Source organism: Balaenoptera musculus, chromosome 4 (assembly GCF_009873245.2).
Source record: "Balaenoptera musculus isolate JJ_BM4_2016_0621 chromosome 4, mBalMus1.pri.v3, whole genome shotgun sequence".
In the NCBI taxonomy this organism is placed as follows: Eukaryota; Metazoa; Chordata; class Mammalia; order Artiodactyla; family Balaenopteridae; genus Balaenoptera; species Balaenoptera musculus.
Genome location: NC_045788.1, coordinates 100,738,611 through 100,882,789, shown reverse-complemented (window position 1 = coordinate 100,882,789; position 144,179 = coordinate 100,738,611).

The following is a 144,179-nucleotide window of genomic DNA, read 5'->3' as shown; positions in this document are numbered from 1 at the left end:
GTGATGAAGAGTGGCCCCTGCTTGCCGCAACTAGAGAAAGCCCTCGCACAGAAATGAAGACCCAACACAACCAAAAAATAAATAAACAAAAAAATATATAAAAATAAATTAATTTAAAAAAAAAGCATAAGAGATCACAAAGTCCAACACTCACTGAGATCCACAAATGTTATGTAACTTTTATAAGTCAAGCGTTAATTAACTTAGTTCTTCTATAAATATAATAATCAGTAGAAAAGAACTAGACAATTTGATTTTTATCTGGTCTTTACAAATCTCTGTCTCTGTCTATGTACATGTATATGTATGTGTGTGTCTGTGTGTATTCTAAGTGATCTGTTTCCATGAGACCTAAAAAGATAAATCATACCCTAGGCGATGATTAAAATTTAAGTCATCTATGATCCACAAATAAATACACGTTACTAGAGGAATATGAAACTATGTTAATATTTCCAAATATTTGCTCCACGGAAATTAGTTTTAAAGTATTTATGACTAAAGACATATTGTAAATATATATATATTTTTATTTTTTCTTGGTAGAATTTTATGAAATGATTATTGAAGACAATGTGTTATTTACATAAAAAGACATTTTGGTAAATTTGCTTTGAAATATTTGCTCAACAAATAACACATATTTATTGACCACTATAAACCATATTCATTCAGACATTTAAAAAAATTGAGCACCTAATAAATGCACTAGGTTTGAAACTAAGATTAATCTGCCAATAAATAGACATGATCCCTCTTATGAATTCACAGATATTATTCTAATCACAAAAATGAACCTAAAATTGTAATTTAATCATAAAGTATAATTCTTTGTTGTTTAGTTTGTATTTTTATATATCCATTGTCCGTTTGGAAACTCTTTTGAGAAGTGACTATTTCCTTGGCCCAGTGGTCTTTAGTGTCACTGGTCTTTTTCTTATTGATTTGTAAGACTTTTGTATACAAAAATTTTCATTGTTCCTATGGTTTCTCTGTGAATTTTCTATTTCTATAAAAAATATTCCATTATTCTTATAAAACATATTTTAATAAATAATAATAAAATATAATAAATAATTAATTTTCCCACACCATTAATTTAAATCTATTATTTCTATCATATAACAAATATGACCTTTTTAAGCTCTTTATTATGCTTAGTCTATTGAAGTACCTTGTGTCAATATCAAACTTTCAAATTTTAAGTTTATAAATCTTGATTTCTAGTAGCATGTGTCCTTCTCTACATCTCTTTCTTAAGCTTTATTTCTTTATTTTCCTTCTCTTCCTTTTTATCCTTTACTTTCTCTTTATTCTTCTTATTTTTTTTTCTCTTCCATTTCCTAAACTGTGAAGACTATCCTTGAACTTTTATGCCTGTCTATGAATGTTTAAATCAGCATAAATTCCATGAAAAATCCTGTAAGAATTTTGCATGGAATCATGTTTAACTTGTGGATTAACTCTGGGACAGTTGTCATTTTCATTAAATTATTAAATTATCTATCCATGTCCATGATATAGCTATTTATTTAGGTCTTATTATTTCCTCCAATAAATTTCTCTAATTTACTCTCATAATATTTTGACAAATTTATTCCCCTACTTGCAGCTTATTTTTCTCCTAATTTTTATTTCAAGAGGGTAGAGATTTTAAAACAGAAAGTATAATTTGATATGATACTCTCAGGCCTAAATAGGAAAATGTTAATTAAAAAAATAATAAAGACTTCCAGTCTGGATAAAATGGCATAGACGTGTTTCTTGCTCCTCTTCTCTAAGGATAAATTCTGCAAATAACATAAAAGGCAACCACAGGAGAACTCTAGAAGGTGGAAATTGGGAGCAAACTAGTTCAGGACCACAGAACTGGAGGAACGACATAAAAGCAAGGTGTTTTATATTTCTACTCCCAATGGAAGAAAGCAACACAGGCCTAGCATTTTCTGGTCCAAAACCTAACAACAGAAGGAAGACCAGGTAGGCTCATTCCTTCCCAGGATGGAACCGAAGCCCTTGGACAATACCAAACAATCCCTGTACCATCTGGCTACCAACAACAGGCACCTACTGGGAGCCCTGATAACCATAAGTGGCCAGGGGAAGAGCCTGGGGAAACTGTCCACACTAGTTTGAAACTCCCTCTCCTGATCAAGAGGCACATGGGTGGCTGGGCAACACAGGAAAAAGGGACCCACCACAAGCAATCCTTCATGGAAGCTTCTTTGTCCCTACAGGCAAACCAGGACTCTTCTTTTTCATGGAGTGACACCAGATTACTCAGTCAGCCTCAACAGTGGAGATTCAGCCCAAACAAGTGGCCCTGCCCAGGATGCCCCTTTGTCCCTTTGGGCCTGAGCATCCTTTTCCCTGCCCAGAGATAGAAGGTTGCTGAAATACCAGTAGGGGAAATCCTGTCCCAACAAATGCCTAGCACAGGAAACACTTTCCTTCCCCCACAGGCAAGGGAATTCATCACAGCTGAAGACTGGATAGAGACGCCTCTTCATCCCTTAGAGATTGAAACTCACTTTTCTAAACCCCTAATGAGAGACATCTGGTGGTTAGTACTGGAAATAGCCCTCCTACTCCCTCAGGCAGCCAGGGCAGCACCAGATAAGCCAAGGAGACCAAAATAACACTGCAAAGTCTGCAAATGAAACTATTGTTGGACCCAGAGCCCAGAAAAGTAAACCAGGATCTATGAGCTAAACTTAAGCAGGGGAGGTGCCTGATAAAATAAAGGGTATAAATAGATCCGGAAGTATCCTACATAATAGGCAAAATGTCCAGGGTACAATACAAAGTCATTCATCATATTAAGAACCAGAAAAATCACAACTTGGAGGAGAAAATAAAATCACTGACACCAACACCAGAATGAATCAAATGGAATTAGTCCATAAGGATTTTAAAGTAGTCATCATAAAAATGCCTTAAAAACCAATTTGGAATTTTCTTAAAGCAAACAAAAAAAATTAAATCATCAAGGAAATAGAAATTATAAAAAAAGCAAATGTAAATTATGGAACTGAAAAATACAATAACAGAAATAAAAAGGCATGCTAGATGGACTCAACAGTAGAGTGGAGATGACAGAAGATGGAATCAGTGAAGTTGAGGACAGATCAATTGATTTACCTAGTCTCAGTCACTGAAAGAAAACAGACTGGAAAAAACATTAACGGAGATTAAAGGATCCATGGGATGATAACAAAAGGTCCTATATTGTGTCTTCTATGTCCCAGAAAGAGAAGAGAAAGAGAATTGGGCTGAAAGAGTATCTGAAGAAAATGGCCCAAAACTTCCACATTTGGCAAAAGACACAACAGATTTAAGAAACTGAGCAAATCTCAGACGATAAAGCTGAAGAATTCTAGGTCAAAACATATCATAATAAAACTCCTGAAAACAAAAGACAAAGAAAAAAATTGTGAAAGCAGCCAGAGAGAAATGGAACATGAACTATAGGGGACGCCAATGCTAATCACAGATGATTTCTAATCTGGAACCAAGGAGACCAGAAGCAAGTGGCACACCATTGTTCAAGTGGTAAAAGACCAGAATTTTCTATCAAGAAAAAAATAATTCTTTAGAAATGAACATGAAATAAAGACATTCTCAGATGAAGGAAAACTAAAAGAATTTGTCTCTAGCAGACCTAAAAATTGGCTATTGGAAGTTCTTCAAATAGAAAGGAAATAATAAAAAGAAATCTTAGATTATCAGGAAAGAAGAAAGAACAATGAAAGAACATAAATATGAATATATACAATTGACTATCTCCTTCATGATTTTATAAATTATTTTTGAAGATTAAACAAAAATAATAACAGCTAACAGACCGTTAAGGGACTCATAGTTCGTTATTTGGCCTGAACAGTGTGTAAAACGATATGAAGGCTTTATGAGGAATATACTCCACAGTTTGGCTAAAATCCCACGCCCTAATCTCTGTTTTACACCCAATCTCAGGGTCAAAACTTATTTAAAGTGACACTTAAAGGACTGGTAGAACTTGCATGAGAGATTTAGGAGTGGGATTCCAAAGGAATGGAGTTAGAAACAATACATAGTTTTTCAGAGTGATAATTTATTTATTGTCCCATCTGCAAAGGAGTTATCAAATATCTGTAACCTTTTCTTTGTGTTCTGAAAACTGCAGTGTTTTAAAATACATAAAAATGTACTTCATCATTTTCAAAATGTGCTAATAAAATCAATGCATTGTTGCACATTAAGTTAAAATACATTTGTGGGAAACTGAATATTTTACTTTTTTTCTGAGCATGACAAAAATTGTAGCATTGTGTTTTTACAGAATACAAAAGTGCAAATATTTTTGTAAAGAATTATAGACTATGAAAATACTTTCATTTTCTCTTGATCTTATAAATAGCTACAAAACAGAAGGAAATAAATTACTCCTTTTTTACTATAGCTTTTTGCCTATTCACAACAGATGTTGTTTCCACAAATTAGTTTATAATTTCTTTCATAACTCAGACAGAACAACCCTTCAATTTATAGTCAGGAAATAGATATAGTGCTGCATATAATTCTAGTAATTATGTAACAAAACTGCACTTTGCTATATGAAAACGTTGGCCAACGATCATTCAGTTTAGTGTTGGGGCAACTTAATCTTCTCTTGCAACAGCTATGCAAGGCTCAGTCACAAACACAACAGATTTGCCAAACTTCCACTGAGTGAAAAGTAAATGATCAGTATGAAAGTTAATAGCTAGACACCTAGCCAGCTAGTTAAACAGAGCTGATCTGTACTGCATGCAATGAATGCAAAATTTTTTTTGGGGGGGAGGGAGGGTTGGAAACATAATCAATTTTCTACTTCATAGAACTCCAATATACCTGTCATCTAGTTTACAAATAATAATAACAACTGTGGTTTAAATAAAATGTTTTCTTTTTCTAAAGAAAAATAATTCAATAATATTTGAATTTGATACCATATCTTAGAGTCTTGGATTTGAGAAGATGTTATTTTAGATAATGCAGTTCAGAATGAAAAAGTTGTAATTTATAAACAGTGGGGGGAAGAATGGTGTATTTAGTTCAGGAAATTTATAACTCTTAAATTAAGAGCCTAGGGTCACTTTCAAGATTTTTCAATTTATTCAATATTATGTTCATTTTATATCTTATAGACCTGAAATAGAATTTCATTAATGGTAAAATGATTAGGTTGAATGTCCTAGGGAATCACTGCTCATCTTAATATTTTACATTGGTTAATAATTTATATTTCAATGGTATCTTCTATTCATTATTTTACTTTAAGCTTAAAATATTTTATAAAATAGCTGACGCAAGCTTACCGATCACACTTTACAGGACATGTTGAAATTCAGAGAAGGAAAATAACTGTCCAAGTTCCACAGTATGTAGGTGGCAAAGGTCAAAATACAAGTCAATTTTACCATCTTGGCAACTTTTATTCAATGGCTACACAAAAACGGATATCCTTGTTATTTATAATACAAATAAATGCATTATTTTGGAAATACATGCTTTTTAAATTGTTATATGTTTCTATGTATTCAAACTTCTATAGAATCTAATAATTTACTTTGTGTCATAACAGTGAGTCTGAGGAGAACAGAGAGAAGTCAGTTTCACTGATGGGTTCCTGGGACTGAGACCACATAATGCCCTCAAGAGACCAGTGGCCACAATCAACGTTTCTATGAACTTGAGCAATTGAAAGTTATATGTCCCATGCCTTAATTGATCTGCTTTGTGGGAAATCAAGGATTAGAGCATATTTCCACATAGTGATGGGAAGCAGGACTTTTAGATATATCATTTATTGAATTTAGTTTGTAAAAAGACCGCCACACACATCTTCTTTAGAATGTGAGATCCTAAGAGGCGAAAGGGTTGACATTAAATCTTACAATCATTACCATGTTGGACTTTAGATGGGCAGGAGAAGAAGCGCCAGGACCTGCAGGCATGATATCTCCACTCAGAAAGTGAAAACACAAGATCAAGTGATGCAAAATCTGTTTTGAATCTTGGTGGGGTAAATAGTTTGTACTAAAAAAGATATATTAAGATGAGGTACTATATTCTCTCTGGATTAACAGTATGCACCTGTATGACTTTTCCTGTACTTTTACATATTTTTTTCTCTTATGGGTCAATGTTGCTAGTATGAAAGTGGCTCCCCAAGCAAGACAGGGACTTTGCTGCATCAGACATTGTTCCCTGTGTAAGGAGGAAAAGAGCACAGACACAAGACAACTAAAAGCTGAGTTTTAATCTTAAAGATATAAGAATCTAGCACAGGTAAATAACACTGTTAAACTGACAGCATTTTAAGGCCCTAAGGAATGTATCTCCTGAATTACCTGTGGCCAGGTCACAGATGCCTATTCTCACCTAGCATCTACAGAGCTGAACTACCAGCTTCGTGCAGAATTGGGATTTAATTTCTAACCTAAAATACTAAGACTTGAGAAATATATGACACACTATCATTTGAAATTTGACTTTTAGTCAGTTGTCTATACAGAGTGAAAAATAAAAACTGATGAAATTAATCATATTTGTAATAGATCTCCATGAAAACAATGCTATGGAAAAAACTACCTGAAATTTTAAGCATTTTTAACAAAATGCAAGGTCAAGATTTGTATTTTCTATACATATAAATGTGTTTTATCTGGTAAGGAACTTTCCCTGGTTTACAACATTATGATTAGGAGGCTGCTTGACACAAAAAATGTAGGAAAATATACAAATTTTAAAAAATGAAACTATATTTTTTCACTCATTGTTTGTAAAATAAAATTTTTAAATAAACATTTTGTTTTCCCACTTAATTATTTTTGCTTTTGTTACCTGAGCTTCTGGTGTCATATTAAAAAACTGCCAAGGCCAATGTCAAGAAGCATTTTTCCATATATCTTCTACTAGAAGTTTTATGGTTTCAGACCTTTTTGTTTAATTCATTTTGAGTTGATTTTTGTGTATGGTCCAATTTCATTCTTTGGCATGTGGATATTCAGTTTTTCCAACACTATTTATTGAAGAGACTATCCTTTTTATGATAGTCTTTCATGAAATATTAAAGAGAAGGGAGAATTGATTATTTAAGCCAATAATTTTTCCTTAAATGTATATAATTATGTAGATTGGGTTTAATGAAAAAGTTAGAAATGATAATCAAATAATACAAGGAAAATAAACATCAGTGCTTTAGAAATCTGAAGCAATGTGTAATTTTCAGAAGCTCCGAAGACTTAAGTAAATTAAGATTGTGAATTAGTTGACATCACTCTGTGCCTTCCATCCTACCAGAACTTTTTGTAAATGATAAAGGTGGATAACTATGTGTGAAAAGAGTTTATCTTTCAAACTAAACTGAGATCCTTACATTCCTGAAGCAAAGGACCTGCAGCTTCTTGGCCTCCTCTCTGCGTCTGATAAAAATCAGACCAGCTTAAGCACGATTTACTTAGAAGTTAAAAGATGATGCAATTTATATGTATTCTATATATGCCTCACTGAATAAAACAAGAACCATAATAAGATAAATACTTGATTTGGTAACTTAGTTTCACATTAATTAAAAAAATGTTATAATGTGATATGATTAAAAATTATATAACTCTCACTAGAGTTTTTTAAATTTAAGCTTTGGATAGTAATACAGATTACCTCAGATGAAAGTCTTATATTTCTTCTTAAACTATTCACTATTTATTTGACTAAACAGGATGCATGCCTAGTTCTAAATATCCCTATGGTGAAACTGTCTTGTAATAACCTGCTTGGCATTTATTTCATTGTTATACAACAATTTTTCTAAATACAGAGTTTCTTTCAGGGACTATAGTTATTACACACTATGTTTATATTTCTGTACTTCTTCCATGGAAATTAACTAAGATTCTGAAACTATAACTAAAAAGCATAAGCAATGCAAATCAGTATTCATTTTAACATAATTAGTATATTAAAAATAAGGACTGGCGCAGTGGTTGAGAATCTGCCTGCTAATGCAGGGGACACGGGTTCGAGCCCTGGTCTGGGAGGATCCCACATGCCGCGGAGCAACTAGGCCCGTGAGCCACAACCACTGAGCCTGCGCGTCTGGAGCCTATGCTCCGCAACAAGAGAGGCCACGATAGTGAGAGGCCCGCGCACCGCGATGAAGAGTGGCCCCCGCTTGCCGCAACTAGAGAAAGCCCTAGCACAGAAACGAAGAACCAACATAGCAATCAATCAATCAATAAATAAATCTTTAAAAAAAAAAAAAAGAGTATTACTCAATGTTTTTCAAGATATCTTCAAATACAATATTAATAGAAACTAATATCAATACACTTTTTCTTTTATTCCTTACTATCATTGTTGCTTATAGTTGTATGTGGCTCTGTAGTTAGCCAGACCTCAATTTGAATCTTTGTGCTTTAAAAGATTAAAAAGTTATTTAAATCCCCTGAGCAAATTTTTTTAATCAAGTGACAATAATACCAGTTCCCATCTCTTTAACATTAAGTATAAATATACACCAATATGTACCAATTATCTTATACCATGTAAATATATAATACTATTACATATTAAGTATAAATACATATCAACATATACATATATAGTGTATATATATGTGTATACATATATATACACAGTACATGTGTATATACAGTATATATATATATAGTTATATATTAATTGGAAATATACACCAATATATACATGTATATTTTTATTTGTTGGTATGTATTTATACTATATATGTATACAATAATATATATGCACATGTATATACAACAGTATTATATGTATACATGTACATATGTATATATGCACATGTATATGGGTCAGTAATATTATTATACATACATTGTATCAATATATTATAATCTATTGACCCACAGCAATTTCTCAGGACTATTTGTTCCATTGCTACTACCATCCCAGTTGTCATCAGTTATTTTTCAGTCATTTTCCTCAACCTCATTCGGTTATTAGTAGACAATTTTAATTTTCTCAACTTTAGATTCAAACTGAATTCAAGATCCATATTGGCTGTTTATTCATTATATGACTTTATTTCCTGTTTTATCTGGAATTTAAATTCGTAATCTATTCAATGATAATAATAACCCCTAACCTATCTGTTACACTGTGGTATTATGTGAAAATCAAAGGGGAACAGACAAAATACTTTCTAAATTATAAATCTCTAAAATTTATTAAGGTTACAATTTTACTGATATTATAGAAACACAAATTTAGCAGATAAAAAGAAATCCATTATTCTATCCTAAAACATTCCCTAGTCTTATTTCAATGTTTATATTTATTAGAATTTTGAGCAGCAACAATTTTTAAGCTAAGTAACCTATGGATAATGTCCGAAATACACAAAAATAATTTATAATACACAAACTTACATAATACTTTGTTAAGTAAAAGTTCATATAACTTTAACTGATGAGAGGACAATTATTCTTCTAATATACTACTAGTTGGAGAAATCATATTTAAGTCACAAACATAATAAGAAATAAACTTTTTTCACTGAAAACATCATGCACAATGGAATACCCCTTGAATGTGAAATTCTGTTTGTCAGTGTGCTTTTGTAAGACAAATTGCTTTTTTAAATCTCTAACCTTACAAAGGGCAGTTTAGAAAACTTTGCTAGCTTAAAGAAAAAGAAAAGATCTTAAAAGGCAGCCTCTTAAGATATTAAGTGGCAGATACTTTACAAAAATGGCTATGGGAGAACATAAAAGAAAGCTTGATTTTATTAATATACTTTTGTTTTCAAAATGTGTCCTCTATGAATATTTCAAGTCCATAAAAGCAGTATCACAACTATTTTCCAGTTAAGAAAACTGGAAGGTCATATAGGTAAATCTGGTGCTAAAATTCCAGGCTCCTATCTTCAAGCTCTGTTCTATCAATATAACAATCGCCAACATGCACAAATACTGTGTTGGTGGTACTAAGAATAGTGTCAGAGTACGGTAGTGCACAATGCAATTCCAATGTCAATGCACCACACCTGTTTAAAACCCTACAAGTTTTCATATCTCTGACAAAAATTCAGAAAGAGTAAAAACTAAAACCAGACCAGTTAAACAGTATTTAGCAAGAGATTACCGTGCACAGAACAGTCCTTGAATTGGGAATATTCAAATCCAAAACTGATACGAAGCTCAGAGACATGACTTTACAGGATAAAGTGAAAACAAGGAAGTTAAAATCTTTACAATGACTGGCTATTACACTGGGGTTTCAAGATGGCATGGGATTGGTTAAAAGTAATTATACCATTTTTGGAAGATGATTTAAATTTCGTTTATGATTATCAGGGGACATTTACAAGAAATAACCTAAGTTTCACTTAAGTTCATGAAATAAGTTAGATTTAGTTTTGCTTAAGTGGCTTAAATGGTTTTGTCTGCTCGGGATATTTTCAAGCCTTTTTGTCATTTCATTTTATTTTAACACTTCCTATCCAGATAAATGACTGAAACAGATGTCACTTCAGATCTAGCCTACAATTTGGGTCTCAGTTTTAAAGTTTACCATTCATTAATACTACATCTCAATCATTAAAAAAATGTGATAAACTCTTTAAAATTTATTTATTTATTTATTTATTTTTGGCCACGTTGGGTCTTCGTCGCTGCATGTGGGCTTTCTCTAGTTGCGGTAAGGGGGGCTACCCTTTGTTGCAGTACGTGGGCTTCTCATTGCGGTGGCTTCTCTTGTTGCGGAGCACGGGCTCTAGGCACACGGGTTTCAGTAGTTGTGGCACGTGGGCTCTAGAGCGCAGACTCAGTAGTTGTGGCACATGGGCTTAGTTGCTCCATGGCATATGGGATCTTCCCAGACCAGGGCTCGAATGTGTGTCCCCTGCATTGGCAGGCGGATTATTAACCACTGCACCACCAGGGAAGTCCGAAAATGTGACAAAATTTTGATTTGAAGATTAGAGAAACATACAGAGGTCAGAGTACAACAGAAGTATGTATCTTGCAGCAATGGGTTGGGGAGATACATTTATGGAAACCGGCACCATAATTTTAGCAAAGGTTATAAATCTCCAGTTGAGTAACATCTGAAACTTCAGGCGGTAACAGGCCCTTGACAAGCACCACTGGGACACACTGAAAAGGGGAATTGCAGGTTGCTCTGAGACCTCTAAAGGAGGCAAAGTTTTAACCTGAATATTTAAGTATTATATCTGTAGTTCTGGCAACTGGATAGTGTTACAGCAACTGCCCAGTGTTTTCTGCCAGTGATTTCCTATAGGAAGGCAACAGGGTATACTGTCAGGATATCCTGTTGTATGCCTGTATTAGAAATTCTGATAAAGATAATCTGAGACCTCATTGAACAAGATGTTAATGACCAAATAATTGTTCTATAGTATTATAAATAAGTATGATGAGCCCTGATAAATGCCAGTTATTACTCCATCATGGCATTTAATTGATCTAATACTGGACAGAATTTGAAAAGATTGAAAATAGGATACAGTGAAGAGCAAACAGGTTGAATCATGCCTTATGTTTAAAAATGTACTTTAGTAGGAAAACCATTAACATTCTCATCAAACGAATTAAAAAGACAAGGGATTCTTTAAAGTCATGCACACGGAATTATTCTTTGGAGGAGTAGATGTGTCATACTGTTGTGAACAAAGGACACTTTTGCTACTGAACTCATTTGATGGAACAGATAAAGTTGTGTGTTCACTTTTGTAAGTGCCACAGTTTTACAGAGAATTTGACCAATTTCTAATAATAAACTATCATGTCATAAGGACAGGAAATTATAGCCTATAACAAAAGTTGAAGAAATGGGGATTATTTAAAATTTAGAAGATAAGTCGTGAAGGATACATATCTGTAGTCCTCAGATAATTGATCTGTTGGCATGTAGAACTGAATTCAGACTTGTTCTGTGTTTCTCTGGTGTCCCTCGTTCAAATTATGGTGCTCCTATGACTATATTATTTAGCTTGAGCTGTACCACAGTTTTGCTGAAGTTCATATATGTGGATTTTTAAATTTCTTCTCCACAGCCAGTTCCCATGTCAACAGCTTGCCTAATCCCCATTTCTCCTTGATGTATTCTAGAGGGCCAGTGCAGTTCTTTGACATGTGGAGTCCCATCTGAAAACCGAAGATTGATAATTGGGGACTGTCTTAACCATGAACAGACAGTGAGTACATTACCTGTATGGCTTTCCAAATATTATCTGCCTGGATTATCTATTTCTGTACCCCACTCTATTTTGGAAAAGGATTATTCAGTTTTGTCACATGTCTCCAAATATAAGCTCTTAGAGAAGATTATTGTTTGCAAGAACACTGTGGACATACTCAGGAATATCCCCAGGAGTAGTCTTAAACATTAATATTTATGTTGCAGTTAGTCAACTTCTGAATTATAGCCCTAACACATTCCAACCCATAGTCTACTGATACATCATCAAATTGGGTTGATGAATCTCCAGATATTCTAAGTGTTCATTCTGATTGAATTTTATAGGTCCTTCACTGGTTTGCTTTTCACTACTGTTCTCACTTTCTGTATCTCTAGAACTATAGTTACTACTTCTATTTCCAATGTCACTCCATAGTTCTTTACAAATTAAAAAACACTTTGCAAGGCTTCCCTGGTGGTGCAGTGGTTAAGAATCTGCCTGCCAATGCAGGGGACACGGGTTCGAGCCCCGGTCTGGGAAGATCCGACATGCCTTGGAGCAACTAAGCCTTTGTGCCACAACTACTGAGCCCACGGGCCACAACTACTGAAGCCTGCATGCCTAGAGCCCATGCTCCGCAACAAGAGAGTCCACCACAGTGAGAAGCCTGCACACCACAACTCAGAGTAGCCCCCCACCCTCCGCAACTAGAGAGAGCCCGCGCGTAGCAACAAGGACCCAAAAAAAACACAGCCAAAGATTAAAAAAAAAAAACCTTTGCATATTTTCCTTAGAAAATATTCATTGTTTTCATCAATGTTGATGATTTGAGTTTTTGAAAGCACAAGTTTCAATGCAAATTCTATTTCGTAAAATAATTATTTTTTATTACAAGTCTCTGGTTGTCAAGAATATGAGCTTCCTAAAGAAATTAGAACAAAGTCTGAAAAAATAAGATGCTAGAAATAAAGGATAAATGTTGTGACATTTCTTTTCTAGTTTATTTTTGAATTTTCAATATGATTTTTCAATTAAAATATTCAGTATTACTGTCATAGGCAATTTTATGTTTGGGAAAGAAAAAATAATTTTTTGTTGTTTTAAAACAGAAGGAGGTTTACAAACCAAATATAATGTTCATTCATGTTTCATATTTTTAGGATTTAAGATTTTCTCTACTGAGCTAAAACAAAGGATAGGATTGCTAAATCAGACTCATACAAATTAAAATCAAGTGATACTAATAAATTCAAGGATACAAGAAATCAAGTGGCACAGGCAAAGTAGAGAGATGCCAGGTGTTCTGAGTGTGACCCCTCAGGTCTTCTTTCCCACATCAGATGTGCTTTCTAGAGTTTTCTAAGACAAACGAGCAGGTAACTTCATCCAACAAGGAGAATTTTAGGATATGACATATCTCCATTTTATGTTCAAGTAGTTTATGATAAATAGCATTTTCCAGGATTCCATAGATTCTAGTTTTGTTTTCTTTTGTTTTTACCAAAAACAATTGTAAAGCAGGACTATCAGATCAAAAAGCAATCCATAGTTAAAGAATCTCCTTTTAACAAATATTATTAGTCCATATCATCAGGTTTACAAGGTGTTTAAACCTCATCATCTACCTTCTTTTATTCCCAGTGTGTCCTTGATAATGGAAAAGAAATGGATCTCAGGCTAGTTAATTAACTCCTGTCTTCCATCTGCAAAACTTAACTTGATTCTGAAAACCATAAGCACAGTACACAAGCAGATATTACCAATTTTATGACCCCAGATAACTCCCCTCATTTTGGTGGAGCTGCGACAATAACCATGCTTGCCAGAAGTACAGCTCTTTCTTCTCACTATTCTTCTCAATTTTACATCAAAATTTCTCAAAATTATTTCCAACAAGTAAGTTTTAAGGACAACTCACAGCTTTTATAGTATGACTTTGATTGTAATTTTTTATAAAAATATAATTTATAAATTTTTCAGAAAAAATCTTATTGTTAGATTCCTAGGGCAAAGGTAGAGTACTCAATTATGAGAATTGGAAAAAGTATAGGAAAGTCCTAGGTTAATAAAATTTACTTTAAAAGATAAAAAGAATTTGAAGAATCAATATTCAAAGCGTAAGTACCCTTATTGCACTGATGTGCTTTAAAATGTATAGCTCTCATAAGGGTCTGTTTCTCCCATCTATTTAACAGACAGTAGGCATTTCAATGAGCACCTGATGCCTAACTAATTGTGTAAAAATTAAAATATGAAAAGTGTAATGAAAGCATTTTGTTATTTATGATAATAGGAAAATGAGCTTATTTCCAAAGTAATGATGTATAATACATTGAAAGTGACAAAAATGAGTGTTGGATAGTACCTACAAATACTAAAATATATGTGGTCTCAGAGTGGTATTAAATCCATGGAACACAGTTTTCAAAGGGTTAGGAAATGATTCAGTTCTTGCTTATCTCTAAGAATACTAAATGATTTCCAGTTTATATGGTTAGAGTAACACTTAAAATTACCTTTCTTAATGAACTAATTTCTTTGTAACTATTCCTTAGCAAAATCCCAATTTTTATCCCTGTATTTAGCCATGAATAATGTCCTTTTTCTCTCTGGGAGGAGGAGCCCCCAGAGCATTTGGCTTTGAAGGCCAGCAGAGCTTGAGTGCAGGAGATCCACAGGACTGGGGAAACACAGGCTCCACCCTAGGAGGGGGCATACAAGGTCTTGTGCACACTGAGACACAAGGCAAAAGCAGTGACTTCATAGGACCCTGGCCAGACCTACCTGCTGGTCTCAGAGGGTCTCCTGGGGAGGTGGGGGATGAATGTGTATCCCTGTGGGGACAAGGACACTGGCAGCAGAGGTATGGGGCATATTCATTGGCATGAGCTCTCCTGGAGGCTTGGTACCATTTTGGCACCAAGACCTACCCCCACTCAGCAGCCTGTAGGCTCCATTGCTAGGATGCCTCAGGCCAAAGAACCAACAGGGCAGAAACACAGCCTTACCCATCAGCAGAAAGGCTGCCTAAGGATTTCCTGAGCCCAGAATCACCTCTAGACATGCCCCTTGACACAGCCTTGCCCATTAGAAGCCAAGACCCAGCTCCACCCATAAGCAGGCAGGCACAGGCCCTTCCCATTGGGAAGCCTGCACAAAACTCTTGAACAGCCTCACCTACCAGGCAGCAGACCCCAAAAGCAAGAAAACTATGATCCAGCAGCCTGCAAAGCTGAGTCCATAAACAGAGATCAGAACCTACCCTGGGACCATCTGGTCCCTGGCCCTTGGGTGATGAAAGGGGTGTGTGTACTGCTAGAACACATGACATCCCCTACTGAGGGCCACTTCTTCAAGGTTGAGAAATATAACTAACCTTCCACACACATAAAAATACAAATAGAAATTTAGACAAAATGAGATGGCAGGGGAATATGTTACAGACGAAGGAAAAAGATAAAACCCCAGAAGAACAACTAAGTGACATGGAGATAGGCAATCTGAGAAAGAGTTCAGAGTAATGATCATAAAGATGATCCAAGAACTCGGGGGAAAATGGATACACAGAGAGAGAAGTTACAAGAAATTTTTAACAAAAGAGGTAGGAAATATAAAGAACGACCAGAGTTGAAGAATACAATAACTGAAATGATAAACACACTAGAAGGAATCAATAGCAGAACAAATGAGGCAGAAGAGCTAGAAGACAGAGCAGTAGAAATCACTGCCATGGAACAGAATAAAGAAGGAAGAATGAAAAAAAAAATCAGGAGAATTTAAGAGACCTCTGGGACAACGTCAAATGCACCAAATTTCACATTATAGGGGTCCTAGAAGGAGAAGAGAAGGAAGGGCGTGAGAAGATATTTGAAGAGATTATAGCTGAAAACTTCCCTGACATGAGAAAGGAAACAGTCACCAAAGTCCGGGAAGCAAAGAGAGTCCCATACAGGATTAACCCAAGGAGGAACACACCAAGACACACAGTAATCAAATTGACAAAATTAAAGAGAAAATATTAAAAGAAACAAGGGAAAAGCAATAAATAACATACAAGGGAATCTCCATAAGGTTATCAGCTGATTTTTCAGCAAAAACTCTACAGGCCAAAAGTGAGTGGCACAATATATTTAAAGTGATGAAAGGGGAAAATCTACAACCAAGAATGCTCTACGCATCAAGGCTCTTGTTCAGATTTGACAGAGAAATAAAAACCTTTACAGACAAGCAAAAGCTAAAAGAACTCAGCACCACCAAACCAGCTTTACATCAAAAGCTAAAGGAAGTTCTCTAGGCGGAAAAGAAAAGGTAACAACTAGAAACAAGAAAATTACCAGATGGGAAAGCTCACCGGTAAAGGCAAACATACAGTAAAGGTAGGAAATTTTGAAGGACTCCTTCCTATAAAAACTTAATACAATTTGATTATTTACCCCACAAGAAATGAAAATCCAGCTTTGCCTCCAATCTCTAGTGATCTCAGAGGCTTAATTATAGTATCCTGGTTATCCCTTGTTTTGATATACTTTCCCTGAATTCTTCATCTTGCCTGTCTTGCCTCCTGAGGCTGGTACAAATATTTTTAAATTTGTAAGTTAGCTAACAAATATGGAACAAGCAGTGAACCAGCCCCAGCCCTCTGGATTTTCATAAAACACTGCTAAGTTTCAGAAGTATTTTTGCAGCACAATTTGAATGGAGGTTTATGTCAATGGAGGAATTGTAGAGAAGTACAGAACAGTAAGCCCCTAACATACCATGCATCTGTTCTTAGAAGTGCTTTGCTCCTCCTGAGCCCCTACACCGAAAACACTTTACAAATTAACTTGCTCTTCAGCAACGTGCTTGCCTTCTTGCTCCTTAGGCATTTCAGACCTCTCCTCCTCCCTCCAACTTCTTTCCATAAAGATTCAGGCCTTTACCCTTTCTCTCTTGGGTTTCTCCCCTGAAATTCAAAAATTTATTTATTTTATGAGGGTTATTGACTTGCTACCTTGTATCCAACTCAAGGTCTGTATTTTCTTATCCAAAAACAAATTAAGGCATCAGGATCATGAAAAGTTCAACTATGTCAGTCCTTAAATCATTTAACAGTGTGAAAGAACTAGCAGATTTGTTAACATTTCAACCTTTTCTTGATATGAGCAAATATTTGGTTCAGGCTTCCCTCTGTCCATCTCTATCAAATGTATTCTTTCTTTACTTTAGAGAAACTTCCATTCACCATCACCCAGCTACCTTGCATTATAAGCTATAATTTCTGTTTGTTTGTTTTAAACAACAATTTGTTTTTTTCCAGCTACATTTATACAACCCATGGTACCGTCACTGCATTGTATCACTTTCAAGAAATACTTGAATAAAATCTCAAGAGAAAATAAACAGTTTTGTGGAGCATGTCTACGTCAGTATTAGAAAAAAAAAAGTCTGAAACAAAATGAAATAGAATTAAGTATTTTAAAAGTCATTTTTGACCAAGAGTAGAAGGAATTTAGTCATGGTAATATCCAACAGAATAACATTATGTAGACCCCAGAATATCATTTAGACTGGACTGTGGTTCAAATATACGTCTATATCTAATGCTCTAACACAAGAAAAATGAAATGCTCACCATCTCTCTGAGTTATTTTCAGTTGCCCATTCCATGTTTCTTCAAACACAGTGTCAGAACTATGAAATGTATCCCCATAATACTTAGTCTCACTTTAAATCAGTAAAAACATTATCTGGATTTTCAATGTTTAATTTCAAATTATTTTCCTATGAAAATTGCTCCATTCATTGAGATAAGGTGACACCAAATTATAAGCTCTGTGCAGCTGTCACTCTTTGCCAGGCATTCAGAAATATAAATGAAAACTGACATGCCATTTATCAGAAAATTCAGTGTCACCAGTAATAATATCACTGGGCTTTGTACATTATCAGTTTCAGGGAATATGTGAATTAAAATGAAAACTGAAAATAACTTTTGTGTATAAGAATAAAAGTGTACAACTGATACTGATATTGGTGTTATTTTAGTTTGCAATTGGGAAAACCTCAAGCACTATATGTGAAAATGAATATTATACTAGAAGAGGGAGAATCTTTTTTTTTAAGTGAATGGAGCTCATGACAGTTATAAGGTGAACATTGCATTTCTGGAAACAAACAAGTTAACTTCCTATATTTGTTTAATGCCTTATAGCATACAAAGTAGTCATATATATAACTTATTTCACTTGATTATCCACAACTCTCGTGAATTTCAAAGGACTGTTATGTGTTCCCATTTTACAAAGACAGAAATTGGATCTCAGAGCGTTAAATAACTTCTTCAGATTCTCCTGCCTGGCAAATGTTAATCCTAAAACTAAAATATAGAAAATATGTCTTTTTAATCTAATTTCCTTATTTTTTATTTCATTGTCTCTCCTGTTTCTTCACTTTCATTCTTATTGCATAAGTCTTTCATACAGGTTTAGAATCATAACTTAATTTTTACTTTAACATATATCTAAAGCAACACATAGTAAACAAAGAGGATAAGTTTCAATATCATAATTTCTAATAGCAACCAGTAATTTCCTTTCATTTTGCTTATTGCCACTTGTATTTATGTATTATTATTTCTTAAAGTCAAACTTCATATATGCAAGAAACAGTTTTTACCACAGGATCAACAATGTCTATCGAAAGGGATCATACAGTCATGTCATATATAATAAGTTTTTCAAATAAAGGAATATCCCAAGGTAAAAAATCAGAGATAATTCAAAAATTCATGGATGTTTTAATTTTTCTCACTTTGCTAATCAGTCCTTTATATTAATATACCTGAATACATCTAGGAAAAAATACATATGATAAAAAAACCAAAGTAAAAGTATCACATAGAAACTGAATTCAAATATGAAATAAAAATATTTTCTATACGATACTCTATTTCTTGAATCAGCTGCTTAAAGACTTTATTAAGGATTTTTAAATGCTGATATAACACTTTCCAGATCAACTGAACTTAGTGCACAATTCAGAGCCAAGCTTTTGCTCACAATTTTCCTTAAGGAGATGTAACTATTTGGATGGATAAAGGGTAAACTTTTTCACAATCTGAGCTGACAAATAAAGTAAAACACACATGTAAAACAGTTACAAAGCTTTTGCTAAGTGTAATGTCTTTAAGCTGACTAGTATATTTAAAAAGACATTTTCAAAATTACAAGAAATCTGTTTTAACCAAATAATAATAATGGTTCTCAAGGACAAAGTAGTCACTTGTATAGAGTCAGATCAGAATACTGTTTTCTAAATGCCACCAAGAAAGGGAGATGTATAACTTTACTTCTTTTTCTTCTGTGATATATATATAGTTGGTGTACAATGTTATGTTAGTTTCAGGTGTACTACATAGTGATTTGACATTTGTATACATTATGAAATGGTCACCACAATAAGTCTAGTAATCATCAACCCCCAACAAAGTCATTACAATATTATTGATCATATTCCTTATGCTGTATATTACATGCCTGTGACTTATTTATTTTACAACTGGAGGTTTGTGCTTCTTAATCCTCTTCACCTATTTAAACCATCCCTCTCCCCTTTGGCAACCACCAGTTTGTTCTCTGTATCTCTGAGTCTGTTTTCATCTTGCTATGTTTGTATGTTTTTGTTTTTTAGACTCCACATGTAAGTGAGACCACACAGTATTTGTCTTCGGATAACTTTACTTTTACTAGCAATGGAGAAAACTTCATGGATAAGAGTTACATCTAGGATTTACCCTTGTCTTTGCTGGAAGAACTAAAAAGTGACAATGGTTGGTTACAGAGGCTGGTTCTTTTTCGAGGAGAACAAGGATACCTATTTTTATGTAGTTCAATTCTGTTCAATCAGATAGTTGTTCTCCAATTGCTTATGATATTATTGTAGTTAAGTAGTCAACAAGTACATATGTATATCCACAAAAGCTAACAGGTATTAGAATAGTGGCTACTCTTGATGGGGGTTGAGGGAGAAACAGACTGACAGAGGCATAAAGGAGGCTTGATATGTTCTTGACATAAACGTGTGAAGGGCATGAACTTTCTGAAAAGGGAAAAAATGCAGATAAGAGGCCTACAGGGCATGGTGGATGATGATAGTGTGCGTAGCCATCATGGATTATCAAGGGTAAACCAAGAGAGCAGATTGGAACCTGATGGTGGAGGATCTTGTAGGATATGCTAAGCATTTTGATTTTATCCAATAGCAATGGAGATTCTTTGAAAGTTTAAGACAATTTTGTCTAATTGAAAGAAAGAATAACGAATTAAGAAAAAAACTGCACCACTGGAGGATAAAGTTATTGAATAAGATAGACATTAATTAATCGTTTTAGCTTTTTTTCCCCATAAAGACAAAATTCAAGATGTCAATATTAAATCTAAAATCTTGCCTAATATAGATCAAAAGATTTTAAAAGATAAAACTAATACATGTTGATGATACATAATTAAATTGTTCAGAAGTTTTTACACTTGAAGCCTTTATAGTCATTTCTGTTAATTGCAACAATAAGACAGAAATATATTAAAACATATGACTCCCCACAAAATATTTTCTCTACAAAGAAATGAGAACAATTAATTAATACTGGATAGTTTTAGAGGTGGGAAATAAAACGGATACAAATTTATTGCCTGCACTTTAAATATGTCTGCATCACAACTGTAACAATCGGACCCAATCCATCTGTATTATCACAGGAACCTCCTAGCTGGTCTCCTTGATTATAAACCTGCTTCTTTTCACACTATTATGAATACAGCAGTTTGAGTGATCTTTTCTAAACTTATAATAGATATCACTACTTTACTCAAAATCCTCAAATTACATCTCATTTCGCTGAAAGTAAATTTCAAAGTCACTATTATTGCAAGGCTCTCTATTTTTTTGGTTATTGCTTAGCTTTCTGATCTCATCTCTTAGTGCTTTCTCCATCACTCTCTCTGTCTCAATCACACTGACTCTTTCCTTTTCCTGAAACATGCCAAGCATGCTTCCAATTAAGAATCTTTAAGGGAGGCTCAAGAGGGAGGGGATATATGTATACATACAGCTGATTCACTTTGTTGTACAACAGAAACTAACACAACATTGTAAAGCAAATATACTCCAATTAAAAAAAAAAAAGAATCTTTAGTTTTGTTGTTTATTCCCCCTGGACTTTCATGCTTTCCCCCCACCAGATAAGACCAACACAAACACACCTATGTTCAGAGTCAGGTTTGTTAGCTTGCAGGGAGAATACACACCATATGGAACCTCAGGGAATCTCAATAAGAGGAAGATGGGAGGCTCTTGCTATAGTATTTTAATTTGTATGGAGTCATTTTGAGGGAGAGTTTAAGAAAACTAGGTTTGTTCACAAGTGGATCCTTTCAGGAAGCTTAGGTAATTCCTACTTTAACAGCAACACATTTTAAGTAGTAGATGGAAAGCACAAATAGGGCTAGAATTGTCATTGGTAAAGAAACAGTAGTTATTCATATGAAATGAGAGAGAAATCATATTTATTTAGTAACCACTGAGCATCCTGACCTGATCTTTTTTCTATATCATGGAGTCTCCCTATCTGATTACTGTTGATATTAGTGCCCTTACCTGATTATTGTTGATATTCTGTGAAGACTGTTTATGTTTTTTGGAGAATATTATAGCCTAGTTCTTACTCTTAGCTGTTACTTGCCAGCTCTAAGCTACCAGGGAGTTTTTCTCTTTTCTTCCTTCCTACTTTCCTTCCTTCATTCCTTCTAAAAGATAATATCTCATTCCTAGCAATCAATCTGAACAATGTAATTAAATTGTCATAATAAACCAAAATCTTAAAAACAAAATTCAAGAAAATGGGAGAAGTAAACTGCTATGGTAGGTTATAGCTATCAGGAATTAGTATGATGTCTCTCCGTCATTGCCAATGGAAATCAATCTGGACTGAATAAAGCTGTGTCTAAATAACTCATTGCAGCCTTTTGCAATGCAAATATTCTATCAAGCCAATTCTTGGAAAGTCATGAGAGATTATGTTTGACTTGAGACATTTTATGCTTTTTACATGCTCATGAATTCACAGATCAATACAAATAGGGCTATTACTTAAAGCATAAAAAGTGCTTAATGTGGGAAGATAAATCTTCCCTGAATTCCTCAGTGTTCCTGCAAAACCCTGGCCTCCTGAGACATGGAAATTGATACGCTATGAAGACGGAGAATGTTTGGTTTTACTTCCCTCAAAAACATTTGCTTTTTACATGCCTTGAGTATTAGATCTGATGTCATTTGTCTCCTTATTATCCCATCCAAAGGACAATAAACCTTCCTTTATTTTCCCAAGAACTAAATGGTTGCATTCCAGGGTAGTGACCTGGGTTAACAGAAAGGGTGACTGAACAGCCTGCAGGCCTCCAGGGCAATTTAGAGAGTTATCTTCCTATGTGTTTATATTCAAAAGGGATAAAACCCTGGGCTGTAAACTGTAGACACTTACCTTATCTCCCTCCTGGAGAGATTTATTTAAATTTCAAAGGATTAAGACCCAGGATCTTACTCTTCCTCCTTAGAGGAGAGAATTTGTTTATGTTGAGAAGATTACAATTATTTTCCTCTCTCAGGAGGGGAGTGGGTGAGAGTTGTCCTTCTTTGTAAGTACAGAAATTTATTTTTCTGCATTCTTATCCAATGGGAAAATCCTCCTGTAAGTGTAGGCTTATTTATGTGTCCCTCATCACATCATGGGCAGGGTTCTAAGTATAGGGCGATCCATGCTGCCATGTTACTCTGCCCACTGCTATTGCTGTGAGTAAATAAAGTCTGACCTCTGACTAGAGATTTGGCATTTCTGCTAGTATATATCTATATCTACATCTATATCCATCTCTGTATCTATATCTATACCTGTAATTTTATTTGTTATCAATATTTATATAAATATATAACTGTGCATGTAGTGTAACATCTTAGATCTTTTGCAGTTTCTGACTTAACACTTACATGAGATATAATTCAACTCCATTCACTTAGGTACAGGGCAGATTTTGGAGTACCTCTGAAGTGTTACACAATAGAATCTTATTAAAAATATTCATAAATTGATGCAATAGTTATATAAATACAGTGGTAGTAAAGATTTGTTTAGAAATTAGGCCAATGTCAAAGTTAAGTGGCTCTCATTTTAGAATCAAAACTGTAAGGAAACAGATACTTATGTGTTTCAAAAATCAATAGCATTATACAATATATTGTAATTTTTGTTCCATAAAAGCAGCAACATTTTAGTTTTTGTTTCAGTACCCCTTTCTATCCTATGTTGCTTTTTATTTTTTCACTTTTCAAAACTTTAGTGTTAATAATAGAGTTTAATGGATTCATAGATATGTATTGGAATAAGTATAAGGGATCACACCACAGTATTTTTAAAAAAAGAAAATAAATTCCCCATTGTCTTTGAAAACACGTTATAAATCTTTAATAATTAGATATATTAATTATATACTATGTCCATTTTCTCTTTTAACAGTGAAGATATTTAAATACATAGATTCTAAATTTTAATTTATCTGAAGAAAAAATAAATCACATACTTTTAATTTCCTAACAATCATTCAAGATACTTATTAGATAATCACACTGATAATTATACTTTAATTTTATCGGAGTGAAAAAGAACATTCCAATATTATATGAAAATTATTCACCTTTAGAAAATTCTTTCTGCTATATCAAATTAAACTATTTTCTTGCAAAATTTAAAGGATTTAAAAAACCCAACTAATTCAAAGTGTAAGTCTCTTTGTTGTTTTATTGCTTGTGTTTGGTCACCAAGTTGTACAAGCATTTTTTAAAATTTCTTAACTAAACATGAAGTAATCTTCCTGTTATATGTTGAAAGGGTTAACTTTTTATGCAAAAATAGCTAAGACATTATACATAAATAGGCTGATTCCACAGAAGTTACCAAATTTAACATCTACCACTGTGTCTTCTCTCTGCTAAGGTAAGTACTGTCAAGAAAACATAAATTTAGTTTTAATTCATCTTTTGGAGCTGCATGAATGTGGAGGTCATTATTTATATACTTTTCAACAGTCTTATGGTATAAAAAGCATGGGAATTATCTTTAAAGAAATAGTAATAAATTCTATAATAGAAAATAATATAGATTGGACAAATGACTGCATTATACAGTTGATAAATTTCTCAGTTAGGAATTCTAAGGAAGAACGTACATGATTAGGTATTCTTAAAAAAACAATAAATTCCTCTTGAATAGACAATAAATGACATGATTTGTTTTCAAATTCTTCAAATATTGAACTATTAATAATGAAACAGGTAATTATGAATTCCTCCCAAATAAAACAAATTCAACATTTCAGTATAATTTATAACATTTAGTGATTGGATTTTCTTTTGAGGGACAGTTTCAGATCCATTGAATCTATACTGTTAGAATGCTATTAAGGTTCAGGTAAATAATCTAAGGTCAGAAGACAAATAAAAGGGAGATGAAATTGTGGAACAGGAGAAGGCAAGGAAGAAATTAGTGGTGTTTCATCAGAATGAGAAATATGAGTATAAACTTGAACTTTCTGAAGAAAACTGATTCCCTTGCGTAAGAGCTTCAATGATTGCGCCTTAAGCAGTTTCCTCATAAACCGATGATGATTCTCCCCAGGACTGACCTCTACCACTTCTCACTGACTCCAAGCCCATAATGAGAATTAGTGGACATCAAATCCCAGACAGAGAATCACAAAGATGATTCCTAGAAAAGATAGCCTATATACTGAATGTGTTACTGAGCTATTGGAAGAAAATGTTGCAATCTCTATCAGCAGAAGTCGGGGAAGCATAAGTAGATAGGCATGGATTTTAAGTAGAAGAGAAGGCCTGGTTGTGTCAAACCTATTGACACAGCTGCCCTCAACTCAGAATCAGTTTAGTATTTTAGCTCAATAATCAGGACTGGTTTGAAGGATCCATTAGGTAGGCTAATTGATAACTGGACTCAGTGGTTGCCTCCACTGTTTGATGTTGAAATGTCAGAACCTCCCTGCCTTACTGTAGAGAATAAAGTCTGAACAGTAAACTCTCAAGGGAAATAGGAATAATGGATTCACTCTGTTACTAATCACAGCACAGTTGTTCATAAGAAAACAATCAAGCAACCACAAATTATGGAGCATTTTCCAACGTCCCATATTCTAAACTAGTTCAGTTGATCTGCACTCTTTAATGATCTCAATGTCAAAAAAAGATAAAGAAAGGCCGAGGAATTCTTTCAGATTAAACGAAGCTAAAGACGTGTGACAAATGAATGCAATATATAATTCTGGGATTCAACCCAGACTTTAAAAAATAAAATGGAGGGTGGTGGGTGGCTCTGATGGGACACTGGTAAAACTTAACTATGGACTATTCATTAATTAACAGTACTGTATTAATAACAAATACCCTGAATTTGAATTTTTCACATTGGTTGCCTGATAGAATCTTGTTCTTAGGAGATATAAACTGAAATATTTGTGGTTTAAAACGTTGTGATACCTGGAACTTACTCTCACATAGTTCAGCAAAGTTTACGGTGCCAGAGCCTCCCTCCTGGTTCACTTTGTTGAAATGCCTTGCAATAGGTCAGAGGAATAACTTGACTCTTTGCTCTATTCTCCCAAAGTTTCCTATTTCCATTCTCCAGAATTATGCCATATTAGGGCATGGCTAGTATACAAAGGTAATGTGAGTTATTAGATATTGTCTTTGAAAGACCGTAAAGCCTGGAGATCCAAAACAACATTATGATGTTCTGACCTGAATGGGGACTCAGGAGGTCAGGTATTAAATGGAGATCTTGCCCAAGTCATCTCACACTTGGTCCAGTGGGGCTGTGGAAACTTAATATTTACTTCCAGGTTCCAGCATGTAGAGAGGGAATAAATAAAATTATTAACTGGTAGATAACTTATGTTGCTTGCCTGAATCATTGATTGAAAGATAATACTGTAAAAAGACCTAAGTGAAAGCCTATGAAAAATGTCTCCACATCCTACACTGAGAGTAAATAAAATTAATGAGGACTTTTAATGTGTGGGAGAAGTGCTGGCTTAGTCACATACAGAATCTTCCCAGTCTGCTCAAGGCATTACCAATCTAATAGTTCCATCCAAAACATCAGATCTGTATATTAAAATAAAAGGGCAAAAAAAGTATCATGCTGTACGTTACATCCCCATAACTTATTTTATACCTGGAAATTTGTACATTTTGCCCTCTTCACTCAACTGTAGTCATCATGATGACTATAGTTAATAACACTGTATCGCATATTTGAAAGTTGCTAACAGAGTACACCTTAAAAGTCCTCATCACATGAATTTTTTTTTTTTGTATCTAGTATGGGGATGGATGTTAACTACACTTATTGTGGAGATCATTTTGCAATATATGCAAATATCACATCATTATGGTTGGACACCTGAAATCAATGTGTTGTTATATATCAGTTATACCTCAATAAAAAAAGAATGATACATTCCTTGGAATATTACAGAGAATAGTGCTGCCATAAAACTCTTGAAAGCTAAAAGAGCGTGAATTCCTGTGACATATGTTTACCTCTGATTGGCAAGGGCAAAAGTCAGATTGTGGAGAGATTGTAGATATTACAAATTCAGTCAGGTTCTGGTGTTGATCATTATCTGATTGTAACTGCATTCCTGGATTTGTTATCAATCCTGGAAAAAGTCATCTGAGCTCCCTGTATCTGCCATGAAGTTATTGACCCAGTAAGTGTTTCATTCCCTTACCTAACAGTAAATAAGAATCAAGCATATTTTTCCCCCCGTTTGGAATTTGAAAGGATTTACTAGACTCCACGGTGCATCCTAACATGAGGCTTTTATTTAAAATAATCAATAGAGACCAAGAAAAGAAAAAAAAGATGCAGGCAAGCATCAAGAGTCTCAGGAGAGACAACTAAATAACCCAAACTCCTCTTATCTCTACCTTTGTGCACAGCTGCTCTGAGTCTCTGTCTTCAACCCGCAAGATGTTTGCCAGGAAGGCTGGTCTGAAAGAGTTCTAAGGTGTTCTGAGTGGGAGACGCTGGGTCAATAGTACCCTTGGTCAATAATCAAGACACATTTGTCAAACCAATTAGGCGAGTTGCAAACCATTAGCTTGTATAGGTTGTTCATTTATTCATTCATTCATTCTTTAGTTAATCACTCAACCTAAGCCTTACCACAAGAAGATGGCAAAAGTCAGTGTTCACTTTTAGTCTCCTTCCCCTGCCTCTTCTATGCACTCTTCTCTCTCATCATTCAGTGCTATATTTGGTTTGCTAACATATTATTCAGTCATATCTACCCATATTTGATATCTTTCCGTAAGTTTTTAGATTATTTAATGGTATTTAAATGATCATGTTAATGACGATGATTCTCAAGTTTACATATAAAACCTAATTTTTTCCTGACTTCCAGGTTCTTATGTCTTACTGTTTACTGCCTACTCCCAGTAAGTGTTCAGTAGCCATTTAAAGCTTAGTATTTCCACAACAGTACTAATCATACTCACCTTAATTATCCTTCCTTCTATTTTCCTATTTCAGTGAATAGCACGAGAACACACTTAGAGGCTCACATTATAAACTGGCTCTAATCATCAATTCCTTCTTTCTTTTACACCCCCATCCAATCTACTACCTGTGCTCCCTGAGTTTCCTTTTAGTTTGGGTTCACTGGATACTTGGTGACTTAATGAGACAAAGTCTAACAGGGGTTCTAATAATGTGGGAGATTTTCTTTATCTCAGGATGCAAAAAAAAAAAAAAAAAAGACAGATGGGAAAAAAGAACTAGTCTGCCTTGAAACTGTCTCAAAGTTGTAGATTGTTATTGTAAAGATACTAACCTTTCTTTTCACAGGAAAATACATTTCCTACATGGCACCAACTTCAGATTCCTCCACAAACTAGTGTGAAAGATGATGGATACCTAAAGTGAAAGAACATTTTATCAGATTAAATAAAAGGAATTAGTAAATTTTGCCCAAATTTGGAATTGTTTTGTCTTCAGAGTTTTCAATCTATTATGGTATTCTGCCTAATGAGACATCTTGGCATTAAGAGTAAAGTTTAAGTCTTCTACCTATCATTAATGTATGAGATGAAACCCAAATGTTAAATACAGAGATAGATAATAGAAATAAAAAAGAAAATCACTCAAAGATAAAGTATTTTTACAGCCATACAATGGAATATATTCAGTAATACAAAGGGACAAACCAGTATATATACAACAATGTAGATGGATCTCAAAAGCATTATGCTAAGTTAAAAAAAAAAGACAACACATATTCTGCATGATCCTGTTTTACAACATTCTGGAGAAGGCAAAACTAAAGAGATAGAAATCAGACCAATGATTGCAATGGGCCCAAAGTGGGTGAGAATGTTCACTTCAAAGGGGCATGGGAACAGAGATAGACTCACCGACATAGAAAACAAACTTATGGTTACCAAAGGGGAAAGAGGGGCAGGGATAAATTAGGAGTTTTGGATTAACAGATACAAACTGTTACATATAAAATAGATAAACAACAGAGTCCTACTGGGACTAATATTCAATATCTTATAATAAACTATAATGGAAAATAATCTGAAAAGGAATATACATATGTGTATGTATGTATAACTGAATCACTTTGCTGTACACCAGAAACTAACACAACATTGTAAATTAACTATACTTCAATTTTTTAAAGTGTGTGTATTAATAAAACTGTAGGTTATTAAAAAAAAAGGGGGGGCATAGGGAAACTTCTGGAGGTGATAAAAATGTTCTATTATTTGATTGTTGTAGTTACATTTGTCAAAACCTATTGCATTATACACCTAAAAAGGATAAATTTTGTTGTTTGCACATGATACTTCAATAACCCAAATTAAACAAATGAAAAAACTGAAAAGTATTTCATATGCTCATTGGTGACCCACTCTGTCAGTTAAGGAAGACAAATTTTAAAATGTGTATATGTATTTAAAATATAAATTATATTTTATACATTATATATAAGCAAAGGGATTCAATTTTTTTATTTTCGTCCGGGTTATAGATCTTATGTTCTCTTGATAATTACTTTTAAGCCTCTACAATATAATTAATAATTCTTAATTTCAACTCGTAAATATTTCTTAAATATGACCATTTTTTCTTTCCTTACTATATCTACCCATTTAACCAGATCACCATCTCTCAACTAGCTTACTTCAAATGTTTACTGATGGTACTTCTGTTTCCAGTAATTCTCATCTTCAATCTGGTCTTCACACGTGGAATCACAGTTTGATTTTCTAAGATGCAAATTTTAGCACAACATTCCCTGTTATGTAAAATGTTAATGACATCCCATTGCTTTTAGATGATGTCTGGATTCATTAACAAGACCCTCATGATTTGAACTTTCTTTATCATTCTTCTTTCATTGAATGCAACATTTTAGTCAAACTGAATGTTTGTAGTTCCTGAAATATGATTTATATTCTCTCTGACACAGACGTGACAAAGATGATCCTTTGTAAGATGACTCTTCTCCATGTCCCAATTCGCTTTCCTCTTTGCCTAATTCTTACTCAGATTTTACATTTCACTCATACCACTTCTTTCAGAAAACCTTATCTGATGCCTCTCAAGCAATGTTAGAAATACCTCTATCTACACAAAGAGCACCACTCCACTTATTTCCATTAAACCTTGTATTACACCATATTATGACTATATTGATGCCCCCACTGAAGTATAAACCCCGTAAGGTCAGAGTCCATGTCTGTACTTTTTAATACATGGACCATATTAAAGTCTCAATTTTTAAATGAATTACTGAATAATTAAATATTTGGTATTGCTTTTAGAGTCTGTACCTTTGAATTTCAGCAACTAAAAGTATTGTCTCTGCAGATAAATTTTAGGAAAAAAATATTCTCTAAAGAAATGACACTGCTCATGTGAAGAAATTATCAGATACACAAACACATCATGAATTAAAAGGCATTACTGTAATGTACTCTTTCACCTTTTAAATTTTGGCCCTTCCCCAAACATGAATAATTTAAACAATGAAATGTTTCTGGTTCAAGAGTGAATATTAAGGTACATTCAGAAATAGTGTGGTCTTTGGGACATGTTTTCCTGGCAAGGATGCAGTAGCTTTATCCACTTTAAACACCCCAGCAGTTACTGAAACAGAAAGGTTCCCAGGAGAAGATACCTTGCTGTCAGCAGTGTTTAGCTCTTGTCCTAATCCTTGCTAAACCAGTTATTCTAATTAACATTTCAAACAAACATCCCAAAGGATAGGCTCAAAGTACAATCTACTTTTCTTCAAAGGGGAAACCCTCTATTATCTCCCAAGAATAAACCCTTTATTTTCCTGGACATCCCTTTAAAACACTTCACTGACATTTTTTAAGAGTCAGAGACCTGAATCTGCAGCCTCATATATTACATATGCAGTGAGTTGTGTGTTTTAGAACAGCTGTATCTAAACTGATTAACGGGTCCTATTAAATTTCACCAAGAAAATGGTTTCAGAAAAGTAACTTTGGCTGAATATTAAAATGTAACAGGTCTTTGTAATTGCACATAACCTACTTGATAATGTTATACTTTCAAATTATAGATTTTTAGTAATTAATTTTTTTCAAAATTGGTATTATCATAATACCAATGCCAAATTAAGAACTGTGAAAGCAGGTGCATGCTGTCAAAGTTATAAAATCAGACTGTTGAGCCATCTCTTCTCTTTTTTACTTGCATATCAGTAACTTGATAAATTAGTCAGATACATTTGATGAATGTTCAACTCTCATGAACAATGAAAACTTTCTTCTCTATAACAAGGATAGACTCTATTATGAGACATTAGGAACACCATAAAATACTTGTAAACATTTTGGAGAAAGGTGCCATTTATGATCATAAATGCAAAGAATAAAATTATGTTATATGGAAAATATTTCCATTTTCATTTAAATGAAAATGAAATGATCACATATAAAATGTTAATGCATCCAATTACTCATGGAAGAGGAGGGGTGTGTTGTGTGGTTTATCCTGCAAAGGTGAAACTCAACAGAAATACCTACGTAAGAGGACCTGAAAAGCTGTAATCTCACGAGAATGGAGTGTTGGCAACTTCTTTTGAGGTTGCTTTTTTAAAATATATATTTGTGTTGATTTTGAGGGGCTGATCTTCATCCATCCCTCCTACTAAGCATTCTCATACATACCAGTTGAAATTAAAGGTGAATTTTTCCAGGGGTCATGCTAAGGATGTATTTATGGTTAAGGCCACTGGTTGTAATTACTTTTTAAAAAATCTTCTATATAAGACCCTGTGATAATTACAGAATGCCTTTCTATGCTTTGGCATAGCCAAGGTCCTTTTGATTAAAAATTATAAAGTCTTTTCTATTAATACTTTTTGCAAAAAAAGAAAGTTCATTAACCATAGATCTTGAGATTCTCAACAGCCCAAAATTGTAGGAAATGAGAGAGAAAGAGAACAAAGAGATTACCAGTGATATGCTCTTATAATCTATTAGACATATGGAAAATAAATTAGCCTGAGAGTCATCTATAAAACAAGACTCAGTGGGTATAACTGAGATATTCAATCACCTAAAGGTGTAAAATAGATGTTCTGATATCAAATCTTCATTGCAAATAGAGTGAATCTATTAACACATTTAATGACAAAAAGACTTTAATGACATAAAGTCTACCTTTGCCTAGTATTCAAACAGCTACTGTGCCAATCAAAGGCAAACAAAGACTGGGATGAGTCATAATTAAACCCTTTATTATTTACACCACAACTGTGTAAAGACGGATTCTTAGATGGATATTGATCTGCTGGTATTTACTATCTAAATCTATGGTTCTGCACTTGAGCATGTATTAGAATAATCTGAGTGTTTGTTAAAACATAGGTTCCTAGAACCTAACCAGAGTTTCTGATTCAGTTCTGATTCAGTTTCTAATTTATTCTGATCCATCTAGATTGGTGGAGTCTGAAAATTTGATTTCCTAGCAAGTCTCCAGGTTCTGATTTGAGACCCACTGATCTAAACCATATATCAGTCTACATATTTTGATTTGTCACCAAGCAACATTCAAATTCCATGTAGCTCACTCAGAAAAAAAAAATATGTTTTGTCAGATGATATGAAAATCAGGTTCCCTTCACTTTTATACTTTGATTTTAAAAATAAATTAGCATTCTGGTTATTTATGTATCAACTTTTGAGACTCCTATTAGCTTTAGTCATCTGCAAGATTATTCAAATATGGGATCTAAACAGATTATTTTTTTAGGCTGCACAATTGCCTACTCAAAAAGATATGAGGCGTTTTTGCTGGCTTTCCCAAGTGGGAGCCCAAACATTAAATCTCCAACAGAACATTTACAGTATTCTCTAAGTAGGATTTCTCTTCAAAAGATTGGCAAAAGTAAAATGAAATAGTTCTATTAAACCTGAGATAGTATGAAAACTAATCTTATTTCACATTTTAGGGTCATGTGTATTTCAACAGTGTAACAACTCATATTTGTCAGCATCTTCTCCTTCACCCAGAAAAAAAGGCAATACACCCACTAAAAGGTACAGGATATCTACAATCTAAGTAAATTATTATTTTCTGATATATTTTAAGGCTGAAATATAGTTACTAAGTTGATGGAATTATTTTATGTTTTTACATGAATCTGTTTTTCAATCTTTTATACCATTAAGACCTTACCTAGATTTCATAAGCCTGCTGCAAGATATCACAAACATGAAGGCAAAGAAAATGTGAAAATGGACATGGTTAAACAAACATTTGAATCTTTATACCTAGAATTGTTTGGTTTTTTTTTCAAAATACTTTAGATCTGAATGCCTAATATGATATGATGAATTTTTGCTGTTTAGAAAGAAATACCATTTTAAAAATATATACATCTCACCTCAAGGAAACACATTATACATGGCAGTGACATTTGCTATTTGTGTGCACACACACACACACACACACACATACACACACACAAACAAGGCCTAAGTTTTAAATCTAAGGTAACATTATTTTTGATGAAACATTCCTCCTCTTAGGACTTAAGGAAATGGTTCCAATGGAATATATGTATATATATATGTCACTATACATATTTTTATAGACATATCACTAGAGTTATTACAAAGAACTTCTGTACATATTAATAAAATATATACTCTTTTTAAACAAATGACTCTTTTAAAACATATTTATTAACAAAATGGACAAATTATTTTAGTTAGCCAGATATAATTGCATTATAATTCTCAGGCAATACATATTTTATACATTACAAAAATATTTCAGTCAAATTAGGAGACTACTGTTTGCCCTCACCACCTGTCCTCCTGCCAAATCAAAAGTACTGTTGCCATTCCCAACATAAACCAAAAGTCCTGCTCTCTCATGATCTTCATTTATTAACTGACCTATCAAAATATTGATTTGTAGGTGTACACTGTTTGACAAAGTGGTTGTGTAGATTTGGCTTTAGTAAGGTCCTTCCAAAAATATCAAGAAATAAATTTGCCTGCAGAACATCTAAAAAACAAAACAAAGAAAACAAATGTTCTAAGGAGTCTTACATAAAAGCTCAACTCTAATCTATTTAATGTTTCCTGACTGGATTCTAGTCTTTCTAGGGTTACACAAATATTTGCAAATTTTTATGTATGTTCATATACCCATTATCTGACTTAAATTGTCATTTTGGGAAAGAATTTAATGTTTTTGGTCATTTCAGATATATATCTGCTTTACCTTTCTCATCTACATTAGTGAGATACCACCAACATTCACCAACATTGGACCAAATAAATTTGGTTCAGTCTTGCTCATACATGCAATTTTTATCTTTTATTTATTCAAAAAATATTTCTAAAAAAAAAGAAAATGTATACAGGAGCAGATAGACACAGGAGCTGAAAGCAAGGCAAAAATGTTAGGGAAGCATAAGAAGCTAACACAGGTCTGTTTTCCCTTAAAAATTCTATATTTAATCTATTCTAAAATTCCTCAGGAGAGATCATTGAGAGGTGAAATGAACCAAGAAGGACTATTTAATTTTACTATTAAGATAAGAAAACGTATCAGAATGTGCATAATTCAATCTTACATTTAATTTTCTCTACAAGAAAACCTAAAGAGTATTTTTTCTATCTGGAGATTTTTAGAAAAAATTAAACCAAACAAAGAAAAAGGAGAGGAAAATTCCTTGATTTAATCTTCTGGTTCATCAGAAAACTTAAAGCTATATTACACTTACTTGTATCTTATCTCTCAGGTTTAAAGTATACTCTATTACCTGAGGATATATACAAGCACTTATTTTTCTGTTTTTGATTTTGTGGGCTAGTGTGGAGAAAAAATAAAGCCTCTGCTATTCCTGGCAATTTAGACATGTGTGCTTATTACATGAGAATAGTCTATTCCGCAAAGAAGACTTCCATTTTTGGTATTAGGGGATGATAAAGGAGTATTTTTATTCTAATGCCTTAATCAAGCAAATTGTATATAATTGAATTTGAAAATGTGGCTAAACATGTACATGCAAATCTAATAAAATTTTATATTACATTCTCATTTAGTGAAATATAGATCTTTTAAGACCTCGAAAGGACTTTGCAACACCTAAATGTGAAAATCCCCTTTAGAAGTAATACAATAATTACATCCATAAATTATTAAACACGCACACACAAACACATTTCCTGAATTTCTTAGCTATTTGAGTAAACCTTTATTTTTTCCTTTAATTCAATTTTCCAAATCATTTCTATTTAGTCTTAGTCTGGTCTGCTGCCATACTTAATCAGTGGTTCCCTCCAAAACGCACATTAACCTAGGCTTAAAAGGAGTTTTACTGCTGTCACAGAATAGTATCTCTGTTGTTGCCTCTAATCCTCCATGTAAACAAGCTTTACCTTTAAAGGGATTGTGGGGGTGGGGATCCTCTCCTATATTTTGGTCCATTAGCTATACTTCCTTTGTAAGTCTAATTCTTCTTAATCAGTCTTTCTCTGAAGATAATTCTTATCTCTTCTGGTATTAAAAAACAAAACAAATACCAAAAACAATGTACATCATAAGATTTCCTCAATAAAACTGATTCTAGCTTCTGTACATCATAAGACTTCATCAATAAAACTGATTTAGCTTCTGTTTATGCTAACTAAAATTGTTAACATTGTTCCTGCAACTCAGAGATGGGCTGCCAATGCTCCACACTGGGTGGAACCTAAGTGCCTGCCCGAAAGAGGAAACACATTCTGACCATAATTATAACACTGATGTTACCAAGACTTTTGGAACCAATGCTAGTGAATATGCATTCACTTTTCCTGTAAGACTTTATGATAAAAAAAAGTCAACCCTTTTATCCTAAATCTCAGGTATGAATTTCATGAAAATTGGCTGGAGGACAATGTGATTGATCTATTTCTGGACTCAATCTGAACAGTTCCCATTGTAAACACTTCTAGCCCTTGTTTCATTTCTCTTCATCTTAAGGTTTATTTTTCTTTCTTTTTTTTTTTTTCTGTTGTGGTTGTTTTGTTTTGTTTTTACATGACAATTACTCTATTAGACTTTTCACTATGCCCAGGTTTGTCTGAAAGTTTAGAATCAAGGTAAGACCTCTGATACACACAGACATGATTCTATAGCAAGGAATCATGTATCCCAGACATTTAATAGTGCATCCGCTCAACATAACTACAACCATTTTCTAGCTACAGTATTCAAATAAGGTTTTAGGTTCTGTATTTCACATACAAGCACAATTAACTTCTGACAGTAAATTTGTAACTAATTACAATGTATCCATCCATGCAAGATAATTGCAATATAAATGTTTAGCAGTCAATCTGGTGCCTTCGTTCATAATTAATATTATAAAATTAATATCAAATGCTTCTATACTACATATATTGGCATAGAGAAATTTGATAAACATTGAATTATTTATAAGTGTACATTATAATTCCTACCATATAAAATCATTAAAAAGAAATAATGTACAGGTAAACACAAGCAGGAAGTTAATTTTATACTAAAACATGTTTACTGTCTCTTAATGGCCAAGCCATTACCAGCACTCAAGAATGAGGGATGTGGCATCTAGACTAAACTCATTTATTTAGGATAATCTCTGTCTGCCTATTTTATGTTTATAACAAATAAGGTGTTGCTTATTTTAAATGACTAAACCTCAAAATCATAGAAATCTAGATCCAGAAAAGACTTTCAATGTTATTTTGTTCAGTGTCATTATTTTATAGATAAAGTGGAATAATTTAGTGATAGATTCAGACTAAGTATCAGTCTTCATAACTGCCATTTCCAGAGTCTATTTACCATTCAATGCTGCTGCTCTTATAAAGTAATTAATATCTACTATTATCAGCAATAATGAAGAATATTTATAATTCTATTTATGTACTAAGATTATCATTGCCCTTGAACTCATAGAATGAGAGCTCTAAATAATACTTTCTTACTTCTATTTTTCATTAGATGAGTTTAGAGTAAATAAAAACACATTCATTAATATTATTAAAATAATATAAATTTTAATTTATACAGGGCAAATTTCAAAATTACAGGGCAAATTTCAAAATAGATTTATGTATGAAAAAGTTGCATTCATAATACTGGTTATGTGATTATTCTTTAGATTTTTACATGTGGTAAAAAATTTAATCTATTTCATTGTTTCATTAGAATACAAAGATAGTGATATACATATGTTCACAGCTGGTACTATGTATTTATTCAATTAAATAATGTTTGCTGTTTAAAACGTGGAGCAATATAGTTTTTATTCTAAATATCAAGGTGATTAGTTTGATAAGGAAATATAAATTGTTGGCATCATTAAATTATGTACTGAATTAAGTAATACTTTTCTTGCAGTCAATACTAGTTAAGTCATTGGCTTCAAGAATAAAATCAAACAAAAGGAGTGCCAATAATTTTAAAAATTTATTTGTTATTTAGTTACTCTAAAATCTCTTAGGACCATGTTATATTTAAACTTGCATGAATTTTTTAAACATAGAATTTCCGATTATAAATACCTGAAAATCAGAAGTAGAAAGAATGTACTTTCCTTTGCTCATAGTCTTTAAATTAGTGAATGTACTAAAAAAGTAATCTTACGTAGCAGCGTAGTTTTTATTCTTCTGAGGCGGGCAAACATATGTTTAGGAAGATGCTCTGAGCTACTGTTGGTGCAGGGTGCCTTCTTTCAGAATAAGTAATCAACAAGAAAATCAAGTAACAGTATCCATACTATTATTTTATTATTTTCCTCTGGGAATAAGCGATGTTATCCTGCAATATGTTATACTTTCTTTATTGACTAAATGAGGACAACAATTTTCTTTTAGTTACAATCCACCTTCTCCATTGGTTACACTGACCACAGAGGTAGACCAGGAAAATTAATCAGCACAATAATTATGTGTCCAATAATGTCTACAAATTGTGTAAGATACCCACAACTAATTGATCTAAGGAAATTAAAGTTTAAGTAAACCTTTGCTGTGGCAAAACTATTCACTGTATCACTTTGAAAGTTTAAGATTATATTTATTACATTATCCTGACCCCCCAAAAAAGTTTAAAATTCAATAATCTAAATCATTTAAATTATAATTTCACATGTTAATTTTATCAATAAATCTTTAAAGATGAAATTTTGAAGTTAAGAACCTTATTCATTTCCACATTAGCATATGGGTATTAGAATTCTAATCTGAGAGAATTATATTAAAACAAATTAGGCAACATATACACATGATAAACATATCCAGAAATGAAACAGTTCTATTTAATTTTAAGGACTATATTTACACCTCAGAGATATTCAGAATCTATTAGTGCAAACTAACTTAGACAATATGTCTTCATCTCCAGAGTTAATTACAACTTACTCTCTTTGTTATATCTATGTTTAACTTACATGTTATATGTATACATTTTATTACAAAAGCAAGTTGAACATAATTATTATATATAAACAGTTGGATTCCAAGTAGTGTATTCAGTATAGCCCCAGCTAAATTTTAATACTTACACACTTGAGGTCTATTTTATCCTAATGTATTGAGTAGCTATGAGTTATTATCCTCAAATTATAAATGAATCCCATACTTTTCATACTTTATCTCTAATTTTCACAGAAATTTTTAAAGTTATTATTACATTTGTGAAAATTGAAGCTCTGATTAACTAACATTCAGCTACTAATTGAATGATTCTTGTGTTGAAACCAAGCCTGTTTGACTACCCCATGCTCTTTCAGCTGCATTATGGAAATATTTTTTTAGACTAGTGCACTGGATGTTTATGATTTTCAATAAAATAATAAATAACTGTTATACATGCCACAACTAAGGTAGTAGTTCATAATCTGCTAGAGGTCATTAAAAATTATTTCTATATTACTAAGCCATAAAAAAGAATGAAATGCTGCCATTTGCAGCAACATGGATGGATCTAGAGATTATCATACTAAGTGAAATAAGTTAGACAGAGAAAGACAAATATTATATGATATCACTTATATGTGGAATCTAAAAATAATACAAGTTAATCTGTTTACAAAACAAAAACAGACTCTCAGACATAGAAAACAAACTTATGGTTATCAGAGGGAAAGGTGGGGGAGGGATAAACTAGGAGTATATGATTAACAGATACACACTACTATATATAAAATAGAAAAGCAACGAGGGTTTACCGTACAATTCAGGGATCAATATATTCAGTATCTTGTATACTGAAACCTATAATGGAAAATAATCTGAAAAAATATATTTATATATAACTGAATCACTTTGCTGTATACCCAAGACAAACACAATATTGTAAATCAACTATACTTCAATAAAAAATGAAACAGGATATTAAAAGATGAAAAAAATTATTTCTAATCACAATTTACTGCATTCACACAGACAATGAGCACTACAAAGGGGGAGGGAATACGCTTTAAAGTAGATTATTTGCAATCTTTAAATTCCTTTTTTTCTAAACAAGAATTGTTGTAATGTGGAAGTCCTAAATTAGACTTGAATTATAAACAAAACTATAAATGAGGTGCATAGAAAGGCAGAGACCATGTTTTTGACACTGGAAGTTATTATCATATTACAAAATTAATACTGCCATGATCTGTGGTTACCTTAATTTAGCTGTTCCATGCATCTCTCCTTTATGTAATGAATGAATAATAAATTTAATTATATATTTTGATAATATAGTTATACGGTAAAATAAATGGAGATTAAGACTATAATTACTTGTATAGTAAATGATATTATAATTGATTTCTGGTGTTATATATATCTATTTTTTTCTCTCTTACTGCTTGCCTATAAAATAATTGCATAGTAATTATAGGACTGACAAGTTAATTTTACTTTCAGGCAATTTACATATGAATCAAATCAGTAGTGGCAAAATCCTAATAAACTTGTAACATTATACAAACAAGATATTTGGCACTATCTCTTTTATGACCTGTAAATTTTAATAAGTGACAATATTTAATTAATATTCTCTCATTTTAAAAGGAGTTTAGTAGAGTGGAAAATACCTACATTGTCCATGCTGTAGGTATAACTCATTATAAAACTAATTTAAATTAAAAAACCAAAACAAAATCTGCAAATATCTTTGATTAATATAAAAATTGATTTCAAATGCTACAATTGCTCAAATTTGCCTGTGAAAACTCTTTTTAAAGTTATAAATATAAAAATAATAGCTAAGGATTGATCAAATACTAAATATTTACTCTTATTACTTGAACTTATATTTTTCATTCTGAGAATAATAACACTGTTTTGTGGATAGTAAGTGTTCAATAGATTTTAACTGTAGGAAATATTGGTAAATTAAAGTTTATGAGCTACTGGAGATATAGGAGAGAAAACATTATATTATTTGAAACTCGGGCATTTGGGATATATTAAGCAAGATAACCCTCAGTCTATTCAGCTTTAGGGTAGATAATCTTAAAGAATACTTTTTTTTTTTTTTTAATGGGAATACATGTGAAGATCACTTTCACTCTAATGCTACCAGAATCTGGTGATGCAAAACGAATGTTCTATTTTCAGTGAAACACCACATTATATTTGTAAATTATGTTTTATAGAAAATGTTTAAATTTTTAAAAAATTCTATTTAATTTAAGAAACTCAGTTTTTGATTTTTAAAATTAACCACGAGATCTAGTGCAGATCCTTAAAAGACCTTGAGCTCATGATGAATCTGGGTCTAGAAAGTGAGGTAAGAGGGTAAAGTTTAATGAAGAATTGCTGAGGTTGTTTGCTTCCTTCTTTGTTAAAATGTCTGTTAGCTATGGAAGCCAATAAATGATGATTATAACACAAAAGAAATCAGACATAGAGAGGAATGTGACTTTGGGGCAGAATCAGGGTTGTTACAGTTACCTTACAGACTAAGGTCTAGGGATGAGTATCTAATTAATGTTATGATGATAAAAGCAAACAGGCACTGGAAATACAGCTTTACCTTTTTCTGCTACAAGAAATAATCACATCTAAGGCTTCTAATGAAGTTGTTGTGTTAAAATTTATAAAAACCTCACAGAATGAAATGAGATTTTGCCTTTGAATTTAGATATACTAATAATGAAAGGTTACTGGAGAGGCCAGTTGCAGGTGAGTTCCTATTAAGGGATACTCCTTAAAAAGGTAACAAGGCTTGGGAATCTCCAGGAGGTGGGTTTAATAGCAACTGAACAAGTTTTAATATTTATGAAATCCATTTGAAAGCATAAGTTATTGAACGTTTTGCCAAAAGATTGAAAAAAATCATATGTAGGATAACTTTTAAAATCTTTTTATTTTGAAAATTTAACATCATCTTTACTTCTTCACATGACTAGCTGTTATATCTATGTTAAAATTTTGATTTAATGTTTATTTAATTTAGTTAGATCAGCTTTGGTCTAAAACTGAGTTACTTATTATCCATAACTGGAAAGGGAGATGGACCTCAAGGTAGATAACCTTCTGGGAATGTGTATATGAAATGTTCTCAAAAATATTTAAGGTCTGGAACCCTAAAGCCTGTGGGCATTAATACCCTTATACCTGGGTCCTGTGTTTTAACATCACTAAATTTGTTCATATATTTTTCCCCTATATTGAATCATGATGCATTTTTGAACTTTTTTACCTTATAGACTACCAGGTCATTTTCATAGAATAATTGGTTACAGAAGAATTAGTTATGAAAGTGTAATTATATAACTGTAATCAAAAGATATATTTTCATTTATGTAATAGCATTTTCTTAAAGTTTTGTTAGTCACTATAAAATAATAGAAGTTAAAATCATTTATAATTGAAACACTTCAGCAAATACTGTATGACTGATCAAATACAAAATAAATTGTACAAATAAAACTAAATAAGAGCTTAATATGATCAGTACCAAACATATTTCTAACCAAATAAATGGTATTTTAATATTGTTTTGGTCACTTATAATGAATATAAATATTTTTATTTCTAATTAAAATACTGTTGTCATTATTCTTATAATTCTTTATGGCTTATAATGGGTCATTTTCCTTTTAAGAAATGCATTTTTCTTTATTAAGAATTTTTTTTTAAACAGGTGATAACATTAAAATCTTTGAAAGTAAGCACATACTTGTTTAGGAGTATCAAGTTTATTTTCTACCTGCTATATTTCCAAAGTCAAAGCCATCATACTGAAATTCTCTCATATGTTACAAATTTAACATATGTTGTTTATGTAGCTGCAGATATTTTTACAATCTTATATCATTAGAATTAAAATAAGTTGAATCAACACTGTTGCCCAAAGACATCAATGTCATACTTATATAATATTTAATTTTATACTCATTGCAGAAATTACAGACTCTTGAAGGTTGAAAACCAGTAAAAAATATATTTGACCTAATATCTGATAATCCAGAAGAAATTAACAAGTGTCATGGAAAATTAAAAGTAGGTAATTGATGTGGAAACCATTTACCAATGGACATCAAATACTCAGACACCGTGTACTGAAGATATAAGTACTACATACTTTCATATCATCAGTTAATAAACAATATGGGTTTTTAATATACATAGATAGAATAAAAACAGCATCCCATAGTATCTCCAGCATATGAAAGCCAGAAGGTTAAACAATGGTGCATTTGCAAGCTGGACATCCCTGGGTAGCTTGAAAGCATTCATGGAGAAAGAATATACACTAAGATAACAGAATGTTCAGGGATTGGGTTCATTTTTATTATGGGTAGTGCATCAATCAATACTTCTTACACTATCTTAACATTTTATTAACAAAAATTTTTACAAAGATATAATGAGAAAATCACTATCCATAGCTCATCTATGTAACAACACAGCCTGTGTTTTCATGGACATCTTTAAGACTATAACATCTCACCTTCCTCTCTTACTTACAATGAAAAAATAAGCACTTAAAAATAATCCTACTGAGATATTTTAACTTGGTGTCCCTACAACCATAGAGCAGCTCTCAGAACACAGCATGATTTGGTGGGGACAGACCCACAGAAGAGTAAGGAATAAAGATCACAACACTGAATTAACAGAACTTATAAAACTGACACTAGCTGATTTTTTTAATAAAAATTTTGAAATAGATGAAAAGTGGTAAGTATCCAGACAAGCCTTTTAAGATAGCCTCATCCACCAGAGGGCAGACAGCAGAAACAAGAAGAACTACAATCCTGCAGCCTGTGGAACGAAAACCACATTCACAGAAAGATAGACAAAATGAAAAGGCAGGGGACTATGTACCAGATGAAGGAACAAGATAAAACCCCAGAAAAACAATTAAATGAAGTGGAGATAGGCAACCTTCCAGAAAAAGAATTCAGAATAATGATAGTGAAGATGATCCAGGACCTCGGAAAAAGAATGGAGGCAAATATCAAGAAGATGCAAGAAATGTTTAACAAAGAACTACAAGAATTAAAGAACAAATACCTAGAAAAATTAAAGAACAAACAGAGGGGAACAATACAATAACTGAAATGAAAAATACTAGAAGGAATCAATAGCAGAATAACTGAGGCAGAAAAACGGGTAAGTGACCTGGAAGACAGAATGGTGGAATTCACTGCTGTGGAACACAATAAAGAAAAAAGAACGAAAAGAAATGAAGAGACCTCTGGGACAACATTAAACGCACCAACATTCACATTCCCAGAAGGAGAAGAGAGAGAGAAAGAACCTGAGAAAATATTTGAAGAGATTATAGTCAAAAACTTCCCTAACATGGGAAAGGAAATAACCACCGAAGTCCAGGAAGTGTAGAGAGTCCCAGGCAGGATAAACCCAAGGAAAAACACACTGAGACACTCAGTAATCAAATTGACAAAAATTAAAGAAAAGAAAAATTATTAAAAGCAACAAGGGAAAAATGACAAGTAACATACAAGGGAACTCCCATAAGGTTAAGAGCAGATGTCACAGCAAAAACTACAAGCCAGACAGAAGTGGTGTGATACACTTAAAGTGATGAAAGGAAAGAACCTATAAACAAGATTACTCTACCCAGCAAGGATCTCATTCAGATTCGATGGAGAAATCAAAAGCTTTACAGGCAAGCAAAAGCTAAGAGAATTCAGCACCACCAAACCAGCTATAAAACAAATGCTAAGGGAACTTCTCTAAGTGGGAAACACAAGAGAAGAAAAGGACCTACAAAAACAAACCCAAAACAATTAAGAAAATGGTCATAGGAACATACATATTGATAATTACCTTAAATGTGAATGGATTAAATGCTCCAACCAAAAGACACAGGCTTGCAGTATGGATACAAAAACAAGACCCATATATATGCAGTCTACAAGAGACCCACTTCAGGCCTAGGGACACATTCAGACTGAAAGCGAGGGGATGGAAAAAGACATTCCATGCAAATGGAAATCAAAAGAAAGCTGGGGTAGCAATACTTATATCAGATAAAATAGACTTTAAAATAAAGAATGTTACAAGAGACAAGAAAGGACACTACATAATGATCAAGGGATCAATCCAAGAAAAAGATATAACAATTCTAAATATATATGCACCCAACATAGGCACACCTCAATACATAAGGCAAAAAATGCTAACAGCTATAAAAGAGGAAATTGACAGAAACACAATAATAGTGGGGGACTTTAACACCTACTTACACTAATGGACAGATCATCCAGACTGAAAATTATGAAGGAAACACAATCATTAAATGACACAATAGAACAGATAGATTTAATTGATATTTATAGGACACACCATCCAAAAACAGGATATTACACGTTCTTCTCAACTGCACACGAAACATTCTCCAGCTAGATCATATCTTGGGTCACAAATCAAGCCTTGGTAAATTTAAGAAAATTGAAATCATATCAAGCATCTTTTCCAACCACAACATTATGAGATTAGAATCAATTACACGGAAAAAAACATAAAAGACACAAACACATGGAGGATAAACAATACATTACTAAATAACCAAGAGATCACTGAAGAAATCAAAAAGGAAATCAAAAAATACCTAGAGACAAATTAAACTGAAAACACAACAATCCAAAACCTACGGGATGCAGCAAAAACAGTTCTAAGAGGGTAGTTTATAGCAATACAAGCCTACCTCAAGAAACAAGAAAAATCTCAAATAAACAATCTAACCTTACACTTACTAGAGAAAGAAGAACAAACAAAACCCAAAGTTAGCAGAAGGAAAGAAATCATAAAGATCAGAGCAGAAATAAATGAACTAGAAACAAAGAAAACAATAGCAAAGATCAATAAAACTAAAAGCTGGTTCTTTGAGAAGATAAACAAAATTGAGAAACCTTTAGCCAGACTCATCACGAAAAAGAGGGAGAGGACTCAGATCAATAAAATTAGAAATGAAAAAGGACAAGTTACAACGGACACCGCAGAAATACAAAGCATCATAAGAGACTACTACAAGCAACTCTATGCCAATAAAATGGACAACCTGGAAGAAATGGACAAATTCTTAGAAAGGTATAACCTTCCATGACAGAACCAAGAAGAAACAGAAAATATGAACAGATCAATCACAAGTAATGAAACTGAAACAGTGATTAAATATCTTTCAACAAACAAAACTCCAGGACCAGATGGCTTCACAGGTGAATTCTATCAAACATTTAGAGAAGAGCTAACACCCATCCTTCTCAAACTCTTCCAAAAAACTGCAGAGGAAGGAACACTCCCAAACTGATTCTACGAGGCCACCATCACCCTGATACCAAAACCAAAGATACTACAAAAGAAGAAAATTACAGAGCAATATCACTGATGCATATAGATGTAAAAATCCTCAACAAAATACTAGCAAACAGAATCCAACAACACATTAAAAGGATCATACACCATGACCAAGTGGGATTTATCCTAGGGATGCAAGGATTCTTCAATATATGCAAATCCATCAATGTGATACACCATATTAACAAATTGAAGAATAAAAACCATATGATCATCTCAAAAGATGCAGAATAAGCTTTTGACAAAATTCAACACCCATTTATGATAGAAACTCTCCAGAAAGTGGGCACAGAGGGAATCTACCTCAACATAATAAAGGCCATATATAACAAACCCACAGCAAACATCATTCTGAATGTTGAAAAACTAAAAGCATTTCCTCTAAGATCAGGAACAAGACAAGGATGTCCACTCTCACCACTCTTATTCAACATAGTTTTGGAAATCCTAGCTATGGCAATTGGATAAGAAAAAGAAATAAAAGGAATCCAAATTGGAAAAGAAGTAAAATGGTCACTGCTTGCAGATGACACGATACTATACATAGAAAATCCTAAAGATGCCATCAGAAAACTAGTAGAGCTGATCACTGAATTTGGTAAAGTTGCAGGATACAAAATTAAAGCACAGAAATCTCTTGCATTCCTATACACTAACAAGGAAAAATCAGAAAGAGAAATTAAGGAAACAATCCCATTCACCACTGCAACAAAAAGAACAAAATACCTAGGAATAAACCTACCTAAGGAGGCAAAAGACTTGTACTCAGAAAACTATAAGACACTGATGAAGGAAATTGAGGATGACACAAACAGATGGAGAGATTCACCATGTTCTCAGATTGGAAGAATCAACATTGTAAAAATGACTATATTACCCAAAGCAATCTACAGATTCAATGCAATCCCTATCAAATTACCAATGACATTTTTTACAGAACTAGAACAAAAAATCTTAAAATTTGTATGAAGACACAAAAGACCCCGAATAGCCAAAGCAAACTTGAGGGGAAAAACAGGAGCTGGAGGAATCAGACTCCCTGACTTCAGACTATACTACAGAGCTACAGTAATCAAGACAGTATGGTACTGGCACAAAAATAGAAATATAGATCAGTGGAACAGGATAGAAAGCCTCGAGATAAACCCATGCACCTATGGTCAACTAATCTATGACAAACGAGGCAAGGATATACAATGGAGAAAAGACAGCCTTTTCAATAAGTGGTGCTGGAAAAACTGTAGAGCTACATGTAAAAGAATGAAATTAGAACACTCCCTAACACCATACACAAAAATAAACTCAAAATGGATTAAAGACCTAAATGTAAGACTGGACACTACAAAACTCTTAAGGAAAACATAGGAAGAACACTCTTTGACATAAATGACAGCAAGGTCTTTTTTGACCCACCTCCTAGAGTAATGGAAATAAAACCAAAAATAAAAAAATGGGACCTAATGAAACTTAAAACCTTTTGCACAGCAAAGGAAACTATAAACAAGACGAAAAGACAACCCTCAGAATGGGAGAAAATATTTGCAAACGAATCAACGGACAAAGGATTAACTTCCAAAATATATAAACAGCTCATGCAGCTAAATATTAAAAAAACTAACAACCCCATCAAAAATTGGGCAGGAGACCTAAATAAACATCTCTCCAAAGAAGACATGCAGATGGCCAAGAGGTGCATGAAAGGCTGCTCAACATCACTAATTATTACAGAAATGCAAATCAAAACTACAGTGAGGTATCACCTCACACTGGTTAGAATGGGCATCATCAGAAAATCTACAAACAAATGCTGGAGAGGGTGTAGAGAAAAAGGAACCCTCTTGCACTCTTGGTGGGAATGTAAATTGACACAGCCATTACGGAGAACAGTATGGAGGTCCCTTAAGAAACTACAAATAGAATTACCATATAACCCAGCAATCCCACTACTGGGCATATACCCAGAGGAAACCATAATTCAAAAAGACACATGCACCCCAATGTTCACTGCAACACTATTTACAATAGCCACGTCATGTAAGCAACCTAAATGCCCACACAGAGGAATGGATAAAGAAGATGTGGTATATATATACAATGGAATATTACTCAGCCATAAAACGGAATGAAATTGGGTCATTTGTAGAGACATGGATGGACCTAGAGACTGTCATACAAAGTGAAGTAAGTCAGAAAGAGAACAACAAATATCATACATTAAGGCACATATGTGGAATCTAGAAACATAGTACAGATAAACCAGTTTGCAAGGCAGAAATAAAGACACAGATGTAGAGAACAAACATATGGACACTAAGGGGGGAAAGTGGGGGTGTGGGGGTGGTGCTGGGATGAATTGGGAGATTGGGATTGACGTATATACACCAATATGTATAAAATAGATAACTAATAAGAACTTGCTGTATAAAAAAGAAATAAATAAAATAAAATTCAAAGAAAAGAAAAAGAAAGGAGTGGTAAGTATGCAAATATTGTTATTTAATGGTCTGAGTCTCTTTCTTCTCCTCTCCCTTCCACACCTGTTCCATGCTCACATCTTACTCCTTAGGCAAGTCTGCTTGTAATTTTCAGGTCCTAACTTTACTCCAGTTCTAGCTCTAAACTGACTGATAGCTTTCACTAGTGCATTAATAATTAAAATCCCTCCACAAAGTAACTGATTTTTTTAAAATAATTGTAGAAAGAGAAAACACCTGTCAATAGTATTTTAAATATTGGAATTTCAAGTAAAAACAAAATTTTTAAAAAGATTTTTAAGAAGGCAAAATTATCTTCAAAGTCTTCCAAGCTTGAAATTATTTTTTAACATTCTTTATTTACTTTTTTCTCTCTCTTTAGGAGTAATGAGAAAGTGAGATTTAAAATGGTATTAGGATGGAATTTTGGTGAAGGGAAAAGAATATGTAAATTCTGCCTTGGAGTAGCTGAAGCCCTCAAACTATATCCATACCAAATAATGTCCAGGGGAGGTTTGGGTGACAAACGTTGACAAAAGGAACCATAAAGTAGTGAGACTAGGGCACTGAAATCAATTAGAAAGCTATTTGGGAAAACCTAAAATTATGAGATGGCACATATGCTCTGGGGAAGGACTAGGTCAGACTAATTTAAAGGATAATAATAAAGCAGAATAAAAAAGGAAATAGGGATCCACTGAGAAGAAACCAGCAGATATGTAGGCCCGTCTAGGCCTATCAAGTCTTCATTTACTTCTATCTTTACTTCTAAGTGTGATTCCTTTTCTATATTGCATAACAAATTACCACAAAACTAGTGGCTTAAAATAATACCCATTTATCATCTCACACTTTCTGTAAGTCAGAAGACTAGGCCCAGCTTTTCAGGTTTCTTTCTGCTCCTAGTTTCACAAGGCAAAAATCAAGCTGGGTGGTGTTCTCATATTGAGGTTCAGCTAAGGAAGGATTTGCTTCCAAGCTCCCTCAGATTGTTGGCATAAGTTTTTCCTTGTGGTTGTACAGTTTATGGTAGTTTTCTTTTCCAAGGCTATCAAGAGAATCTCCTGCTCCAGTATGTAAGTGACAGAGTCTTAGTCTTACATAATATAACATAATTGTGGAAGTGATTCTCCCATTAATTCTGTCATACAATATAATTTAATCAAGGGGTGACTATACTGTCACCTTTGCCATATTCTAATGTCTATAAGCAAGTCACAAATGCCACCTCACTTCAGGGGAGGGGATTATACAGGGGTGTGGGTCATTGGTGGTTATCTTAGAATTATGCCTACTACAAAAGTTGTGTCTCTTTTAAGAGGAAGAACCTTCAACATCACCCTTAAGAAGAAAAAGATAATTTTATATAAGTATTATGGCTAAATTACGTTTCCATAAAAATTCATATATTAAAGTCCTAACCCTCTGTCCTTCAGAATGTGGCTGTATTTGGAAGTAGGGTCTTAAAGAGGTAATTAACTTAAAAAGAGGTTACTAGGGTGGACCCTACTTCAATATGACTATGTCCTGGTAAGAAGAGACATATGCAGAAAAAATATCATGTGAAAACAAATAGAAAAGACTGCTATCTACAGCCAAGGAAAGAGGCTTCAGAAGAAACCAACACTGGCAACGCCTTGATTTCAGACTTCTAGCCTACAGAATTATGAGAAAACAGATTTCTCTTGTCTAAGCCATCTAGTCTGTGGTACTTTGTTGTGGCTGCCCTAGCAAATTAATACAATCAGTTTACACTGTGCTGATTTTATCATACTTCATAGGAAGGCAGTTTTCCATGGTAGTAAGCTCACATTTAATGTGGGCATGACAGGACATCATAGCCAACTTCCATATTGAATGTAGTTCACCTCTTTCTCTCAATTTTCTCCTGGATGGAGAGAGTAAAATAATTAATAGTATACAATTTTCATGTGTGTGAACAGAATTCCTTTTACAGCCTTTCTAGGGGACAAATGTTCAAAAATTATCATTTAAAATGAACACAACACGATCCATTAATTATTCATTGTATAGTTATTGAGTGTTTAAATTACCAGAGTGCTTTTGGTGCTTACGATAAATCAGTAAACACAACAGACAAAAGTTCCTGTTACAATGACTCATAATCTAACGAGAGGAGAGAGAAAAAATATAATAAATAAGCAAATTATAAATTAAATAGAAGGTGATAAGCACTGTATAAAAATTTAAAAAAAAAGAACTGTAGACTGAATGGTTGGACATTTTGGACATTTTTCACGTGTGTGGTCAAGGTAGGACTGAGAAGTTGGCATTTAAAATAGGGTGAGAGATTGACCTTCCACAATTTACAGGGAAACAGATTTGTTGCCAAAGAAACTGCTAATACAAAGGCCCTGTGGCCTGGTGTGTTTGAGAAACAGCAAGAAAGCTCCTGTGAAGGACGTGGGAGGAATGAGGGGGAGATTAATAGGACATAAATTCTTCTGAGTAAAATGGTATTACTGGGCTTCCCTGGTGGCGCAGTGGTTGAGAATCTGCCTGCCAATGCAGGGCACACGGGTTCGAACCCTGGTCTGGGAGGATCCCACATGCCGCGGAGCAGCTGGGCCCGTGAGCCACAACTACTGAGCCTGCGCGTCTGGAGCCTGTGCTCCGCAACGAGAGGCTGTGATGGTGAGAGGCCCGCGCACCGCGATGAAGAGCGGCCCCCTTTCTCTAGCTGCTCTTGCCGCAGCTAGAGAAAGCCCTCGCACAGAAACGAAGACCCAACACAGCCATAAGTAAATAAAATAAATAAATAAAATTAAAAAAAAAAATAATGAAATAACTTACATTCTTCTAAAAAAAAAAATGGTATTACTCAGAAGATTTTGAGCAAAGAGGTGACACCTTGTATACTGAATTGAGGTTAGGTCATAGGGGAGTAAGAGACCATTTAGGAGGCTATAGCAATGATCTATGTGAATGAGGGTGGTGGCTGGGAGATCTGGAAGCAGTGGAAGTGTTTAAAAGGAATATAGCCTGGATATATTTTAAAGCTGTAGACAGTAACAAATTTTTTTTCCTCTAAATTTATTCTACAAATAGCCTTACAAAAGTGAATGAAGATATATGTAAAAAGATATGCACTAGATAAAGTTTAGTAATATAAAACAACTGGAAATAGCCTAGTGCCTACCAAAAGATGTCTATTTTTAAAATTCTGCTTGAACAATAAATTAAAATTCAATAGTCAATAAAAAATAAGGTAGGTCTGGAGGTGTTAACATGAAAAAATGCACGAAGTATCTTCACAAATGAAAAATTAAAATTGTAGAACAATTGCATATAATTTGTTTAAAAATAAAAAGTCTGTGTAAAAATATGTAAGTGTATATGGTTAGACATTCCTTAAGCTAATTAACATGAGAGAACAGAATCAAATTTAGGAAATGGAGAAAGATGTTGCTTTTCATTTTTATATCTTTTACTACAGTTTGACATCTATAAGTTATTACATGCTAGTTTGCTAATAATACTTGTTATTATACATACTATTTTTTGAAGGAAAAATTATACTTAAGTTTCCCCCCAGCCTGAGAATCTTCGACCTTACCTTACAAACTCATAGTTGTAAGCAGGAGAACAAGGATCATCCCAGAAATGAGTACTGATTTCAATGAGCAAAAACTTTAAATAACATCACAGAAAATAAAAGTGTTGCAGTGTTAATACTGGAAAATGAACTATGAAAACAATAATCAGTATAATAATAATTTCAAAAGTGAAATAAAACCAATCAATACTTGACTTAGCTTGTTCATGATGTAAAAAATCCTGGTTGCTACTACATGCAGTGAATGTAGCATATCTTTTGCTTTCACAGTTGTGCAGGGGCTGCCCACTGGAGCTATCTAGAATAAAATTATTTTTAAAAAAATATTTAACAGAAATTCCCCTCCATGACGAGGGGGATTCCCCTCCTGCTACATCTGTCATTATTTTTTTCTAGGCTAATTCTCACTTTTACACCAGTTCCAGACTTAGGGTTTCTTATTTCAGGCTAGCAGTCTGCACTCGCCTTCCATTCTATTTTCCAAGCTACTGCTCTCTTCCTCCAAATAGGCTGTGCAGAAAGTTCTGAAAGACATAATTTGCCCCTAGGCTTACTATACTCTCAGTTTTAGGTGGTTTCATAAAACACATAGTTTCTACTCCCCAGTTTTTGTCTTGCTTTTCTTTCAGTTTCTACTACTGATTTGGCATTGTTGTAACTTGTTTGTATACCCTAGATCCTACAGTTTGCTTAATTAGGCAGATACCAGTTATAATAAAGTCCATTAATGGCACAATCTGTTCTGGTTACTTTTTCAACAATAAACATTAAAAAGAATGTGATCAATTTGACCTGGTATATCAGTTTGCTAAGGTTGCCACAAATTGGGTAGTTTAAATAACAGAAATATATTTTCTCATAGTTCTGGAGGCTAGAAGTCTGAGATCAAGGTATCAGCAAGATTGGTTTCTTCTGAAGGCCATGACAGAAGTATTTGTTTCAGGCTACTCTGCTTGGCTTATAGACAGTTGTCTTCTCACAGACGGTTGTCTTCTCCCTGTGTCTTCACATGATCTTCTATGTGTCTATATCCAAATTTTCTGTTCTTATAAGAACATCATTCATACTGGATTAGGGCCAACTTAATTATCTCTTTAAAAACCCTGTCATCAAATACTGTCACATTCTGAGGTACTGGGGTTTAGGACTTCAACATATGAAGTTTGGAGTAGAAAGAATTCAGACTACAACACCTGGGTTCTAGCTTCAGCATCAAATTTTCTACTACAAAATAGAAATAATGTATTAAAAGGGAAGTTTGGAGTGACCTAAGTAAGTAACTTTAAGCTAGGCCTAAATATTTTTATCTGATGATCAGTTTTGATACTTACATACACTCTAACAATGAAGCCATGTTGCTAAAATATTAATCAATCAATTCAACAGATAATATGTGCCATACACATGCCTTCCTACTTCACAAAAGGTGTCATCTCTTAGAATTTGCCATGCTTTGAGGAAGTCTTGTTCTTTAGGAATCAGGTGATCTTCTACTTCTCAGGGATCTTCTACTTATACCCATTCACAATCTCAAATGTTTTCTTTAAGTTTTATTTCCTTAGTTCAGAATAAATTTGTGTTTTGCCCCCCTTTCCAGAAAGAACCCCAAAACAGCCATCGATCCCTTCTCAGTCTACATGCAATTCCTATCAAGTCTTTGATGATTTATCAAATAATCATTTTAAGGAAATGTTATGTTCTACAATCTTTGCTCTTGCGTGCACATTAACAGACACAGTAGGGATGAGCTGTATTAGTTTCCTGTTGCTGCTGTAAACAATTTTCCTAAACGTTGTGATTGAAAATAACAAAAAATTGTTTTTTTAGTTCTCATAGTAAGTAGTCCAAAATGGATCTCACTGAACTAAAATCAAGGTGTCAGCAGGATTGTGCTTCTTCTGCAGTTTGCAGGGAAGAATCTGAATCCTTGCATTTTCCAGCTTCTAGGAACTGCCTATTCTCCTTCCATCTTCAAAGCCATCAAAGGCCTGCTGAATCTTTCTCATGCTGATATTGATTTTCTGACCTCTCTCGAAAATATGTTGGGCCAACCCAGGTAATTCAGGAAAATCTCACCATGGTAAAGTCAGATGATTAGCAACCTTAATTCCATCTCTCATCTCACTTTTTCTTTACCATGTAATGTAACATATTCAAAGCTTCTGGGGATTAGGACATAGACTTCTTTGGGAGTAGGAATGGGGATCGTTGTGCCTATTACAGGCTATGGACCAAGAACTGTCTGACTATACAGCCTACATAGAGACACATTAAACAAAGTAAGTAAAAAGAAAGTACTTAATAATTGGGCTCTATTTTCATTATAATTATTATTTTCATTATCATATAGTGAGTGGACCAGTACTAGATTGTGGAGATTTGACAAGGAATTCAGAATTTGATGAGAGGGTCAGGATAGAGACATCACCATTTCCAGTTGGCTACATGGCTACGTGAAACAGGGAAGCAACATTTGGACAGGGTATTATAGCTTGTAAGAAATCAAAGATGGTCTGAATTTTTGAGGAAGTGTTTCACTGCAGATAAACATGTAGTACAGTAAATACAAGCAGGATCTGCAAATAGCAACTACTAATTATAAGGCAGTTTTTGCATGAGGGAGTCTAGAAGTTCCTTCACAGATACCACAACAATGCTCATGAAGGTAGAAAGCACATTGGCAGACTCAACTTCACTATTTAACATTGTTTTCACCATCACTCCCTCAAAAAATTGGGTGCTTGATGGTCAGAAATACTGTGTGCCTGGTGGTTGCCTATTAGGTATGGGTCCTGGTGCCCATATAGTGACTGAAGAGATACTGAGGCACAACTTTCTCTCTCAATTTAGTATTCATAGTTTGTAAACCGGAACTTCTGCTTTTATCCATATGCCATAGTTCTGGGCTTTTGCCACCTCTACTACCATCCTGAACTATTTGTGGAGTCTTGCCACAAATGAATTGATTCTCTAGAGATCAACAGTCCAGACGACATCTTATAACCATAAAATTCGATAGAGGATCTAATTCATATTGGTTTGCAAAAAATTCTATAAATGGTTTGCTTTATCTATTCTTCTTTAAAGATATGGATATCATATAAAAGCCTCATTAATTTTTACTAAAACATCACTGATGTCCCTCTATACTCCTTTTTAAATATAGCATATTACTTTCATGGTGCATTCTGAAAAGTTTAGAGTATATGTAAAAGTATAAATCAAATATAAGCTGAAAGGACTATTAAAAATTAGAAAAAAACAAGTAAAAAAAAAAAAACCTTTTTCACAGAATTTCTAAAATACCCTTTTTATCCTAGCAGTTGGTGAATTGTTGCTTATTCAAACAATCTACAGAAAAAAATATATTTTTTGCTTGGAAAGTATGAGAAATTCTAGCCCGAAAAGGTACTTATCGTGAAGTTATATACAAATGAAAGTATGAGCTAAGAATAACAGTACCATCTGAACCATAATTATAGTGCAGTGTTATAATCTGAATCTACAGTAACTTTGTAGAAATAATTATTTTTTAAAAATTGAAAACTACTCTTAACACTTTAAAACTAGCCTAACTCTTAAGAATATTAAGATGCCAACTCTTTTAAAGTTACTCTTCCTAAAGTTGTTTTATTTTAGATTTATGAGCAAGAGTTGAGCCAAATTGAGCAACAGTTTATAGGAGTATCTGAATTACAAATATAAAGTTAATTTTAAAGGCATCTGAAATGTTTAAAATCCTAAACTTATCAGTAACTTGGGTGGCTGGCAAATCCTCTAATACAGAGATAGAAAAATTTTGATATATTAATGCTTACCTCCTATCTCACCAACCAAAAATCTAAGTGGTAAACAATTAGAATCAATAATAACAAAATTAACAATGGTGATAATAACTGAATATATAATAAATATATGTTTCAGACACACAAACTATATTGCCTAAGTAAAATCTCAAAATAATTATATGAGGTAGATATTTTGATTTACAAATTAGGAAACAAGTTCAGAAATATTAAACATTACTTAAACATTCAATTTTTTATCTTTTAAAAAAATATATATGTATTAGTTTTGAGCACTATACCCTTAAAAATGTGGTGTACTCAAAGTGTTTTTTTCAATTTGTTTTCAATTTTTATCTTTAAAAATAATACTTTGGGACTTTGGACTTTATGTTTACTTTTTACAGTTTAAGAAAAGGTTTTCCACGGCTAAGAGAGATGGTACAAAGTAGAAAACATCAAAATGTTGGCCTTAGAAATGTCTTTAGAGAAAAAATTAAAAGACTGAACAAAAAAGAACTTTACAATTTAAAATTTGGTATTCACACACCTAGTGCTAATCTAACAGAATCTAATTCTCCAAATCCAGTTGTTACTGCTGTCCCTATTATCAGGTCCTTTATATTCAACTGAACCATTCTCTTCAAAGAGCTTTAAACGGCATAACATAGACAGTTCCTGCACTTCACCTAGTTGGGTGTTTCCAATTCTATGAACTATGAACCTTTGATTTCTAGAGATTCTAGTCAACCCAAGGAATTAAGAATGTTTAATATGAAAAGGTCAGCAGATAATGAGCAATTCTAAGTTTACCAAAAATCGAAGGCTCCTATTTATTTCCCCAAATGGAAGAGGCAACCAATGATAGTTAACACAAATATGTACTTTTAGGAGAATGTCTCTCATAACTATTGTGTCATAATTCTCACCAAATTCAGGCATATTTCCTTAATCAGTATATCTAATTATTGTATCCATTTTGGGAATAATTTCTTGTCATTTTCTTCATATCATTTAACTCTTTTCAATCTCACAATGGTTTTTAGCATGCTATGATTGCTTCACATTAATCACATTTCTTTCAGTAGTAACTTGAGTTTGCCATTTTCATCTGAAAGTAGTGCTACCCAGTAGTGTTCCACAATTTAAAGCCTCAACTAGTGCAGAATCACACAGCTTCTGCTCCTATATAAAAAACATTCACATTAGTAACATTGCACCTTTCAATATTCAATTTAACTCAATAGTTCATTTATTATTACAATGAAATATTTATTATATAATCACCCTGTGATATATTAAAATTTTAGATGTCTGGACTTTATCATAAGCCAGGAATTCTCACTCTGGCTGCACATTAGAATCATTTGGGAACCATTTAAAAATTGCCCTGTCCTCACTCCTGAAACAACTGATTCAGAACCTCTGGTGGTAGGGCCCAAGCATGGGTATCTTTACAATGTTCACAGTTGAGTCTAAGAACTTTGAGATTTGAGAACTGGAAACTTCATGAATTAAACTTACATGGAACAGGGATTAGGATTTTCTTTTAAATTAATTCCACCATATTATCTTTTGTACAGTAAAGTCGTGAAACAAATCTCTAAATAGTGTCTTATTTAGTTTTTCTGTCCTGCATATTTGATGAATTTTCAAAATCTGGAAAGAACACATAAAATCATTTTTCTATCCTAATAAAACAACAGCTAATTAATAGGATGATCTTTTTATATTTTTATAAAGCACATCTGGTGTTGAATGCCCTCATAAAAATGGGAATACTGTTAACTGATATTCCAAGATACATGCTTAAATTATTTAAAATATTACCACTTCTATTACATATTTGAGATTTATATAATTTATGCCATTATAACCACAATATAGCTAACATTCTCAGATAATACAATAGCATAAAAAACTTTGATAGTGTGATATAGTGGTTCATAATCTCAGGAGCTAGACTGTTCAAATGTCACCTTCAACTGTTTACTAGTTGTGAGAATTAAGTCAAGTTACTTAGCCAAGAAATGGAGATATGGATACTCAAAGTTAGCTTTGAGTATTAAAGATTTTATAGGTAAAGCAATTAGAAAACTATGTGGCCCATTATAAGTATTACAACCATACTTGTTTTGCTACTTCAAAACTAAAAGATATTAATATTAAAAACACTAATAAAGTTTCTATTATTACCTTTTCTCCCTAGAGATACAACTTATGGGTCTGGGAATCAAAAGGTTAAAGTAGGAATGGGCCTAAGTTACTACCACTCCTAATGACCAACTTAGAGAATTTGTGCCTTCTGTTTCTACAACTTAAGTCTATGTGGGTCTAGAAGTCCGACTGACTTTCACCAGGAGAAACAGAAAGTTCCATTTAACATCAAGCCATGGCTACTGTCCTTTTGTCTTGAGCTCTTTGTGCTAAGAGACGATCTGGAAAGGACAGAAAATCTATCCTGGCAGGGGGCAAAGGACTCTATTCTTCTGAAAGAGGTAGGATTACTGTTATAAAATGGAGCAGAAAATAACACATTTGGTTTCCGGATCATTTACTAGGGCCTCTATTGGTGTTCTCCTCCTTAAATTTAACAAGTGCAGCAGTCTGAGCCTATGAAAAGCATGGTGACCAAGGGCACCAGAGAAGCAGACCCCTCAGAGATGAAGGTCTGAGTTATCCCACCATCTAAATCACTTCCATGAGGAAAGATGCTATTTAAAGGTGACGAGAATTTATAATAGGTAGTGGAGGAGATAGCGAAGCTCCAGTTTCAGGGATGGTATTTTTTAAACTACCTCTTATAAGTTTCTTCAGGAAATGGAAACTACCAGAATCCTGGAGAGTTGGGGTGAATTTACTTTATAGATGGGGTAAAGTCCTTTATGGTAGAAGTGAGTATAAATGATGGAAAGAGTAGACTAACTTTAGCCACCCCTGGAAAAAGGAAGTGTGGTTGGTTCCACCAGAGATAACGAAATGCAGGTGTTGGGGAGAAAAAGTGGTCACCTTAATAAATCAGAGTGATATTTTTTAAAAAGTTGTTAGGCAGTCACAAACAACAGATGTCCATTGTATCAAAGGGCAGAAATACTGCTTACGGGACTGAAGTGAAACACCATATGTAGAAGAATCCCATGGTTTACTGAAAATATCCTAGAATAAAGATGGAAAATGATAGCAAATAAATCTTGACCCAGACTGGAATATTTATTATAAATAAAAAACTATGACTGCATTAATATCTAAATTATTCATAAGAATTTCTATGAAGAGATACATAGAAAATTCATGACCCTACAGCAAATTAATTTTAAGTATGACTGGGGTATTTATCATTTATTTGGGGAGACAGTTAAGTACATAAATACACCTTTAAAAAAAAAAACCCCATTTTTAAGCAGAGAACTTCGAGAATCAGTAATATCTGCAAGTTTTCTACCAGTAAATTTTAAGACCTGTATCAACATAAGGCTTTATGACTTTATGTTAGGTATATGTAGCATTACTACTATCTACCTCTAGCCAATCAACCCCTGGTGGTACACTATTCTTATTTTTTTGAAACTTATCCACTAAGTCTTCTTTTGCCCCACAAAGTGTCCCAAGCCTTACTTTTTTCATGCCTTTGAAAATACACTCTGCATAAGTTGAATTCAACATTCAGTAACAATCACAGATTTTGGTGATTGTTTAAATATCATAAATATTTTTATGAAAGTCATCATAAAGACATTTAAGTGAATATAATTAGTATATGTTTCATATCTATAAATAATTTATTCAGTTACCCCTTGTGATATACAGTCATGTAACAACAACAACAAAAAACTGGCACAAACACTTTACATCAGGGAAACCCTGGTGCAGAGTACTAAAATTAATTTTACTTTATTTGTTCTTGCACAGATTAAGCTACCATATGTGTTTTGGAAGGTAAAAATACTATAAAATACAATTTATAAATTCAGTCATTCTTCTGAAACTGGAAACACATATCAGCATATAACAAAAGTTATCACTGGATGATTAAATAAAACCTTATCTTTGCTTCCAAGATCACATATACTTTTTTTCCCGAAGGTTGATCTATGAATATATATGGGTATTTCATTAGGGCAGTCCTATCATATGTGGATAAAACATTAGGTTCAAGAGTTACTTGGATTAGTTTTTTTTTTTCCCCTTCAGTGTGATTATTTCAGCCATTTGAAATTAACCTAGGCTGATTTGGTTTTTTTTTATAATACCATTTTTTCTTATCCTTCTTGATTTTATCTATTTTTGAGAATGTGAAAAACTATTACCTAAAAGTTAAAACTAAGCAAAATTTATACTCTTCAATGTGTCTTTTCCCCATACATTCTATGCTATCTCAACTACCCACCCTTTCCATCCATTCTATCCTATCCTTTTTAATCATCAACCTTATTATTGTCTGGTTTAAGTGTCCTGTATTTGTTTTACAGAAATGAGCAAAGATATGACTACTTTCTTATTTTTCTTCTAATAAAAAGCTAACACACTATAAATTCCCCTTTGTGCTTTACTTTTTCTTTTAACCTAACAATATATTCTAGAAATTATTCCCTACCAGTTCAAACAGATCTTTTTATAGATGAATATTTCTACAATACATGGATATACCATAGTTTATTCAACCAATATCTTGTGAATGGGTGCTTAGGCTGTTTGCAATATTTTGCAATTACAAATATTGCTGTGATGAATATATTGGAAATACCTATTTTCATATTGTTAGAGGCATGTTTTCCGGATAAATTCCCAGAATTGGAATGCTAGTTAAAATCTAAATGTACATGTAGTTTTGTTACATATTCACAAATTCCTCTTCAAACTTGCATTCCCATGAGTAACATATGAATATCTGTTTTCTAAAGTATTGTCAACAGAATATGTTTCCATACATCATTTTCATATATATATATATATATATATATATATATATGTGTGTATGTCATTTCATTGTAGGGCTTACTTGTATTTCTCTAATTATGAGGTAGGTGGCACATCCTGTCATAGGGTGTAGAACCATTTTTACATCTTTATTTGTATTGTCTGTTCTTACCTTTTCTCCATTTTTCCTATGGGGTTCTTGAGTTGTTTTTTTTTTTCCCTAAAAAATTTAGGACTTATTTGTATATTAGAGATGTTAGTCCTTCATCTGTGATATATATAGCAAATATTTTCTCCAGTTTGTTAGTTATCTTTTTTTATTCGGTTGTTTTGCCACACAATAGCCTTTTAAATTAATTTTCTGTAATCATTCATCAATCATTTCCTTTATCACATCTTTATTTTGAGTCACTTTTAGAGAACACTTCCCTATAGTTAAGTTATAAATGACTCTATTCTTGCTTTCTTGGGAAAACTGTATGGCTGTCTTATTTCTTATCTTATTTCTTTCTGCTGTTGTAAATAATTTGTCCTAATGTTATGTCCCCTAACTAGTTACTGATTGTGTATATAAAAGCTATTGATTTCTAAATATTAATTATATTACATGCTACCTTTTAAATTACTTTATTATTTTAGTCTTAGTTTTTTTTTTTTTGGTTTGGAAAAACGTTTTATTCAAGAATTACATAATTTCAAATATCGTCCAAAATACAGTTTCCTAGATTGCTACAAAAGAAAGCATATTCAATAAGAAATTTAAATCAGGCTTTGTTCCTAAATAGCATTAGAACAATTGGGTTTAAAAAAATTCTAACAGCGTGCTCTCAATCCCTCTTGCAAGAACACCAGAATCACAACTAGCTGCTGGACAATCATCGACAGGAAGACACTGGAACTCACCAAAAAAAGATACCCCACATCCAAAGACAAAGGAGAAGCCAAAATGAGACGGTAGGAGGGGCGCAATCAGAGTAAAATCAAATCACATAACTGCTGGATGGGTGACTCACAGGCTGGCAAACACTTATACCACAGAAGTCCACCCACTGGAGTGAAGGTTCTGAGCCCCACATCAGGCTTCCCAAGCTAGGGTTCCGGCAACGGGAGGAGGAATTCATAGAGAATCAGACTTTGAAGCCAAGTGGGAATTGATTGCAGGACTTCGACAGGACTGGGGGAAACAGAGACCCCACTCTTGGAGGGCGCACACAAAATAGTGTGCGCATCAGGACCCAGGGGAAGGAGCAGTGACCCCAGGGGAGACTGAACCAGACCTACCTGCTAGTGTTAGAAGGTCTCCTGCAGAGGCAGGGGGTGGCTCTGTTTCAACATGGGGTCAAGGACACTGGCAGCAGAAGTTCTGGGAAGTACTCCTTGGTGTGAGCCCTCCCACAGTCTGTCATTAGCCCCACCAAAGAGCTCAGGTAGGCTCCAGTGTTGGGTTGCCTCAGGCAAAACAACCAACAGGGAGGGAACGCAGCCCCACCCATCAACAGTCAAGTGGATTAAAGTTTTACTGAGCTCTGACCGCCACAGCAACAATCAGCTCTACCCACTACCAGAGCCTCCCATCAAGCCTCTTAGATAGCCTCAACCACCAGAGGGCAGACAGCAGAAGCAAGAAAAACTATAATCCTGCAGCCTGTGGAACAAAAACCACATTCACAGAAAGAGAGACAAGATGAAAAGGCAGAGGGCTATATACCAGATGAAGGAACAAGATAAAACCCCAGAAAAACAACTAAATGAAGTGGAGAGAGGCAACCTTCCAGAAAAAGAATTCAGAATAATGATAGTGAAGATGATCCAGGACCTCGGAATAAGAATGGAGGCAAAGATTGAGAAGATGCAAGAAATGTTTAACAAAGACCTAGAAGAATTAAAGAACAAACAAACAGAGATGACCAATACAATAACTGAAATGAAAACTACACTAGAAGGAATCAATAGCAGAATAACTGAGGCAGAAGAACGGATAAGTGACCTGGAAGACAGAATGGTGGAATTCACTGCTGTGGAACAGACTAAAGAAAAAAGAATGAAAAGAAATGAAGACAGCATAAGAGACGTCTGGGACAACACTAAACGCAACAACTTTCGCACTATAGGGGTCCCAGAAGGAGAAGAGAGAGAGAAAGGACCAGAGAAAATATGTGAAGAGATTATAGTCGAAAACTTCCCTAACATGGGAAAGGAAATAGCCACCCAAGTCCAGGAAGCGCAGAGAGTCCCATACAGGATAAACTCAAGGAGAAACACACCGAGACATACAGTAATCAAATTGGCAAAAATTAAAGACAAACAAAAATTATTGAAAGCAGCAAGGGAAAAACGACAAATAACATACAAGGGAACTCCCATAACGTTAACAGCTGATTTCTCAGCAGAAACTCTACAAGCCAGAAGGGAGTGGCATGACATACTTAAAGTGATGAAAGGGAAGAACCTACAACCAAGATTACTCTACCCGGCAAGGATCTCATTTAGATTTGATGGAGAAATCAAAAGCTTTACAGACAAGCAAAAGTTAACAGAATTCAGCACCACCAAACCTGCTCTACAACAAATGCTAAAGGAACTTCTCTAAATGGGAAACACAAGAGAAGAAAAGGACCTACAAAAACAAACCCAAAACAGTTAAGAAAATGGTCATAGGAACATACATATCGATAATTACCTTAAACGTGAATGGATTAAATGCTCCAACCAAAAGATACAGGCTTGCTGAATGGATACAAAAACAAGACCCATATATATGCTGTCTGAAAGAGACACACTTCAGACCTAGGGACACATACAGACTGAAAGTGAGGGGATGGAAAAAGATATTCCATGCAAATGGAAATCAAAAGAAAGCTGGAGTAGCTATACTCATATCAGATAAAATAGACTTTAAAGAATGTTATAAGAGACAAGGAAGGATACTACATAATGATCAAGGGATCAATTTAACAAGAAGATATAACAATTATAAATCTATATGCACCCAACATAGGAGCACCTCAACACATAAGGCAACTGTTAACAGCTATAAAAGAGGAAATCGACAGTAACACAATAATAGTGGGGGACTTTAACACCTCACTTACACCAATGGATAGATCATCCAAAATGAAAATAAATAAGGAAACAGAAGCTTTAAATGACACAATAGACTAGATAGATTTTATTGATATTTATAGGACATTCCATCCAAAAACAGCAGATTACACTTTCTTCTCAAGTGCGCACAGAACATTCTCCAGGATAGATCACATCTTGGGTCACAAATCAAGCCTCAGTAAACTTAAGAAAACTGAAATCATATCAAGCATCTTTTCTGACCACAACGCTATGAGATTAGAAATGAATTACAGGGGAAAAAATGTGAAAAGCACAAATACATGGAGGCTAAACAATACGTTACTAAATAACCAAGAGATCACTGAAGAAATCAAAGAGGAAATCAAAAAATACCTAGAGACAAATGACAATGAAAACACAACAATCCAAAACCTATGGGATGCAGCAAAAGCAGTTCTAAGAGGGAAGTTTATAGCTATACAAGCCTACCTAAAGAAACAAGAAAAATCTCAAGTAAACAATCTAACCTTACACCTAAAGGAACTAGAGAAAGAAGAACAAACAAAACCAAAAGTTAGCAGAAGGAAAGAAATCATAAAGGTCAGAGCAGAAATAAATGAAATAGAAACAGAAAACAATAGCAAAGATCAATAAAACTAAAAGTTGGTTCTTTGAGAAGATAAACAAAATTGATAAGCCATTAGCCAGACTCATCAAAAAAAGAGGGAGAGGACTCAAATCAATCAAATTAGAAATGAAAAAGGAGAAGTTACAGCAGACACTGCAGAAATACAAAGTATCCTAAGAGACTACTACAAGCAACTCTATGCCAATAAAATGGACAACCTGGAAGAAATGGACAAATTCTTAGAAAGGTATAACCTTCCAAGACTGAACCAGGAAGAAACAGAAAATATGAACAGACCAATCACAAGTAATGAAATTGAAACTGTGATTAAAAATCTTCCAACAAACAAAACTCCAGGACCAGATGGCTTCACAGGTGAATTCTATCAAACATTTAGAGAAGAGCTAACACCCATCCTTCTCAAACTCTTCCAAAAAATTGCAGAGGATGGAACACTCCCAAACTCATTCTATGAGGCCACCATCACCCTGATACCAAAAGCAGACAAAGATACTACAAAAAAAGAAAATTAAAGACCAATATCACTGATGAATATAGATGCAAAAATCCTCAACAAAACTAGCAAACAGAATCCAACAACACATTAAAAGGATCATACAACACGATCAAGTGGGATTTATCCCAGGGATGCAAGGATTCTTCAATATACACAAATCAATCAATGTGATACACCACATCAACAAATTGAAGAATAAAAACCATATGATCGTCTCAATAGATGCAGAAAAAGCTTTTGACAAAATTCAACACCCATTTATGATAAAAACTGTCCAGAAAGTGGGCATAGAGGGAACCTACCTCAACATAATAAAGGCCATATACGACAAACCCACAGCAAACAACATTCTCAATGGTGAAAAACTGAAAGCATTTCCTCTAAGATCAGGAACGAGACAAGGATGTCCACTCTCACCACTATTATTCAACATAGTTCTGGAAGTCCTAGCCACGTCAATCAGAGAAGAAAAAGAAATAAAAGGAATACAAATTGGAAAAGAAGAAGTAAAACTGTCACTGTTTGCGGATGACATGATACTATACATAGAGAATCCTAAAACTGCCACCAGAAAACTGCTAGAGCTAATTAATGAATATGGTAAAGTTGCAGGATACAAAATTAATGCACAGAAATCTCTTGCATTCCTATACACTAATGATGAAAAATCTGAAAGAGAAATTAAGGAAACACTCCCATTTACCATTGCAACAAAAAGAATAAAATACCTAGGAATAAATCTACCTAGGGAGACAAAAGACCTGTATGAAGAAAACTATAAGACACTGATGTAAGAAATTAAAGATGATACCAACAGATGGAGAGATATACCATGTTCTTGGATTGGAAGAATCAATACTGTGAAAATCACTATACTACCCAAAGCAATCTACAGATTCAATGCAATCCCTATCAAATTACCAATGGCATTTTTTACGGAACTAGAACAAAAAAATCTTAAAATTTGTATGGAGACACAAAAGACCCCGAATAGCCAAAGCAGTCTTGAGGGAAAAAAACGGAGCTGGAGGAATCAGACTCCCTTACTTCAGACTATACTACAAAGCTACAGTAATCAAGACAATATGGTACTGGCACAAAAACAGAAACATAGATCAATGGAACAAGATAGAAAGCCCAGAGATAAACCCATGCACCTATGGTCAACTAATCTATGACAAAGGAGGCAAAGATATACAATGGAGAAAAGACAGTCTCTTCAATAAGTGGTGCTGGGAAAACTGGACAGCTACATGTAAAAGAATGAAATTAGAATACTCCCTAACACCATACACAAAAATAAACTCAAAATGGATTCGAGACCTAAATGTAAGACCGGACACTATAAAACTCTTAGAGGAAAACATAGGAAGAACACTCTTTGACATCAATCACAGCAAGATCTTTTTTGACCCACCTCCTAGAGTAATGGAAATAAAAACAAAAATAAACAAATGGGACCTAATGAAACTTCAAAGCTTTTGCACAGCAAAGGAAACCATAAACAAGACGAAAAGACAACCCTCAGAATGGGAGAAAATATTTGCAAACGAATCAACAGACAAAGGATTAATCTCCAAAATATATAAACAGCTCATTCAGCTCAACATTAAAGAAACAAACAACCCAATCCAAAAATGGGCAGAAGACCTAGACATTTCTCCAAAGAAGACATACAGATGGCCAAGAAGCACATGAAAAGATCCTCAACATCACTAATTATTAGAGAAATGCAAATCAAAACTACAATGAGGTATCAACTCACTCCTGTTAGAATGGGCATCATCAGAAAATCTACAAACAACAAATGCTGGAGAGGGTGTGGAGAAAAGGGAACCCTCTTGCACTGTTGGTGGGAATGTAAATTGATACAGCCACTATGGAGAACAATATGGAGGTTCCTTAAAAAACTAAAAATAGAATTACCATATGACCCAGCAATCCCACTACTGGGCATATACCCAGAGAAAACTGTAATTCAAAAAGACACATGCACCCCAATGTTCACTGCAGCACTATTTACAACAGCCAGGTCATGGAAGCAACCTAAATGTCCATCGACAGAGGAATGGATAAAGAAGTGGTGGTACATATATACAATGGAATATTACTCAGCCATAAAAAGGAACGAAATTGAGTCATTTGATGAGACGTGGATGGATCTAGAGACTGTCATACAGAGTGAAGTAAGTCAGAAAGAGAAAAACAAATATCGTATATTAACGCATGTATGTGGAACCTAGAAAAATGGTACAGATGAACTGGTTTGCAGGGCAGAAGTTGAGACACAGATGTAGAACAAACGTATGGACACCAAGGGGGGAAAACCGTGGTGGGGTGGGGATGGTGGTGTGCTGAATTGGGTGGTTGGGATTGACATGTATACACTGATGTGTATAAAACTGATGACTGATTAAAAAAAAAAAGTTCAACTACAAAAAGAAAAAAAAGATTTGTCTTTTGTTTGGTATTGTCTTTGTCATATTATTTTACGGTACAATTATTAAATGTATTATGATATATCTTTTGCAGTTATCTATATGACTTTTTTCACTCTTTTATTTATTGAAATTTCTTACTTGTGTTTAGGATGGCTTAATTTTTTGTTCTAATTGGTACCTATGTATGTATACCTCTTAAAACACATTGTTTTGTGTTTTCCAATTTAACTTTTAACAAAACAACTTGTCCATTTAAAATAATGTAATTTACCTCCAATGTTTTACCTAAATGGCAACAACTTCAACACTTCTCTTTCTTCCTATTTTCTCCTATATTTAATATATAATTTTTGTTTTGTCATAACATGTAACACAAAAAATGACATATTGTATAACATATAGCATAAAATATATATATATATATTTACTTTTTTTCCCAGCCTTGTTTTTGTTTTCAATTAAAGCAAATGCTCATGTTTCATCTTTTTGCTGAAGTCTCACCAGTAATTTCTTGCTTGAATGGAACTCTTTGTCTTGTAGATTGTTTGAGGAGGACTCACGGGTAGAGAATTTCTTCTTCATTTGAGTGAAGAAAACATTGTTTTATTGCCTTGACACTTGGAAGACAGCTAAGCTAGATTTCAAGTCACTGAAACAATCTTTTTACAAACAAATTTTATAAAATCCTTCATCACTGGTGAAATCTGAGTCAGTTTAATTCTCTTGTCCTTTTTAGTTATCTATTATTGTGGCCAGGAGGCCCTGAGGAAATTTTCTTTAACTATAAAGTGTAACAGAATGTCTATGAAATGTCTAAGTATTGATTGTGGTAGGCCAATTTTCCCTAGTACTTCCTTGGCCCATTCAATATGTAGATACAGGTAGTCTTTGGTTTCCGGGGTGGGGGGGGGGGAAGAGGATTATAGTTTTTGATATAAGTTCTATCCCATTATTTCAGTTGGACTCTCTTTAGAGATTCCAGTTAAATATATGCTGGATCTTTTTTGCCTGTCTTCCATTTCAGGGCTGATCTCTGTCCATTTTTTATTTCTTTCCTTACATCATTCTTTTGGCTGTTTTGCTGTTTTTCGTTAATTGCCTTTATTAAGTTTTCATTCAGATATATTTGATTGTACTTGATTGTAAGAAAACTTACAATTTATTCATTATTTCATATATACTTTTATTTTTTTCTTCTATTTATTTTCTGAGTTCAGTCAGCTCTCATTACTTTCCCCCTATTTATATTCCTAATTTCTTTTAATATTCCCCAAATGCTTGGTGGAATATATCTAATTGGTTGTGTAGTTTTAATCTGTAAATTGAATTGATTTCTTTCCTTACTTTTTATAGGTGAAAATTATTTGATTCTTTGTGACTTATGGTTTAAGGTGTTTAAAAAACACCATCTTCACGAGTATACTTTACTATAACAAAACATGGCTTTTTATTTTTTCCAGAAAAACTTGCATTTATTTCTAAATATTTTGAAAATAAACAATTGTGACAAATTTACATATAGTTTCTTTGCAATTTCTGTGATTATACTAGTAACGATTCCAATAGATTTCCTGAAAATGTCATTTGCACTTTCTGTACATTACTTACAATGGCATTTTCAGTTGAAATAGTTGGGTTAGATTAAGAAATATCAATGAATTATTTTTAGTCCAAAATCATGTTTCTTTATGGATGATTTTTTAAAGCAGGAGCTGTGGAATGGCAGGGTTCTAAGCTTATGTTTTTGATGTTCCTCATGTTACTTCCTGTATTTTCATGTTACTAAATTTACATTTTTTTTTCAAATAAATATTCATTCTTCCTTTTTACGCTCTGCTCCCCTGAAACTTACATTTCTCCAGATCAGGGATGAATCTCTTCCAGTCCTAATTGACACTGGAGCCACACTTTCAGGGCTCAACACCACTACTATAAAACAGCCCCTGCCTTGTAGTACTAAAATATATAGTTCTAACAGTGGGGATCTCTAATGAACCTCAAGAGGTTCATGTCTCTGAACCTAATCCCTTTTGTTTAGGCCCTCTGAGGGATACAAACCCTTTTTTTCCCTTATTTCCTCTACTTCTATACATTTATTAGGCTGAGACTTCTTAGGGAAGTATTATTCCAGAATTTCTTTCTCCAAAAAGGCGGAATCATTCTTGAATTTGACAGTAGTCATTAAAAGTAACCAACCAGTTGAGTTAAATGACTTTTTGACATATTTTATTTGTTCTGCCTCTGAAGGTAACAGAGCTGATTATGGGGGGGAAAAAAACCCCTGATTATTTGTCCCTATTTATTTAGCTAGTATCCTTCTTATGGACAAAATTTCCAACTGTTAGCTGGTAATATTCACAGAGCACATCCCATCAAGATTCAAATACATCCCTCAAAAACTCTTCTCAGAATTAAGCAATACCCTATAAGATGCCCTTCAAGGTATTAAGACCATAATAGAAGATTACAAGACTCAAGGCTTCATTATCCCTTGTACTAGGCCCTGTAACACTTCCCTTTTACTGGTAAGAAAACCTAAGGACTAGGAGTAGAGGTTTCTCCAGGACTTTCAAGCAATAAACAGCCCTGTTATCCCTTGACACCTTGTTGTTCCTAACCCTCATAATTATTAACATCCATTCCCATCAGAAGTAAGTTCTTTACTATAATTGATTTATGCAGCATCTTCTTTAGTATTCCAGTTGATAAATTTAGCCAAAACTTTTTGCCTTCATTTGGGAAGAAAAACAATTCACCTGGGCAGCAATGCCTCAGGGTTTGACTCAGAGGCCTTCTCATTTCTTGAAAATCATGAAGGCTGATCTGGATGATAGAAAGTTCCCTAGGAGTCCTATTTGTTGCAATATGAGGATAATTTGTGTCCTTCTCAAGCTTCCTCACAGCAAGAAAGCATCTACTTGCTAAAGTTTTTAGCCTTAAAGGGACAAAGAAAAATTGCAGTTAGCTCAACCTAGGTTTAATATTTAGGGCAGCTGATATCCGAACAAGGCCCGCACTTAGATCCAGATAGACTTAAGGGTGTCCTAAACTTCCCAAAATCCAAATTAAGTGCCAAATGTGAGGATTTCTCAGGCTACTTGGTTATTGTTGAAATTAGATTCCAAGTATCTCCGTTGTGGCCAAACTTCTGTATGTTTTACTCAACAATAACAACCTTGATCCAACTTGATGGGCAGAACAGGATGACATAGCCTTTAAGGCCTTAAAGGAGAGTTTGATGAACCCACTTGCCCTTGGGAAGCCCAATGATCTTACTTCCTTTTTCTTTTGTGTATATGAAAAGGAAGGGAATGCCCTTGAAGTACTCACCCAAAGACATAGGGACCACCATCAACTCATAGGGTATTACAGGCTGTAACTGAACTTTGTGGCACATGGACACCCCCTTGCCTTAGAGGCATTACAGCCACAGCCCTTTTGGTTAAGACCACTGAGAAAACTGTTGTGGGTTCCCCTTTAACCATTTTTGTACCTCATGCAGTAAAAGCTCTCTTGAAATCTCATCATACTCAATATTTCTCAGTCAATTGCCTCAGCTCCTATGAAGTCTTTGTTAACTCTTCTTCATGTAACTTTTATGTTGTAATAACCTTAACCTTGTTACCTCCATCACTGATGAAGTCCCTCACAACTGCTTAAAGTTGATTGACCACCTCCTGAGTATTCATGATGATCTGCAGGACAATTACTTTGGGTAACACTGACTTCTCATGGTCACTGATGGTTCCTATTTAAAAGGTGACAATGGCAAACATTGTGCTGGGTATGCTATTGCCACTCCTTTTGATGTTATTAAGGCAGCCTCTTTATCTACAGCTCCTTCAGCCCAACAGGCTGAATTATACACTGTGATACTGCAGAAATACAAAAAAGTATTAGAAAATAGTATGAACAGTTATGTGCAACAAAATGGACAATGTAGAAGAAATAAACAAGTTTCTAGAAACATACAGCCCACAAAAACTGAATCAAGAAGAAACAGATGATTTGAACAGACCAATCACTAGAAGTGAAATAGAATCTGTAATAAAAAATACTAAAATAAAAATAAATTAAAAATAAAATAAATTAAAAATAAAATTAAAATAAAACAAACAAACAAAACTCCTTGCAAACAAAAGTCCAGGACCAGAGGGCTTCACTGGGGAAATCTACTAAACATACAAAGAAGAACTTATATCTATCCTTCGCAAACTCTTCCAAAAGATTGAAGAGGAGGGAACACTCCCAAAGTCATCCTATGAAGCCACCATCACCCTGATATCAAAGCCAGACAAAGACAGAACTAAAAAAATTACAGGCCAATATCTTTGATGAATATAGATGCAAAATCATCAACAAAATATTAGCAAACTAAATCCAACAGCACATAAAAAGGATCATATTCCATTATCAAATTGGATTCATCACAAGGTCACAAGGATGGTTCCACACAGGCAAGTCAATCAATATGATAAACCACATCAACAAAAGAAAAGACAAAAACCACATCATCATCATCTCAATAGATGCAGAAAAAGCATTTGATAAAATTCAACATCCATTCATGATAAAAACTCTCACCAAAATGATAGAGAGAAAATATATCAACATAGTAAGAGCTATTTATGACAAACCTACAGCCAACACAATACTCAACAATGAAAAGCTGAAAGCCTTCCTGGTAAATTGAGGAATAAGACAAAGATGCCCACTCTCACCACTTCTGTTCAACATAGTATTGGATGTCCTAGCTATAGCAATAAGACAAGAAAGAGAAATAAAATATATCCAAATAGGAAGAGAAGATGTAAAACCGGCATTATACGCAGATTACATGGTACTCTACATAGAAAACCATAAAGACTCCACACAAAAACTATTAGATCTTATAAATGAATTCAGCAAGGTAGCAGGACACAAAATTAATATATGGAAATCCACTGCATTTCTTTACACTAACAATGAAATATCAGAAAGAGAAGTAAAAAAAAAAAAAATCCTGTTTAAAATCGCATCAAGAGAAAATAAAAAACTAACCAAGGAGGTGAAATGTACAATTCTCAGCATATAATTCTCTTATATGCTGAGAATTATAAAACACTGTAAAAAAAAAATCAAAGATGATTCAAGGAAATTAAAAGAGATCCTATGCTCTTGGACTGAAAAATTGATGTGGTTAAAATGGCCATCCTACTCAAAGCAACACACAGATTTAACGTGATCCCTATCAAATTACCCCTGACATTTTTCACAGAACTAGAAAAAATAATCCTAAAATTTATATGGAACTATAAAAGACCCAGAATTGCCAAAGCAATCCTGAGGAAAAAGAACAAATGTGGAAGCATAACCCTTCCAGACTTCAGACAATAGTGTAAAGCTACAGTAATCAAAACAGCATGCTACTGGCACAAAAACAGACATATAGATCAATGGAGCAGAACAGAGAGCCAGAAATAAACCCACACATCTACAGTCAATTAATCTTCAACAAAGGAGGCAAGATTATACAATGGAGAAAAGGGAGTCTCTTCAGCAAGTGGTGTTGGGAAAGCAGGACAGCTGCACATAAATCAATGAAGTTAGAACACTCCCTCATACCATACATAAAAATAAACTCAAAATGGCTTAAAGACTTAAATATAAGACAAGACACCATAAAATTCCTAGAAGAGAACATAGGTAAAATATTCTCTGATATAAACCATCAGAGTATTTTCTTAGGTCAGTCTCCCAAAGCAAAAGAAATAAAAGCAAGAATAAACAAATAGGACCTAATCACACTTATAATCTTTCAACAGTGAAAGAAACTGTAAACAAAATGAAGAGACAGCCTACGGACTGGGAGAAAATATTTGCAAACGATGTGGCCTACAAGGGATTAATTTCCAAAATATATAAACAGCTCATACAACTCAATATCAAAAAAACACAAATCACAATTTAAAAAATGGGCAGAAGACATAAATAGACATTTCTACAAAGAAGGCATACAGATGGCCAACAGGCACATGAAAAGATGCTCAACATCACTAATTACTAGAGAAATGCAAATCAAAACTACAAATGAGGTATCACCTTGCACTGGTCAGAATGCCCGTCATCAAAAAGCTACAAATAGTAAATGCTGGAGATAGTGTGGGGAAAAGGGAACCCTCCTACACTGTTGGTGGGAATGTAAATTGGTGCAGCCACTATGGAAAACAGTACAGAAGTTCCTTTAAAAAGTAAAAATAAAGTTACCATATGATCTAGGAATCCCACCCCTGGGCATATATCTGGAAAAGACAAAAACTCTTAATTCGAAAAGATACATGCACCCCAGTTAGTTCATAGCAGCACTATTTACAATACCCAAAACATGGAAGCAACACAAGTGCCCATCAACAGATGACTGGCTTAAGAAGATTTCATATACATATATATATGCTACCATGGAATATTAGTCATAAAAAAGAACATGTTGGGCTTCCCTGGTGGCGCAGTGGTTGAGAATCTGCCTGCCAATGCAGGGGACACGGATTCGAGCCCTGGTCTGGGAAGATCCCACATGCCGCGGAGCAACTAGGCCCGTGAGCCACAACTACTGAGCCTGCGTGTCTGGAGCCTGTGCTCCGCGACAAGAGAGGCCATGATAGTGAGAGGCCCGCGCACGGCGATGAAGAGTGGCCCCCACTTGCCACAACTAGAGAAAGCCCTCGCACAGAAATGAAGACCCAACACAGCCAAAAATAAATAAATAAAATAAGATCCATGAAGGTGCTATTTAAAAAAAAAAAAGAACATGTTACAGCAACATGGATGGATCTAGAGATTATCATACTAAGTGAAATAAGTCAGACAGAGAAAGACAAATATCCTATGATATCACTTATATGTGGGATCTTATAAACAGTACAAATGAAATTATTTACAAACCAAACAGACTCACAGACATAGAAAACAAATTTACAGTTACCAAAGGGGAAGGGGGAATAAATTAGAAATATGGGATTAACAGATACACACTACCATATATAAAAACGATAAACAATAAGGATTTACTGTATAGCCCAGGGAACTATATTCAAGATCTTGTAACAGCCTATAATGGTAATATAGGTAATATATATATAACTGAATCACATTGCTGTATACCTGAAACTAATACAATATTATAAATCAATCATACTTCACTGAAAATAAATAAATTAAAAAAAAAGACAATTGGCAAAATTTGTAGAGACCCTCCAAATACCTTGGCCAAAAGCATTGCCATTGGTCCTTCTAAATTTCAGACCTACCACTTGCAGAACTTATAAATTCTCATCCTTTGAGATAGTCACAGGATTCCCAATGCACTTGGCTCCTGCTTCTTTTGACCCACAACTGATAAAAAGACAGATACTCCAATATTGCAAAGGCCTAATTGCTTTTATTGAAAATAACTATACTTTAATAGAGCAATCTTTTCACAATGCACTTTCTGGAGACAAAGTCCTTAAGCATCCCACCTTGCAACCTGGAGATTTCCTCTACTGGATAAAGCACCTCCAGATAAATTATCTTCAACCTCATTGGAGAGGACCCTATCAGGTACTAATAACCAACCCTTGTGCCACCAAACTCTAAGGAATAGTCTCTTGGATTCCCATGACAAACCTAAATAAAGCACTGAACGTTGACTGGATTTGCACATCATCTGGTGATCTGAAAGTAAAAATTTCCTGGAATTGAAGCAGATGACAGCTAATAAGACAACTTTCTCAAGATACCTGGACCAGGCCTGTTGGAAGTTTGTCACCAGATCTTAATGATGATATAATGCTTCAGATGCTCTCCAATGTTTATGATCTTGATAACATATGGACTTTAGATAAAAAGTGCTATTCCTTCTTGTGACTCCAATAGGTTTCCAATCTGTGTACTTTCCCTCCAACTTGAAACACTACATCCAGAAAGATCCTTCTTGGCATGGAGAGACAAAAGGCCACTAAAACTAGACCACCTCACTCTTGATCAGCAGTGTTTTCAGAGAAAGATCTTGATCAAACGAAGAAAATATTAAAAAAAAATAATAAACAGAAACCTCAGTTAAATAGAGTCATAAGACCTGAAGAGGGAGCTCTCTCTGCCTGTGATGACAGCAGAACCCAACAGGGAGAAGAAAGACTCCTCTTCTTTCCTGGCAAGGACTCAGTCAATGAAAAGGCATGGACTCTGTTTTACTATGGCCCTCTCAACTTCTTTTTCTTCTCTGTAAAAGCGTTCTCCTTCCCTTGCTGTGTGGAGCCTTGCATGTGGCTAGCCTTGCATGTGGCAGACCCCAAATTGCACTTCTCTGCTAATCCTGAATAAACCCATCTTTGCTACAGAAATATCTGGCAGTCTATTTATTTCAGGTCAACATTTTTAGCTTCCAATTTTCTATAAAAATAGATACACTGAATTTATTTTACTTTTTTTTAAACCAAAAGTCTATATTCTCCATTGCATCTTCTTAGTTCCTCCTGCTATATGAATAGTGCCAAAACTAGCAGGCTAGCCAAATTTTTAATCCTACAAAAGAAACACAGCAGAGTTGAGAAACATACATTGTTTCTTCTACTTTGGCTCTTTGTTTCTTTAGCAGTAGATCTGCATCACCATTGTGTGTGTGTATTTTAACTTTCATTGGTTTCTGCCTGTATATACGAATATCTTCATTTCAACAGTCAGGTTTCTAAATTATCAAAGCAAGAAAACTTAACATCTGTGCACACAAATTACACATGGAGCTCAGGCATGCAGGATAAAGAGAAAAGGGTAATAGGAAGTAGAATCAAAGTTTACTAAAATATAATTTTATGCCTGATTTGGTTAGAATTGGTCTGATTTCATTTGCACTTCACATCAGCAGCTGCAATTTGGTATAATTTGGAACCATAAATTATTGATGACAAAATATAATTAAATTTCTTATCAAGTTTAAGGAGTTTGAAGGTTTTTTTCTGTTATAAAGAGGGAGAAAAACCTTATGACATACAGTGAATGTTATTACGTAAAAGAAGTATACTTTATGTAATACTCAATGATGGTTTTAGTTTAGGAACAGAACAAAAATTTTATGGAGATGAAATGACATTTCTTCTCTTCTACTCAAGAATTTGACAATATCCCCAGTGTTTTTCTTCTTCTTCCTCTTCCCCCCTCCTGTCTCCTCTTCTTCTCTCCCTTTTACTTCCCCTCCCCTTCCCTCTTCTTCTTCCTCTTTTTCTCCTCCTCCTCCTCCTCCTTCTTCTCCTTCTATTTCTTGAACTTCTCATTAACTGGAGTCCTACCGTTCTGCCATGAACTAATGCTGTGTTCTGGCTAACACAGACCACAAAACAAGTATTAGCAGCCTCAGAAGAATCTGATGTAAAAAAACCACACCTGGAACAATTAGGTCAATTTCAAATTAATAATGCTTCCCCTTTTTGAACTGTAGGAAGTTTATATTTAACTGGATTGTTATAAAAAGAGAGAGTGAGGCAGATCTTCAGCAAAATTATAAAGGAAATGGTATGATGAAAGAATATGTGTACTGATATAGAATAAGATAGAAGAAACTGAAAACAGTACATAAAGGAATAAAAACAATTTCATTTTGGATTATTAAATACAGTATAACCTCCTTGAAGTTAAATAGTATCTGTCAATTACATTTTATATCCAAGAAATCTAGCAATGATCTTTTTCACTCAGTGAACTACTGTAGGTTTAAATTAGTTAACATGAACTGGGTAAAACTGCAAATAAACACAATTACATTAGGAAGAATGCAAGTCCTGTGATTTTAAAATATCATCCTTCTGTTCTATAAGAGAGGAATGCTCAAGATGAGCTATGTTCCTTAAAGAGAAAAAAAAATTGCATTAGTGAAAAAGTCTATGACTCTTTAAAAGAAATAGACATATTCAAATATAGATTTATAAAATCATACTGTCAGAAACAAAGGAAGCTCAAAAATTATCTAATCCAAGCTCCACTTTTACATTTAAATAAATATATAAATCCAAGGATATCTTGGAGAAATGCTTTTCTTGGAGGAAGAAAAGCTTGAGGAGCATAAGGCTGTTTTCCAAAGCAAATGTTATCTGGTCAGCTGCAAGAAGCTGAACACAGCTGTCTATGGTCAAAGAAAATGCTAACCCGTGACAGCCTCAGATATCCTTCAGATGCTTAGGTACTTCCAGAATTCTGGGCGAGTTCAGCATGCAATGGAGATGTTACCAAAAGTGAAGTTGGCAACTTAATGCAATGTAAATACCAAGAGCCAGAGATAGAAGCAAGTCCTTCATGAGAGCAGACAAAAGCCAATAATGCAAGGATTGAGTGGCTGATATTGTCCTGAGTTTGAAACAAATGACTTCCCATTATAAGACATAGCAAGACAAAGTCAATTTCCCTGGGAAGTTGAACTCAAACAGTAGAGCTCGGCTAGAGGCCAGTTTTTATACTAACTGATGCTCTTTAAGGTACAAAAAAAAATATGGTTTAAAAGAGCCATTGTCCTGTCTGGGTTTTTAGGAGGCTTCTTTCTAATAAGGTTCAGGGACTCTTAAGCTGTTGAGAAGGAACTGGTCAAGGTCCAACAATTAGCAAATAACAGGTTTAGAACTAGAACCTGGATTTTCTAATACCTGAGTTGTTGTGTAATTCGCTACAGTTCTTTAGTGTTGATGCTCTAGGAATACAAGAAGCAGGCAAATAATTTTCATATTTACTATAACAATTATAAATCTTTATGCACCCAACATAGAAGCACCTCAATACATAAGGCAAATACTAACAACCATGAAAGGGGAAACTGACAGTAACACAATGATAGTAAGGGACTTTAACACCCCACTTACTCCAATGGACAGATCATCCAAACAGAAAATAAATAAGGAAACACAAGCTTTAGATGACACAATAGACCAGATAGATTTAAACTGATATTTACAGAACATTCCACCTGAAAGTGGCAGAATACACTTTCTTCTCAAGTGCACATGGAACATTCTCCAGGATAGATCATATTTTGGGTCAAAAATCAAGCCTCAGAAAATTTAAGAAAACTGAAATCACATCAAGCATCTTTTCTGACAACAACGCTATGAGACTGGAAATCAGTTACAGGAAAAAAAACTGTGAAAAACACAAATACATGGAGGCTAAACAGTGTGCTACTAAATAACCAAGAGATCACTAAGAAATCAGAGAAGAAATTTTAAAAAAATAGAAAAAATGACAACGAAAACACCACGACCCAAAACCAATGGGATGCAGCAAAAGCAGTTCTAAGAGGGAAGTTTATAGTAATTCAATCTCACCTCGAGAAACAAGAAAACTCTCAATCTAACCTTACACCTAAAGCAACTAGAGAATGAAGAACAAAGAAAACCTGAAGTCAGTAGGAAGAAAGAAATCATAAAGATCAGAGCAGAAATAAATGAAATAGAAATGAAGAAAACAAAGAAATAGCAAAGATCAATAAAAATAAAAGTTGGTTCTTTGAGAAGATAAACAAAATTGATAAACCCTTAGTCAGACCCATCAAGAAAAAAAGGGAGAGGATGCAAATCATTAAAATTAGAAATGAAAAAGGAGAAATCACAACTAACACCACAGAAATACAAAGGATTATAATACTACTACTAACCACTATATGCCAATAAAATGGACAACCATGAAGAAATGGACAAACACTTGGAAAGGTACAGTTTTCCAAGACTGAACCAGGAAGAGTCAGAAAATATAAACAGACCTACCACAAGTAATGAAATTGAAACTGTAATTTAAAATCTTCCAACAAACAAAAGTCCAGGACCAGACAGCTTCACAGGAGAATTCTATCAAACATTTAGAGAAGAGCTAACACTGATCTTTCTCAAACTCTTCCAAAAAATTGCAGAGGGATGAACACTCCCAAATTCATTCCACGAAGCCAACATCACCTTGATACCAAAACCAGAAAAAGATATCACAAAAAAAGAAAATTATAGACCAATATCACTGAGGAACATAGATGCAAAAATTCTCAACAAAACACTAGTAAACAGAATCCAACAACATATTAAAAGGATCATACACCATGATCAAGAGGGATTTATCCCAGGAATGCAAGGATTCTTCAATATATGTAAATCAATCAATGTGATACATCATATTATCAAATTAAGGAATAAAAACCATATGATCATCTCAATAGATGCAGAATAAGCTTTTGACAAAATTCAACACTCATTTATGATAAAATTGCTCAAGAAAATGGGCACAGAAGGAACCTACCTTACCATATTACAGGCCACATATGACAAAGACACAGTAAATATCATACTCATGGTGAAAAACTGAAAGCATTTCTACTAAGATTAGGAAGAAGACAAGGATGTCCACTCTTGCCACTCTTATTCAACATAATTTTGGAAGTCCTAGCCACAGCAATCAGAGAAGAAAAAGAAATAAAAGGAATCCAAATTGGAAAAGAAGAAGTAAAACTGTCACTGTTTGCAGATGACATGATACTATATATAAAAAATCTAAAGATGTCACCAGAAAACTACTAGAACTAATCAATGAATTTGGTGAGGTTTCAGGATACAAAATTAATGCACAGAAATCTCTGGCAATCCTATACACTTACAACAAAAAATCTGAAAGAGAAATTAAGGAAACAATCCTATTTACCAAAGCAACAAAAAGAATAAAATACCTAGGAATAAACCTACCTAAGGAGACAAAGGCCTGTATGCAAAAAACTATAAGACACTGATGAAAGAAATCAAAGATGATGTAAACAGATGGAGAAATATACCATGCTCTTAGATCGTTAGAATCAATATGGATTGGAAGAATCAATATTGTGAAAATGACTATACTACCCAAAGCAATCTACAGATGCAATGCAATCCCTATCAAACTACCAATGGCATTCTTCACAGAATTAGAACAAAAAATTTTACAATTTGTATGGAAACAAAAAAGACCCCGAATAGCCAAAGCAATCTTGAGAAAGAAAAATGGAGTTGGAGGAATCATGCTCTCTGACTTCAAACTATACTACAAAGCTATAGTAATCAAGGTAGTATGGTACTGGCACAAAAACAGAAATATAGTTCAGTGGTACAGGATAGAAAGCCCAGAGATAAACCCACACATATATGATCAACTAATTTATGACAAAGGAGGCAAAAACCTACAATGGAGAAAAGACAGCCTCTTCAATAAGCGGTACTAGGAAAACTGGACAGCTACATGTAAAGGAATGAAATTAGAACACTCCCTAACACTGTACACAAAAATAAAGTCCAAATGGATTAAAGACCTAAAGGTAAGACAGGACACTATAAAACTCTTAGAGGAAAACATAGGAAAAACACTCTTTGACATAAACCACAGCAAAATCCTTTTTGACCCACCTTCTAGAATAATGAATATAAAAACAAAAATAAAGAAAGGGGACCTAATTATACTTAAAAGCTTTTGCACAGCAAAGGAAACCATAAACAAGAAGAAAAGACAACCCTCAGAATGGGAGAAAATATTTGCAAATGAAACAACGGACAAAGGATTAATCTCCAAAATATATAAACAGCTCATGGAGCTCAATATCAAATAAACAAACAACCCAATTGAAAAATGGGCAGAAGACTTAAATAGACATTTCACCAAAGACATACAGATGGCCAAGAGGCACATGAAGGGCTGCTCAACATCACTGGCTATTAGAGAAATGCAAATCAAAACAACAATGAGGTATCACCTCACACTGGTCAGAAAGGCCATCATCAAAAAATCTAGAAACAATAAATGCTGGAGAAGGTGTGGTGAATAGGGAACCTTCCTGCACTGTTTGTGGGAATATTAATTGATACAGCCACCATGGAGAACAGTATGGAGGTTCCTTAAAAAACTAAAAAACAGAACTACCATATGAGCCAGCAATCCCACTACTGGGCATATACCCTGAGAAAACCATAATTCAAAAAAGACATACACCACAATGTTCACTGCAGCACTATTTTCAATAGCCAGGACATCTAACCAACTTAAATGCCCATCGACCGATGAGTGGATAAAGAAGATTTGGCACATATATATACAATGGAATATTACTCAGCCATAGAAAGAAACAAAACTGAGTTATTTGTAGTGAGGTGGATGGACCTAGAGTCTGTCATACAGAGTGAAGTAAGTCAGAAAGAGAAAAATACCATATGCTAATGCATGTAAATTGAACCTAAAACAAATGGTACTGATGAACCTAGTGGCAGGGCAGAAATAAAGATGCAGACATAGAGAATGGACTTGAGGACATGGGGGGGTGGGGAGGGGAAGGTGGGGCAAAGTGAGAGTAGCATTGACATATATACACTACCAAATGTATAATAGTTAGCTAGTGGGAAGCAGCAGCATAGCACAGGGAGATAAGCTCGGTGCTTTGCAACGACATAGAGCAGAGGGATAGGAAATGTGGGAGGGAATTTTAAGAGGGAGGGGATATGGGGATATATGCATGCAAATGGCTGATTCACTTTGTTGTACAACAGAAACTAACACAGCATTGTGAAGCAATTATACTCCGATAAAGATGTATAACAAATAATAAAATAAAATAAAATAAAATAAAATAAAATAAAATAAAATAAAATAAAATAAAATAAAATAAAATAAAATAAAAATACTGAAAAAAACAATGAAACTTACCCAAAGTATGGTACAAAAATTCAAACTGACCACTCCAAATAATAAAATTAGTATAGCCTTCTCCTTCCTCTCCACCAGCTTTCCATTTCAGATGAAACAGTCTTTAAATGATATAAAAAGGAAAGTATATAATAAGTGGAAGAAATATAGGGTTTAGTTTATTATCTTAGAAGAGGGGAAGGTTTTCTAAGCATGATTACAAAACCCAGAAACACAGAGGGAAAGATTTTTTAATTGTCTGCATAGAAATATCTGTATGAATAAAATAGCATGACCAGCATCAAAAGACAAAAAATAAATAGTATATGCAACACATATGACAAGGAATAGTTAGGCTTTTTGATTGTTTGTTTTCACTATAGAAATAGTTATTATAAACCAATTTACTAGAAAAATGATGAATAATAACAAGTAGTTCATAAAATAAAAATAAAGGTGGGGTAGGATGATAGCTAATAAATACAGGAAAAGAAAGCTAATCCTACTGAGAAAACAAGCAGAATAAATTAAAAAAAAAAACAAAACAACTAGACGAAAAGGTAACAAGAGAAACTCTCACATTGGCACATACTGATCATTTTGATAGCAGTAATTCTGTTTATCCCTTAGTGTGGCTATACAGTTTGAAGATATGTTTTGGGAGTGACACCTCTCTTACAATATTGCACCAGATGGGTTATGTACAACTCTTTGCAGAGTATGGTTTGATTTCATAATTGTTGCTATTTTACCAGTTATGCATGATCTAAGGAATTTAAACACTTGTCTGTTTTCCATATTAGAAATCTCACAGTGTTCAAAAAACTCTAAATGACAATAAGAAGTATTCACTACTTTCATCTGATGCTACGTGGCCTCGCTAACCTAAATTCCCCCAAACTTTAACCTCAGAATAATTCAGGTCCTTTCTGGAACTTGGGGTCTCTGAATTGGCTAGTGTCTTAATTGTTCTATTAATGAAACATTTACAGCTTATTTTTTCAGATAATATCCTGTAGCCATTCTGACTCAAGCAGAATTTTAACATATTAATATCAGTTGCAATCTTTATTCTATAGAAAAATATCTAGCCATTATTTCAGAAAGTATAGTGACTGAGGAAAAGAGCTTCCAGATTTTGGCCAGTACTTCTAATACAGAATTCTCCAACTTTCCTCTAATGTCTATACTTACACAGATAAAAAAAGAATACTTATACCCGAAGTGAAGAAGATTGGTGGAGAATATCATATTAGAATCTAGGTGGAATAGTGCTCTAATACAGATGAAACTGGATTGAGAAAAATCTTCCTAAGGTTAGATTTATGGTAGTCCTATGCATATAAGGAAAAACCCGTTGCATCACGCAACAAAAGAAATTATATACCTAATATAGAGAAACATGAACGGTATCATCAGGAAAACTTGGCTACTGTAGTCTCTTTCTACAACTTCAAAAATACTATGTGAAATATTATTACATTTCCCCACCCACCTGCTCTTATCTAATAATCCCAAAGAAAAGGATACAAAAATTCTGTAAAAGAAAACAAAAATCTATACAAAACAAAATCTGGACAGGATGAAGGAACGCTTGATAAAATTGTAGTATTCTGGGGTGGTTATTCCTGAAATAAATAGGACAAAGGTAGTAGAACTTCTGAGTGGTTTTACATAATAGCAATTTGCATTTTTCATATCCTATTTACTCATAACATTAGGAGTCATAAGTTATTTTGATATTTTGACTTTTAGTCATAAGTCAACAAGTTATAAGAAAATGCTATCTAGGAGAGTAGATTTGTACTAGGTCTAGAACTGTAAATAATTGGGGGCTTTGAAAGTTTTGAGAACTGCTCACAGCACCCTCAGATCCAGCATAAACTTTGAGAAGGAAATTTATCCATGTACAAATGGAAAGTTCATGCACAGGGAATTCCACTGATCAAGTCTCTCATCACGTTTGGGAAAGGAGAAAAAAAAATGGAACTCAGAAAATAGATCCTGAAAAACTAGAGAGAAAAAAAGCAGCTGTGTATCAGAAAAGCACACTTCTAAAAAATAATCCACTGTTGTATTGTCCAATTCATGTGCTAAAGAAACAAAAAAACCCTTATTGCTCACAGATGTAAGCAGGTAATCGTTTTATATCTCCAGAGTGTAAGACATGCCCTTTGTGAAACAGACATGGAAAATCACAAGAAAAGTGTAGCTGAGATCAAAATATCATAATATGAAAAGGAAATCAAAATTGATAAGGCAAGGAGCTGGAACTCAAATAGCACTGAGGGTCATACTAAGATGTTGAAGATTAGAATTGCTTCTCTAAAACTAGTATCAGTGAGGGGAAGGGCAAAGGAGAGGTGCTCCCAGAATGTAAAGAAGAGGGTAAAGAATTAAAGCATGAACAAGAAGATAATCATAACAGGATGAGGAGATAACAAATAAATTAATGGTATTCCAGGCTCAGAGATCAGCACAAATGGAACAAGTGCTATACACAACAAATGAAAGCCTTAAGAAGTTAACAGAAATTTAAATTCATAAGGACATTTAAAGAATAACAAAACATGACTAAGTACTTTTTATTTCAGAAAACAAATTATTCCGTACCTGAAATGCTCTAAGGACATCAAAAAATCAAAGTGGGGAGACATGATTATTTCAACAGATGTTAAAAATACATTTTTTAAAAATTCATCAATTGAAGAATTAAAATGAAAACTCTAGTAAAATTTATTAAACTCTGATTAGGGAAGAAAAAATATCTATATCCTTAACATGGTAAAGACTATGTCTTAAACTGACACTCAACATCAGTGTAACAATCTAACACACAAGCCATTTCCTTTAGCATGAAGAACAAAATAAAGATACCCATTGACGGCATATTATCATGCTATATGTAATAAATTCAAAGAGGTGATCCATTACACAATTAAATCACAAAAAGTCATTAAGAACCCTGTATACTAGCATTAACATTTGAAAATATATGGGAAAAAACATGGGAAAATATTTGCAAAGAGGAATCCCAAAACAAGAAATTCAGCTACAAATCTTAACTGGATATTATAAAAAAACAAAATACAAACACTTTATCATGGTTATCTGGATCCGTTATTATGTAGTATCTTTATACATCTCCAACATCAGTTTGAGCCTGTCCCCTTTTCCCACTGAACTACAGATACATGGGTCACCTTTCCTTTCCTTCAGCAAGCTGTTTTCTACCTTCAAGATTTTGCATAGGCTGTTCTCCTTCTCTGGAATTCTTACCATCAGTTATTTATTTAGTACTGCCAACTCTAGCACCAGTTCAAGTTTTCTTTAAATTTTGCATCCTTAGAAAATCTTTCCCAGGACATCCATCAAAATAAAATGCATCCTACTGTCATGCATATACATTTTGTGATCTCAGCAACTTGACTTTCATTTTCATAGGTAATTTTTTCATTTGTAATTTCAAATTGTCTCCTACACTCTAAGTGTCATAATGACAGAAATCACAAAGTATGCAGACATTTTATAAATATTGGAAAGAAAAAATGAAAATAATGATATGTGGATAGGAGTACTCAATATTCTTGGATGTTACTCTATACGTCCCTAATGATAAATACATTTCAGGTACTTTAGATCAAACTCCTGATTAACAAAGTAATTATGAAGTTCAAAATAATAACAATCAATAATGGCTAAGTTCAGAATAATTCCTAAGGAATCAATAATTGGGAACATGATAAATCATTTAGCAAAAGGTAGATAATTCAGTAAAATATTGATCTGACAACAGACTAACCATTTGGGGAAAATATGGTTGATGCTTATACATCAAAATAAATCCTAGTGGAATTAAAATTTTAAACATTAAAAAAAGAAACCAAAAATATATGGAAGAAAACCTAGCTAAATATTTATATTCTCATTGTGAGGAAGTCAATTCTAAGGATGATTTTAATTGTTGCTTAGAATACATTTTTCAATAATTTTAATTTAGAAATGATCAAAATAAAAATACAGTTGAGATAGCATAATTAGGTAAATAAAAAATATACAAAACAAATTATTAATAGCCTTTATATATAAAGCAACGAATAAATCCATAAGTAAAGTGAAAACACATTTTAAATGAAGATAATTGTTAATTTTGCAAACTGAAAATTATTTAAAAAGAGAGCCACTAATTAGCATTTGTTTAAGAGAAAAGGATGATCACATACATGGCTTGTAGAAATATAATATAAATTGATACATGCATTAGTGACATTTAAATACTTCATTTTCTTCCACTCATCACTCCTTCTAAATTCTATTCTTAAGAAACAATCATGGCTATGCTAAAATATTTCCATTTGTTCATAACATTGAAAATGTTCCAAAAAATTGAAATATTTTAATTAAAGATGCATATTTTAGCATTTGTAGATAACAGAATCCTAATTTTCAAGGTAAATTTAAAGTCTCAAATAGTAATTTATTTTTTGTTAATATTAATGACTAAAACATAAAGAGACATTATGGCTTATTTTATTAATATTTATGATTAATATCACTTTAATTTCTTATAAATTTATTTTACTCATTTACAGAGCAAATTAGCAATAAAAATAAAGCTATTAAGGTGAACATATTATTTATGTCAGCAGTTGAGAATGAATGTTCGAACTTAAAGTCAGCAACCAATTCATTTCTGTATTTATATTGATGACATACTGGTGTAAAAAGTCCTTAATTGTCTACAAGCAAGTACACAAAACAAGCAGTTTTAATGGCAACTATATTTTTAAGCTCATCAAGAAGTCACAGAATCCTCTTGTACTGGTCCTGGTACATGAGATTGTAGTGAAGAATATGATTTTCTTATACTTTAATCACAAATCTAACCAGAACTTCTATTCTTTACTATTAATAATTTATATAATGATCAGTCTCCTAAAATCAACCCACAAACTACTTATAATGTCTGAAGTTCAGTTGTTATTATGTAATTATTTCTCGAGTATATCTACTTGCTTTTACCTAGTATCACTTGTGAAAATGTAGTCATTTTCATGATTTAACGTTAAGTGACTAGGCTTAAATTAAAACAAGCTAATAAACAAATAACAGTGCAGAGCAACAATCTTTCAAATAAATGACATATTTATATAAAGTACAAAGTACATGCAATAAAGTTTATTCTGAATTCTGCACAAAAAAGACTTAGTGTTGCAACATTCAGCAGTGCTAACCTCTGTTTCGTGGCACATGTATGTCTGTGTAGCTGTTTTCTCTTTTAGTTAAAGTTTGAATAATAGATAAAATAATTTATAAATTTAAAGTAATTTATAGAGTAAAATTCTAATCTGTTCAAAAATCTTTGAAATAATTTTTCAATTTGAAAAACTATTTATTGGTCATATTCTGGTCTAAGTACTTTTGTGTCTTTGCACATTTGCTAGGAAAAAAAATAAAAAAGGAAAAATTAACTCTGAAATAATCCTTGAATACATTGGATTCTGTATCTGAAAGACATAGGAACAAAACTTCCTTTTCTTAATTGATTTTGAAGTTAAGGAATATATCAAAGAAAACATCAAACTACACATAGCCTGAATTTCTGTCCTTTAAGCAACAGTAATAAATTCACTAGAATAAATGAGAAGTGTAATGACCAATGGACACAGTTTCTTAGAAGAAACTTTGATACCATTTTAAGTAGTATTCTTTCTCTAACTTTGCTTCCAATTTGTCAACTCCCATCCAACTTTCTAACACAGAGAATACTTAAAAATGTCATAAAAAGTGAGTTAACCTCTTTTGTAAAGCAAGTCAGTTGTCTATATTATGGTCCATATTATACTCCAGGTGTATCCTGCCCAAGATTATCAAGTCACTAGTTTATCAGTGAATACTGTTACAATTGCTAACTCTGATTTGCCATCCAAGGGAGGTAAACACAATCCCTTACCAGAGATTACTTTTCTTACTTTTCATTGACTCTCAAAATTTTAAAAATCAAAACAAAGCAAGACCTCAATATGTATATCACTGAAGCTCTTATATTTTCATTTTCTAATGATATTTTCATATCTATAATTATCAAAGAATTCCTGGCTTTCAAAAGCACTAGAAAATTTAATATTTAAAAAGTACCAGTAACTCCCTTCCAATCTCTTTTTCACAGGATGATTTATCCTTTCGAAAATTTAACTAACTTGAACTAGAAAAATAATGTAACTATTCTGGGTAGAAAAAGAGTTGAAAGGAGTTCAAATTATATTTCTGCTCTTAATAACAATATAATATCAGGTTAAGAAATTGAACATGCACAGTCCTTTGCTCATTAGGCTGATAGTCTTTCTTAAGGGTCTGCAGAAGCTTAAAGCAAGGGCATTGAGCAACAAAGAATTCACTGAGACAAAAAAATCTATCTCAAAATTTGTGTGCAGCAAAGCCTAAGAAGCATGGTTTCTACTAGCTATATATAACTACCTAATACTATCCATTTATTTGGGCATAGCTAGTGACTAAAATTCTACTTGTATGTAGGTGGAGTAAGAAAAGATACTTCAAACTTCTTTGGCAGAATCATCAAAAGAAGAAAATATGTTTTCTCAGGAGAAACAGACTTGGGCTCAATGGTGAGGAAACAGTTTCCTTTCATCCACTGAAGAGAGACAAAAATCTACAGTCTGTTTATCATTAAAACATATTCATTAACTATATTTTGATAAGTCAAGGTTACTATATACTTCATTAGAGAAAGAGAAAGAGAGAGAGAGAGAGAGATTGAGAAAGAGAGAGAAACTTAGAAAGAAAAAAATTTGGATATCCAGAAATCTCTCCTTGCTTTCCAAAGAAAGATGCAAATGAACCTACTGTCTTTTGTTTTGTTGACCTAGAAAATGAACACAATAGAGGCTTCTTATGTGATTTCCTTATTGGTGAATTTCAAAATACACATTGGGCAGAGCAATGTCTTTCCTGTAAATTTGTTTTGTTTTGTTAGAGACCATTCTCTTGTTACATCTTATCTCTGAAGACAGAAAGTTTCTTGACTTCCAATGTATCTAGGTCTTAATAAGCAACTCTACCTCTCACCTTCCAGTGTGATTGAAACCAGGTTGTTTTTCATTAAGTTAAAACTTGGCAAAATCAATTTCTCAATTCTTTGCAGTTTGCTATCTTATTAGACAGATGATCTTGAGCAGAATGTGTCACAATCACATACTTTAAGTATTTAATCTCAGGAGATTTCCCAACAACAAAGTACAGAGAGAACACTGGTTCTTGGAGATAGAAAATATCGCAAAATAATAATAATTTACCTTTGTCAATTCTAAGTTTTACTGAAAGTACAGTCATAGGAATATAAACAAATTATCTGAAACCAACTTAGTGGTTTTCTTCCTCTGAAAAATAATATTAAAAAGAACAACACTTTACACTGATAAATAGGCACATTAAATACCTTACTTAAGTTCTTGTTAAAATGATGTTATATGATTTTAAAATGTCTAAAGATATTGTACAACTGATACTGTTTTAAACACAATAAAATAATGGATACAGTTTTTTTATAGTTTTATAATAATATGTTATTTAATAGTGTAATTAATTTGCATTCTTTATTTTCTTTTAATTAGATTTTCTTGGATTAGTTTTACTAATCCAAGTAGTAAAACTCACTCCTTACTTTAAAAATTTTTGTAACTGAGCTGCAGTTAAGTTTTAGAGATTGGAATTAAAGTTTTAGAGGTCTGCAATTTAAAACCTAACAATTCATGTTAATAGTAAATAAGTCCTCTTAACATTAAAACAATGTATCTTGATAGTCTGGTTATTATGTCATAGTCCTGTAATAATAAAACTGAAAGTTTGATTGAATCTCTCATATTTTTAATTTTTAAGCAAACAGATTTAATAAACTTAATTCTTTCAAAACTGTTATTATGATATTTTACTGCATTTATTTAGGGGTATTACTATATTACATATTTTATAATTATATCAAATATTATAATAAAAACCTTTTGAAGGAATTAAATATTAATAAAATGCTTACTGGTTTAATTCATTTTTAAAAGGAAATGGACATAAATAAGTGGGTGAATTACATAGATAACCTTTTTTGAAAATGTGTTTTATTAAATGAAGCATTTGTTAAATGCTTTATCTGAAATTCTGATTCTTACATAGAGGAACTACACATAAGTCAGCATATATATTATGAGACAAAATAGAATGCTAAATTCATCAGAAGTTGTTAACAGAAATTTTAAATTTCTAAGTTTAAATATTTGGCATTTTTGTTTTAGGTTTGTGTTGTTGTACGGATGGCTGCACAAAGAAGAGATGGTGAATAAATGTTTTAGAGAGAAAGACAGGGCAAAGGAATAGAAAAAAGAGACAGGAGAGAAGTTAAATAAATTCCCTTTTTAAAAACCTGCTTGAAATTTAGCTCCATTGCCATATAGAACAATATTTATCAGGCTTGCTCAAAATGTGAACAAATATAAAGGGACTTTCAAATTCTTTCCTTTAGTCATAACAACACATTATGTTTAGTAAATAAATCAAACACATTCAGTATTACTTATGAGTATTCAAGTTTAAGAGCTTGTAACAGGTATAATTCCTATTTTTTAGTTATAGCTTTATTTGCTTGATTGAAGCCTGGGTATAAATACTGATTTTGAATATAGTGATGGAAAAATGTTCTGCTAGGTATCAAAAAACTTGGGTTATGACTTATGCACGTTTTCTGATCACAACTGCAAAATCTGGGAATTGCTCTAAATTGGAGTTGTGTCTCATTTTCAGGTCTGGAATTCATTTGGTAACTTGCAATCAAATATGTTTGAATGAAATAAAATATAAAATATCAGAATGTATCACTATCTTAAGTCTATTTTATTCATGAAATTTTTGTTATCTTTTTATACACACACACCCTTCTTACTGGTAGGTTATTGTCAGGTTTGAAAAACATGTTCAAGTAATTTTCCAAGCAATAGACAAAGTCTCATAAGTGGAGCAACTCACCATGATTTTAGTCTTACCTTAAAGGATTCAGAAACTTGACTTTCTCTCAACCAATTTTATCAGAGAGTTTGGGAGGTAACTAAATCTCAGTATCTATCTACTCGATCCAACCATCTGTTCAGCAATTATATGATGAGTGCTTGTCTATTGTCATGTTGTCTTAAGATATGAGCATACAGCTATGAATAAAATACTATCTTTGTTCTTATGCAGGTCAAGTTACAAAAGATAGTATTCTTCTATCCATCTATTAGAATTGCTATGCATTCATATGCCTACATAATTTATTAACTGCCATATATAATGCGGATACATTTTGACAATCTATTATTTTCATTTTTATGATACTTTATGTAATCTCAAATTTTCTAATTTTAATGATTATTTTATAAAATCAGTATTTATTTCTTCAAAAATTTTTCCTTTTGTCACAACCCTCTGAGACATTCCTTAATAGTTATGAAAATATAATTTCATAATTAGCATTTCTATTAAACCCTATTTTATATGTCATATGCGAGAAGCTTTGGAACTAAAATAGTCCGGATGATTATTAAGAAATAAAATTACTAGATTTCTGATAAATCATTATACATTCAATGATTAACTATGCAACATTGTCTTTTTCTGTGCTTCTTGTTTTAGCTACGTTTGCATCCTGATTTATAAATACATCTCATGAAATTGTAATTAGTCTGTTTCTGAAGTAGAAAGTATGATCATATTTCAGCAGTCGACTTTTCTGACCCCGAGATGGCTCACTACAATGGATGAAATGTGAAAGGCTGCTGACGTGCTGACAAGCTCTTCAAAGCACTAAGATAATAACAGTGTTATGTCAGCTTACTCTTATCTCACGAAAACAAAAATTGTATTTTATTTATTCATATATTTTAGTTTGCCATAGTTTTGTCTCTTTTAGTCATCAAGACAGAAAACTTTTTTTCTTCTTTGCCTAATTTCCTGTTTCATTGTTAATAATTTACTGATTTCTTTCTGCTATTACCTGTCTAATCTCCTCCAAATGTATATTCCTTTAGATTATTTTAAGATCGTTTATAAAATCATGAATTTATTATTTTTCCTCTTTATTTCTTCATAATCTTACATGTTCATAAATTCTACTTGGCCTAAATTACATACAGTTGGACCTGTAGTCATTTTTGATTTTTCATAAGAAAATCTAGTTGGTCTAAGATAGTTTATAACCTGCACAGCTGTCATGTGGGGGAGAAAAGACAGAAAAAACATGCTTCCTTCTGTTTCTTTACTTCTCTCCTTTCTTCTACCTGTTTTATTTTTTCTCCGCCTTTTTATTAAAATATCAAGGGTCCTGGTACATTAACTATCTCATAGAAAAAGATGGCTAAGCACAGTAACTGAAAATAAATGCTTTCTAACTGAATAATTGATTAAAATTATATGATATCAATATAGCTATTATAGTGGCTATAAGTAAACATGAGTTGATTTCAGTAATCTTAGAGACTTGGAATAGTGCAATAATCTTAGTTTTATTGATTGTTTACATTTTGCTTTTCTTTTCTTTTTTAAATCAAACAATTTGCTTCTGGGGAATCACCTACATTCACCTATGAGTTGGAGACAGGACCAAGAGAATGAAGTTACTCAGATGTAATTATTAACTTAAAAAAATAAAGTTTTTGCAACAATCACATTTATTCAAAAGTTGAAAAGTTCTGCCTCTTAAATTAGTGCATTCTCTAATACACTATGTCTTTTATCTTTTAACAGAGTGCCACTTCATAAGGGATATTTATTTATTATTTATTTATTTAATTCCAGCACTGGGCAGGAGATTGAACCAAATGCACATAAGGGGATTTTCCAATATTGATTATAGATTAAATATTTCATCAAATTTACTGAAGTATCATATGTACGGACATCATGAAATTCCACAGAAGAGTATTCCCTTTTGAGACTATCCTCTGTAAAGCCACTACATAATGTTAGAGAGAGAACATGATTCAGAGGGAAAGATAGAAAGCAAAAGAGAAAAAGTTAAGTAGATATCTTTACTATTCTCATTGACTAAATAATTCCAAAGTAAACATGGTCTTAGAATTGTGAATCTGCTTTTTTCTGATGATTCTGCAAATGTCATGTAACAATAATAAATTTACTGCTAACAGTCCAAACATTTTGGAAAAATACTGACATAAACATAAGCTGACTATTAAATCTAATGCATCAAAGCGACAGGTTACAATTCTTAAGGCCACAGTGGTCCTGATATGTTAAGTAACAGTAAGTTGCCCTCAGCATACAGCATAAATATGGTCACAAGCTATCAAACCATACCATCAAGTTCTTCAAAAACTGCTAAGGTACAGACCCAAGAGTATTATAAAACTTTATAGAAAGGTGAAACACCTTTAAAAATAACTGGAATACATGAACTTTAAACATTTGCCTATCACTGGCAACATATTGCAAGAAAATGTCCTCATCCTCCATGAGTTATCCAAACCATTCAAAGAGGGACAGCCATGCTTTGCTTTGGCTCAAAGTATTTATAAATGATTTTAACAAAAATTTTAAACTACTGGTTTATATGCCGATAACAAAACTCTGTTTAGTGTAACCTATGTGTCTCTCCCTAAAAATTTTCCTATTGGAATGTTATGTGCTGACTTTTACTATTTATTACCCAGTGAGTGAACAGGTTTCAAAAGATAAATAACAAACATCTTACTATATCATGGCATACTTCTTGCAAGCACACTCCTAGGGGTATAAAAAGACTGTCTAAAAGGCACCAGAGCATGGAGGGTTTTATGGGAATCCTTTTCCATATCTTCAGTTTCTATGTATACTCTATTCTTAACAGTATCTGCTTGAGAAGGGTCTGCATGAGGGCAGTTTCTCTGCCCTGCCTGTGTAAATCACAACCCACTCAGACATTTCCTTACACTTAAACTGAATTTTATTATGCTGCATTTTGCTAGGATGGGCTGCTAATGGATGCATGATTTGTTTCATTATCCTAAATGATGAAATATTCTAAAATTAGATCATGTTGATGGTTGCTCAACTCTGTAAATACACTAACAGCCAATGAATTGTACAATTTAAATAGATGAACTTTATGGTATGAAAGTTATATCTCAATTAACTGTTAAAAACAAATGAAAAAACTAACAACAAAAAATAAACAGAACAAATAAAACATTCAGAACACCTAACAGAATGAAAAATTGAACATGTTGAAAAAAAGAATGATTCTAGTGATTAAGTAACAAATCCATCAGTAGATCAGAAGATTCCCTTTTCATTTTTATTATTTTATTTTATGCCTATCAACAAAATTAAAGAAAAAAGTAATTGAACTGTCAGGTAACAGATTGTTATAATTTTCATGATAGATCACTCTGTGTTTCTTGACATATTACTCAGAAGGAAGTCAAAGCATTCAATGACATTTTTAAGCTTAAAAAAAATTAAGTTAAAAAATCCCAGAAACTTCCTTTTATAGCCACCTCTTTGATTTGAACGTATTTTAATATAGAATTTTAAGTACCATCCAAGTCATTTAAAAATGCATTTCCAGTCAGAATTTACTTTTTGTACTTTATAATTATTCATCAAAATTGTATAATACATTAAGGTTGTTCTGATAAATGTGTACAAAATAATTCTAAAAATAACAAAGAAGAAGGCAAAAATACAACTCTTAGCTTTGTTATAGGTGGTTGTTACAGGCAAATAAGATGGGGTGATCAATAAAAGAATTTCAAGCATAAAAATAGATTGGAATAAATTCTTTGGGAAAAGTAGAGTAGAATTATGAATTCAATTAAAAACATAATGAAATAAAATTTTGGCTCTCAGAAACAATATTATCCATGTATTTTAAAAAATAGATTAAGTTAATATCAAATCTCTACTATATTTAGATTCCACAAAATACATTTTTAAATAGTCACATAAGAGTTTTATTTTTAAATATCCATACTACACACTGGGAATTATAGGCTTTGCAACTATGTAAATAAATAAAAATATTTTTATAATTAATATGATTACATATAAACATAAAATTGTGCAAGGAGGTAAAAATTATTTTAGGTAGGAGACACACAAAAAATCTAAAGAATCCTGTTGTTTACCATTGAGACATTCATCTAGGTCCTCAGAAACTTGCCATCTTTTAATGAATCTATGTTTTAACGCTCACAAGAACTCATCTTTAAAATAATACATCCATAAAAATAAAACACAGAATCAGTATAGCCATTAACCCTGGAGATTTTTTTCAATATTATTTTTTTCAATAATGTCCAGAGGAGTTATATATAATTTAAGTTAGTTTTTTAATCCTTTACTGTACATTTACTTGTCTCATTTATTATTTAAATATAAATGTCTAATATAGCTCCTTCTTTTTAAAACCATCAAAACAATTTAAAACATGTCAGAAAGTAAGAGTTTTTCTTGTATATGATTTTCTCATTCTAATTTTTAAGTTTAAAAGGAAAAGTCTTCTAATAAAATTTTAGCTGACATGCTTCTTTTCAAAAGTGATCAACCTTTTCTTTGTACATGCAATCTGTAATAGGCTTTTCCCCTTTTCCATACATGTTTTACTGAAAGATGTTTGCATCAATATTAAAATATGAATTATCCCCTTAGTGGTATACATATCTTCCTAAATGTTATCAAATCCAATTTATAATACTATAGTTTAATGGTATAGATCATTCATTCATATTTTAATACAAATTTGCTTCCTTGGTCATTGGCCTTTGAACTATACATACCATTGTTTTCCTAATTCAATTCTGGGATATGCAGACAAGTAGAGTATTTTTGTGCTATAAATTTTCTGTAGATATGTTAGGGAATGTGCAACAATGAATAGACAGACTCTATACCTAATAATTATGAATCACTATTGAGAAGTGAATGCTTACTTAACATACTGTATCATTATGGAAGCTATGAGTCTCAAAAATCTGGAAGTTTTTAATCCACTGCTTATAATCCTTCTAAAATAAGAAAAACATATTTAGCATTTAACTTTTGGCTGAATATTAAAAGTATAATTTATTTAAATAAAGAATAAAATTTGTATTGGATTATTGAGATGAAGATGAATTTTCATTTAATATTTGCAACTAATATGTTTCCAATATCCCAAAGATATTTTTTAAACCAATTAGTAAAAGTAGACAAAGATATGAATGCATAGCAACCTAATTATATTACAAATTCAGAAAAAAATACTTTACAAAGTTAATAATCAAAATAATACATCAAGGTCAATCTTAATTCATCCTATCTTAATTCTTACTTAAAGTTACCTGAGATAGAGAGAGATTGGCTATCTTCAGCGCACGTATGTCTATTTTGGTGCTGTTCATTTGTAAACTATTAGTCTTGAATTTGTCACATGCCGTTGATACCAAATGAGAGCAGGACCAAAGCAGACTTGAAAGATGAATAGCCTTGGTATGGAACCTATCCTTCATACTATCTATTATTTACTGACCCATTTCTCATGGATTCTGACTTCATGACTCATTTTCCTCTTTACAACCTGGTTTTGTATCTCTAATACAACACTGAGCTCCCCTTTTCTCCCTGCGTTCTTCAATTTTCTCGTTGATTATGGTCCACTTTGTTTTACTGGGCTATTTTATAAAGTCAGTGTGAACAGTCTGTCTGTAGCAGCTTCAGGAGCTCCTCACTCAATGTAAATCTGACATCTCTACTGGCTCCAGCCAGCCCCACAAACATTAGTCAAACCTATAGTGCCATATTTGGGTAAATGTGTCTGTGTATAACAGTGCCATTCATCAACAAATTAGGAAGCCTACTATGTATTAAAAAATGTCCCAGACTCTCAAGAAGAAATTAAAGCTTTAGAACAGAGTTCAAAGGCAAGGATGAAGATAGTTTTTTCTTAAACTTTCCTGTATCCAGGAAACAACATGAAGAATATAATCAAGGATTGACTGAAAACTCAGTCACCTGTTTAATTTAGTGGGGTTAGGAAATGTGTGATCATTATTGTGTTAGTGAAACATTTCCATAAAATTGAAGTGATTTATACATTTAAGCCAACTTGGCTTGCTTCCATAACACTGCATTTACATTTTTAATTTTGAAAAACCATCAAAAATGACAATTCTATTTGAAAGTAAAACTTTTGTATGGATTCAGTGCCTTTCAGAATTTAAACTGAATTTCATATTAATTAGTACTGCATTAAAAATTTAAAGAATGATCACAACTTTATAATAAAGAAAACTGTAATTTAATGTATTTAAGAAAATATGGACACTATCAGTACCATACCAGTTGTTCAAAATTCTGCACCCAGGATGTAGATAGTTGGGAGGAATTTTGCTCCCAGCTTACAATGAAAAAGATGTTTCACTGTTCATTGAGCAGTCAGGCTGTGCCATAAGACAGACTATAACAAGAGCATGTCCACAGCATGTTCATAGGCAGATAAGTGCCACCCAGGGAAGAAACAAATGCATGATCTGAGGTCACTGAGAACAGACAGCATGCCCTTCAGGCTCAAGAGGTACAGGGTTTATGTAACAGCAAAATGAGAGAGAGACTGGACACAAGATTCAGTCCCTTGCAATGTGTAGGTCCTCCACGGCCAGTAGATTCCTTCTGCAACCAAGCATCTCCCTTTCTGCTGCACTGGAAGGACTCTGCCCCTCCTGCCATGGGGTCTGAAACACAGAAAGCTGGGGGAGTGCCTAAGGGCCACTGACATGCATTTAAGCAAAACAAAGGAGAACACATTAAGTCTGAAATACGGGATTAAACCCAACACAGACTGTGAGGGTTCCTTATCTCCCAGTTAGAAATATTTTAAACCAAAACCCATTCTTCTGTAGCCCAAGAGGAGGTACAACATACTAGCACAACTGTCTTTCCCAACAGATGTGGACCAAACTTAAAAATCACAATTTTTTCAAACTTACTGGAGACATAAGACTGTAGAACCACCAAACGGCCCAAGGACAAAAGCGACTGTACTTGAAGGGAGAAAGGAAAAGTGAGCATATGCTTACCTGGGGGGTAAACATACCTGATGTGGCTAAGAGTTTATCAGAAGAGGTAACATTTGAAGAATGTCAAGTGTACTACAGGACAGTCTCTTTCTATATGAAACCCATTGGGTGCTCACAGAAAGGAATAGAAAAAGATCTAAGAAGTATCTCTGACTGTGACCAGGGTTAGAGAAACAACAACTGTGCGTAGAGAGCAACAAAACGCTTGACTGAAATCTATTTCTTTAGTCTCCACTATGAAATAAAAGTCTTTCAGGGATGGGGGAGGGAGAAAATAAGTATTTCTGCCTTTAGGGTATTGATGAAAACTCACCAAAACATAAGAAAACACCAGACAAACCTAAACTGAAGGACATTCTACAAAATAACTGACTGATAATCATTGAAGTGCCAAGGTAATGTCAGACAAGGAAAGACTGAAGAACTGTCACAGATACAAGGAGACTAAGAAGACAGTTAAATGCAATGTGGAATCCTGTGTTGGATCCAGGAAAAGAAAAAGGATATTAGTGGAACAACTGCTGAAATCTAAATAACTTCTGGACTTTAGTTAACAATATTGTACAAAGAACAAAGTCTTAGTTTTGATGAATGTTCTATGATTATGTCATTATAAGGGGAAGCTGAGTAAAGGGTATTTGGGAACTCAGTGTATAACTGTTAAGCAGTGGTATGATTCATATATATTGTGAAGTTGGATGAAAAAAGTTTGTATATGTGAGCATGTTTATCTGTGTGTTTGTGATTATTGCTTTTGAAATCATGTAAGGATTGAGTTAATTCACTTAAGGACTATAATTTGTATTCATTCAAATAATTTTTAACTGCTAAAAGAATAACAGAAAATCTTGTCAAAGTTTCTTTGTATTTTTATTTATGATAATATAATTATGAGCTTCAGATTGAATGAGGATATCCCTAAATCATAGAAGAGAATAAAGGGAGAGAAAATTTACAAATTTTACATGTAGCATTAGTACATATGTACTAATAGTACACATAATACTGATGCACAGTAGTGTTAGGAGAAACACTGACTGAAACCGCCTTCCCTGGCCAGGCAAGATAGTAGTCACTTGCATGAGTTATCGTAATAACAGGAGGTCCTGGTAAGGAACATGGAACTAACAAGCTACCACCAACCGGAAGAATTTGGGAAAGGTCAAAAGGAGAGAGGAGATGTCAGTCCATATGTCCTGACAACCTCCCAGAATCCTCCTCGTTGGAATCCATCTTAGCTGAGTGATGCACGCGCCCCGAGGAAGGTCCCTGAGTCAGAATGACTGTCCAGAGACAACCCGGAAACTAACCCCATTACCATAAAACCCGAGACTGCGAGCCACATGGCAGAGCAATCTTCCTGGGTTCCCTTACCCTGCTGCTCTCTGCCCCGGCGCCCCTTCCCAATAAAGTCTCTTGCTTTGCCAGCATGTGTGTCCCCTCAGACGATTCATTTCCGAGTGTTAGACAAGAGCCCACTCTCGGGCCCTGGAAGGGGTCCACCTTCCTGCAACAGTGGTACATATGGAGTTATTATTAGCTCTGTATCTTGAGAATGATTGGTGCAGAATGAAACAGTGTTGATCCAGGGTAGGCATTGGTATTAGAGTTCCAAAAGGAGCTTATAGAAAATTAAACAAAGTATGCAGCCCAAAATCATAAACATAACAGTACTGTGAACTCTCTGTTAAATTTGTTTGACTATTTGACATGTTGTTATGTTAATATCTATATTAACAAATCTCATGTAAGAGCCAAACAAGTAATAAACTCCAACAAAAACAAGTGAACAAAAAAACCAACTTCTTGTGTTTTCAACAAGAATCCTGACTTTATTTTAATTAACTCTGTTCAAGTCACACAATCCTTAGCTATGGGTTTTGCTGACATTGTCACCTTGTTATTTTGAAGCATCTCTACAAATGCTAATTTGATTTTATTAGTCGCATTTCATAATGAACTTAGACATGTAAGCCCAGGCATGTGATGCCTAATTCACACTTTACTCATTTGATAACATTTGGCTTTCAGCCTTATGACTAATAACCCACCATATGTAAATAAATGTCACACAATTCACAGTTTGTTCTGTCTCACTGCTTAATTATCTAAATACAGTGAAATGGGACAATGTGTTGAAATCTACAATATATGAACTTATTACAAAACATTTTAATGATCTTGTTCTCTATGAACTGGTGTTCACTGATACTTTGAAAGGCCAGGGATGAAATACTTTTGGTATTAAGTTTCAAAGAAGCAAATTGAATATGAAATGTTTCATATAGGAAAACTGGATATGATCAAAATCTTGGATTTAGTCACAGAATGGCCTCATAAAAAGCTGGAATCCTATTTCTGGGAATAGAACTCAGAGGTTTGTCTTTATGGATAAGTTCAGTGAATCCTAGTGTGATTAGGTACCAACAGTAACATTTACAGGGCACTTTAGATGTGCCGGGCATGGGATATCTTTTTTTTTTTTCTTGCCTCAGAGCTACATTAAAAGGTAAATACTTTTATCATCCTTGTATTAGAGAAAATAAACTGGGACACATAGACAGGGTCTTAAGATGTTGAATGGCAGATCCAGGATGTGTTCAAACAGTGACTAAATATCTCCTTCTGAGCTGCTCTGCTGCATTGTCTCTGCCCAAGTGAAATGAGCAATGAAGCCAGGGCCTACACTGGGGGTGGGCCTTTCTGCAAAATCATAGATTATGTTGCTTTTGTAATCATGCTGAGAAAGTTCTTCCTCACGTGAAGGATAGAAGTATTTTATTTTATTCTTACACATTTTAGTTGTTGGTTTTTTAATTGAAAATTTTATCAAATTGAATTCATTTTGGTTTAAAATGAGAAAGAATATGCATTTTTCATCAAATGCTAAAATCATTTATAAACAATTAAATTCCCCAAGGAAGGTTTTGAAAAAACCAAGACAAATATGGAAGATTACATGAATTCAGACAGTAATAAGTTCTTGAGTTCAAATTTTATAAAGTATTCCAAAAAGCTGCATTTTACAAACTAATGCAAAAAATCTTGTCCATGGATAAACTTGTTTAACTGCCTCAGTAGTTTTAGAAGAAGTCAGTAAGTAATAATTTCAAGAGCCTTTTACCATTATTCTAAAACAATTGTTCTGGTCATCACAGTTGGCAAAGTTACCCTCTACATCCAGAAATTTAGAGTTTAAATTTGATTGTGTTTTTGACATTAAATCCTTTTATAAACATATGAGCATTCTAATGAAAAATATCACATTGCATGTATGAGAAAAGTGTTCATTTATAGAAATAATAACATTTAAATAAACTATACCTTATTCACTTTAATGTGTGTGATATTGTGAAAGAATGTTTTACAGAAAAGAGACACTCTCAAAATCAGTAAAGTTAGTAAGGCATGGATAAAGTTAATGTGATCTAGTTCACTTTCCCTGGAGGCTTTAATTTTAATAATCTGGGGTGGACTCTGATCCTAGGTGCTCCTAACATGCTTTAACGTGAATAACATTTTTCAAAAGAATGCCCCTTTTTAATATGCAGTTGTAAACTGATAGTAATTATTGAGATGTCATATATATAATACTAAAATGCAGAACACCGAATGATGTCCACACACTTTGAAATGATTTAGCAGCTGTGTGCTGCACCACGTTTTAATATCATTGCCTCCCGTAAGGTCACTAATTCAAGCTGTGAGTAATCTCAGATGTCCTCAGAGATATTATTTTCAGAAAGGTACTCTTTAAATATTTTTATAAAATATACTTCTTTTCATTACACAGAATTTCAAGAACTGAAGTTGACATTCACTGGAGAGAGTTGCTACATAGGAATTAAAAATATTTTAGTTGAAGTCATGATCCATCTCACTGAAGCAGAATTCTGCTGAACATTGGGCTTGGTTATTTAGATAAGTGGGGGGTACTGGCTGAAACTGAAATACTGATGATAATATAGTCTTGTTATTTAGTCACTGAGTACAGTTATTAAGCTGTCTTCAGAATAAAAGCCAGACTATAATAATTTTAAAAGATCACTGGAATCAACATGTTTCTAAAGAGAATGTGAATCTAGGAAATAAAACACTATGTAACTCAAATTCCTTTCAGCCCTCTATGGCATTAGTAAATTATTTTTCCTTTCAGTCATCCATAATGGTGGCCTGTTAAAATAGTATACTTCTGTTTTAATGTTCACCATAGTTCATACTATCATTAAGGTAAGAAAACAATAAAAACATGATAAAAGTGAGACTGGTTTAGGAAGATTCTAAACAAATTATGCAACAGATCAGAAAACTGAAGATTGCTAGGTAGGCATCTAATGTTATTACCAAATGCTGATCCTTATTTGGATTTTTTAGTACTTGGTTGTGATTAACCAAGACAAAAGTCAGACCAAAAAATTGTGGTGATTAAAGTTATTTATGAATTTAATGTTATGATCACTAATATACAAATCACTCTCTTCTTGTTCATGGAATCATTTTGTATATTTGGGGAATGTACAATTTCTAGAAAAGAATATCATAAGATTATATGTTGCTATGTTAGTAGCTGTCACTTTAATTTTGTGGTTGTTTTAATAATTTCCTTTACTGTTATAAATAAGTCAACTTACAAACCAATCCTACATAACACAAAAATAATTTCAATTATGATATTCACCAGAAAGTCAGAATAAAAGATATAAGGAAAAAAATAATGCTTTATGTCTATGTGGAATTACTCAAAATTCATGAGTCTCAATATGTAAAATAGAATAAGTAAAATTTTATAGTAACAATTGTTATTTCAGTTCTAAGTGACAAGTATTGTACATAATGGCAGAATATAACTCTTATCCTTGAGAAAAAAGATATTATTCCTTCCAATGGAATCACTTGAAAAATATTTATCAAGAAAATACTGAACACATCTTACACTTCAAAATTAAGATGTGCTTATTTGACATAAGTTTGAAAATTCATTTAAAATCAAAATCGTATCATAAAAAATTAAAATATAATGAATAATTTCTAAAGATGAACATTTTTAAATGTTACTGATGGTATTTTAGGACACTCTACAAGTAAAGTTCAAATGAGATTATTAACTTAATACCACAATGTGAAAACACACTAAACTCCCCTTTGACTACCTTATTTAATTACTTTTACTTCCATAGATTTTTATTAGATTGCATATATAATTAAGAAAATGGACAATGAAATATGTTTTTACTATAATTTAGAAAGTTTAAAAAATATGACAATCTTTAATCTATATTACAAACTATATTACACAAATCAAATCACACCTGTTCCTAAATATAGTTTACTGTCCAAGGCTGGAACTTACAGAATAACATAATGGTTAAAGTTTGATCTGTAAAATCCTGAGTTTATCACTTATTAGATGTTACTTGATGCTTCTACTCACCAACTATTTTGATGTTTAAAACATCTAAATAGATATTTCTACTCATCTATTAAGCATCATAATAAGCTACCTACCTTACAAAGCATTGTGCAGAATATTGAAATATAAGTGCCTAATTGTAATATTACATGTTAGGTGGCCTCTGAGCAGAGACAAAGAGACTAAAGTTGACAGTGATGATGTTGGTGGTATTGAGGGAAACCCACATAAAAGCTATGAGCTCAAGTTTGAGGAATGGGCTGATAAATCCAATGGATAATGAGTATGAAGGGGTGTGTAAAAATGTGTGTGTGTGTGAACTAGATTTTTCCTGTATATAAACATGCATAACTCCTCTCTGAAAGAGGCAATAATTAATGGCCAAGAAATGCTGTTCAACTCTTGACTGTATTTTACCTTCAGCTTTAACAATCTCAGCTAATCTTTCTTTGAATTAGGTCCCTTTTTCCTAAACTACACATAATTTATGCACCTACTTCTTAAACATTATTTTAGAAATTAATATAGACAGTTATTTGCAGAAGAAAAGTTATGGTTGGTTGATAAAATCATATATATTTCAATGTAATTCAATAGACTAATCTGTGTGCCAAAATAAGTAGTGTTAAATTACTTGAATATAATTATAATAAAGAAATATGATGTCTAGATTGAGAAAGATGACAGTCTTTCAGAACTGGATGTCCCACTACCTGCTGATCTCATACCTGTTACTGAGAACTGCCTCAACTATATCCCTCTGCCCATGTGAGCCTGTACCTCCCTCCACCCCAATAGGTTTATTGGATGAGATTTGGAAGCCAAAAATCAGATTCTCTCTCCTCGGAGTCTGGAATTGGAACATTAGAAAACCAATTGATTTATCTATAAGAAGGCAAAGCAGTAAGGTCATGTAGACTCAGGTGCTGAAGTGCCATTTGAAAACACATGATGAATAACTAGTCAAAAGAAAGAATTAAGTAGAAGAAAAGACTGAAAAGAGCTGATGACCTGAAGCAGGATAAGAATAAAAACATAAAAAGAAAACAAAAGGACCAGGAAGCCCAAAATTAATGAGATTGCAGTACCTGTATTTCCAGCTCTGGTGCCCACAAGATTTTGATATCCATTCTATCCCCTTAGTGGTGATTGATTATTAGTTTACCTGTTGTCTTGAAATATATCCCTGTTTACTTGGGCTACTTGAGGGCATTTTTATTCTTTGTCAATATATTATATCTGAGTAAAATTCTTTTTTAAAATTGTTCTAGTTTGTACTGATGGAGCTACTCAACCATTTCTTGACAACACATATTAACAATCCTATAGAAAAAGGAAGATATTCAAAGAAAAGAGAGGATTGATTGAACAGAATCACATCTATTTTTTTTTATGGTACATGGTAGTCAGCCATTCTAGATTCTGAGGGTCCATGGACAACTCTCTGCAAACAATTACAAGATTACCATTGAAACTGAGCAGGTCCCTATGGGGCTCACAGGTGCAAAAGCCTTTCTGTGTCCCCTTCCCTGAATTCCAAAGGGCAAGTTCAAACGCAGAAAGGGAGGGGATGCGGAGACAAGGGAGAAGCAGTCAAGAAACAATAGTATAGCTTTGGGGGCAGTGTCCTGGTTCCCCCTCAAGGGATATACATAACATTATTTTTGAGCTCTTCTGCAGAACCAAAACCCCACCAAATGGAAGACCTGATGAAGCCCTATTCATTCTAGAGAAGGTCACAGTTCACACATCATCACTTGATGTCAGAAGATCTCTGGATTGAAGGAATGCAGGCCCTGCATGCACCCTGATCTTTATCAGCAACTCTGCCCCTGGAGTATAGGACTCCTCACATCTTCCCCCATCCCTGGATTGGGACACACAGTTCTGAGGGCATTAGCCTGCTGTGGCCCATTTTGCCTGGCAAAGCAATAAAGTTATCCTTTTCTACTTCATCCAAAACTCTGTCTCTGAGATTTAATTTGGTGTTGGGGTACAAAGGCTGGATTCGGCTTCATCATATGAAAGAGGAAAATCAAGAAATACATATAATTGCTATTGTTTGGAATTGAAACTAAGCAGGACCCTGTGGGGCTGCCCCTGGCACAAGACTTTCCCTGTCCCCCATTTCTTGTTGTAGGAAAAAAGTTTCACCTCCTAGAGCTTCCCTCAGTTCCAAAGGGCAGATTCAGTTATTAATTAGAGTGAGAGAATGCAGAAACAAAGGAAAGGCAGTCAAGAAATACTAGTACAGGGATGGGTCAGGGTCCTGGTTCCTCCCCAAGGGTTATACATAGCAATCTGATACATATCTCTGAGTTCTTCTGCAGGAACTAAGGCTCCCACCCAGGTGGAGGATGGTAACTTCAGGCTGAGCATAGGATATGGACCCCAGATGGTTGGAACCAGGAGGCTGATGATTGAGATTCCTGGACCACCACCCTGTACCTCACCACCAACAGACACACCCTGCAGACCTCTCCCCAAATTCTGCCTATAAAAACTCTTCCCCAAAAACCATCGAGGAATTCGGATGTTTTGAGCATGAGCCACCCTGTTCTTGCTTTGCCTTGCAATAAACCTTCTTTGCTCCAAACTACAACACTTCAGTTTGTTTGGCCTCATTGTGCCTCAGGCACAGGAAGTTGGGTTCAACAACAGAATCATCTCAGATATAAATTTAGGGTCAACATAAGGTGAAAATTTAAACAGAACAAAAGAAAGAAGGAATAAACTGCCTTGGAGGATAATGTGATTCCTCTTAGTAGCAATCTTTGAGAACAGTCTGGAAAAGCACTCAGAAGTGGATCTGGAGCTTAATAAAAGAAGAGCTGAGTGATTGAGTTTATTTCCAACTCTTAGATATTATCATCTAATTATTTCTCTTTAGTTATCAATCATATAATTTCTTTTATAACAATTTTCTACAAAACATTTACAATTATAGTACCACATAATAGTGATATTTTATAAAACATATTAAAATATCCAAGGGCATAAAATATTTAAATTTTTATTTGCATATTATATAAGGAAGACTGGTAGCACAGTTCAGTGAATAAGTAATGTAAACACACACAAACACATATTTCTCTCAGACACATCTGTGTGTGGCACATACATTGCACCTGCACACTGCATAAAACACACATTTCAGGGGCAAAATACCTAAATAATAAAAATATTTTCAAATATGAATTTGGAGTACATTGTCTTTTAGAATGGAAGCTTATTTTAAAACTTATTGAATTGTACTAGGAGATTCTAAATTAAAAGTCTACTTAAGTTTAATTTGGTAGAAAAAGTAAAACAAAAAATAAAGTTTGCTTGAAATATGTAATTACAATTTTTTCTATTTGTATTAAATTGTCTTTCTAAACTAGATTAACTTGTAAGTCCAATCTTTACCATGGCATTGTTAATAAGTTTGATTTTCGACCTGGCATCCATTGGAAATTTTTATATATATATAATTAAATATCTTTAGACATTTTAGTTCAACTTGGAGCTATAATAACTCATTTTGGAGCTGAAATACTTATGCAGTTTGCCAGTTCTCCTTTCTGATCTGCTGACCCAAAGTCAAATGTTGAATATCATTCATGGGACTGTTTGTTTAAATGGCAAACAAATAATCTTTAAAATGTTCTCCTCCACTGTGGCCTCCATCTTCTATTTCCAGATCTACAGAACTCCATTTTTTAATCTAAATTCACATTGGAGGATTAAACTCAGAAGTAAACATATCACACCCTGCAAATAATCCCCTCAAAAGTGCACAGATGTGTTTCGAGAAGAAAATTCTGGAAAAATTTGAGGAGACTTCAAGGATTTTTGAGTTTAGTAACAGGCTTTAAATTGTTCCTTTGGCAGAATATGCATTTATAACCTCTTCCAGGTGCACTAGGTTAAGTTATGACTTTGTCTGCTTCTAAATCAAGTTAGGGTCCTTAACATTTTCTTCCCTACTCATAAAAGAGGTTTCAGGTACAGTATAAACACATTCCTCCCTGCCATGAACTGTCCCCATCCCTGTTTCTATATATACCTTTATTTATTCCGGAAATTCAATAACTTTTTCCAAACATCACTTTCTATCCTTTAATGCAAACTCAAATGAGCATTCTTTGGTTTTTATTCACTTGTTTCATAGCAGTTTTGCACTTCTTGTTCTAACAATTTTGCTTTGGCCCTCTTGATGGGGTTTGGTTAGTGTTTAATGTAAGGGAAACTTGATTTCATTATCTGGGATCTAAAGGGCACCTCCATCTCTCTAACAAAGCAAACCAGATTGCCTGGAAAATACAAGCTTTGAATTCAGCATTTTCTCAGATTAGTTCAGGTTGGTTATCATGAGAGGTAAATCAGCAGTTAGTGATTCTGCAAATGGATGTGTTTATAAATGATTCAATATTGTAATGGTAAATCAACAGATAATGAAGTCAAATACAGAAGAATGTTGTTATTCTTGGTATTAAGGATCACCACGATGGAAAAAACAATAACTCAATTCTAAATATACTTGTAATTTTGAAAGTTCTGAATAAAAATTGTAAATCCATACGAAAGTAATGTTATAATTTGAAGTACAAATAATGTTTTTGTTTAAACACATTTAAAAGATCCAAATTAGGGAATGATTTAAATTACTTTAGGTCAGATAATTAGGCAGACAGATCTGATAAATGTTTATATCCTAGGGCTACTCAAAGACTCGTGGACAAGAACTATCTCAAACTGTTAATTACATGTCTGAAGAAGATAGATACAGATTAAAATTTCCTAGTATTTTGACTTATTAATTGCATGTTTGTTGAATCTAAGAATAAAAAATATTGGGCTTGTAAAAAGTTTTTTGAAATGCAGTATTGACTGAGAAATGATTTCATAATGCCTTAAGAAACAAAGTGAATAATTATATAACTGCCACATCAATCTCTCAATTAAATATTTCACATTAATTTGTTTATAAAACCCTTTTATTACCTTGTATAATAATAGCAGTGTTAATCTACAAAAAATCGAATAATAGCAAACTACTGGATTATATCTTTGAAAATGCAGGAAATCAAGTGTAATTAGATGTATATAAAATTTTATACATTTTGGCTTATATTAAGAGTTGTTAAATCCAAACCACTTACGCAAATATACTACCAGAATACAAAACACATTCCTGGCAATGCAGATATTATTTCATAAAATTATTTTGAAACAACAAACTTGAATTTGAACTATGCACAAACTATAAGGTGGAAATTTTACTTAGAACATTTATAGAAGAAAACATTTGAATATATATATAGTTGTTATCAATAAAGTAACAAACTAAATGTAAATTGATTTGAGGCTATCTCAACAATAAATAATGATACCAACTAGAACCCTGTGGGGCTCCTGGGCATAAAAACCTCTCTGTATCCCCCATTTCTTGATTACAGGAAATAGGCTTCATTCAGCCTCCTTGACCTTCCCTGAGTTCCAAGGAGCAGTTCAAACAGTTGCTAATTAGGGAAGGGAGGGGATGTGGAGACAAGGGAGGAGCAATCAAGAAACAATAGTGCAGCCTTGGGCAGGGTCCTAGTTCCCCATCAAGGGATACACATAACAATATCTTTGAGTTGTTTTGCAGATACTGAAACCCCCACCAGTGGGAGAAATTAAAAGTTTCTGCCCACATGCACGTAGTCCCCAGACCGGTTGGAACCAGAAGGTTGATGATGCTGACTCCCACTGACCTCACTGCCAACCAATCAGAAAAATGTCCACAAGATGATCATGCCCTCTTTGAACCATTACTATAAAACTTCTCACTACCCCCACCAGGTTGGGACACACAGTTTTGAGGGCATTAGCCCGCTGTGGTCCCCTTTGCCTGGCAAAGCAATAAAGCTATTCTTTTCTACTTCACTCAAAACTCCGAGAATTAATTTGGTGTCAGGGTACAGAGGCCGGTTTCAGCTTCAATAACACTGTAACGTAGCTAATGTGAAATTCCACAGGCATGTCTGTTTTCCAAAAGCAATGTGAGAATGTAACATAAAGCCTCATAACATTATGATTTCATTCAAACTTATTCATCTAGTAGCATTTACTGAGAAAAATAATAAATGGAAATATTAGTATATTATTTTGAAATGTGAATATTACTTGGAAATATGCTTTTGATCTCAACTCAATGTCAAAAAAACCCTCATTTCAGAAAAATAAAATATCCAGTCTAATACAATATTAAGAATTTTATTAAATGCACTTACTGAAATATCAATATACCTTCATCTTATATACATACACATAATCTTTGTCATTTTCAGATATATAAGATTTATCATAAAGGAAAGGAAATAGTAAAATTATATAAATCCACGGTCAAATATCTAATATTGAATCATTATATTACCAACTGGTGACAGTTGAGTGCATGACAAAATATTTATCAATATGATTCTTTTCCAAGACCTGAATTCCTTCTAAGTTCAGGGAGGTTCTAGAATCATGAATCATATTGGCAGAGAGAGACAGAGATAGAAAATGAGAGAGGAAGAGATAGAGACAGAGAGAAAGACAGATACAGAGAAAGTGAGAGAGAGAAAACACTAACACTTTCAGATTATTTTTTATTTCTGTCCTATGATCAGTATTTCTCTAGTACTTTATTGTAAATTATTAACCCTTATGCTCAAACTGCATTAATTTGTTGACTGTAAAATGCAGTGTTTATCAAGGAAAAAAAAATAAGCAAAGCAGTCATCAATATTAAAAATATGTATATGTATAACTGAATCATTTTGCTGTACACCTGAAATTAACACATTGTAAATCAACTATACTCCAATATAACATAAAATTTTTTAATAAAAATAAAAAATATGCACTTTAAATACATTAAGATATACTGTAAGTATAAAAACATAGTTTGAAAATACAGTGATAGAAAAAGATATACTGCACAAACAATAAGGTTAAGGAGACTGGAGTGGCTATATTAACATCATGTAAGTAAACTTTAAGACAGAGAATATTACCAGAGATAAATGGAATATTTCATAATGATGAAAGGGTCGATTTGTCAGGAAGGCTAGCAGTCATAAACATGTATTCATCTGGAAAATCTGTAGTTGGCAGATTTTCCAACTACATGAGTCACAAATTAAAAGTATTTAAAGGGTAATGGGAAAATGCACCATCACAGTTATAGATTTTGACACTCATCTCTCTCAGCAAGAAAAAAAGATGGGGGAGTAAAAATATAAAAGATATGAACAACACTCTCAACCACTTTGATCTAATTTACATTTATAGGACACTACACCCAATAGTTGTAGAATCCACACTTTTCAAGTGTGCCCTTTGTTCATTCACCAAGATAGACTATACCCTGGGCCATAAAACAAATGTCAAAAGTTCAAAATATTCTTTTACCATCAGGAATTAAATTAGGAAACAAAATATGTAAGATGTTTAGAAAAATCCCAAACATTTGGAAATTAACCTATTTCTAAATAAGTCACAAACGAAATTGAGAAAAAAAGAAAATTAGACAATATTTGAAAAAAATAATGAAAACATATCATGTACATAAGGGAAGACAAATCCTGTATTTGCCTTGGATATTATGTGTGTTCTATAATACTATATTCTTATTAGTTTAACAGCCAGAGCCTCAAACTTTCATTCTTTACTTTCCTGTGTATAGAAATAGACAAGTCTTTAAGAAACATAATTGAATTCTTTGTTCTTTTTTCTAGTGGAATTTAAGGGAGATATTGATACAAGTTAAGTTAGACCCTCTTGTCATGATGTAAGGAATCCAGTCTTTGAGTCAGAATCATCTTTGCAGTAACGAACAACCCCAAAATCTCAGTGGCTTACAGCAACAAACATTACTTACTTGCATGGCAGTTGCTACAGGTTGGCTACTCTGTTCCACAGGTCTTCTTATTCTGGGGTCCCAGAGTCAAAGAGAAGCTCCTTTTGGGGACATGCAACTCTTGTGGCCGAAGGAAAACATCAGAACCTGCCAAAAATACACATGCCTCTTAAAGAATCTGCTTGGGGTTTGCAAGCTATTACTATTCACCATTTAACTCTTTGTCCTTTATTCCATCATGGGAGGATCTCCTATTTGAGTCTCAGTGGAAGAAGTGTTTTAACAGGTTAAAGTTAAGATGATATTTGAATATTCACTGCAGCTGGCAAATATTTATTTTCAATATGGGGTCATTCATCAAGATCCTTCACGTATCAAAGCTTCTGTGTGACAACTTTGTTAAAATTACAGTAAAATAACAGCAGTTAAACATGTAAGACTATGTTTTGCACATTCAACAGAAGAATGTAATTACTTGTGAATACTTTGCCAGTTCTACTTCCATTTCTGGGAAACTGGTGATAGGCATTTCTATGATAACAAATAAGCTAGAAATCAGTCCTACAGTTATCAAAACTTGAAAGCAAGCTTTATAATACGTTGATGCTGCAACAATCTGCTTTTAATGTATAATTTTGGTTTAGGAAAAATACAAGGACAAAACAAACTGTGTAAACAAATATCTATGCATTACGGAAATGGCTTCCAAAGTAAACTATTGCCAGATAATCAGTGCCCTTTTCCTGTCTTCCAATGGGTGTAATCAATCTGAAGTCCTAATCTCTCTGTGGATGTAGTAGTCTTCTCTTTAGATTAACCACTTCTTATCTTGATCTCAGTCTTTCATTACTGTTCTGGAACTACTGACAAGGTAAATGCTGAATTATTCTTTAAAAACAAAACAGATAAAGCACACAGCCTTCAGACTGCAGCCACTCCCGTAGGGAGTAAGATTAGAAGGAAGCAGATTAGACAGGAGGTACCATAACAACAGGTTGAAAAGAAAGTAGAGGAAAAGTAATCCATGCAACTAGGCCAGGGTTATTGGGGAGTACAGGGAGAAGGAGAGTGGATTAGGGCACAAAGGAAGAACAGGGGCTTCCCTGGTGGCGCAGTGGTTGGGAGTCTGCCTGCCAGTGCAGGGGACACGGGTTCGAGCCCTGGTCTGGGAAGATCCCACATGCCGCAGAGCAGCTGGGCCCGTGAGCCACAACTGCTGAGCCTGCGCGTCTGGAGCCTGTGCTCCGCAACGGGAGAGGCCACGATAGTGAGAGGCCCGCGCACCGCAGTGAGGAGTGACCCCCGCTTGCCGCAACTAGAGAAAGCCCTCGCACAGAAATGAAGACCCAACACAGCTAAAATAAATAAATAAATAAATTTATTAAAAAAAAAAAAGGAAGAACAGATCCAGAGTGGCCCTTGGAGCGGAGGGAGTCTGCACTGACTAGGCTACTAGGCCCCAGGTCTCAGAGCTGCATGGGTCCTGAGCTGATGCCAAGAGATCCTCTGTTCCTCTAAAAGTAAGTATGCCTATAACCTGTGTTGAGAAGACACATGTGTTCTTCTTACTTCTGACTGGTGTAGGACATCTGTCAACACCTGCTTTTACAGCACATGACGTCCTTTTAACCAAGGCCCTGCCCACCTCTGTCCCTAAAACAGATAAGGCCTGTGAACTATGTAGCAAGCACACTCTTACAACTTCCCCACATAAGCATGTCTAACATAGAGATCGGGGTTGTTAGTATCTGGAAGGACTGTGGTCCTGTGATGAACAATGCCTATCACATGAAAGTGATGCACATGGCGAGAACCCTTCAGTTAGAAATATGTGCAAAGTCTCCTTCAGGGTCATTGAGTTTTGAGCCTTTGTGTGACTTACAGTGGTTTCCACAGTAGAAGAACTTTAATGGATGACAAATGAATACATAAAATAATGCATGAAATAATCAATGCAAATTACATTTATAAAGAAAATGTATGCCTTTGAATATAGGTGTTTGTATCTACCTATCAAAAGAAAAATACTTTTTTTTTCTATTTTTCAACTTTCTTTTTTCTTCATCACAGCTCCATATTCTGTTAATCTTCTTATACTGATTGTTTTTCTCATTAAAATAACCTCTAGTAAAAGAGGAAGTGGGAAAAACCTTAGATTTTTATTATACATTTTAAAAAGAAGATTGTTAAAATCCATCTTTCTTTGCCTTTTGATAGTTTTCTTCGATTTCTTACATCTGATATTCAAGGACATAAACACTTGTTTGTACCATCCAGTATATTTTTATTTCAGTAATGGTAGTTGAGCCAAGGCAAGGCCCCTAAAGCCTTCTAACACTCCGGGGTAAAATTTTATATAAAATGTATTTCAATTATTACTCTGGATTATAACCACTATAGTAGTATTTAATGTAAAATATAAATTATTAATATTGATTCAACAGCAAATATATAGCACATATGTATGTGTGGAATGGTGAAAGCTTATATTTACTTTGCCTATAAATACTGTTGACCTATGTCCCTGAAATTTTCTCCTTTGGTGTTCATACACCATTGTCTGCTAAAATACCTTCTGCATTGACTAAAGACTATTTCTTAGTCAATTTTGTTTACTATTCCTCTTCTTCTTGCTCTTTAAACTCTCCGGATACTAGCATTTCCTTTCTATTCTTGTCATCTAAATGTCTCATCTTGGGTAAACTTAGATGAATGGATTTAACAAATACTGTTGTAGATATCCAAATCTACAACTCCAAGTTTCTTCCTAAATTGTGGAAGAATATATCTAATTAACCATTAGATCTCTCCAGTCTTAAAAGCCCATCAACAAGCTAAATTCACTTTATGCAAACTGAACTCTCTCCTCACTGAAAACTTAGAATTCGTTCTTCAGTTAATATGATCAGTGATGTGTATTTATGCAAACCAGACGCCTATGCTTCAGCAACAAAACTGTATCATATTAAACCTGTGAGCTATGCAGTGTTTGGCTTCTGTGAACATTCCATGTACTTTCACATTTATGCCATTCTACAATGCTGTTTACGCTGCAAGATCCTACATGCCTTGTTCAACACAGGATCCCCAATGTGGCATAAAATAAATGTCTCTTGTGTTTGTGCCACAGTGTGATGAAAGTCAATTTTTTTTGGGGGGGAGCAGTTCATCACTGATTCATTCCATGGTGTCGCATACAAATTCCTTTATGGTTATTGGAAAATATAAAAATCAGTTTGCTTTAAAATGAAAAAATATTCAAAGGAATCAGCAAAGAGGCATGGAATAAAGAATCACTATCTAATGAAGATATATATTCTTTGCCAAGCTACATAGTAGTTCTTCATTTTTACCTATTAAGGCTGCTCAATTTTTTTGCCTTTTTTCTCTTACAAGAATACACAACGAAGATTAAAAGTGTTTGTTAAAGCATGATGACTATTTACCCTAAACTTAAGTATCTACTATAAGTGACTCTATCAAAAAAGTACTTTCTTACGTGTATTCTGTTATTTTCACATTAAAACATTATTATATATTATTTGATTACAAAGGATATCCATGTCCCATGTAGAAAACTGGAAGTTAGAGAAAGTCACAAATTCGACAATTTATTTATCACATATTATTTCACTCTCCTGAGATAAACATTTCTCCTGAGATAAACTGGGTCTATGCCTTTTCAATAATATGAATGCTATTACAAAAGTATCAATAATATAATGTACACACAATTAAGTAATGTCAATACATTTAAAATAAGACAAAGGTGATATAAATAAAGTGATTTTTTAAATATATTTTACATTACACAAGTTATCAAACAGTACAAAGAAATTTACAGGGATTGGTATAAATAAAAGCACTAAAACTAGTTTTATTTTTTAAGTACAATATTTATATACTGTGCATTTCTTAACTTTTTTTATGTGGAGATATCTTTCTCATCATCCACTGAGCAAGCCAATTGTCCCAGAAAGAGAGAAAACATTTAACAAAGAAAACCAAACAAAACAAAACATCACAAACCAATAAAATTATGTTGGTAACTATAAAGAAATAATATCCAAAACAAAAAATTCATAAATCAAATATTTTCTGGGTTTGTACATCATCACGTTGAACATGGTTATGTTCTGAGTGACTGTCTACACCTTGAAAATTGGAAGGAAAGGGTAGCAATGTCTCCAAAAAGGCAAAGACATTTGCAAAGATTTTTTTTTGAAAACTGGAGGAATCTGCACAGATGGGTCCTAGATATGGCCACTGATCCCAGGATCCAAAGACTCGTAGTTGGGTACGACACAGAATTACAGAGTAAATTCAGGATTTAGGGAACCCATAGGATCAGTAATGATCTGGAGTTAGAAGAAATGCTAAATGGAGGAGTAGGGTCAAGTTTCTACATGTTTCTACACGTTTCTACACTGTTGAGAATGGAGACAGCAAGAAAGGAGGGAGATCAGGTGCCACAAAGGCAGGATATGAAGGCAGGCTGTTGGTTTTCTAGAAAGTAGGGAGACCTCTAGTGGTCAGAGATGGAACAGAAACCAAGGAGAGAAAAATGTAAAAATCAGGGCAGAGGAGGTAGTATTATAAAAGATTTGATTTGGGAAAGTTAACATGGTTTGAAGAGAGAGCATGGATTTTAGTTTAGCTCCATCTTAGTTTTTATCCTGACACTTGGTAAATTTCTATGATATTCGAATTCCTCATCTGTGACCTACCTTGAAAAAGGTATAGGAAATGTGTAAATAAATAAATTACACAAGATAATTTATTTAGAGTGGTTATCATAGTTTTTGGAAGATTCTAATAATACAATGAACACTTACATCTCTCAATCTTTCTTCTCTCCACCAAGGTCTAAGAACCAACTACAGGTGCACTGGCTCAGAGTTTTGCTTGGAAAAGAAGGATTAGGAAAGAAATAGTTCACTGGAAAACCTAGGGTCAGTAGCTGAGCTACTGAATTCACATTCAGGAAATAATCACTTTGCTCTAAGTAACTGAGTGGTCACCAGGGCCATAGATCTTATTTAGATTCTTTTAAAAATTAGGGCTGACTTAAACCCATAAAATATTATCTTTGGAATATGCAATTACCAAGTCTTCAGGAACAGAGCAGGGCAGAGAACAGCAAAAAAAAAAAAAAAAAAAAAAAAAAAAAAAAAAGTAGGATCTGAGGTATATTCACGAGTCTGTTTTAGAAGACTAGAGAATAAAGGGATAATACACCTAGTGTCTCCAGCTTCTTTAACTGAGGAGGCTGAGAAATCAAATGACTTTTCCGAGGTATGAAACCTAAGGGTAAAAATGGTATCTATTGATTCTTAGTTCAAGTATTCTATGCAACATCCAAAGATAACTCCTTCATTTTACAAGATAATGGAGAAATTCTAAATTTGTATAAAAAATGAAATTATGGATAAAAAGGAAAAACTCAGCTTTTCCTTCCTACATAGGGAAAAACCCAGTTCTTCCCTACTGTGTATTTCTTTCCTGTGGGTCTCCTTTCTACTCACACAGAACACTTCAGGTCACCTGATGTGAAGTTTTTCCCACACAGTTCTCTAAGATACCAGTTGGGTGCCCTTTAATGTAACTCAATTCTAACACTATCTACCTGGAGATTGTGTAAGATCGCACAGGTTAAGGGCTCAGTCCCACAGGACTGCCCTCCAACCCCACTTCAGACGCCAGTTGGAAGTCCAGATTGTAACCTAGGCTTCTGACCTACTGGCTATAGATTGGAGGTTCCAGTCACTCCCTCCTCAGGTTCAATTAATTTGCAAGAGCGGCTCACAGAACTCAGAGAAACATTTTACTTATTTTTACCAGTTTATTATAAAAGGGTATGAACAGTTAAACATCCAAATGGAAAAGATGAGTAGAGCAAGGTATGTGGGAAGGGGCTTGGGAGTTTCCGTGTTCACCAACCTGAAGACACCCCAAACCCATTAGTGTTGGGATTTTTATGAAGGCTTCATTGGGATGGCATTAACTCCATTTCACCCCTTCTCCCTTCTTAGGAGAATGAGGGGTGGGGCTGAAAATTCCAAGCTTCTAATCATGGCTTAGTCTTTCCAGTGACCAGCCCTCACAGAATAGTGCACACAGAATAGCCTCACTAGAACCAAAGACACTCCTATCAGCCAGGAAATTACAATGATTTCAGAAGCTCTGTGTCAGGAACTGGGGTCAGAGAACAAATATTAGAACAAAAGATGCTCCTATTGCTCTTATCACTTAGGAAATTACAAGGATTTCAGGAGCTCTGTGTCAGGAGCTAGGGGCAGAGACAAATATATATTTTCCATTATCTCACAGCAGACAATATTATTCTATGTCCAGATTCAAAGTTTTCTAATATTTTTGAGAAAAGTTTTTAAGGAAAAATAAATTGCAAATAATAATAATGGATTTAATACTATTATATAGATGGGAATAATGTTTTCTATAATAGTATAAAATCACAATTTTTAAATTCAGTGTGCTAAACAATAAATTTTGATTTTTTGTCTTTCTTTTTGTTGAGGTATAGTTGATATATAACATTTTACTAGTTTCAGAGGTACAATGTAACGATTTGATATTTGTATATACTGCAAAATGATCACCACAATAAGTATAGTTAACATCTGTCATCTCACATAGTTACACAAATCTTTTTCTTGTGATGAGAACTTTTAAGACCTACTCTCTTAGAAACTTTGAAATATGCAATACAGTGTTAACAGTAGTCATCATGATGAATATAGAAAACTTGATCTTCTTTAATTATTACGAGACTGAGTAAACAGATTAAGAAGAATTCACAGGAAAGGAAAAACAGGAATATAACTAAATGGAGTATCTTATTATTAGGTATCACCTACCTTATTATCCACTGAATGTTTGTATCCCCTCAAAAGTTTTTATGTTGAAGTGCTAAACCCCAGCATGGCTATATTTGAAGATAAGGCCTTTAAGGAAGTAGTTAAGGGTAAATGAGGTAATAAATTGGGGCCCTGATCCAAGCTCACTCATTCTCTCTCCTTCCCTCTCTGCCCTACACGCGCCTCAGTGCTCACTCAGAGGAATGGCCAGGTGAGGACAAAGTGGCTATCTGCAAGCGAGGAAGCAATACCTGACCAGAAACCAAACCCTGCTGGACCTTAATCTTGGACTTTACAGCTTCCAAACGTGGGAGAAATGAATTTATTTAAATCATGTTGTCTATGGTATTTGGGTATGAAAGCCCAACTAAACTAATATATACCCCAAAAATGTTGTTCGCTATATGCAACTAGTATTGTTTCTCACATCCAAAACTAGTTTCTGAACTTTCTTATTTTTAATACCCCAACTTTATTTTACTGCTCCTTCAGTTTGCTCTAATTAACAGTTACATCTCATTTCTAACATTTTTAAATTTATTTATTCATTAATTAATTTACTTTCACTTCAACTGAGATCTCTTCTTCTGGATACAGTGAATTAAAGAATACAAATTTTACATGATCACTTATTTTGGGAAATACATATAATGTATTAACATTTATCAACCTTATCAAAGTGGTTAATTCCCAACTATTTCTCCTTGAATTTACACTCATCTATCTAAATGACTTGTTTAAGTAAATGATATGAGGAAAAGTTGAACACCAAAATGTGAAATTACAGATATCTGTGCTTTCTCTACCATTAAAGACAATTTTTTAGGGATGTCTATAAAAAAGATGTCTCAGTAATAATTTTTTACAGAAGAATAATAAAATTATTTTAATATCTCTATATGTCACTAGAATATATTTTCTTAAAAAACAATTTCATCATTTTAAATTAGTACAGACTTCTGAAATCACAAAAGCTTTCCAAATCACTCCATGAAATTCCTTCTAAAATAAAGAAGAAAAGAATATTCATGGCTAATTAAATATTTAATTAATTACATAAATTAGTGTTAAGTATAACCTTTTAATTTTAGGAAAATATGATTTGGTTGAAATGTATTTTAAATGTTTTGTAGATTTTCAATGACCTATATATGGAAAATATATTTCATAATCACACTACGCATTTATACTTATTTATTCATTTATGAAACATTTGGAGTATTTACTATGGGCCAGATATTGTGTGAATACATGAATTACAAAAGTGAAAATGGTGGAATACGGTCCTCACTCAGATATTTTATGTGTAATTAGACATTGAAATCTTCAAGAAGAGAAAATAAATGCTAACAATTTTGCATGCCCTACTTTAAGAATAGTTCCCAAAACTTGGTAAGCAATTAATACATATGTATCTGCCAAATAGATAAGCATATTGATCAATAAAATAATAAATTGAGTAAAGAAAAAGCCTATTATAATCTATAATCTATATTACAAAATACTCTCACAATCTATAATAAACCTGTAAATTTGAAAATAGGTAAGTTATAATCAACACTGATGTACATAAAGATAAGTACGTGAAGATAAAAGATTAAGAGATCTTATAAAGAACATAATTTTAGACGTTTAAAAGAGAATAAAAGGAAAAAAAATTGCCTCAGTCTGGTCAGATTCACTCAACTGCACATTTTTTCAGTAAGACTGAACACATCAACTTGGAGAGTCAATATACATTGACCGTTTTCTTCCAATTCCTGGGTTTCTCCTTTGTGATTTCTGCTTGGTTTCCAGTCAATTTCTTGGATATGTGAGAACACTCTATTTAATGTGGTAATTTTAAGACAGGACTTTAACCTGGTGACATCCTAGGTCTGATACTATCCAGGGAATCTTTTGCTTTTATATATGTAATATCCACTTCCCCCTTCTTCTAATTATAGTGCTTCTCCAGCTCTTAATGTATGTGGTTCAGGTTAGGTTAGGTTACCTGCAGCCCCTTTAATATAGTGATTAGATTTCTATGTGACCTCCCAAGCCAATAAAATCATACATGGGTTTATGTTGAGTTTGTAGGATAAACGCACACACTTTATACAGAATTGCTTACCTAAAAGAATAGAGATTTGGTGCTGCTTGTCACAATTTTTACTACTGAAAAGAAACAGCTCACTTGAGAATCAGGTCAAAGGTGTGGGAATGGGGATAGGAGAAGCAGAGGTAAGGGATGTTAAGGAATACTGTCCTGATATTATATACTGAGCCCCAGATCCAGCTGTGTTTGGAGTCAGACTTACCCCTGGACTTCCTTATTACATGGGGTAAACAACTTTTTTCTTTTTTTGGCTGTGTTGGGTCTTCGTTTCTGTGCAAGGGCTTTCTCTAGTTGCGGCAAGCGGGGGCCAGTCTTCATCGCGGTGCGCGGGCCTCTCATTATCGCGGCCTCTCTTGTTGCGGAGCACAGGCTCCAGACGCGCAGGCTCAGTAATTGTGGCTCACGGGCCTAGTTGCTCCGCGGCATGTGGGATCTTCCCAGACCAGGGCTCGAACCCATGTCCCCTGCATTAGCAGGCAGATTCTCAACCACTGCGCCACCAGGGAAGCCCCGTAAACAACTTTTTAATTCACTCTCTTTATAAAATCCTAATAAGAATTAGGAACCTATCCCTTTGTTACTCTTGGCTAAAAGCTAATTTGTGTGAACCATATTACACCAAGTTTCCTAATAAATAATACAGAACTATGTACTATGCCCAAATAATTGTTTTCATAGACTGTTCCCAAAGCAAATATTAATACTGTTTTTGAATATGTTTGCTAAAAATTATATAAACTTTAAAATTGGAAATCGAGGAGACAGAAATTTTCAATGCTTATATCTCCATAGGCAGGCAAGTTCACTTCCATTTTTTTCTATCAAAATATGTAGTTATATGTAAAAGTTATGGCACATTGAATGGTGTGAACACAGATCTAGTTATTTCTATTATATATACATGTATGTTACATATAACTCTCTTTAAAATGATTTATTTTGTTTTTGTATAACAGTGATTAAAAAGTGTTGATGCCGCACAATATCATAATTACCACCAACTTTTTCATTACTTTCAATTTGTAAGTGTGATGTTTCTATAATTTTCAGGGTTTGTATCTTATAGTAATAATAAAAACTAACAACCTCCTCTCTTTCTCTGAGCCACTGAAACACACAGACACCCTCGGCTCCAAAAAACCCAGGCCAGTACTAGCGGGAAAAATTGTTAAATCAATTTGGGCTATACGTGTATTCATTTCAAGGACTTTCTGTTCTTAGTGATTCATTTAAAATTTTTTTTTGATTTTCACAAAATTCCATTACTCAATTCATTTATTTGTTTTACAGTTGTTTTAGGTCAGATTCCCTAGAAGAAAACCTAAGACAAAGATTTGTGTGCAAGTGATTTGCTAAGAAAGTGCTTCTGAGAGCAGCAGTAAGGGGATTAGAGAAGGAGGACTTGGAAGGAAAGGCAGCAGCGCAGTGACAGGAATAGGGCACTTCCGCAGGGGGACTCCGGAATGTAGGCTTTGCCTCAGAGTTTGTTTCACTCTAAACAAAGGAGTCAGGCTCCAGGGGAACTTAACTCCCAATTCTTCTAGCTTCCTGCTGCTCTGGTAGAAAAACGGTAGTCCTCCCCTAGGAGGAATAGTAGGTAAGAAAAATCCCTGGAGGTAAAAGCACAGAAGAGGACCCAGAAATAGTCAAAGAAATCCTGGCAGATATGGGCGGAGCACTGACAGTGTCCCACACAGTGAAATTTTAAATCTCCAACATATTTCTTGTTAAATGTGGTGCATTAAAATGGCTGAACTAGAGTCACAAATCTAATGTACTAACGAAAAGTAATAGTCAATAAGACACACATTGGGCTTCCCTGGTGGCACAGTGGTTGAGAATCTGCCTGCCAATGCAGGGGACGCAGGTTCAAGCCCTGGTCTGGGAAGATCCCACATGCCGTGGAGCAACTGGGCCCGTGCGCCACAATTACTGAGCCTGCGCATCTGGAGCCCATGCTCTGTAACAAGAGAGGCCGCAATAGTGAGAGGCCCACGCACCGCAATGAAGAGTGGCCCCTGATCTCTGCAACTAGAGAAAGCCCTCGCACAGAAACGAAGACCCAACACAGCCATAAATAAATAAATAAATAAATAAAAAAGACACACATTAACTATTTTAAAATATTCAATTAAATCAAACAAAATTTAATCAACTGGGAAAGCATACTGATATAACATGGACATTTTTCTTGATCTGAATTAATATGCATATACATTTAATCATTTAAATGGCAACAGATTGCAAATAAATATATACATACTATTTTTCTAATAACTAACATCTGGCATTCATGGCTTTTACTTCATCACTTTGTTTTTCATTCCTCCATCTTTTTCTTTCTCTTCTTCTTCACTTTCTCTTATTCCTCATCACTTTCTCTTATTCTCCTCTCTTCCTCCTTCTTCTTTTCTTTGTTCTTCTTCTACTTTTATCTTCCTTTTTTAAAATTTTCTACACTAAATTACCAAACTACTACTATTAGTACGGCTACTACAACCACCCTTAGCACTATCATCAAATAAAATTAATTTGACACTTAATAAAGAGTCATCAGGTATTGCTTAAAAAGAGTGTCACTATATTTCACTTTTTGTTTTTATTCTTAGAATATAGTTCATAAACAGTGATTACTATCTGTTCCTAAGAAAAATACTAAGAACTATGATGTAATTAATGCTGATGCGGGTATGTACTTATATATCTATGAAACCAAATTTTAGGTTTAAAAGAAAAAAAAAGAAGCTTAAGGGAAATGTGGATGAAGTTACTTTAAAAATATATGGGAGACCTTCAAGATGGCAGAAGAGTAAGACATAGAGATCACCTTCCTCCCCACAAATACATCAGAAATACATCTACATGCGGAACAACTCCTACAGAACACCTACTGAACACTGGCAAAAGACCTCACACTTCCGAAAAGGCAAGAAACTCCCCATGTACGTGGGTAGAGCAAAAGAAAAAACAAAAAACAGAGACAAAAGAATAGGGATGGGACCTGCACCAGTGGGAGAGAGCTGTGAAGGAGGGAAAGTTTCCATTCACTAGGAAGCCCCTTCACTGGTGGAGATGGGGGGTGGGGGTGGGGGAAGCCTAGGAGCCACAGAGGAGAGCGCAGCAACATGGGTGCAGAAGGCAAAGCAGAGAGATTCCTGCACAGAGGATCGGTGCTGACCAGCACTCACCAGCCCGAGAGGCTTGTCTGCTCACCCACCGGGGCAGGTGGGGGCTGGGAGATGAGGCTTGGGCGTCGGAGGTCGGATCCCAGGGAGGGGACTGGGGTTGGCGGCGTGAAAACAGCCTGGAGGGGCCTAGTGCACCACGGCTAGCCGGGAGGGAGTCTGGGAAAAAGTCTGGAGCTAAGAGGCAAGAGACCATTGTTTCAGGGTGCATGAGGAGAGGGGATTCAGAGCACTACCTAAATGATCTCCAGAGATGGACGCGAGCCGCGGCTATCAGTGCAGACACCAGAGACAGGCCTGAAACGCTAAGGCTGCTGCTGCAGCCACCAAGAAGCCTGTGTGCAAGAACAGGTCACTATCCACAACTACCCTCCCGGGATTCTGTGCAGCCCAGCACTGCCAGGGTCCCGTGATCCAGGGTCAAATTCCCTGGGAGAACACACGGCTCACCTCAGGCTGTTGCCTGGCCTCTGCTGATGCAGGCTCGCCTGCATTCCGTATCCCTCCCTCCCCCCGGCCTGAGTGAGCCAGAGCCCCCTAATCAGCTGCTCCTTTAACCCCGTCCTGTCTGAGCTATGAAGAGACGCCCTCAGGTGACCTATATGCAGAGGCAGGGCCAAATCCAAAGCTGAACCCCAGGAGCTGTGCAAACAAAGAAGAGAAAGGAAACCCTCTAAGCAGCCTCAGGAGCAGAGGATTAAATCTCCACAATCAACTTGATGTACCCTGCATCTGTGGAATACCTGAATAGACAATGAATCATCCCAAAACTGAGGTGGTGCAATTTGGGGGCAATGGTATATATATATTTTTCCTTTTTATCTTTTTGTGAGTGTGTATGCATATGCTTCCTTGTGTGACTTTGTCTGTATAGCTTTGCTTTTACCATTTGTCCCAGGGTTCTGTTCATCTTTTTTTTTAAGTATAGTTTTTAGTGCTTGTTATCATTGGTGTATTTGTTTTTTGGTTTCGTTGCTCTCTTCTTTCTTTCTTTTTTTTAAAATTATTTTTGAATTTCTTTATTTTTAATAATTATTTTTTATTTTAATAACTTTTATTTTCTTTTCTTTTTTTCTTTTGTTCTTTCTTTTTTTCTCTTTTTCTTCTGAGCCATGTGGCTGACAGGGTTTTGGTGCTCCAGCAGGTGTCAGGCCTGTGATGCTGAGGTGGGAGAGCTGAGTTCAGGACATTGGTCCACCAGAGACCTCCCAGTTCCACATAATATCAAATGGCTAAAGCTCTCCCAGAGATCTCCATCTCAACGTTAAGACCCAGCTCCACGCAGCAACCAGCAATCCACAGTGCTGGACACCCTATGCCAAACAGCTAGCAAGACAGGAACACAACCAAACCCATTAGCAGATAGGCTGCCTAAAATCATAATAAGGTCACAAACACACCATAACACACCACTGGATGCGGTCCTGCCCACCAAAAAGACAAGATCCAGCCTCACTCACCAGAACACAGGTATTAGTCCCCTCCACCAGGAAGCCTACATAACCCACTGAAACAACCTTAGCCACTGGGGGCAGACACCAAAAACAACAGGAACTATGAACCTGCAGCCAACGAAAAGGAGACCTCAACCACAGTAAGTTAAGCAAAATGAGAAGACAGAAAAACACACAGCAGGAAAGGAGCAAGGTAAAAACCCACGAGACCAAACAAATGAAGAGGAAACAGACAGTCTACCCAAAGAAGAATTCAGAATAATGATAGCAAAGATGATCAAAGTCTTGGAAATAGAATGGAGAAAATACAAGAAACATTTAACAAGGACCTAGAAAAACTAAAGAGCAAACAATGATGAACAACACAATAAATGAAATTAAAAATTCTCTAGAAGGAATCAATAACAGAATAACTGAGGCAGAAAAACAGATAAGTGATCTGGAAGATAAAATAGTGGAAATAAATACTGCAGAGAAGAATAAAGAAAAAAGAATGAAAAGAATTGAGAACAGTCTCAGAGACCTCTGGGACAACATTAAATGCACCAACATTTGAATTATAGGGGTCCCAGAAGAAGATGAGAAAAAGAAAAGGACTGAGAATATATTTGAAGAGATTATATTTGAAAACTTCCCCAATATGGGAAAAGAAATAGTTAATCAAGTCCAGGAAGCACAGAAGCCCCATACAGGATAAATCCAAGGAGAAACACGCCAAGACACATATTAATCAAACTATCAAAAATTAAACACAAGGAAAAAATATTAAAAGCAGCAAGGGAAAAACAACAAAAAACATACAAGGGAATCCTCATAAGGTTAACAGCTGATCTTTCAGCAGAAACTCTGCAAGCCAGAAGGGACTGGCAGGACATATTTCAAGTGATAAAGGAGAAAAACCTACAACCAAGACTACTCTACCCAGTAAGGATCTCATTCAGATTCAACGGAGAAATTAAAACCTTTACAGACAAGTAAAAGCTAAGAGAATTCAGCACCACCAAACTAGCTTTAAAACAAATGCTAAAGGAACTTCTATAGGTAGGAAACACAAGAGAAGGAAAAGACTTACAAAAACAAACCAAAAACAATTAAGAAAATGGTAATAGGAACATACAGATCGATAATTACCTTAAATGTAAATGGATTAAATGCTCCAACCAAAAGACATAGACTGGCTGAATGGATACAAAAACAAGACCCATATATATGCTGTCTACAAGAGACCCACTTCAGACCTAGGGACGCATACAGACTGAAAGTGAAGGGATGGAAAAAGAAATTCCATGCAAATGGAAATCAAAAGAAAGCTAGAGTAGCAATTCTCATATCAGACAAAATGGACTTTAAAATAAAGACTATTACAAGAGACAAAGAAGGACACTACATAATGATCAAGGGATCAATCCAAGAAGAAAATATAACAATTGTAAATATTTATGCACCCAACTTAGGAGCACCTCAATACATAAGGCAAATGCTAACAGCCATAAAAGGGGAAATCGACAGTAACACAATCATAGTAGGGGAATTTAACACCCCACTTTCACCAATGGAAAGATCATCCAAAATGAAAATAAATAAGGAAACACAGGCTTTAAATGATACATTAAACAAGATGGACTTAATTGATATTTACAGGACATTCCATCCAAAAGCAACAGAATACACTTTCTTCTCAAGTGCTCATGAAACATTCTCCAGGACAGATCATACCTTGGGTCACAAATCAAGCCTTGGTAAATTTAACATTAACAAAATTGAAATCGTATCAAGTATCTTTTCCAACCACAGGGCCGTAAGACTAGATATAAATTACATGAAAAAATCTGTAAAAAATACAAACACGTGGAGGCTAAACGATACACTACTTAATAACCAAGAGATCACTGAAGAAATCAAAGAGGAAATCAAAAAATACCTAAAAACAAATGACAATTAACACACGATGACACAAAACCTAAGGGATGCAGCAAAAGCAGTTCTAAGAGGGAAGTATACAGCAATACAATCCTACTTCAAGAAACAAGAAACATCTCAAATAAACAACCTAACCTTACACCTAAAGCAATTAGAGAAAGAAGAAAACGAAAACCCAAATTTAGAAGGAAAGATATCATAAAGATCAGATCACAAATAAATGAAAAAGAAATGAAGGAAACAATGGCAAACATCAATAAAACTAAAAGCTGTTCTTTGAGAAGATAAACAAAATTGATAAACCATAAGCCAGACTCATCAAGAAAAAAAGGGAGAAGACTCAAATCAATAGAATTAGAAATGAAAAAGGAGAAGTAACCACTGACACTGCAGAAATACAAAGGATCATGAGAGAGTACTACAAGCAATTATATGCCAATAAAATGGACAACCTGGAAGAAATGGACAGATTCTTAGAAACGCACAACCTGCTGAGACTGAACCAGGAAGAAATAGAAAATATGAACAGACCAATCACAAGCACTGAAATTGAAACTGTGATTAAAAATCTTCCAACAAACAAAAGCCCAGGACCAGATGGCTTGACAGGCGAATTCTTCCAAACATTTAGAGAAGTGCTAACACCCATCCTTCTCAAACTCTTCCAAAATATAGCAGAGGGAGGGGCACTCCCAAACTCATTCTACGAGGCCACCATCACCCTGATACCACTACCAGACAAAGATGTCACAAAGAAAGAAAACTACAGGCCGATATCACTGATGAACATAGATGCAAAAATCCTCAACAAAATACTAGCAAACAATATCCAACAGTACATTAAAAGAATCATACACCATGATCAAGTAGGGTTTATCCCTGGAATGCAGGGATTCTTCAATATACCCAAATCAATCAGTGTGATACACCATATTAACAAACTGAAGAAAACCATATGATCACCTCAATAGATGCAGAAAAAGTTTTCAACAAAATTTAACACCCATTTATGATAAAAACCCTCCAGAGAGTAGGCATAGAGTGAACTTACCTCAACATAATAAAGGCCATATATGACAAACCCACAGCCAACAGTGTTCTCAATGGTGAAAAACTGAAACCGTTTCCACTAAGATCAGGAACAAGACAAGTTTGCCCACTCTCACCACTATTATTCAACATAGTTTTGGAAGTTTTAGCCACAGCAATCAGAGAAGAAAAAGAAATAAAAGAATCCAAATCGGAAAAGAAGAAGTAAAGCTGTCACTGTTTGCAGATGACATGGTACTATACATAGAGAATCCTAAAGATTCTACCTGACCCAGCAATCCCACTACTGGGCATATACCCTGAGAAAACCATAATTCAAAAAGAGTCATGTACCAAAATGTTCATTGCAGGTCTATTTACAATAGCCAGGACATGGAAGCAACCTAAGTGTCCATCATCGGATGAATGGATAAAGAAGATGTGGCACATATATACAATGGAATATTACTCAGCCATAAAAAGAAATGAAATGGAGGTATTTGTAGTGAGGTGGATGGAGTTAGAGTCTGTCATACAGAGTGAAGTAAGTCAGAAAGAGAAAAACAAATACAGTATGCTAACACATATATATGGAATCTAAGGGAAAATAAAGGTCATGAAGAACCTAGTGGCAAGATGGGAATAAAGACACAGACCTACTAGAGAATGGACTTGAGGATATGGGGAGGGGGAGGGGTAAGATGTGACAGGGTGAGAGAGTGGCATAGACATATATACACTACCAAATGTAAAATAGATAGCTAGTGGGAAGCAGCCACATAGCACAGGGATATCAGCTCGGTGCTTTGTGACCACCTAGAGGGGTGGGATAGGGAGGGTGGGAGGGAGGGAGATGCAAGAAGGAAGAGATATGGGAACATATGTGTATGTATAACTGATTCACTCTGTTATAAAGCAGAAACTAGCACACCACTGTAAAGCAATTATACTCCAATAAAGATGTTTAAAAACAAAAAAAAAAAAGATTCTACCAGAAAACTACTAGAGCTAATCAATGAATTTGGTAAAGTAGCAGGATTCAAAATTAATGCACAGAAATCTGTTGCATTCCTAAACACTAATGATGAAAAATCTCAAAGAGAAAGTAAGGAAACACTCTCTTTTACCATTGTAACAAAAAGAATAAATACCCAGGAATAAACCTACCTAAGGAGACAAAAGACTTGTTTGCAGAAAAGTATAAGACAATGATGAAAGAAATTAAAGGCGATACAAACAGATGGAGAGATATACGATGTTCTTGGATTGGAATGATCAACATTGTGAAAATGACTATATTACCCAAAGCAATCTACTGATTCAATGCAATCCCTATCAAACTACCAATGGCATTTTTCACAGAACTAGAACAAAAAATTTCACAATTTGTAATGAAAAACAGAAGACCTCAAATAGCCAAAGCAATCTTGTGAAAGAAAAATGGAGCAGGAGGAATCAGGCTCCCAGGGTTCAGACTATACTACAAAGCTACAGTAATCAACACAAAAACAGAAATATAGATCAATGGAACAGGATAGAGAGCCCAGAGATAAACCTGCGCACATATGGTCACCTTATTTTTGACAAAGGAGGCAAGAATATACAATGGAGAAAAGACAGCCTCTTTAATAAGTGGTGCTGGGAAAACTGGAGAGGTACATGGTAAAAGAATGAAATTAGAACAACTCCCTAACAAGATACACAAAAATAAGCTCCAAATGGATTAAAGACCTAAATGTAAGGCCAGAGACTATAAAACTCTTAGAGGAAAACATAGGCAGAACACTCTATGACATAAATCACAGCAAGATCCTTTTTGACCCACCTCCTAGAGAAACGGAAATAAAAACAAAAATAAACAAATGGGACCTAATGAAACTTAAAAGCTTTTGCACAGCAAAGGAAACCATAAACAAGACGAAAAGACAACCCTCAGAATGGGAGAAAATATTTGCAAATGAAGCAACTGACAAAGGATTAATCTCCAAAATTTACAAGCAGCCCATGCAGCTCAATATCAACAAAACAAACAACCCATTGCAAAAATGGGCAGAAGACCTAAAATAGACATTTCTCCTAAGAATTTATACAGAATGGTGATAATCACATGAAAGGATGCTCAACATCACTAATCATTAGAGAAATGAAAATCAAAACTACAATGAGGTATCACCTCACACCAGTCAGAATGGCCATCATCAAAAAATCTACACACAATAAATGCTGGAGGGGGTGTGGAGAAAAGGGAACCTTCTTGCACTGTTGGTGGGAATGTAAATTGATACAGCCACTATGGAGCCAGTATGGAGCTTCCTCAGAAAACTAAAAATAGAACTACCAGATGACCCAGCAATCCCACTACTGGGCATATACCCTGAGAAAACCATAATTCAAAAAGAGTCATGTTGGGCTTCCCTGGTGGCGCAGTGGTTGAGAATCTGCCTGCCAATGCAGGAGACACGGGTTCGAGCCCGAGTCTGGGAAGATCCCACGTGCCGCAGAGCAACTAGGCCCGTGAGCCGCAATTACTGAGCCTGCGCATCTGGAGCCTGTGCTCCGCAACAAGAGAGGCCGTGATAGTGAGAGGCCTGCGCACCGCGATGAAGAGTGGCCTCCACTTGCCACAACTAGAGAAAGCCCTTGCACAGAAACGAAGACCCAACACAGCCAAAACTAACTAACTAAATAAATAAATAAATAAAATTAAAAAAAAAAAAAAAAAAAAAAAAAAAAGAGTCATGCACCACAATGTTCATTGCATCTCTATTTACAATAGCCAGGACATGGAAGTAACCTAAGTGCCGATCAACGGATGAATGGATCAAGAAGATGAGGCACATATATACAATGGAATATTACTCAGCCATAAAAAGAAATGAAATTGAGTTATTTGTAGTGGGGTGGATGGACCTAGAGTCTGTCATACAGAGTAATATCAGTCAGAAAGAGAAAAACAAATACTGTATGCTAACACATATATATGGAATCTAAAAAAAAAAAAACTGGTTATGAAGAACCTAGGGGCAGGACAGGAGTAAAGATGGAGACGTAGAGAATGGACTTGAGGACATGGGAGGGGGAAGGGTAAGCTGGGGCGAAGTGAGAGATGGGCATGTACTTATATATACTACCAAACGTAAAACAGATATCTAGCGGGAAGCAGCTGCATAGCACAGGGAGATCAGCTCAGTGCTTTGTGATCACCTAGAGGGGTGGGATAGGGAGGGTGGGAGGGTGACGCAAGAGGGAAGAGATATGGGGATATACGTATATGTACAGCTGATTCACTTTGTTATAAAGCAGAAACTAACACACCATTGTAAAGCAACTGTACTCCAATAAAAATGTTAAAAATATATATATATTTTATAAAAATAGATTATTAAGATACTATATATATATATTTAGTAACATGGATCAATAGGGTCTAAGAGATCTGAAACACTCAGAGATAGAAAACAGTTTGCCTGAGGCATGTCTCAAAATAATTTTAGTGGATATATTAAAATTATATGCACATCTACATTGAGGAAATGGCTTAAATTTTTTGAAAAATAAAATACTAAATAAACTCAAAAATAGTACGAAATCAAAGGTCAAAGACCTTTGTCTGCAAGGTCAAAGACATTGTTTTATAAATATGAGTAAGTGCACTGACAGCTTATATATGAGCTTTTGGTTAGTTGTAAATTGAGGGAACACAAACTCAGATATTAAGTTTAATTGCTATGGGCTTACTCGGTTACTTAAGATCAGGCCAAGTTCTGAATTTATAAGTTTCTTCTTTGCCTTTTATCATTAGCTCACCTGGAGAATTTCACATGCATCTCACCAATTCCAACAAGAAGAGAGATGTTGGGAAAGTCATAAAAGCTTGATTTTCTAAATGTGGCTGAACATTTTAGTGTTATGAAAGTGGTTGCCATAATAATGATGAAACCTATTTTATTTCTCACTTTTGAAATATTTTGGTGTTGCTATATTGTTCTGTTATATTGCTATAGGTTTATTTGGTTGTGGCACTCTAATGTGTTAATGGAAATTCTCAATAAAACTAAAAATGCTATAGAAAAACAAACCTCTTTGAAGGATGAAAAATATGCAATTATTTTATATGTAGAAAATAAGTTGCTTATCTTCAATTGCAATAAGTTGCTTATCTTCAATTGCAATATCTTATAGTTAACTAAAAATGAAATAAGCAAATGGTTCAAAACATAATTTGGGAAGTAATAAAATTTGTCTGGATTTACTTTTTTTTAAACTAAATTCCAAACTAAATACATGCTTTGTATAAACCTGGTTTCAAGTTTATAATACAAAGATTTCCTATCAAATATCTAGGTGGATAATTTATTTTTCATACATGAACAAGAATCACGACTTAAACAAATACATCAGATAATAGACCTAGGGCCATTTTTAAAACCAGATAATTGGTCGGCACTGATTTTGTTCTGTATACTGAACAGAAAGATGCGTCACTTGGATGATTTATAGAGAAACAGAAGGCACAAGGCTTTCTGGCAATAGTATTTAGTGGATACACCAGGCTTTTAACTATCATGTTATTGAAGGTGAACCGGCTCTTCTTATTTTTCTATTTCATTTAAAACTTCAAAGCAATTTTTTTAAACATCTTTATTGGAGTATAATTGCTTTACAATGAAAACTTCAAAGCAATTTGAACAGTGAGAAAACCATACCAATTTGCAGTCTAAAAGCTCTTACCCAGCTGCCCTCTGAGCCATATTTTAACATCTCCAACAGTAGAGAGTGCTTCTTATATAATTTGTGGCCATCCACAGACATAAAATTAGAGAGGTGTTTAACGATCCACATCTGCCCCACCAGTGTGGAAGAGTTAGGTGTTTAAATGACAATCATCTGATTTATTTAAAAGAGTAAATAAACTGTACATAATAAAAGAAAAACTAATATTATTTACCTGCTTATGCATTTCTGACAACATGGAGGCTGTATTTGTCCAGAAGAGGGTATCAAATTTGAGAAAGCCTGATAATAAAGGAAAATTACCCAACTCTCTTCAATTTCAAGAGAGAGAATATGGGCTTATCAACTGAATCCCTCACCACCTGTACCTCTCTGGTGACCAGAACAGTACATTATTGAACACAGTAGCTACTCAATACACACCTGTTGACCGAATGCATGACTGCAGGGGAGACTAAGTTATGAACAACAGAAGAGGGAAGCACATACTGCTTGGTTAAATGGTGGTCTTGAAACTTTAACTTGAACAAATACAATAATTTGAGCCTCATTTTTCTCATTCGTAATATGGGGTGAAGATGTCTACAGGGGAAAGGTTATTGGGAAGATTAACTGACACAGAGCACTTAGAGTAGTTATTTAGTAATAGTTCCTTTCCTCATTAGGGTCTCAATTTTTTTAAAAATGAATTACATCTTTCTTAGTGTGCATTTATAAACATTTTGAAATCTCTTTGTAATGACGTAGAAATATAGAATGCTCTAAAGTGCTCTAAGATGCTTTAAAAGAGAATATAGAATATTCTAAAAGCATCATAGTTGCTTTATTTTTAGGATTCCTTTATTTTCTTAGTTTGCTTTCAGTAATTTACTGAGAAAAAAGATAAACATCTTATAAAAAGAAATTCCTCATTTCTAACATTTAAAGAGGTGAGGTACATTATAACATAAATTCAATTATATTTCTGGTTATTTACTTTTTAGGAAAAAAAAAGTAATTCTCTTGAGATATTTTTTCTCATTATTTTTATACTAACGTCCATTTGTATCCAAATTCCTAATTAGGAAATAAAATAAATGTTCAATTTTTTTCTGGAGCCAGGTGGTAACCCAGATTGTATCTTCTTGACTTTGTCTAATCTGAAATATTATTAAATTGATTTTATGGGAAAAAAGAAGCATTTGTGAAACTATAAATGGGATAAGAAGAAAAAAGACATTACTGAAAATATTTCTGGCCTAATAAATAACGGACTGATCAACAGCATAAGGGATTTTTTTCCAGCATAGACTATAACAGAGTCTTTAAATAGAAATACCCATATATGTAGACATTCTTTAAATTGATATTCAACCATCATTTCTAGAAGAAATGCATTTTCTAGAGTAGCCAGAACTCTTGTAAAGTCAGACATAAAGAATAAAAATACCTATTTAGAAAATTCTCAGGCAGAGAGAAAATATACCATTGTAAAGAACTAGAAAACAAAAGAAAAAGGGCAGATTTAGAAATATATCATCATAGGAATATATTTTAAATTTTAAATACAATGATCTGAAGTAGTCCCTTTTATTTCCAAAATCACTGCCATCATAGAGAAAACACGGGGAGCCAAAACACTACTTCATGTGGTTGTCAGTAGTTTAATGGTCCTTATTAACTATAACTTTAGATCTTTGGAGTCAAAACTCAGATTTGTCAGTCAGAGGAAGGTTTTCCTGAGGTAAAAGCAGATAGAGGGCAGAGGGAATAAGAAAATCATTCATAGGAAGTGAAAGTCACTTACTCCTAGAAAGGGGGGGTAGAAACAGCTTTGACACATTCCAACCTATAGCAAATCATTCCTTGAATGATTAATTCATTCAAAATATATTTTTCAAGCACCATGATTGATAAAGAGGAAGTTTAGTACTAATCAAAAGAAATATAATCCCTCCCTGATAGAAGTTACTAAAGAGTGGAGATATAAAACTTTTGTTTTATATAAACAAAAGTTATGACAAGGGTGTTTTGTGTTTTGAAAAGAAATGTTCAATAGGCTATGGAATGCATATTTGCATAGAGGGATGCAATTTCGAGTGAAACATATGGGAAATCCTCTATGAGAAAGTGACATTCAAACTGATCGTTAGGAGCAAGTAGTAGTTTTTCAGAGGAACAGCATGAGTGTGAGTGAAAGTCCTAGGGAAGGTAAGAATTGGTAGGACTTGGTTTTTGACTCTCCCTTTTCCCCACTTCATGTGTTGGAAGCTGAGTTAATCATAATCTCTTAGTTCATAGCACATTGTTATTACTGATCCTTGCAAAGCCCCTCTCTTGTTTTATTGACTTATTCTTTTATTTGGATTCCAGCTCCAAAACTCCTGATTATATGCAGATATTCTAATGGGTTTAATGTTCCCTCTTTTCTTTATTTTAAAGTGTGCATTGATGTTTTATAAACATATCTTCTCAGTTCACATAAATGTTATTTTATTTTATATTACATAAACTATCATTGTTTTACTTTTTTTTCTACTTGGCACTTTATGACCCATGTTGCTTTGTGAAATTGTAGTCTGATATTCCTAATTTCTCATGGGACTCAATGATATCCTCTATATTTTGTTTTTGCTTCCCTCAGTGATACACTGATTGTCTTTAACACAAGGATAAAGTTCTTCACTCATCTTTCCCTAATTTTCTATGCTGCATAGCAGATTACCACAAGCATTACAGCAATAAAAATTTATCCTCTTGCAGCTTCTCTAGATCAGAAGTCGAGGGACTGCAAGGTTGGATTCCCCACTCAGGGTCTCACTGAGCTAAAGTCAAAATGTTTATTAGGGCTGCAGGTCTCATCTGGGATTCCAGGTTCTTCTTCATTCTCATTGGTTGTCGGCAGAATTCATTTACCAAAGGCAGAATTCAGTTAGGACTGAAATTCACAATTTCTTCCTGGCTATAAACCAGGCTTCTAGAGGCAACTCCTGGATGTTTTCTCTCTCCAACAACAGTTCATAACATGCACGTTTGCTTTCTTTCAGGCCAGCTGTAGTGGATCTCTCTGGCTTCCTCCTCTATGGCTGAAAAAACCCCTCTCCTTTTAGAAGGCTCATGTAATTAAGTTAGGCCACCTGGATTACGTTCCCATTTTGAAGTCAACTGTGCCAAATAACATCAAGTTATAAAGGTAGTAACTCCATCTAATTCACAGTTCTGGGGATTATGTAGGCATGTACACCAGGGGGTGAGAAATCTTGGGGACCATTTTAGAATTGTGAGAATTCTTTTGTATATATGACTAAGAGGGAAACTGCAGGATCAGATGGTATGTGAGTTCCAGATTTGCTTAAGAGCTGTTTAGGTTTGAGGATGACCATTGTGACTAGAGCATAGTGACCAAGCAGGAGAGCATAAAACTCCAAGCTGGAAAGGAAGGCAGGAAATAAATTCCCTAGAGCATTTTATGACTACATTAAAGACTTCAGTAATTGCTTTTTAAAAAAATGTGTAAATTGAATTACTCTTAGTTCATCCTATAACTCATGCAGTTATGCATTTATTCTACCATCATACTTCAGGTGAACACTATTAAATGAAGGCAAATAGTGTTGATTTTTTGCCCCTAGTGCCTAATCATTTCTTTACAATTTAATATTGACAGGTGCAATGAATGCCATGTTTCATTGGCTTTCCCAGGTCCTCTCTTATTTTCCTTTTTTCTGCTAACTCCTGACAAAATAGAAAATAAGGACATATTTTATTGACTGTACTAAAAGTCATCTATTTCTTCCTTTTCCCAACCCAGCTATTTCTATGTCTTTTTTTTTTCTGTCCTCATACAATTTAGCTAACAGAGATTGAAAGAGTGACCAAAATATCTCTTTAAGTTGACTTTATGTCAAATTCTGTTACAATATGAGGAAGAGCAAGCAAAAAAGGATTATACAGTAACTTGTGAATAACTAGTCTAGTAGTTCAATCATCATTTTATATTTGTGTGTGTGTATTTTGTTCTGTATTTTGTTTAGGAAATAGGAAATGAGACAGATAGGTAATTTAATTCGTAAACAGTTTAGAGAAACATAATTAACTTAAAAATTTCTAAAATTTGCATGAAAAACCAAAGGAAACATTGCCCATAAAAGTATGTTTAATCAAAGAGCACTGCAGAGAGAAACATATATTACAGGTGTTAAATATATTTGACTCATTTTTGGAACACAAGTCTATATTTAAACCTATTAATCCTCACTCCCAAATTAATTTATTCTCTGCTGTTCACAGTTACACAATTAAAGAATATTTGAAAAGAAACTGCTCCTTATTCCCATCCTGACTTCATGTCCCATATTAGCTCTTCCTGTGTTCCTCATATGCTATGTCATTAGTCCTGTGTTGAGATAGGTGACATATTAGTAGCATCTGCCTCATTGATGAATACACTGCTACTCTGGTATCAAGCTCCTTGTTTTTTGTTTTTTTGTTTGTTTGTTTTTTTCTGGCCAAGACGCAAGGCTTGCTGGATGGGATCTTAGTATCCTGACCAGGGATGAACCCGTGCCCCCTGCAGTGGAAGGGCGGAGTCCTAACCACTGGACTGCCAGGGAATTCCTCTTTTTGTTTCTTAAGCACAGCTAATAATAAGCAGGGCTTTGTATCTTCACTTTCCCCAGGCATCTTATTTGAAAATTTCCAAACTTAGCGTATATGTTTTAATAAAAACTTACTGGCAAGATGTCTGTCCAGGGATCAGCTGAGCTGGAGAGAGCTGAGCTGCCAGGTATTGGAATAGCTTAGACAACACGCCAAAATGAAGATAACTCTCAAGGCTTCTTCAATCACTGAGTGCGATAATATAAGCAATAGGCTAAACTGGAGCTAGTGCTAAGTCCGTTCCTCATTCCGTGCTTTCCACGGCATGGCTCTAGTCACGGTTTAATTGGATCAGCACACACAGAAAGAATATGGGGCTCCTCTCACTGCAGAGGGAACCCCAAACCAAAGGCTCCTGTGGTTTCATGGACCTGAGAGGGGGAAAAGCTAGGAGTAGAAAACTACCAAGTACTGAGTAATTGTGAAGTGTCTTCAAAGTTCTCCCCTGCCCCTTAATGAGGAAGCCTCATTGAAAGGCCCCTGGCAAAGGACTCCCTCTCCCTAAAAAGAGGCCTCCAAATGGACACTCCTGGGCTAGGAATGCAGACATGCCTAAGAACATGGCCAGCCAGAGGAGCCTGAGTCCTTGACTGCAACTCCCTTCAGAGACTAGAATGCACTGGGGGTGCCCCAGGTCTGCTGTGGGAGGGCAGCTCTCCCCTCTGAAGCTTTCCAGGTAACGGCTCTGTAATTGCCCAAGGATGGGCCTGAAAAACTGTCACCAAAGAAGCCCATTAACCATTCCCCAGAAATAAAAATAGAATAATAAAACGGAGTCTAACCTTTTTTTTTTCCTTTGTGCTTCGTCTAGTTTCACTAGCTCATAGGGTGCCGAACACAGAAGCCTCCCGCCGGACCCTTCCGCGTCTCTCCTGCAAAATGGCTGCACCAACACCTGCGCTCACTGGGCTGTGCGCAGAGATGCCCAGCCCCTGGTGCGTAAGCACGCACTGCGAGAACTCCGCCCCCTCCCCGTTGACAAGAACCCTATAAAGGAGCCTCGCCCGTGGCCTGTGGGAAGAGCTTATGCTGCGTGTGCTCTAGAGCGGGAGTTCCCACATCTCCATTCTCTGATCAGAGAACAAAGCTTTTGTTTTGCTTGTGAACCCAACTCAGTCTCCTTCTTTTGGCTTCGATGACATAGGGCAGAAGGACCCTTTTTGGGGACCAACAAGGAGGGCTGGTAACAAAGTCACACATAGATATTTAGCCAGACTCCTGAAAGCCTTAATATTATGATGCCCAGACTCCTAGACGTCTTCATTCTTATCACCCCCTGAATTTGCCAACCTGCTACTCCTTCTAGTCTCTTAATTTCCTGCATACATTATCTAGTGTCGGCAAATTTCAATATATGATACCCCTCCTTTGTTGAATTTTTTTTTTCTGTCCATACATAAACAACTTTAATTTTAAACACATAAATCAACAAATTGTTGTATGTTTACCTTATTTTAACACATAAACAGAAAAATTTAATATTTCACAAATAACTTTAACTAAAACATTAACTCAAGTCTAAAATAAGACTAGACTATTATAAAATAACTGGTTTAAATGTGTTAGAATCTGTGACAGTATTATATTAGCGATATTATATATAATATATAATAATTATATAGCATAAATTAATATATTAACATACAATAATGCTTGATTTATGCATGTTCCTTACATAATTTTTATATAATTCCCTGAAATCATGAAGCATTTAAAATTTAATATATTCAAACATTTAATCATAAATTTCTATCTTCATTGAGATTTTATGAAAAAATCCTCAATTTAATATACTGTTTCTTATCATTCAATAAAAAACTCACTGGTAAAATTTATTAATTAAAAATAGCTTGGAGAAATCATATCTTTTTCCTTGGTCATTATCTTATTTCAAACCCCACTTATGGGATTAATAACTAGTTAGAAAATTTTTTTTGGATGACAATTTCTTGCCGTAGTCATTCAGAATTTGCTTTTTAGGTTTATAAATATTTTATAAATTGCGGCACCAGTGAGTCTGATTATAATAGACACCAAAAGATACAAAGAAGCAAGTCATATCCTCCTGAATAAAATATATCCCCTTTTAAATATCACAAATGACATTATTTCAATCAAGAAAAATTGAAATATTATTGGAATAATACTCAGAATAGCCTAGGCAAAATTTGAAAACTTCTGAAAATATTTAAAGTAAAATCATATGAAAGATTAGGTAAAGTTTCTGGAATGCTTTTGATTAGTTTCAATCTTATGAAAAAAGAGTTATTTTAAGATGAAAAAATTTCTTATCAATGTAATACTTTTACTTAGAAATGGAAAATAAAATACATATTTTAAGATAGTTACAAAATATAAATCAAGAAGTGATACTTTGTTTTATGAAAATAAAATTGCATATATTAGGATACTTTCAAATGCCTATATTCAGAGAAGGAATACTATGAAAAGTTATTGTAATTCATCATGTAGATGTCATTTAACTCTTTAATATTGGAATTTCAAGACTTTCTTGGTTTTCATACATCAGTATTGATTTTAGCTCTTTCCACTGATCATGATATATGATTGAGTTGATTCAAATTGTTATCTGAGGGCTTCCCTGGTGGTGCAGTGGTTAAGAATCTGCCTGCCAATGCAGGAGACATGGGTTCAAGCCCTGGTCCGGGATGATCCCACGTGCTGCAAAGTAACTAAGCCTGTGCGTCACAACTACTGAGCCCGTGTGCCACAACTACTGAAGCCCATGCACCTAGAGCCCATGCTCCACAACAAGAGAAGCCACAGCAATAAGCCTGCACACCACAACGAAGAGTAGCCCCCGCTCGGCACAACTAGAGAAAAGCCCGCGTGCAGCAATGAAGACCCAATGCAGCCAAAAATAAATAAAATTAATTAATTAATTAATTAATTAATTAATTAAAAATTGTTATCTGAGAATATAATTGTAATTTCAAAAACAAGTTCCTAGCCACACTCTATTGCCTTTAAAAAGATAGAAAATTAGACTCACACATAAAGAAGAGTCAAGGATAAAGGACCCAGGGGTGGTGTAGAAAGCCACCAATGAAGCATTAGGTACTGTAATTATTTCTGGGCTACAGAAATAAAGAATCCTAGATTTGAGTAATTGTTAGGTGTAATGGTGTGCATTTCATAGTTCATGCTAATAAAATCTAATTACAATAAAATACTTCCAGATATTACCAAATAGAACTGTCTTTACCTAAATTGTCAATAAGCTCCTCAGACATTTGAGACATTTGACTCAACCTTTAGATGAGTCATAGCCAGAAAGGTCCTTACATGGTCACATCTATTTGCCTATTTGGGTAAGATTGTATGGACCTAATCAGGATGATGCCATAAGTGAAGCTACCAAGGTTCAGTTTTTGTCTAGGAGCTTGTACAGAATTACAAAATACCTCCTTTTAAACATTGAGAGTCTTCTCCATTAGAAAATTGCTCATGAATTTTAAGTCAGATCTATATCTTTGGGAATTCTGAGAAGGAAAGTTTCATAAAGATCCTCTAATTTCATGTCATATTTTCATAGACGAAAAACATGTTTAGGACTTGTCAAAATTTATGCATGATGATTCATCAAGTAGGTATGATGGGATTTTTGTAGCTAATGAAGCTACAAACACTCCTGGAACAGGAATTTCTCCATTCTCTGTATATGAATCTTGCCATGACAAAATATGATCAAAATAATAATATTGTTATTATTGGACTTTACGTCTCCTCCACAGTGATTGATAAAGATATAAATGGATATTTTTTATTCTTTTGTTATTTTATTTTACATTACCAGAATGAAGCAATGGAGCTGGAATAAATACTGATATGAGGGGAGTAAGCTTGCTTAACTGTCTTCCAGCATTTAATGTTCTCTTTATGGACTACAGAATATGTTTTCCAGTGAATTATTTTGCTTTGGGCTGTTAAAGAATTTGCAAAAAGGGTGATTGTAAGGATTCACTTGGATATTAGGTTAGGCTATATGACTTCTAAACTTCTTCCCAAATCACAGTATGCTCCTTTCATTAGTATATTTATTTAACAAGGATTTGTAAAGATCTTTCTTTTAATACATGTTAGTATAATCAACTCACTTACCATTTTACTGCATTACTGTAAAATAATTGCTGCTTTTTATGACATAATTCACAGATGAGTCAAATTGTGGCAAATAATTAATTATAGGCTTTCTTATCATTGTGTTCAAGGGTTTCTATTAATATATACTGAAAATATATATATAGCTAAATAACTATATAACTGTATTTGTATATATATGTGTATATAGATACGTAATACAAATATAGAAACCCATTTGATTGTAATTTTGGTTTACTATGTATCAATTAGCATTAAACACAATTTACATGCCTAGCAGAAATTAGATTCATAAAATAAAATTTGCTTTTCTGAGCACAAAGCTACTTCTTTTCTCCAGCAGAAATCTTCAGACTATGTACATATTTCATCTTATCTACTGGACATTCCATCACACTTAGTGTTTCAAATAAAGATTTAACTGGACACATAGAGTGTTATTGCTAATTGAAAATGGTACTTAAAGCATTTAATTTGAAGGACTGCCGGTTCTTCTGATTAAAAATCTATGTCTGTGTAGACACGAGATCATATAATAAACTGTCTTAGGTTTTCAACATCAGGTTATCCTTTAGTTAAATGAGAGCACATATATAACAATAACAGTTTGATATTAAGATTCATACTTCCATCATTATTTCAAGAAAATTATTTTCAAACAAACATTTAACCTTTAACTCAGAAACTTTGAGTTGTATTGTAGCTTATCTACTTGAATATTTTATATTTATAATAATAAGTAGCAGGCAACTCAATAGCAATGTTTACTTCTAGTTTTACAGATACAACAAATAATTCAGTACAAAGAACTTTCAATAGGGAGGTTAGAATATTTTCTTCTAAGATCTGTCATAACAAGTAACCAGGGGCAAGGAAAGTAGTTCCTTTCAGTCTAGCACAAGGGTTACTAGGTACAGCCTACAGGACAAATTCAGCCTGCTGTCTGTTTTTGTGTAGACTGAGAACTTAGAAAGATATTGACATTTTTAAAGTGAAGAAAATAGAATTTAAAGACTATGCAACAGTGATTGTATGTGGCCTGCAAAAACTAAAGTATTTACTCTATGTTCCTTTACAGAAAAAAATTGCTGACTCCTGATTAGTGGGTTGGTTCTGTAACATGGGGGCAGTAATAGTTTCTACCTCATAGGGTCACTGTGAACACAGGTGGATTTATATTTTTACGTTTCTTCAGATGTAGAGGAAATTGATAAATATTGGTCCTTGATAAATGTTTGGTGGCAATATAATCTATAAAATAAGACATTTGAGCTTTAATTATCATAATAGCAATCTTCCTATTTTACAGAAATGGTAACTTTTCAAATATTGATGAGATGCTTAAACAATATATCTGGGTAAAAGTATGAATAAAATTAATAAAAGTAAATTAAGTTCACGTGTGTGTGTATGTGTGTGTGTTTGTGTGTGTGTGCATACTTCTTTAGTATAAGCTACCATCTCCTTTACAGTTCCTATATGCTAGAAATGTGCTAATTATGTTACTTCTAACATTTTGACTAGCCCTCAAAATAACTGTGAAAAGATTATATCAGACCTAATTCCCTGTAAAATAGTCTCTTGAGATCAAAGTTTTATGTGGAGGGATGTTACTGCAAAGTGTTCTCAGCAACAACACCTGTAAGAGAATATGGACAGCAGGATCAGATTGAGAAAGAGGTTGAACTGTGATTCAGTTTCAACCAAGACTTCTGCCAGGTAGTTGTGAAGCAGGAACTGACCTTCAGATCGGTTCAAAGTTGAAACAAGGTGGCCAGGCCTTTTCATCCCCTCATGAATCAGTTTTCAAATGGGGGTTACTTTGGGGTAGGCAGTTCCCTTTGGCTGAGAGCAATTGCCAAGGAGAAAGACATTTGCGAAACTTTAGCTGGCAACATTCCTAGTACGTGGATCCTCCCTGATACTTAAAGAAAAATTTGTGTGGTGTACCACAGCAGTTACTACAGCGTAGCCTTCGTGCAACTCCACTTCATATAGTTAAGTTGACCTTAGGAACAGATCCTCCAAGATTCTGGTTTATCTATTACTGCAAAAAATGTATAAGGGGAAGAACAGTGAGACAAACTACCCCAAGCTGGCAGTAAAATATAAGTGGTATTTATCATCTTCCTCCTTTATTACCCATTCCAGATTCCCCTCAACATTAACTGCGACCTTGGCTGGTATAGGTACATTTTGTGGTGAGGTGACCCAGATCCTTATTCTTCAGGGATCTGAGCCCTGATCACCATGCCTTTCTCGGGCTTTGGCTGATGTGCTTATTCATTACCCATCAATATCAGGCAGTGAAATACGAAGAGGTACTCCTTGAGCTACATGGGTGCCAAACATATTCCTCTCTGTCCTTTTTATGTAACATTAGCCCTACCTTACCCTGATGATCAAAGTCTTTTACCTCTGCCAGGCTGAATACTGCCCTCCTTGAGTAAGTCTCTTGCAAGAAAGAGCCTGCAGATTCAACGCAATTCCTATCAAAATCCCAGAAGTATTTTTTTCCACAAACTATTTTTAAATTTATATGGAAAGGCAAATGGACTATAGCAGACAAACCAATATTGAAAAAGAAGAGCTAAATTGGAGAACTCACTTTACCTGCTTTTGAAACTTAAATAAAGCTACAGTAATCAAGAAAGTATGGTATTGGTGTAAAGTTAGAGATCAAGAGAACAGATTAGAAAGTCTAGAAATAGACTTTGTCTTAGTTCATTCAGGCTGCTATAATAGGATACTATAGACTGGGTGGCTTATAAACAACAGAAATTATTTTCTGATCGTTCTGGTGGCTGGGAAAGCTAAGATCAAGTCTCCGGCAGATTCAGTGTCTAGAGAGAGCTCACTTCTTGGTCTGTAGATGCACTGTGCCTTCACATGGGAAGGGGCAGGGGAGTTCTCTGGGATATCTTTTATAAGGGCACTAATCCCATTCATGAGGGCTCTGCTCTCAAGACCTAATTACCTACTAAGGGCCCTAC